The sequence below is a fragment of the Podarcis erhardii genome (assembly GCF_964252035.2).
Source record: "Podarcis erhardii genome assembly, chromosome: Z".
Lineage (NCBI taxonomy): Eukaryota > Metazoa > Chordata > Lepidosauria > Squamata > Lacertidae > Podarcis > Podarcis erhardii.
Window position 1 is genome coordinate 591,472 of NC_138504.1, and position 143,352 is coordinate 734,823.

The following is a 143,352-nucleotide window of genomic DNA, read 5'->3' on the forward strand; positions in this document are numbered from 1 at the left end:
GCCAAACTGTTCATAGACCACGTGTTCAAAGTGCACGGCTTACCGCGGTCCATCCTGTCCGACCGGGGTCGCCAGTTCATCTCGAACTTCTGGCAGAAGCTGCTGGGCATCCTGAACGTCAAGATCAACTTAGCGTCGGCACGACACCCGCAGACCAACGGACAAGCGGAGAGGGTCAACGCCATCATGCAGCAGTACCTGAGATGCTACGCGAACCAACAGCCCTCGACCTGGGTGGACTACCTACCGCTGGCCGAGTTTGCCTACAACAACACGAAGCACGTGTCCACGGGGGTGACACCGTTCTTCGCCAACAATGGGCGGCATCCCAGAACCTTCCCGGGATTAGAGAGAGTGGGGGAGGGGAAGCCACAGGGAGCAGAGGCCTTGGCAGTGGAGTTACAGGAGGTCCACGAGCAACTCCAACGGCAGTTGGAGCTAGCAAAACACGCCTACAAAATGCAGGCAGACAGACACAGGAGAGTTGGGGAAGACATCCAGGTGGGGGACTGGGTCTGGTTAGCAGCCCAGGCAGTGCCGGCCAGATCGTTAGCTAAGAAGAAGCTCGGACACAAGCAGCTAGGGCCTTACCAAGTCGAGGCACAGATCAATCCAGTGGCCTTCCGGTTGACACTCCCGGAGGGCTCCAGAATGCACCCGGTCTTTCATAGATCAGTGCTCACACCCTACAAGGAACCCCACAGGTTTCAGGCACCAGGGACCGCACCAGACCCGCTCAGCGAGGCGCCCACGAAGAGGGGGTCACCGAGGGCGGCGCCACTCAACAAGGTCACAGAGATTTTAGACTCGAGATGGGGGGAAGAGGGGGTTGAATATCTCCTCGCCAGGGAAGGTACCCCGGCCAGCACCAACAGGTGGGTGCCGTACTATGCTGTGGAGGAGCACTACCTCAAGGACGAGTTTCATGCACTATTCCCACACAGACCCATGCCGGCAGATTATTTCGATGAATATCTTTTCACACCCACACTTTCAGCCAGCATGTTCCAGGGGTTCTCATCAGCTGAGGAAACGGCGCCAGAGACTAGCTCCCCAGAGGGATCAATCTCAGGGTTTGGCACAGACCGCTCTTATTGGTGGGAAGATCAACCGGAGGTGGGGTGGAGCAGGGAACTGCCGAGCGGGCCCTCGCACACAGCGTCACCCGAGGCAACAGGGGGAGAGGGGGACATGGACGTGTTGGGGGAGGATCCGGGGTTCGAGCACACCTGCAGAGAGATGGAAGCAGAGGAGATCGACGTTGACGAGCCCATTGCGGACTGGCCGGATCCAGCCGGCTGGCTGCACACCAGGGGGGAAGAACTGTATCCTGCACTCACCCCCACAGCACTGGAGCACCCGGAACCCACACCAGAAGAGGGGGAGGGGGAAGGGGGGCTTCGAGGGGGGGATGGATGTCAGGGGCTCAGGAGCAGAGGCACAGGGAAGAGAGGAAATGGAGAGCGAAGGGGAAGAATCTGAGGGCAGCGTAGGAGAAGATGACAGTGGCCCGAGAGATTCCATGAGCCTCTCCAGCAAATCAGAAGATTCACAGAAGGGGGCGCCGGTGGCCAGGGCAAGGGGGGTCCCAAGGGGGACACTCCAGAAGCAAGGGGCCAGCGGGGACTCCCAGAGCAGCAGTTGGAGATCAGGACCAGCTTCCCCACCAGAGCGTAGTGGGGGGGAAGAGTCCCAGGTATCGGGGGCAGCGTCTCCCCCAGCAGGGAGAGAAGATGAGTCAGGGCTGACCACGCCTCCATCGGAGAGTCAGGGAACGGAGGGGAGGTCAGGTCCAGCTAGCCTCCTGGAAGAGGGAAGCAGTGACAGAAGCAGTGTAATGGTCAGGAGGAAGGTCACTGGCTGGGTGCGAGCGCCAAGTTCAAATGTACAGGCGCGCGGGACAGCAGAGAACCCGGATTGGGAACCAGGTCCTAAAGCCCGCCGGAGGCAGGGGGAGGAGTCAGGGGACTCAGCGTCAGAAGAGTCCAGAAAGGGGAATGCCCCAGCAGACAGGAGGACCCAGAGGAGGAGAGAGCAGAGGAAGAGGTGGAGCAGGGCTAGAGTCTTAAACTGGTATCAGAGGGGAGGAGATTCAGACGGAGCTTCGGCGGTCTAGGGTTTAAGACATAGAGCTGCGCGCCCCACGGCTTTGAAATAGAGACTGAACTTCAATAAAGACTTTTGTATATAACAACGACCTGGCGTTGGTCCTCTGTGAGCTGGGACCTTGGGCAGCTCTGACAGTTTGTTTTTGTCTTCATTAATTATTCTGTCCTTCTCTTCGTTTGACCTCGCTGCTTGCCTCTGCTGTTTGTGTCAAGCAGTGGTGGCCAAACTTGGCCCTCCAGCTGTTTGGGGGCTACAATTCCCACCACCCCTGACCACTGGTCCTGTTAGCTAGGGATGATGGGAGTTGTAGTCCCCAAACAGCTGGAGGGCCAAGTTTGGCCATGACTGGCATAAAGCAACCTATTTAGCCTCCAGCCCTTGGACAGTGTTCTGTGTAAAGCAGTGATGGCCAATCTGGGCCTTTATGCCATCACTGGCATAAGGGATGAAGCCTGTGACTAAGAGAGAACGGCAGCTGTGTCCTTGTCCTCCAGTCCTGAATCGCTAGGTGTCCCTTGTCAAAAGATTAATAATAATAATTTATTCTATAAAGAGTGGCTTCCCAGATCAGTGACCCCTCGGCTTTCAGGGCAGATGTTCATACTGGCACGATGCCCCATTTCTTGGGATTGCAGTTGGGAACTAGAGATCCAGCCCCCTTTCCATCTCATCCTCTGCCCTTTCCCAAACCTTTTTGCCATTCCCAAATATTTTAGAGCGGTGCCTTAGGTTGAAACAAAATGTATTTTTGTATGATCACTCTTTTCAGGGCAGGGCAGCAGCTGAAGAAGGAGCAAAAAGGGTTTTCTTGTGTGTATGTTTCTTTGTGGCTGATTAGCTGCTCTCCCTGTGCAAAGGTCAGAGGGGGCAGGGTTTCTGTTGAGGCAGGTGATTAGCTGTGGGAGGAGCTTATCAGAGCTTGCAGGGCAGTTTGATCCATCTTTTAGATTTAGGGGAGCTAGTCTCAAACGTTTGTTGGGGGAGACCTAGGTTTTTTGGGGGGGAGTTATTTGTCCTGTCTTCATGCTTTTTATGATGGAGGACCGCTGTAGCCACCCCCAAAGACACGTTCTCAAGATGGAGGGTGAGGGAACAGCTGCAGTCGCCTGCGGTTCCTGCACAATGTTTGCCATCTTGCCAAAGGTTGCAGGCAGCTTTACCTGCAGCAATTGCATGTTGATTGCCCTCTTAGAAGACAAAGTCCAGCAACTGGAGGAACGTGTAGCTACGCTCCAAAGAATTAGAGAGCTGGAGCTCTTCTTGGAAGCAACAGAGCACACCGTCTCCACCAAGGAGGAGGCTAGTTCACCAACACAGGAGCCAGATATATGGAGAAACGTGACTCAAAGAAGTAGGAGGCCCAGGGTTCGCTCTGATTGTTTAGAAATACACAATCGCTTTGAGGTCCTCTCCCCTAGCATGGAAGACGAAGAGCAGACTCCATTTGAGGATCTCTCCCTCATTACAGTCGATCAGGTATATGAAGACAAACAGCAAAGTCAGACCTCAGGGAATGTCCAGGCGACCTTGGAACGGACAGCTCACGGAAGAACCCCGACCAAACCTAAGAGGAGGCGTGTAGTGGTGATAGGGGATTCCCTACTGAGGGGAACAGAAGCAGTGATCTGTGGGCCTGACAAGATGTCTTGGGAAGTGTGCTGTCTCCCCAGGGCTAAGATCCAAGATGTAACTGAACGACTGCAAGGAATCATAAAACCCACTGACAAATACCCCTTCCTCTTGGTTCATGTGGGAACCAATGACACTGGAAGCAATAGCCTCCAGAAGATGAAAAGAGACTACGAGGCTCTGGGCAGGAAATTGAAGCAATTAAATGCACAAATTGTCATCTCATCTGTCCTCCCAGTTGAACGACGTGGCCCAGGGAGAGAGGGAAAAATAGTGGAAGTGAACAGCTGGCTTCGCAAATGGTGTAAACAGGAACGGTTTGGATTCTTAGATCATGGACAGCAGTTTCTTGAAGATGGACTTCTGGCAAGCGATGGGCTGCAACTCACAACGGTTGGGAGGAATGTTTTTGCCAAAAATCTCAGAAGCCTCATCAGGAGGGCTTTAAACTGACTAATGTGGGGGAGGGAGACAGTGCTCCTGAAGGTAGGAGTCTATCAATTGATGAAGATGATCATCCAAATGTCATAGACCAAATGGAGCAAACAGCACGCAGACCTAGTGGTGGGAGGAAAAAATCCTTAAATAAGAGACACGGGGGAATGAGTAATGGACTTCAATGTCTGTACACTAATGCGCAAAGCATGGGAAATAAACAAGATGAGCTTGAGCTCTTGGTACAGCAAACTAAATATGACATAATAGGCATCACTGAAACCTGGTGGGATAAGTCCCACGACTGGAATGTAATAATGGAGGGATACAATCTATTTCAGAGAAACAGACCAGACAAGAAAGGAGGAGGAGTGGCGTTATATGTCAGGGATGTGTATACCTGTGAAGAGATCCGAGATTTAGAACCTCAAAGCCAAAGTGAGAGCATTTGGGTCAAAATTAAGGGAGAGAAGAATAACAGGGACCTCATTGTGGGAGTTTACTATAGATCCCCAAGCCAAACGGAGGACATAGATGATGGCTTCCTGGAACAGATGGCCAAGCATGCAAAAGGAAGGGAGATAGTAGTAATGGGGGACTTCAATTACCCGGATATTTGTTGGATGTCAAACTCAGCCAAGAGCATAAGGTCAAACAGATTCCTCACTGGCCTTGCAGACAACTTCATTGTCCAGAAAGTGGGAGAAGCAACAAGAGGAACAGCCATTTTAGATCTGGTCCTAACCAATGTTGATGACCTGGTTAGTGGGGTAGAGGAGTCTCCTTCTTTGGAGGTCTTTAAGCAGAGGCTTGACAACCATATGTCAGGAGTGCTCTGATGGTGTTTCCTGCTTGGCAGGGGGTTGGACTCGATGGCCCTTGTGGTCTCTTCCAACTCTACGATTCTATGATTCTATGACCCCTCTCGCTCTCCAGGCTTCAGGGATAGCCGCCTGAAGGCCTTTGGAGCGCAGCGCAAGTTCCCGCTGCATTCTGGAGGCTTCAGGTTCCTTTCAGCAAAAGGAACCCGAAGCCTGAGGAGCGCAGCGGGAACTTGCGCTGCGCTCAGAAGGCTTCAGGAATAGCCGTGCACAGCCCCTCTGACAGGGAGAGGCTGCACGTGGCTATGGCTTCTTTAGCCCCGCGCAGCCTCTCCCTGTCGGAGGGGTTGCACGCGGCTATGGCACAAGCCAAGACAGTGAGCGGGATGGATCCCACTCGCTGCTTTGGCTTCCTCTTTAGCCGCGCGCAACCTCTCCCTGCCGGAGGGGTTGCGCGCGGCTATGGCACAAGCCAAGACAGCGAGCAGGATCCATCCCACTCGCTGTCTTGGCTTGTTCCACTGTCGAACAGCTCTTACTGTCAGGAAGTTCTTCCTAATGTTTAGGTGGAATCTTCTTTCTTGTAGTTTGGATCCATTGCTCCGTGTCCGCTTCTCTGGAGCGGCAGAAAACAACCTTTCTCCCTCCTCTATGTGACATCCTTTTATATATTTGAACATGGCTATCATATCACCCCTTAACCTCCTCTTCTCCAGGCTAAACATGCCCAGCTCCCTTAGCCGTTCCTCATAAGGCATCGTTTCCAGGCCTTTGACCATTTTGGTTGCCCTCCTCTGGACCCGTTCCAGTTTGTCAGTGTCCTTCTTGAACTGTTTTGCCCAGAACTGGACACAGTACTCCAGGTGAGGTCTGACCAGAGCAGAATACAGTGGCACTATTACTTCCCTTGATCTAGATGCTATACTCCTATTGATGCAGCCCAGAATTGCATTGGCTTTTTTAGCTGCTGCCTCACACTGTTGGCTCATGTCAAGTTTGTGGTCAACCAAGACTCCTAGATCCTTTTCACATGTACTGCTCTCAAGCCAGGTGTCACCCATCTTGTATTTGTGCCTCTCATTTTTTTTGCCCAAGTGCAATACTTTACATTTCTCCCTGTTAAAATTCATCTTGTTTGTTTTGGCCCATTTCTCTAATCTGTCAAGGTCATTTTGAAGTGTGATCCTGTCCTCTGGGGTGTTAGCCACCCCTCCCAGTTTGGTGTCATCTGCAAATTTGATCAGGATGCCCTTGAGTCAGTGCGCACCAACGCCTCTCGCTCTCCAGGCTTCAGCGAAAGTAATGCGAAGCCTCCGGAGCGCGGAGGGAGCGCTCCCTCTGCGCTTCGGAGGCTTAGCGTGGCTATCGCTGAAGCCAAGGAGCCTGCATTCGCTCCATGGGACGCACACACATTTCCCCTCAATTTTTGGAGGGGAAAAGGTGTGTCCTATAGAGCGAAAAATATGGTAAATTGTGATTTATATCCTGATTAAAATTGATTTGATTTAAGTCAAATCCACCCTGGTTCTCAACAAGCCTGAATTTGAGGGAGAAGCCTCTTGAAATGGGGGGCAGATGTACAGCGATCCAACTCTAAAAGCTGAATAGTAGAGATACTCTCTTTAGGGAGCAGTCATTGTTCTACATCAGGGACGTCTCCAACTCCCAATAGATTGTGATCTACTCTCAGTGTAAAAAAAACTGGTTGTGATCTACCCATTGTCGTTGGACAGATCGAAGTTGTTGAGCTTTTTTTTTTTTTTTTTTGAGTGAATGGAACTGAATTTATGAATGAATGGAACTGTGAGCATTGCGAGATAAACAAAACCTAATTTAAAGTCGATTATATAAAACACAGTTGACGGTCCTGAATCCACAGTCAAATGGTGGACCTAAATCTGATGGTCCACATTTTTTGCTCGGAAGCAAAAGTTGCTGAGCTTTTTTTTGAAAGGCAAATTGTGGAGCTTTTCTTAGGAAACCAAAGTCGTCGGGCTTTTTTTGGAAAGGCAAAGTTCTTCAGCTTTTCTTAGGAAGCCACAGTGGTTGTTGAGCTTTTTTTTTTTTTAGGAATCAATGAATAAATGAAACTGAAGATATGAAATGAATGAAACTAAATGAAGCCAAAGTTGCCACTTTTTTTTGGAAAGGCAAAGCTGTCCGGCTTTTTTCCGGAAGCCAACATTGACGAGCTTTTTCTAAGGAAGCAAATGAAGGAAAGAAACGGAAGATATGAATGAATGGAACGGGAAATATGAATGAATGAAACTGAATGAGCCTTGCGATATACCGTATTTTTCGCCCTATAGGTCGCACTTTTCCCCCTCCAAAAATGAAGGGGAAATGTGTGTGCGTCCTATGGGGCAAATGCAGGCTTTCGCTGAAGCCTGGAGAGCGAGAGGGGTCGGTGTGCACCGACCCCTCTCGCTCTCCAGGCTTCAGGAAGCTATCCACAAGCCTTGCAAGCCTGGCGGGAGTTGCTGCCGGGCTCGCAAGGCTTGCGGGCAGCAGCCTGCAGCCCGAAGCACGGTGCGCCCACCAGAGGGCGCCCCATGCTTCGCGCAGGTGTCTACAAGCCTTGCGAGCCCGGCGGGAGTTGCCACCGGGCTCGCAAGGCTTGCGGATAGCAGCCTGTTCTGGAGGCTGGGGTAGGGGGAAGCTCGGGCTTCCCCTGCCCCAGCCCCACAGCTGGGGGGATAAAATTTTTTTATTCATTTCCTCCCCCAAAAAACGAGGTGCGTCCTATGGACGGGTGCGCCCTATAGGGCGAAAAATACGGTACACAGAACATAGCAGGAAGCAGTAGTTGTTGAGCTTTTTTTAATTCCTTTTGTTCTTGTTTATTCTGGGGGGAAGGAGATCCCTGAGGGGCCAGAGATCGACCAGGAAAGTCCCACGATCTACCAGTAGATTGTGATCTACCTGTTGGATGTGCCTGTTCTACATGACTGTTCCATAGACATGGTACAGCCTCGTCTGCGGAACAGGAATGTTTGGAAATCAGGCACAAAATCAATTGGGCCTTTCTCTGAAAAGAAGTGGCTTTTGTCCCAAATTTCTCAGTGTCTTTCGGCGTTGTGAACATCCGCCTTTCCCCCTCAAAGAAGAACGAGGTGCCCTCTGGGAATTCCCACCTGTGCACTATCGGGTTTCCTTTTAGGGCTTCTACTAGAGGTTTAGATTTCTCTCTTTTCTCCTGTCGCCTGGTTGGGGTTATCTTATGGATAATGGATCTCATTTTCTTTTTCTTTTAATAATATTTCTTTTTCTTTTTCCCTTTATAACAGGGGTGGCCAACTCCCAAGAGACTGCGATCTAAACTGGCAGTGATCTGCCCCCTTTTCTGGGATTCAGATCAAAGTGGGTGAGCTTTTTTTTAGGAAGGATAGCCCTTTTTTAAAAAACGGGATTCAGGTCTAAGTGGGTGACTTTTTTTTTAGGGAGGTTCAGGTCAAAGTTGTTGACCTTTTTTAGGGAGGAGGAAGGCACCATTTTAAATGTTGAGCTTTTTTAGGGGAGCCAAAGTTGTTGAGCTTCTCTACAGACATCCAGTCATAATCTACCTGCTGGACATGCCTGCTTTATAACAACCAAATAACATTTCTTCATCACATAGATCTTTGCTCAAATTGAGCTTTGACTTCCTCCCATCCCCCTCCCTGACTTCCAGATGTAATCACTTTTATCTGAGCATTTCTGAATTGCCCTGTTTACCATATATCCATACTTATGATCTCATTTTCATCCATTCTGAGTTTTTTCTTGTTACTAGTTTGTCATACTTTGTCTCTGGTGTCCATCTATGGTTTGATGTTCCCACACGAGGCTTCCAGGAATGGTGAAAAATAAGGGACTCCTGTCATATGGGACCTGTGAAGGTTCCCGCGGCCGGCATGCAAAAACGGAATACAAACCCAGGCAAGTTGAAGCAAAGCAGCGAAGATGCTGGACCTTTATTTGAGATTTCTGCGGCAGCAGGGTCAAAGCCAGTCTCGCCAAGGAGGAAAGGAGAAGACTCCAAATGGGAGACGTTTCTTACTTCTTATACAGTTTTGAACCAAGCACACGTAGATTTCCGTAATCCCCCCCCTCCCTTTAATTCCCCATGAGACACTTCATTGGACGCAACCTTGGGTGTGATAACAGATACAAGTATCAGCTAAGAATGGGTGGAGGAAATTGTGTGTTGCAAACGTTTGCGTTTTATTCCTTCGTGCGCATCAAGGGTTTCATTGTGTTAATCTGCGAAGGCCAGGTTTTCTGGAGACGTTTCTGGGCTGGACCATGTGACATATTGACATACTATCACCTAGGGCACGGGTGTCAAACACAAGGCCCACGGGCCGAATCCGGCCCGCCAGACCTCGTCATGCGGCCCATGTAGCCGGCGGCGGCCGCCACCCTTCACCTTTTATTCTCGCTTTTTTTTTGACACAAGAAAGCCGCCTCTTCAGCGCATGCGCGGCAGCCTACAAGCCAGAGAACGTCTGCCCTCTAGTGGTGCCGGCCGTTCTGCACAGGAAACCTCCACTTGTTTTTATATTGAGTGCATGAGGGTGACCAAACTGCTGATGCGGCCCCCGATGAATTTGAGTTTGACACCCTGACCTAGGGCAGGGATGTCCAGCTCCCAAGAGACTGTGATCTACTCACAGTGTAAAAAAAACTGGCAGTGATCCACCCGTTGTTGTTGGATGGATCAAAGTTGTGGAGCTTTTTTGGGGAGGCCAAGGTGGTTGAGCTTTTTTTTTAGGGAGCAAATGAATGAATGGAACTGAATATATAAATTAATGGAACTGAGTGAACGTTGTGAGATACACAGAACATAATCAAAAGCTGATTATATAAAACACAGTTAAGGGTTCTGAATCCCCAGTCCTATATAGTGGAACTTAATCTGATGGCCCACTTTTTGGCTAGGAAACAAAAGTGGCTGAGCTTTTTGGGAGAAGCCAAAGTGATCTCTACCTGTTGGACGTGCCTGACCTAGGGCATTGCTAGGCAAACTAAGGCCTGGGGGCCGGATCCGGCCCAATCGCCTTCTCAATCCGGCTGGTGGATGGTCTGGGAATCAGCATGTTTTGACATTAGTAGAATGTGTCCTTTTATTTAAAATGCATCTCTGGGTTAATTGTGGGTCATAGGAATTTGTTCATTTCCCCCCAAAAAAATATAGTCCAGCCCCCACAAGATCCGAGGCACCGTGGACTGGTCCCCTGCTGAAAAAGTTTGCTGACCCCTGCTTTTCATTGTCAAACAAATATGAAGGCATCATTGCTTGTGGAAACTGACGTTGCGAAGGGCTCAGGCCGGCCATTTCCTGGCTTTCATGGGATTTTTGATATGGAAGAGCACACAAGCATTTTGCCTCCCACCCCACCCTAGGATTCAGTTTAATACAGGCAGAGGGCCTTCTTGGTGGTGGCACCCTCTCCCATCAGATCTCAACGAAATCAGCAAGATGTCTGAAGGCAGCCCTGTTTAGACTTTTAAAGGGTCAGTGAGTGACCCTTTAAAACGGCCTCAAACTCTCTCCCAATCTTTTGCTCCCCAGGAAGGAAAAGCAAAAAATTTCCGTTTCAAAAGCAGCCATGTGATTTCAGCCCTCATCTTACTGCTCACTTAGAAGTTAGTAACCTACCATACTTTTCCTTGTATAAGACTAAGGTGTTGTTGTTTTTTACTAAAAAATAATGCAAAAAAGGGAGGGGTAATCTTATACCTGGGGGCAATCTCCCTCCATTTTCTTAATTTTTGAGTCCCCCAAAATAAAGGTAAAGGACACCTGACAGTTAAGTCCAGTCCAAAATAGGGGGCATCTTATACAGTGGTACCTCTGGATGCGAACGGGATCCGTTCTGGAGCCCCGTTTGCATACTGAAGCAAACGCAACCTGCGTCTGCGTGTGTGTGGGTCGCAATTAGCCACGTGCCCATGACCTCATTTTGAGCGTCTGCGGAAGCGGCGAAACCCGGAAGTAACGCACTCCGTTACTTCTGGGTCGCCACAGAGCGCAACCCGAAAATGTTTAACCTGAAGTTACTTCAACCTGAGGTATGACTGTACATGGGGGCATGTTATACATGGAAAAAGACTAATTAGCTGTATGTGCTCAGTTATCAGCAAGTACCGTACTTTTCCGTGTAGAAGACGAGGTTCTATATAAGACTCAAAGCGCAGGCTGCAAAGACCCATCGGTGACCACAGCGGGTAGGCAATTTGTGGCAACGCCCCCTAAAAAAAGCTCAACACCCCCCCCCCAAATTTTGGAAATTTTTAGTCCCTCAAAATAGGGGGCATCTTACAGAAGGGGGAGTCTTCTAGACAGGAAAGTGCGGTATATTTGGTTGTGTGAAGCTTGAGCCGAAACATCAGCCGGCACCCACAAAGCATGGCAAGAAGGCAAGAGGATCCCAGCGAGGTTGAACCTTTCTGTTTTTTTAAAAAATGATTTAAATCAAGTCTTCCTGACTAGTGATTGAAATCCAGTCTTACTGAATATATGATTTAAATCAAATCTACCCTGGTTATCAGTAAGTACATTTGGATGTGCAAAGCTTGAGCCTAAACTTCGGCCGGCACCTGCGAAGCATGGCAAGAAAATAAGAGGATCTTTCCTTTAAAAAGGGGGGGATTTTAAGCAAGGTTAGCAGCAGGTAGGATGCTAAGGCAGAGCTTTTATTGAATGCCACCTGTCAGATGGGGAGGGGGCAGATGCCGGGCACCTCTTAAGGATGGGGATGGGGAAGCCTAAAATGTGGGCAGGAGAGTGGGCAGGTTTTCTCCAAGCACACGGATCAAGCCCCTCCAGGGAAGAGGTGAGGCCGCGCAACCCCCTTTGCCCCTGGCTCTGCCCCTTACAGCTTCTTGGCGCAGGTGGGGCAGTAGACTTGCTCGCTGTGGAAGACGAAGGGCTTGTTGGCCAGCGGGATCGAGCACTTCTTGCAGTTGAAGCAGTAGTCGTGCCATGAGTGGCCTTCATGGCTGACCACGTTGGTTCCTTTCCCGAAACCTGCCGGTTCAGAGGAGGAGCAGGGAGGGAAGGGTTAGAAAGGAAGGAGAAGGAAGCACACAGGTCACTTATTCAGGCATAGGCAAACTTGGCCCTCCAGCTGTCTTGGGACTACAACTCCCATCGTCCCTAGCTCACAGGACCAGTGGTCGGGGATGATGGGAATTATAACCCCAACACAGCTGGATGGCTGAGTTTGCCTATGCCTGGAAGAAGGAGTGGGGGAGTTCGGGGACAGGTAGGTGGGCTTCCCTCCAATGAGCCCCGCCCCCAGGTCTCCCAAGACTTGTGGGCTTCCTCAAACCTGGCCTACAACTCTAGCTAGCAGGACCAGCGGTCAGGGATGATGGGCATTTTAGTCCTCAAATAGCTGGAGGGCCAAGTTTGGCCACCACTACTCTAGATCAGGCATGGCCCAACTTGGCCCTCCAACTGTTTTCGGACTACAACCCCCATCATACCTAGTTCCCAGGACCAGTGGTCAGAGACGATGGGCATTGTAGTCCCAAAAGAGCTGGAGGGCCAAGTTTGGCCACCACTACTCTAGATCAGGCATGGCCCAACTTGGCCCTTCAACTGTTTTCGGACTACAACCCCCATCATACCTAGTTCCCAGGACCAGTGGTCAGAGACGATGGGCATTGTAGTCCCAAAAGAGCTGGAGGGCCGAGTTTGGGGATGCTTGACTTAATTGCTTATGAGCTAGGCCAGGGATGTCCAATTCTCAAGAGACTGCGATCTACTCCCAGTATAAAAAAACTGGCAGTGATATACCCATTGACGTTGGACATATCAAAGTTGTCGAGCTTCTTTTGGGAAGCAAATGAACGAATGGAACTGAATATATGAATGAATGGAACGGAATATATATCCTGTGTATCCTATAGCAGAAGAATCTGATATATCCTATATCCCAGTGATAGCTGAACTTGGCCCTCCAGCTGTTTGGGGGCTACAACTCCCATTGTCCCTAGCTCGCAGGACCAGCAGTCAGGGACGATAGGCGTTGTAGTCCCCAAACAGCTGGAGGGCCGAGTTGGGCTGCCACTGCAGTAGTCCAAGCGGGAGATAACCAGAGCATGCGCCACTCTGGGCAGAGAGGGGTCTCATCCTGCGTCCCAGATGGAGCTGGCCTGGACAAAATGGACCTCTGCCTCCTTGGGTCCAAGATCACCCCCAGGCTGCGCAGCTGGTCCTTCAGGGGCACAGTTGCCCCATTCAGGACCAGGGAATCCCCCACACCCGCCCACCCACAACAGGACTGCTGCCTTGCCAGGATCCAACCTCAACCTGTTAGGCGCCACCCATCCTCCAACCACCTCCAGGCACCTGTTCCAGACCCATCACTGACCCACCTGTGATGGGGTTCTTGCAACCGCTGCATTTCTTGGCCACAAAGGACTTGTAGCAATCGACGCAGTAGAATTGATCCTCCACAGCTGTGAAGCGCTGCCCTCCCAGTTTCTTGGAGCAGGTGGCACACACAAAGCACTCGGAGTGGTACGGTTGCTCCTGGTAGGCGACCCCTCCACAGGTGATGGCCTGGAGTGGGGAAGGAAGTCAGAGGTCAAGCACTGCTTCGACTCCTGGGGAACCATTTGTCCCAGCTGCCCCAAACCCTGTGTCACCTGTGGAAGCTTTCTCTCTTCTGTTCTCTCTTCTGTTTAAAGCAGGGTGGACAATGATTTTTTAAAATATATATATATATATGGATGGGGGGGTTTCATTTGAATTAATTTGACGACCATTTGTATTAAAAAATTTAATATTTTTTTTTAAATAATATTTATTAAAGTTTTCAGAATAAAAAAGGAAAGTTAGAAAGAAAAGAAACATAAAATTTACACTTAATTTCATTAACATATTTCCAGGACTTCCCCCCCTCCCCCTCTTGTATTCCGTTTCCAATTAAATTAATTCCACAAATTCTTACCCCAAATTTTAAAACCTTATTATAATTGTAAATAACCCATTTATTCAAAATTAATTTATCTTATTTAACTATTTCTCCTTATATTTTTTATACTTCCCTAAGGTCGACCCCAGTTCCCTTCCACGAATTCCCCTATTTTCATACAGCAAAAAAGATTAAAAAAAAAGAAAGAAAGAAATATGTAATTTTACAGCCTTTGGTTTCCAAATCTCCCCCCCCCCCTTCCCCGGTTCCGATCCCCAAAGTTCATCCAGTCTACTGCCAGCCTGGAGAACCCACGCCCATGTCTCAGTTCCACTTTGCCGTCTTTTGATAGCTTTTAATTTCATAAAGTCCAATCTCGGAGAAACTCTCAGAAAAGATCGTTCTTCTTCCATCCAGACCTCTATGTTTAAGAGTGTAACTCAAATTCTGTTTCTTGATCCTTTTAAAGTCTGGATGTCCCAAATGTTCCAACTTCGAATTTAGTCCAGCTCTTATTCCTCAGATTTCTTTTTCCTGTTCTGCTGCAAAGACCTTGTAATTCAGAAACTTCTTGTTCTCCACAGAGGCTTTATTTATTCAGGAACATAAACTTACGTCAGGTCCCTTCCTTTCTTCAATAGATAAATCCATTGTCTCCTTTAGTGTAGAGACCTCTGTAGACAAAATAATGCTTCGTTTTTGCAGCTTTCCCAAGAGATAACAAATCCTGCTCAATTTCATAGTATTTTTCCACTTGCTGCCACTGTTGCAATGTCCCGACCTCCCTCTAGAGGGAATATGGTAACTTAATTTCTTTCCAGATCAGACCCAAAAGTCAAATAACTTGTTGCCTTTATTTCCAATAATTTATGTCCAAATAGTAACAAATCTAACCAGCAAAGCCATCGTAACAAAATTCTCTTTTATTTTCCTGCTTTGACAGCTACTTTGACAGCTGTCAATTTCTGTGTCTCTTCGCCAGTCTCTCACAGCGGATCGTTCCCGGTTCCCGGGGGGGGGGGGGTTGCATTATAATTTCCACAAACTAATCTTCTCCTCCAGCACAATTATTGTAATATCCCTTCGTGAAGTTGATTTTTTTTTTTCCAAATAAGCAAGTTCGTCTCTCGATCTTAGTTGTCAAATCCTTGCGTTAAGACATCTACAACCGGGGGGGGGGGCGGACTTCCTTTTTGCACCTCCCCCGCTCGCTCCAAATTCATAGATCAAATTTCCCTTTTAAGTCCGATAAATTTACTCACGGGTTGTTCTTTTTAATCCAAATCCAAAATTTCAAAAGAAGAAGTCGTTGCTCTCCGCCGAATGGCATGCGGCTTCGCTAGGCAGGGGAACCAGTGGACTCATAGCACCACACACACCCCGTCACCCGCTCCGTAGCCTTTAAAAAGGCTCCTTCGCGGGTCGGGGGGCGCAAACGGTGCCCACCGAGTCACCAAGTCCATGGGCATCTCCGCCCATGGTTTTTGAGGGTCCCCGCGTCGCCGGCGCGGCAGGACCCAACCCCTGCCCAGCAGACTCCCTCCGGAGCTCGGAGGGAGTCCGCCATTCGGCAATGGCGCCAACCCGGAAGTAATTTAAATTTTATTTGCGGTGGTACCTTGGTTTGCAGACGTCTTGGTTTGCAGACGTTCTGGATTACAAACATATCAAACCCGGAAGTGCTTATCCTGGATTGCAACCTTTTTTTGGATTGCAGCCCTTCCCCCCTTTTGGGGGGGGGATAACGAACAATTTGGGGGGAGGCACCATTGGCAAAAGCGTGCCTCAAGTTCCAACCTGTTTTGGTTTACAGACGGACCTCTGGAATGGATTATGGTTGTAAACCAAGGTACCACTGTACACTGTACAACATAAATCCACCACAACTCAAATCAACAAATCCACCACCATTAGACATGAACATAACATAAAATAAACATAACATAAAACGTTAGAATAAAAGACTTCCTTTATCCTGTACATGGCCTCCTTGTTTGCTTCTTATAAACTGTTTTCTTTATGAATTATTATTCTGATTTTTTCAATTATGACTTTAAAAAACCCACAAACTATTTTGATTTAAATGGGATTTTTATTATTATTCAAATCAGGATTTTTAAAATGAAATGCTTTGGAAAGAAAAATCTAAAGGTTTTCTATTGAAATTACATTATAGTCCAAAGGCTATTCGTCAGGAAATAAGGATTTGTTTTTAAGTGCTAAAACTCAGTCTGTTGGGTTTAAAAAAGAAAAAAAGTTTAAGCACATCAGTTAACAAACGTGGATCCATATGCTATCACGTTACTGTTTTAGTGAAATAAATGGTTTAAATTGTTATGAAGGAAATGTTTTTTCTCCTTCCAATCAAATACAGCAGAAAAGTTGTCCAAATAGAAGCAGTTAACTTATGAAACCTCACTATAATTTCATCATTATCTGTCAATGTATTTCTCATAGTAGAACCAAATCAGTCATATTTTATTTAACTGTAAAAACTCTTCTGAGAATTTATGATTCCAAAAATGAAACCTTCCTCTGGTTGTCAATATTAGGAGGATGCCAGCAAGGTTGAACCTTTCTGGGGAAAAAACGGTTTTTAACCAAGCCTTAATGATGAGTGATTTAAATCAAAAGGGCCAGAGGGCCAACCAGAGTTGTTAAGCTTTTTTTAGGATTTAAGTTGCTGAGCTTTTTTTAGGATTTTACCCCAGGACCTATACTGCCACGGGGCCCAGATTAAATCCACTGGTGGGCCAGATTAGGCCCCCAAAACGGACTTTGGACATCCCTAACCCCTATACCTAGGGTGGCCAACTCCCAAGAGACTGCGACCCACTCACACTTAAAAACTGGCAGTGATCTACCCCTTTTTGGGGGTGCAGGGCAAAGATGTTGACCTTGTTGAGCTTCTTTAGGGAGAGCCAGTGATCTACCACAGATGTCCAGTGATCTACTGGTAGATCATGACTTACCTGTTGGACATGCCTGCTATCCCTATCCCTATCTTTAACCCCTATGAGTGCTGCAACCCCATCGCCGCCTTGGACTGGACTGAACCTTCCAGGAGTCCCTCCCTGACCCTGACCTTATCTCCACCATATGTCCTCCGTTAAGAACTGCACCAAGAGAGGCCGTGGTGAAAGAAGAGTGGGTGCATTGGTCGGCATAAGTGCCTTTTGGCGCACCTTCCGAACTGGCGGAGGAAACTCTGATAATGAGCGCAGCTCCGAGCCCTTTGGGGGAAAGCCGGGATCCAAATGGGATCCAGGTAAGCTGGGGGAGGGTGGGTCGGCACAACTTACCTGCTTGCACTTCACACAGGTCTTGGCAAATTTCTGCTCATGGCAGGAGGTGCAATAAATCTCATCGTCCTTGGGGAAGAAGCTGGCGGTGCCAATCACCTGCTTGCACTGGCTGCAGGTGAAGCACTCCTTGTGCCAGACAGTCTTCTTGTATTCCACATTCTGGTCGCCTGCAAAGAGGGAGGGAAAGAGATGGCGCTCACTGCCAGATTGATGCAATTTGTGGCACTGAGAAAATTGTGATTCACGAATGGCAAGCTGAAAGCTATAATAATAATAATAATAATAATAATTTATTACTTATAGCCCACCCATACGGATGGGTTTCCCCAGCCACTCTGGGTGGCTCCCAATTATTAAAAATGCAAGATTAAGGATAGGGGTTAGGGATAGGAATAGGGGTTAAGGATAGGGGCTAGAAATAGGAGTTAGAGATAGGGGTTAGGGATAGGAACAACTTTGAACTGAAACCCCCCCCCAAAAAAAGGGGGTAGATCACTGCCAGTTTTTTTATACTGGGAGTAGATCGCAATCTCTTGAGAGTTGGACATCCCTGCAATGCAGCATCAAACATTAAATTTTTTCCCTCAACAGGGCTGCCTTCAGATGTCTTTTAAAAGTAGGATAGTTGATTATTTCCTTGACATCTGAAGGGTGGGCGCCACCACCAAGAAGGCTCTCTTTTTCTTTTTTCTTTTTTTAAAATAATATTTATTAAGGTTTTAAAGGTTACAGATAAAACAGAAAAAAACAGAAAAACACCAATTTAAACAAAACACAAAACAGTGTATCACATTAGAAAAAAAGAATACCATACAAATAACAAAAAAAATCAAGAAAAAAGAAAAAACAAAAGCAAAAAACACATCAAACCTTCACATAATATATCTTTCATTTGCTTGTTTCCTTGACCTCCTCCCACCTCCCTTTTTTGTATTCTAATTCAGTTAAATATTTCAGCAAATCCTTTCCCTCTTTATTTTATCATTATAATCTATCTTATTACACTATAATTTTACATTCTCTTCTTTCACCAATTAACAATCCGTTTTTGCTCTTTCTTTTTTAATCTTATTTCTCCTTAAAATTAATATATCTATTTGAACTTAAACTCTTAAGACATTTCCACTAGGGTCATAGAAATTTCATTCCACGATTTTTCTCTCCTTCATTAAATTTTTACAAAATTTCCAAATATAAACTTTAAATTCCCAAACTTCTTCCACCGTCTCCTCTCCCTGGTCTCGGCCTCTGCTGTCCCTTCTGTCAACTCCAAACAGTCCATCAACCTGGAGATCTTATATCTGAAGCTCTTAACTCTTCTTCACGTCCCTTCTGCCGATTTTGTTCATAATCTTTAGTGCTAAAAAGCAGATCTCGGGGGAGCTCCATCCCAACAATGCCTTTATTCCTTCTTAACAGGACAGCCAGATTTCCATAGTTAAAGCTAGGATCCATAAAGCATTCCAAATCTTGTTTCCAAATTCCTCCAAAACCAAAGGCCCCAAAAGCTCCAATCTCCTCCTGACCCAAATCCATATCCCAAAAGTCAATTGATCCCTGCATTGGGGAATCTCTCCAACTTTCCTTTTCCAGACCAGGCCAGGCTCCAATCTTCAAGATCTGGCTTTTTCTAGTTTCAATCATAAAGGGCCTCAATTTGTAATCCTCAATTTTCATCTGTAAGGTTAAGGCTCCCCCTTGTATTACTTTAGGTTCGACCACAGCAACTTTCTCCTCCTTTTCAACGATTTGTTCAGTCATGATAGAATCCTGTGCCGGATCCTTGACAACTTCTGTGTTAATTCCCACTTTTGATCCCAAGATGACAATTTTAGTAGCCATAGCATCTATCTGTTTATGAAGCTTTTCCAGCAAATAGTTTGTCTTATAAAATGCAGACACTAAATCTTCCCTAACCGACATTCTTGGGATGCTCAAGGTCAAACTCTGGTTTCTCACAGTTCTTATCTTACAGCTGGATGCCTCCGCTCCTCTCTTGTAACAGTTTCAACAACTCAGTCCTTTCCAACACAGTTCCAAAGGTGAAAAATAGTATCAATTTTCAGTTACCTTTTCTTCTTTTAAAACACAGAAGCGGACAATGGAAATAGTATCTTTCTCTTATAGCTAGCTGTCAAATATGTACTGTTCACCGTCAATGGACTTTTTCCTTTTTTTTCCCTTTTTGCAACCCATTCCCAGGTTCAGAGACTGTGGTAATTTAGTTTTCCACTCTCTCCTGCAGGCACGCTTGGTCAAAATTTCCCCCCTCTTCCCCTGCTTCCAAGGGGCGTTTAATAGTTTCAATCAATGGAAGTTTGATCCTTTACATGAAGCTTTCCAAAACCTTAGCTTACGAATACTTTGCTTCAGTCTATTTACAAAAAGGGGAGGCGGACTTCCTGTTTTGAGCCTTCCCCGTTCAATGCCGAATTAAGGTATTTAGAAATCCAATTTTTCCGTTCTACTCACGGGTTATTGTTTAAAATCCAATTGTCCACAGGAAAAAGTCAGCGCTCTCCGACAGCAGCAATGCGGCTTCACTCCGTGAAAGAAGCGGTCGATTCAAAGCACCGCGCCACTCACCCCACGTCGCTCCGGATTCCCGATACCGGGTCTCCCCGCGAGTAAGGGTGCCAGCCAAATCCCAAGTTCACAGGCTCTTCTGCCTGTGATTTCCAAGGGCCTTCGCCGTGGCGGTTCAGACCCTGCTTTCCATGGAGCAAGTTCCCCCCGATCGGAGGAGCTCCGCCATTGCCGGAGGTGCTAAACCGGAAGTCCACCAAGAAGGCTCTCTGCCTGGTTCCCTGTAACCTCACCTCTCGCAGTGATGAAACACAGTGGTCTAAATCTCTTGGACTCTAAAATTGGAAAGGGGACAACATCCCCTCAGTAGAAGATTGGTTAAACAAATTGTGTGAACTCATCAAGTTGGCTAAACAAATTATGTGAATTCATAGAGTTGGCTAAAATGACCCCAACCATGAGATTTCCATTGGAACCGAAACTTCAGAAGGAACGGAACTAGTTTGGAAGAATGACCAAACATTGATCCAAAACAAATGGATTGATATGCGTGGGCTAACTTCGTAAAGGAGTGGGAAAATTATTGTCAGATTGTCCTGGGGGCCAAAGTAACTAATATATATTAGGGTGATTCATAAAAAAGTCTGGTCTTACTACACTAGGAATTATATAGATGCATCTGAAATTTTATGCATATCAGTTAATATCTTGACCCTGCTCCACTGAAAAGCATTGGGTGTTCAGTAGGACGGTTTATAAAAAAACTCTATTTTGAAAATGCCTGCTCCCAAGTTCTTATCTTACTACACTAGGGATTATATAGCTATAGCTGAAATTTCATGCATATCAGTTAATATCTTGACCCTCCTCCATGAAAATAGCTGTTTACTTGGCCATTTTCCTATGTTGTGAAGGCTGAAATGTCAATTCAGCAGAGCAGGGTCAAGATATTAACTGATATGCATGAAATTTCAGAGATAACTATATAACCCCTAGTGTAGTAAGATAAGACCTTTGGAACAGGCATTTTAAGAAAAAGGTTTTTTATGAACTGCCCATATTTCTAACAGATTCAGGTAGGTAGGCATGTTGGTCTGCCATCGTCAAAATACCAAAACCATTCTTTAAAAAGATAGTTCAAAAGACTTTTCTTAAAAATCTAAAAACTTCCTTAAAAGAATCAAGTCTTCCAAAAAGTGATATGATCTAAGAAAGTCTTTCAAAGAATTCTTCCAAAAGAATAAAAAGCAGCACCTTAGAGACCAACTGAGTAGTTTTAGGTATAAGCTTTTGCATGTATGCACACTTCTTCAGATACACACACAATTACAAGTTCAAAATGTATTAAAGGATGTCGTGTTGTCAGAGTATCAGACAGAGTGTGTATTACACACAAAACCTCATACCTTGAAAGCTTATATTTAGTTGATCTTTAAGGTGCCACTGGAATTATTAAAGATTTTTTCATCTTGTTATTTATTATCACGCACACACACACACACACACACACACAATGACAAGTTCAAAATGTATGAAAGGCTGCCATGTGGCAGAGGGAAGTCACAGAAACAGAATGAGAGAGGAAACGGGGATTTTTATCAATGTCATAATTGACACTAGATTCTGCAATACAATGAAATGAAATAAAGATGAAAATAAAAAATAAGAATAATGAATCTCTTGGACTATAGTACATGGATTATAGTGGGGTGGGGCTGGCAAAAAGCATGCGTGCTCTTCCAGGTCAAAAATCCCATGTCAACCAGAAAGCCGGGAAACAGTTTGCAACTCCACTTTCAACAAGCAATGATGCCTGAATGTTTGTTTGACAATGAAAAGGAAACCAAACCATTATTGCAGAATATTCTGCTACCAGAGATTCAGTGGGAACCCTCTGTTTCCACTTTTAAATACTGGCTGAAAACTCCTCTATTCCAACAGACAATGAAGAATACCTATTTCCACAATAGCTACCTGATTTCTGGTTTTGATTATTTATATGGTTCTTGCAGTTTGGATTTGTTAAGAGCTGCCTCTACCTGTTATGAAAGAATAAATACCATATTTCCCCATCTATAAGACGGCCCCATGCATAAGATGTCCCCTATTTGGGGGGGGACTCAGATTGAAGAAAACGGGGTGGGGTAGATGGATCCTAGTATAAGACGCCATCTCATTTTTGACATTATTTTTAAGGGGGAGGAAACCTAGTCTTATACACGGGGAAATGTGGTAATTTTGATCAAGCTAGAACAGGCATTGGCAAACTCAGCCCTCCAGCTGTTTTGGGACTACAACTCCCATCATCCCTAGCTAACAGGACCAGTAGGCAGGGAGGATGGGAGTTGTACTCCCCAAACATCTGGTGGGCCGAGTTTGCCTATGCCAGAGCTAGGAAAAAATAGACATCTATACCTAGGTATTCCCAAAATGTAGACCCACTGTTTCACTAGAGGACTTTCAATTTTGTGCGCTCATTTACCAAAGATGTGGTGCGCCCGCAGCGGCGCTTCTCATTCACAATATCGGCGCCTGTCCAACTCAACAGCGGCACTTGTCATTCTCCGTGACGCCATGTGTGCAAAATTAACTAAATTTGGGGGGCACTGGGCTGGTCTTTGCACCCGGGCGGCGCATATGTGAAGGGCTAAAGTATATTTTGTCCAGAACGTGGCGGTGGATGAGTGTTCAGACCCCTGAGCTCTCACTTGTGGGGTGCCTCAGGGTTCCGTCCTCTCCCCCATGCTTTTCAATATCTACATGCAGCCACTGGGAGAGATCATCAAGGGGTTTGGGCTGGGTGTTCATCAGTATGCAGAGATACAACCTCTCTTTCAAATTAGAACCAGTGAAGGCAGTGAAGGTCCTGTGTGAGCGTCTGGAGGAGGTTGGAGGATGGATGGTGGCTAACAGATTGAGGTTGAATCCTGACAAGACAGAAGTACTGTTTTGGGGGGACAGGGGGTGGGTGGGTGTGGGGGACTCCCTGGTCCTGAATGGGGTAACTCTGCCCCTGAAGGACCAGGTGTGCAGCCTGGAAGTCATTTTGGACTCACAGCTGTCCATGGAGGCACAGGTCAATTCTGTGTCCAGGGCAGCTGTTTATCAGCTCCATCTGGTATGCAGGCTGAGACCCTCCCTGCCCACAGACTGTCTTGCAAGAGTGGTGCATGCTCTAGTTATCTCCCGCTTGGACTACTGCAATGCGCTCTACATGGGGCTACCTTTGAAGGTGACTACAACTAATCCAAAATGCGGCAGCCAGACTGGGGACTGGGAGCGGCTGCCAAGACCACATAACTCCAGTCCTGAAAGACCTACATTCCTCCTGGGACACTTCCAGGCACAATTCAAAGGGTAGATGCTGACCTTGAAAGCCCTAAACGGCCTCAGCCCAGTATCCCTGAAGGAGCACCTCCACCCCGGACACTGGGGTCCCTCTCCCAAGTTCCTTTTGGCGATTCCCTCCCTGCGAGAAGTGAGGTTACAAGGATCCAGGCAGAGGGCCGCCTTGGTGGTGGTGCCCACCCTGTGGAACACCCTCCCAGCAGATGTCAAGGCAATAAGCAGCTATCTGACTTTTAGAAGACATCTGAAGGCAGCCCTGTTTAGAGAAGTTTTTAATATTTAATGCTGTATTGTTTTTAACACTCAACTGGGAGCCGCCCAGAGTGGCTGGGGAAACTCAGCCATATGGGTGGCGTATAAATAATAAATTATTATTATTATTATTATTATTATTATTATTATTATTATTATTATGGCGCTGGACGGGTCTTTGCACCCTGGCAACGTGTGTATGCGCAAGACAGCTCTGGTTTTGTGCACAACATTAAAAATGAATTCGTGTTACGTAAGTATTTTGGTAAAAGAAATGTTCCATAAGCCTGCTGGCCGCCCCATGACAAGGCTCCATAGTCAAGTGCAACGCAAAGAAGCAAAGGGGTGCAACGCAGCTGAGGGGAGTCCTACCTGCCACGATGGGCTTCTGGCAGCCCTTGCAGTGGGGGGCCTGATCCATGGTGCACTTGTTGCACCACACTTTGTTGTGCTCCTTCAGCATGAAGGGCTCGTTGACCAGAGACGTGGAGCACTTGAAGCAGCGGAAGCAGTTCTCGTGCCAGTAGCGGTTCTTGAAATGCAGCTCCTGGAGGGAGGGAGGAGGGGAAGGCAGCAGAATTGAGGTTGAATCCTGACAACACCGAAGTCCTCAGGTGGGGGGGACTCCCTGGTCCTGATCAATCTATCTATCTATTTAATCTATCTATCTATCTATCTATCTATCTATCTATCTATCTATCTATCTGACAGCCTTAGCTTATTGAGCTTCTGTTCCAATTTCTCTGCACGTTTCCCCTCCTCTACTCGATGATTTTCACTGTTTCCCTTTTAAAGGCAAGAGCGTGTAACTAGAGAAACAGGTAAGTTTTGCATGTTCATGTTTTTTTTTTTAGGAAGGCTCTCCAATGCTGCCATCTATTGGTTCTTATCCGGCAGTTCCCGGTCCAATTTTTTCCATCTCTCTTTATGGGGGTGGGGGGGTGGGATAACAGTCATCAGGAGGCCGTGTCATATTCAGGCATGTCCCAACTCCCAAGAGACTGTGATCTACTCCCAGTTTAAAAAAACTGGCAGTGATCTACCCGTTGTCATTGGAGGGAGGGGGAGCGTGTGTGGGGTGGGTATATTGCCCAAAGTTGTTGAGCTTTATTGCGGGGGGGGGGGAATTGCACAGAGATTTTTTAAGGCCCCCCCCCCGTAACTTTTTGTACACGATAAGAATCCGGCAATCTACCAGGATCGGCCGGGGATCTACCGGTAGATGGCGAGTGAGAAGCTAGTCTTGAGCCAACCGCTATGCGTTCAAAAGGGGGATGCACTCTGCTTGGCAAAGGGACTTGCTAGCGCAAGTTAGGAAGAAATATAAAAGATAATCATAAATATAATTCATAATGAAAAAATAAATATGTAAAAATATATATTTCTGGCATAGTCGAAATAAATTAGAAAATTAGCACCTTAGAGGCCAACTCAGTTTGTCCTGGGTAGAAGCTTTCGTGTGCAGGCACACTTCTTCAGATAACTTTTTTATTTCTTATTTTTTCCATCAGGCGGATATTTTAGTCCCAAAAAGGTTTGCTGCAGATCTCTTAGGGGAGCATCCCTGTCTGTAGAGTTGGAACAGAGCCTGGCTACACACAATGGATTGTTTGGTATGTTTGGGGTGGTGGCCAGAAGCATGTAGATATGTTTGCCAGTTGTTTGGTTTCCGGCCTCAGGTGGTGTCTATGCGCCCATCCTGTCTTTTTATAGTAGTGTCCAGACAATGCATTTATTGCATAGATTGGTTCCTTGTTAGCTTGATGGTGGGGCGAAAGCCATTCCATTGAATGTCCAGTGGAAGGTGCCCAGGGTCTGCTGACCATGTGTCCAGAATCCAAAGGCTATTCATCAGGAAATAAGGATTTGTTTAAAGTTTTTCATGTGTGCTGTTTTGGGACTACAGTTCCCATCATTCCTGACCACTGCTCCTGCTAGTAGTAGTAGTAGTAGTAGTAATAATAATAATAATAATAATAATAATAATAATAATAATAATAATATATTTATACCCCGCCCATCTGGCTGGGCTTCCCCAGCCACTCTGGGCGGCTTCCAACAAAACACTAAAATACAATAACCTATTAAACATTAACAGCTTCCCTAAACAGGGCTGTCTTCAGATGTCCTTTAAAAGTGAGATAGTTATTTCCTTGACATCAGATGGGAGGGCGTTCCACAGGGCGGGTGCCACTACCGAGAAGGCCCTCTGTCTGGTTCCTTGTAACCTCACTTCTCACAGGGAGGGAACTGCCAGAAGTGTGGAAATGTTCTGGGGTGCAGGAGAGGATATATTGACTAATTATATCCTTATCCAACTTGTGCTAACAAGTTCCCAAAATATCAGCAGAGTTTATAGACATTCCCCTTTAAGTTCGCAACGGTAACGCTTGCACGGGTTCGCTAGAACCTCTATAATAATTACTCTGGTAATTTCCCCTTTGTTCCCTCTTAAAATACAAGACACAACACAGTCTTCATAAAAGTATAAAAGAGTTTACTTACGTTCTGTTCACAATATGATCCCAGAAGGCAGACAGCTTAAAAAGGTTACATTCAGAATCTATCTTGTAGCAAGATAGTCCTTATCTCCACTCTTGGCTGGGAGCCAAGAGAGCATCCTTAGATGTTTCCTCATCAAAGGAAGATGGCAGAGATGGCTGCCTGCCCTGTGCTTTTATCATTTACCTGCACAGGTGAGGCCACACCCACCTCTGGTCACATGCGGAGGAAGTCCATCCCCAGGAAGTTTACCTGCTTGCTGGACAGACATCCCTCCCCATGTTCTAACATGTACACTCTAGGAATTTTGTCATTGACTGCTCCTGTGTTTACATCCCACAAGAAGGCCCTCGGAGCTGGATCTCAGTGTCTAGCTGGACAATGGGGGTGGAGACGCTCCTTCAGGTCTACTGGGCCTTTGAGGCCGTTTAGGGCTTTAAAGGTCAGCACCAACACTTTGAATTGTGCTTGGAAACATACTGGGAGCCAGTGTAAGTCTTTCAAGACCGGTGTTATATGGTCTCGGCAGCTGCTCCCAGTCACCAGTCTAGCTGCCTCATTCTGGATTAGTTGTAGTTTCCGGGTCACCTTCAAAGGTAGCCCCACATAGAGTGCATTGCAGTAGTCCAAGCGAGAGATAACCAGAGCATGCACCACTCTGGACAGTTACCCCATTCAGAACCAGGGAGTCCTCCACACCCACCCGCCTCCTGTCCCCCAAAAACAGTACTTCTGTCTTGTCAGGATTCAACCTCAATCTGTTAGCCGCCATCCATCCTCCAGCCGCCTCCAGACACTCACACAGGACCTTCACTGCCTTCACTGGTTCCGATTTGAAAGAGAGGTAGAGCTGGGTATCATCCGCATACTGATGAACACCCAGCCCAAACCCCCTGATGATCTCTCCCAGCGGCTGCATGTAAATGTTGAAAAGCATGGGGGAGAGGACAGAACCCTGAGGCATCCCACAAGTGAGAGCCCAGGGGTCTGAACACTCATCGCCCACCACCATTTTCTGGACACGGTCCAGGAGAAAGGAGCGTAACCACTGTATAACAGTACCCCCAGCTCCCAGCCCCTCTAGACGGTGCAGGAGGATGTTATGGTCAATGGTATCAAAAGCCGCTGAGAGATCCAGCAGAACTAGGAAACAGCTCTCACCTTTGTTCCTAGCCCTCCGGAGATCATCAACCAGTGCGACCAAGGCAGTTTCAGTCCCATGATGAGGCCTGAATCCCGACTGGAAGGGATCCAAATGGTTCGCTTCTTCTTCTTCAACTCAGTCACCTTGCCCAAGAATGGAAGATTTGAAACTGGGCGATAGTTGGCCATATTGGCTGCATCTAAAGATGGTTTTTAAATAAACAGTTTGATAACCACCTCTTTCAGTGGGTCTGGGAAGGCACCTTCACAGAGAGAAGCATTCACCACCCTGCGAAGCCCGTCTCCCAGCCCTTCCTGGCTAGCTTTTATAAGCCAGGATGGGCAAGGATCAAGGAGACAGGTGGTTGGTTTCACTCATCCTTGGAGGTAACAGATTGGAACTGATCCCACACAGCTTGACTAGACAGGACTCTAGCACTCTCCTGCTCCGGCCCTGCTCCCACGGTGGAGTCTACCTCTTCCCGATTCTGAGCTACTTTATCTGCAAAAAACTTTGTAAAATCATTACAGGAGATCATGTGGACCATACTGGGCCCTGATGTAGCAAGTGGTTCCGCTAAATTGCGAACCACCTGAAAAAGTCTCCTGCTGCTGTTTTCTGCAGATGCAATAGAGGCGGTGAAGAAAGTCTTCTTTGCTGTCCTACCGCCACTTGGTAGGCTCGACATTGAGCTTTAACCCGTGTCCTGTCAGATTCAGAATGAGTTATCCGCCACCGGCACTCTAGCCGTCTCAGTGATTGTTTCATTGCCCTCAGGTCCGTGGAAAATCATGGGGCTGTCGGGCTCCATGCAATCAGAAAGGGCACTTCGGAGCCAAATAGTCAATAGCCCTGGTTAGCTCCGCATTCCAGCGGGCCACCAGGGAATCAGCTGAAAGGCCATCAACATGGGATAAAACATCCCCTACCACTCTCTGGAAACCATTTGGATCCATTTAGTGGCGGGGGCGGACCATCCGAATCGGTCACACCTCCCTGTAGAGGGGAAGGGTCGCAGAGAAGTCCAGTTGCACCAGGAAGTGATCTGACCATGGCACTTCTTTCGTTTCACTTTTACTTAGTGTCAGATCATCAACATCCATAGAGGTGAACACCAAGGCATGTCCGCGGCTATGGCTTGGGCCAGACTTATTCAGGGACAGCCCCATGGAGGCCATGCTTTCCATGAAGTCCCGAGCGGCCCCTTGTAAGGTCCTGTTGGCATGGATGTTAAAATCCCCTAGGACAACCAAACCAGGTGTCTCCAGGAGAACATCTGCCACGACCTGAAGCAGCTTGGGCAGGGAATCCTTGGTGCAGCAGGGAGGTCGGTACACCAAAAGGAATCCTGTACTGCCCCTATTGCCCAACTTCCAGAACATGCACTCAGAGAACTGGGTCTTCCCAATAGGACGCCTGGTGCAAACTAGTGACTTCCTAAAAATCACTGCAACCCCCCCTCCCTGCCCACAAGGCCTGGGTTGCTGCGTGTAAGAGAAACCTGGTGGACAAGAAGCGGCAAGGACAGGCCCATCTGCATCATCCAACCAAGTCTCTGTTACACAGACCAGGTCAAGTCCTCCATCCATGATCAAGTCATGGATGATAGTGGTCTTATGGATCATTGACCTGGCATTGCACAGCAGCACCTTCAGGTCGTGTGGGTATCCCTTGCTGATTCCAGTATCTGTCCGGACAAGACCAGAGGCAGGAATAGTCCTCAAACAACGACTAAGCCTGCCTCCTCAGTAATGACGTGGTCTGGTCTTAGCGTAACTCCTCCGCCTACCCGTGATCACCGAGATCGGTTGTCCTAGTGCATACCCGCCCTGTGGAACATGCCCCAGCCAATCTGTTGGCTGGGACCCACTCCCCGGCAGCCCTTAAGTACAAAATAAAACCTTTAAAACAAAACACAATAAAACAATACAAACAAAAAACTGTAAAAATTACAAACACATCAAAATCAAAACAAATTCCCAAACCCAACCAAACATCCATCCCACCCCCACCCCCCACAAAAAAAAATTCAAAAGGGAAATAATAGAATTTTAAAACATTTTAAAAAGAACACTGCACTGCTCCAAGTCTTCCTGGCCAGCAGCAGCAGCAGCAGCAGCAGCAGCAGCAACTGTCCTTATGAGGCCTGTCAGGCCCTGCCCTGGGCCAGGTGGTGAGTGGCAGGAGTGGAGCCCTCAGGCACTCACACAGGGGAGTCCTAGCTAAGGATCATGGGAGTTGTACTCCCAAAACAGCTGGAGGGCCAAGTTTGCCTTTGCCTCTATTAAACAATGGGTCCTCTCCTGCCTCCCTGAACATCCCCACATTTCTTGGGCCAGGGAGCGTGGGATTGAAATATCCATTCAGTAAACAAGCAAACTGTTAAAATAACCACCTTGGAATCGGCCCCGATGGGCTTCTTGCACTCAGCACAGGTGTTTGCGCAGAACTTCTCGAAGCACTTGATGCAGCAGTGGCGGCCTTCCTTCTGCACATACTTCTTCCCGTGCAAGTTGTCCCGGCAATAGTGGCAGTCAAAGCGCTCCGACATTGTGCCCACCGTGTAGCTGGTAGGCCCTGTAATAATAATAATAATAATAATAATAATAATAATAATAATAATAATAATATATTTAGGGCAAAGGTGGCGGGGAAGGAGACAACGAAGCACATGGTTGGTGCATGGCAAACGGGAAAAGCATCTGCAGCTCAGAACATGGTATTGGACAGGCATCCCCACTCTGGGGGGCTTCCGACATAGATTAAAAATACATTAAAACAAGTCATTCAGCTTCCCTAAGCAGGGCTGCCTTCAGATGTCTTCTAAATGTCATACAGTTGTTTATTCCTTTAACATCTGACAGGATGGCGCTCCACAGGGAGGGTGCCACTACCAAAAAGGCCCCCTGCCTGGTTCCCTGTAACTTCGCTTCTTGCAGGAGCGCGACCCTGGCGTCCGGGGTGGAGGCACTCCTTCAGGTCTACTGGGCCAAGGCCGTTGAGGGATTTAAAGGTCAGCACCAACACTTTGAATTGTGCTTGGAAACGTCCTGGGAGCCAATGCAGGTCTCTCAGGACTGGTGTTTTATGGTCTCGGTAAGACTTTATTTTACAGAAAGGTTCAACCTCACTGGCATCCTCTTCACATTGACCCGCAGAGGAAGGTTTCCTTTTGACAAGAATAAAATCCCTTTTTTAAAAACAGTAAGTTAATTTATTATTATTATTAAAGATTTTCTTGTTTTACAGAAGTATGTGTAATGTCTCTCGTATTTTTTCCATGTAACATTTTTACAAATCAGTTTCATTTGTTGAGACATTAGTGGGGGGGAAAGGGGTGGAGGGGGGAAGGTGGGTGGGGGTGGGGGTGGGGGTGGCGATGTTTCTATTTTGCTTAATGGGTTTCGTGTCAGCGTTACTCATGCCGGTTCTCTGCTGTTCACTTGTGTTCCTTTGGTGATGAGAGAGGTTGGGGTTGGCCCAGGGTGTGATTGTTCATTTGTGGTTGGCTGTGGTGGTCTTTGTTTTCGTGTGTGAGTGAGGTGGGTGGGTGTTTTGGATCAGGTTATCCATATTGATTTGTATGCTGTTGGTGGATTATTGTCATTGTCCTGTTGGGCTGTGTACGTGATAAAGGGGAGCCATACCGGGGTGAAGGCGTCTTCTTCTGTTTGTCCCTGTGTCAGTTTCAGTTTATTGGTTAATTTTTCTAGTAAGGCTGTTTCCCATACTACTTGGTACCATTGTTCCATGCTTACTCCTGACAGGTCTCTCCAGTGTCTGGTTATGGTGTTTCTGGCTGCTGAAAGTAGGTGGGTTATGAGTTCTTTGTGGTGTAAGTGGGCATTATTGTCTTGGAAGATGTTTAGTAGGGCCAATTCTGGGGTGATGTCTAATACTTGCTTAGTTATTTTACATATTTCTCGTGTGGCTGTTGTCCAGAATAGTTGGATTTTGGGGCACATGTGGAGGTATGTGCCTGTGGAGGTGCACCCTCTCCAGCATTTTGGTGAGGTTCCTGGGCATATTAGCGCTAGTTTTCTTGGTGTTAGGTACCACCTGTAGGTGAGTTTCAGAGTGAGTTCTTTTCTTTTCGTTGATATGGATTTAAAGGGGGGTTTAGACCACATTCTGGTCCATTGAGTAGCCTATGTCATTCTCCCATTGTTTTTTGATTGCGTCTTGGGGGTTTGTGGGATTTTGGAGTAGTATTTTGTATATTGTAGATACTGTCCCTTTACCTTAAAACAGTAAGTTTCAGCCTTGCTGGAATCCTCTTAATACACTTTGAATTGGGCCTGGAAACATCCCTAAGTCTTTCAAGACTGGTGTTATGTGGTCTTGGTGGCTGCTCCCAGTCGCCGCATTCTGGATTAGTTGCAGTTTCCGGGTCACCTTCAAAGGTAGCCCCACATAGAGTGTGTGGCAGCAGTCCAAGCGGGAGATAACCAGAGCATGCACCGCTCTGGGCAGGGAGGGTCTCATCCTGTGTCCCAGATGGAGCTGCCCAGGACACAGAATGGACCTGCGCCTCCTTGGGTCCAAGATCACCCCTAGGCTGCACACCTCGTCCTTTAGGGGCACAGTTGCCCCATTCAGGACCAGGGAGTCCCTCACTCACACCCACCCACCCCCTGTCCCCCCAAAATAATACTTTTGTCTTGTCAGGATTCAAGAAGTTGATGTTGAAGAATTGTCACTTCGACACTGGCAATCTTTGCTTCTTCTAGTACTCTGGCATTAGTTCTCCTGTGTCTTCCCAAACTTTTTCAAGACCCTGTTGATGGAATCTTTCGAGGAGTTGGAGACGGCGTTGATAAGTGGTCTGTGTTTCACAAGCAGACAGTCAGATTGGTAGTACCACAGCAAATTTGGGTTTCCCTGCGAATGTCCCGGTCCTCAAACACACTGCCCTTCAATTGGGAGAAAGCTGCACTCGCAGAGCTCAGGCAATGCTCGATTTCAACATCAATGTTGGCCCTTGTGGAAAGAGAACTGCTAAGGTAGGAGATGAGATTGACATTTCCCAAAGTTACACAGATCAATAAACGCCTAACTGGGTCATTCTCAACAAGGAAACCATCACAACAGAGACCAGGAAACCAAAGTTTAAAAAAACCAGCCAGGAGGACCTCTCAGACACAGGAAAAGATCTTTGAAACCCCACATTCTGAAAGATGGCATTTGAGATCCAGCGCGGGGCCTGGGAGGCTGCCTGGAATCAAGTCAAGCCTTCTCTCCTCCAAAACATGGAAAAAGGCTTGAAAAATCCAAACTATGCTGCTCCTTGGCCAGCTCTGTGCAGCCGCATAAAGCAAACAGTTTTGTTTGTCCGTGGACTTTTCCATCTCTTGCTAAGAACCCCTGGTTGTTCAGGATCCAAATAATCCATTGCCAAGGTACCATACTTTTCTGTGTATAAGACTAGGTTTTTTTTACTTTAAAAAATGTTTAAAAAGGGGCCCCCATTTGAGTCCCCCAAAATATGACAGATAGTGACAGCAGTCACAAAATCAAAAGACGCCTGCTTCTCGGGAGAAAAGTGATGACAAAACTAGGCAGCATCTCAGAAAGCAGAGATCACCTTACCGACAAAGATCCATATAGTTCAAGCTATGGTTTCCCCAGTAGTGATGTATGGAAGTGAGAGCTGGACCATAAAAAAGGCTGATCGCCAAAGAATTGATGCTTTTGCATTATGGTGCTGGAGGAGACTCTTGGACTATTAGAAGATCAAACCGATCCATTCTGAAGGAAATCAGCCTTGAGTGCTCACTGGAAGGACAGATCCTGAAGCTGAGGCTCCAAGACTTTGGCCCCCTCATGAGAAGATAAGACTCCCTGGAAAAGACCCTGATGTTGGGAAAGATGGAGGGCACAAGGAGAAGGGGACGACAGAGGACGAGATGGTTGGACAGTGTTCTCGAAGCTACCAGCATGAGTTTGACCAAACTGCAGGAGGCAGTGGAAGACAGGAGTTCCTGGCATGTTCTGGTCTGTGGGGTCACGAAGAGGCGGACATGACTAAACAACTCAACAACAACAATTTTTCTCCTACTGATAGGGGACCCACTTAAGGACTCTAGACGGGCTTTTGGGTACCCCATAAGGGGAAAAGGAGCAATGGCATTTTTTTAATAACATGTCGTGACCCAGCTGCTCTATGCAGAGTGGGATGGCCTGTTTTGCTTCCTAATCCACAAAGGAACACATTGCTTCAATGGCTGGGACGCTGTCTTCCCTCCGACTTGCCAAAACTTCCAGCTATGTTAACCTCGACCTGTCTCCTATTCATCAGGCCAGCTGCCACCTCATCCATCAAGAGACAGAACACAGGAGACAGACAGACTCCCAGGGTTTCCCCAGCAGTTCACATTCTTGGCCAAAATTGCTTTGGATGTTGGTCTTCTTTCAAACAGCCTTAGATCCTAGATTCAGGTGTTTTGGAATTTAAAGTTCAACAACAGATCGACAAAGTGAGACAGATTGCCAGAGAGCACTTGCTGCGAGACAGACCCCAAAGAGAAAATAACAGAATGCTATCACATACAGCTCCCAAGTTAAAACAGTTCAACGCCTCAGAGATTTGCAACCTTCCTAGACGGCGACAACAACTCCTCACCCACAATCATACCTTAACACGGACACAGGTACCAGAGCCTGCAATAAACCCAGGTGCCAACTTTGCTGCCACTCACACCCAGACGACACCATCGCTGGACCCAACAATGCCAAACATCCCATCTCAGGCCTATTGAATGGCTCATCTTCGAATGTTGTGTATGCCATCAAATGCCATCAAATGCCATCAAATGTCATCAAATGCCATCAAATGCCAGCAGTGCTCTCTATTGGACCAACAGACCAAACCCTGTGCCAGAGGATAAATGGGCATCACTCCGACATCGGGAATTGCAAGGCAGAGAAGCCAAAAGGAGAACGCTTCCATCTTCTGGGACGTTCAATACAGGATCTCCAAGCAGCTGTATTATTACAAAAGAATTTCAGATAGAGACTTGAAAGAGAAGTGGCTGAATTGCAACTTATCAACCAGCTGAAAACTATGGAGAGACCTGGCTATTTTTGGCACCCCTGATTTTTCCTGCAGGACTAATTGCAGTTGTTCACAGTCGCCAACAGGTTAACCATACCCATTGAGTCCTACTACTCTTCAGAGAAAACCCCCGCCCCACCTCTATATATCGGGGTCTGGGGACTCCCCTCCCTCTATATATCAGGGTCTGGGGACTCCCCTCCCTCTATATATCAGGGTCTGGGGTCTCCCCTCCCTCTATATATCAGGGTCTGGGGTCTCCCCTCCCTCTATATATCGGGGTCTGGGGACTCCCCTCCCTCTATATATCAGGGTCTGGGGACTCCCCTCCCTCTATATATCAGGGTCTGGGGACTCCCCTCCCTCTATATATCAGGGTCTGGGGTCTCCCCTCCCTCTATATATCAGGGTCTGGGGACTCCCCTCCCTCTATATATCGGGGTCTGGGGACTCCCCTCCCTCTATATATCAGGGTCTGGGGTCTCCCCTCCCTCTATATATCAGGGTCCGGGGACTCCCCTCCCTCTATAGATCAGGGTCTGGGGACTCCCCTCCCTCTATATATCAGGGTCTGGGGACTCCCCTCCCTCTATATATCAGGGTCTGGGGTCTCCCCTCCCTCTATAGATCAGGGTCTGGGGTCTCCCCTCCCTCTATATATCAGGGTCTGGGGACTCCCCTCCCACTATATATCAGGGTCTGGGGACTCCCCTTCCTCTATATATCAGGGTCTGGGGTCTCCCCTCCCTCTATATATCAGGGTCTGGGGACTCCCCTCCCACTATATATCAGGGTCTGGGGACTCCCCTCCCACTATATATCAGGGTCTGGGGACTCCCCTCCCTCTATATATCAGGGTCTGGAGACTCCCCTCCCACTATATATAAGGGTCTGGGGACTCCCCTCCCTCTATATATCAGGGTCCGGGGACTCCCCTCCCTCTATAGATCAGGGTCTGGGGTCTCCCCTCCCTCTATATATCAGGGTCTGGGGACTCCCCTCCCACTATATATCAGGGTCTGGGGACTCCCCTCCCTCTATATATCAGGGTCTGGGGTCTCCCCTCCCTCTATATATCAGGGTCTGGGGTCTCCCCTCCCACTATATATCAGGGTCTGGGGACTCCCCTCCCTCTATATATCAGGGTCTGGGGACTCCCCTCCCTCTATATATCAGGGTCTGGGGACTCCCCTCCCTCTATATATCAGGGTCTGGGGACTCCCCTCCCTCTATATATCAGGGTCTGGGGTCTCCCCTCCCTCTATATATCAGGGTCTGGGGACTCCCCTCCCTCTATATATCAGGGTCTGGGGTCTCCCCTCCCTCTATATATCAGGGTCTGGGGACTCCCCTCCCTCTATATATCAGGGTCTGGGTACATCTGCTTCAGTGTATCTGAAGAAGTCTGCCTACGCACAACAGCCAAGTGTTGTTCTTATTATTGACTACAAGTATTAAGAAGATGTCAATCATGGAGGCACAGGTCTGTAATCCTTTTTTAGGAAAAGGTTCAGCTTTGCTGGCATCCTCTCAATATGGACAAGCAGAGGAAGGTTTCCTTTTGGGAACCATAAAATCACCCATCTCCTACTACCCTTCTGAGAAATACCCCACCCCACCCTCCCACTACATATCAGGTCTGGGGACTTCTGTTTCACTGTATCTAAAGAAGGGCGCCTGCACACAAAAGCTTCGACCAAGAACAAACTGAGTTGGTCTCTAAGGGGCTACTGGACAATTTTTTAATTTATTTATTTATTTCAAACAGCGTTAGATCGGGACAGAGACCCAGATCTGACACATTCCTCTCTGAAGCTCTCACAGCTACAGGTTCAGGTGCACAAGCTCAGAACAAGAGAAGTAAGCAAGCAGTGGAGCCGCACAGAGCACCTCCTCCTAATGACAGCCAAGGAAAACCAATGTGTTCATGGCTAACTTGTTTCTGCAATGTTCTCTCTGGCACGTACCCCACCCGCCTGCCCTCCAATCTAAATATAGGCCCATGACCCCATTGTTTCATGAGTCGCTTGCCCTTTCACTCAATTACCTGGATTTGGTCCAGCTCTATACCAAGTATTTTGTGTCGTGGCAACAGTTTGTGGAGCACATTCAACAAGCAGGAGGGAGTGGAAACTGATAAGCAAAGAGCTTTTTGGGGGGGATTCGCTAATGTCTCTGGATAGACGCGAAACGATTTCTGCAGCCTCCGTCCGTACGTCAGCAGGCAAAGTGGGATTGAAGCATGAACAGCAAATGCCAGTGCTACAGTGCAGGAGCACAGCTAGGGCGAATGAGACCAAAGTGCTTATGGAAGTCAGAGACAAGGGGCTAAGCTGTGAGCCCTGCCAAGCAAGTGTTAAAGAAAATTCTGGGATGAGACTCTGCTCAACAGCCCAGCTTGTTGGGGAGCAAGTCCCCCATGGGTCCATGCGGTCAGTAAAAGAAGGAAATTCCAGGCAAGTAATTTGGAGCAAAACAGCAGTCAGTAGACTTTGATCCCTTATTGTTGTGTGACAGGTTCAAACGGCAGTAAGAACCCTGAGCATTGGGGCGACATTGACTTTTTAAACAGTTCACACAGCATCATCTATACTTCATTGCTACACCACTAAAACTGTCAGAAAGGGGAGGGTTACACAAGTTTAGCATAGACAGATATGTCAAGGCAACACCCAAGTATAAGATTAGCACAGGCAAACATGTCTCAAGTACCAACCACCCAAAAGTACAATAGAACTTTCTTTGCATGTCTGGAGCCTGAGATAAGTTTGGTGATAAGATTTGGCTTCCCTTGGCCAACAATCAGCTCAGCAATTATCACCTCTGGCATTTCCTGGGGTAGGAGGTGTGTATACATGTCCCCAGGCTTGGGGAGGTGGAAGGGGAAAGAGTCCTTTTTCCAAGGGCAAAATAGCGTTGAAATGGAGGAAACTGGCAAAGGAGTTGATGTTATATGATTTTTTAAAGCTGGGCATCTTCCCTGAGCTGTCAAGTCAAAATGATACATTCAGGCATAAAATTTGTAACATTTAACAACTTTAAAGATGTGGGGGGCACCTGTCATTTCCGTAAGAGAAGTTAACACCCTTTCTCTCGCCCTCTGCCTCAATCTACCTGATCTGTAATATGGACCCAATAACATCACCCTAGGAAGCCGCTTGGTTCCAGGTAAGGATATTTGTCCACCAAGCGCCATACTCAGAAAGGCAGCAGGTCTCGGGGGTTTTCGATTCACCTGCGACCTCAGGTGTTTTAAAGTGGTGGTCCCAGGGGTCTAGCTTGGAGCTTTCCTGCATGCAAAGTTTCTAAGGCAATTTTTTTCTGTACCACCCTGTGTCCCAAAGGCATCATTGCGCCTAGAGGCCAATCTCCCTTCAGTAGAATTTCGAATCTGGCACAGGACATTTAACTTCCGGCTTCACCTATACTCAAATCCCCCCAGTGTAATATCCCTAGTGCTGCAAGATTGTCCCAAGAGCGCCTGGACTCAAATGGTCTATCCAAAACTTCACTCTTGAGGTTTTAGTAAAGCAAATAGTCTAATTTGTCTACACCTAAATGATATAAATGATCACTGCAGATGGTGACAGCAGCCACGAAATTAAAAGACGCCTGCTTCTTAGGAGAAAAGTGATGACAAACCTAGACGGCATCTTAAAAAGCAGAGACATCACCTTGCTGACAAAGGTCCATATAGTTCAAGCTCTGGTTTTCCCAGTAGTGATGTATGGAAGTGAGAGCTGGACCATAAAGAAGGCTGATCGCCGAAGAATTGATGCTTTTGAATTCTGGTGCTGGAGGAGACTCTTGAGAGTCCCATGGACTGCAAGAAGATCAAACGCATCCATTCTGAAGGAAATCAGCCCTGAGTGCTCACTGGAAGGACAGATCCTGAAGCTGAGGCTCCAAGACTTTGGCCACCTCATGAGAATAGAAGACTCCCTGGAAAGCCCATGATGTTGGGAAAGATGGAGGGCACAAAGAGAAGGGGACGACAGAGATGGTTGGACAGTGTTCTCGAAGCTACCAGCATGAGTTTGACCAAACTGCGGGAGGCAGTGGAAGACAGGAATTCCTGGCATACTCTGGTCCAGGGGGTCATGAAGAGGCGGACACGACTAAACAACAACAAAATTTAAAAGAATGGCGGCCAAGGTGTTTAATGGAGAGTCTAAGCAGGGACAATGCTGTACCTGAAGCTTATCTGTGCCCTGCCTCCTGCTAAAAGAATCTGGCAGTTGTTTAGGGTCCAATCCATATTATAAAAATAAAAATAAAAATAAAAATAAAAATAAAAATAAAAATAAAAATAAAAATAAAAATAAAAATAAAAATAAAAATAAAAATAAAAATTTATTATTTATACCCCACCCATCGGCTTCCAACAGAATATTAAAATGAAGTTAGTGATATTCTGCTTAATTGCCCTTTACCAGCTCTTATACTTGCTTATCCATACCATCTCCAGCTTCTCAAAAGATTCCGTCAACAGGGTCTCCGGAAATTTTTACATATCACTTGGGAAGACAGGCGAACTAATGCCAGCGTACTGGAAGAAGCAAAGATCGCCAGTGTTGAAGCAATGATCCTTTAACATCAACTTTGGACCAGTCATGTTGTGTATCTCCTTCCAAAGCAATGACTCTCTTCCGAACTTAAAAATGGAAAGTGTAATGCCAGTGGTCCACAAAAGAGGTTGAAAGATCTCAAGGCAATTTTTAAAAAATGTAGTATAAACACTGACAACTGGGAAGCACTGGGCTGCGAGAGCTCCAGTTGGAGAACAGCCTTGACCAAAGGCGTCCTGGGCTTGGAAGACACTCAAACTTGGGACGCGAGGGAGAAACGGGTGAAGAGGAAGAAACGCTTGTGATCAACTCCCACTCAGAAACCAATGTCCCCACTGTGGATCCAGAATTGACCTCCACAGTCACTTATGGACTCATTGTTAAAACCTTGTTTATGGAAGATCTGACTCAGCTACGAGGGATTGCCAAAGATGAAGGAGAATAAGACCCCTCCCCACGAGCATCTCTACCACGCTCTTGCAATACTGAAGGGTTTGGAATGTTTCAGGGAAAAACAGGACAGAAACACTAACAGACACCCACAGCATGAAAGTAAAGCAAAGGAAATGTTTGTGCAAGGGTCCTTCTTGCAGCAGTTAGCAGAACCTCTACCCACTAGGGCGGTTCATAAAAACTTTTTTTAAAAAATGCCTTCTCCAAAGGTTTTATCTTACTACACTAGGGATTATATAGCTATTTCTGAAATTTCAAGCATATCAGTTAATATCTTGACCCTGCTCCACTGAATTGACATTTCAGCCTTCACGATATAGGAAAATGGGCAAGTAAACAGCTATTTTTGTGGAGGAGGGTCAAGATATTAACTGATATGCACGAAATTTCAGAGATCCCTAGTGTGGTTAAGATAAGACCTTTGGAGAAGGCATTTTCAAAAAAAAAAAGCTTTTTATGAACCACCCTACTGCCTACCCTGGAAGGAATATCATCGCACAGAGGGTCTCCTTATTTGTTAGAAAGCACACACACACCCCAAGGCTCAAAGGAAGAATTTCCAGCACAGCAAAATCCTGTTGAAAGAGCAAGCCAGCCAGCCAGATCTCTTGCCCGAAGCACAAAAGACAATGAAATGCCATATATATATTTGGGGCGCAGAGGAGGGTTACCTGCGTGCCTGTGATAAGCCATCCTTCAGCGAAGACCAATTCCCAACTAGCCCTACTTTAGGAGCTCGGCTGGTAAGAGCTCTCCCAGTTTGAGAGTTCAGGGAGGCTATTAATATTGGGGGGGGGGCACCAAGAGATGTCCACACCCCTTTGCCCAGGACTGGTGGCCCTCATCCCACGGAAAACATTTACCATTTTAGGTGATCTCAGGGGAGAAGAATAGAGCACCGTCAACAGGATATAAATACCTGCCCAGCTACTTCAGTCTCTGAAAACGTCCAAAATGCTGAGTAGCCCCTGTAGGAATCTGAGCCCTCTCGGGGGGGGGGGTGTGCATAATTTCAGGATATTTTAAATGGCTGTCTTTTTAATCTTTTGTTGGAAGCAGCTCAGAGTGGCTGGGGAGAGCCAGCCAGATGGGCGGGGCAGAAATGATAAATTATTATTATTATTATTATTATTATTATTATTATTATTATTATTATGGTTCAGGCTGAGCATCATCAGGCAACTTCACTTCTGAGCTTCTGTGAGTCCTCTGTGATTATCTGGAAGTGGTTGTGTTATATTGTGAAATTAAACGTTTGTTGTTTGATTTCTTATGTAGAGCAGACTTCCTCAACCTCAGCCCTCCAGATGTTTTGAGACTACAATTCCCATCATCCCTGACCACTGGTCGTGCTAGTGGCTAGTAGGCCATAAAAATCTGGAGGGCTGAGGCTGAGGAAGCCTGATGTCAAGCATTTTGAATGCTGTTTAAATACTGTTTTATTCACAGGATGGGACTCTTTCTGAGAGTCCTGCTTCCAACAAATGTAACCTGTATAAACTAACTGTATAAACTAACTCAGGGGTCAGCAAACTTTTTCGGCCATGAGCTGGCCCCCTGTTCCTCAGACCTTGTGGGGGGGCGAACTAGATTTTGGGGGGAAAAATGAACGCATTCCTGTGTCCCACAAATAACCCAGAGATGCATTTTAAATCAAAGCACACATTCTACTCATGTAAAAACATGCTGATTACCGGACCATCCGCAGGCTGAATTGAGAAGGCGATGGGGCCGCATCCGGCCCCCAGGCCTTAGGTTACCTACCCATGGGCTAACAGTATAAACTATATAAACTAACTATATAAACTAAACCTCTTTGCAACCTTAATACCTGAAACTGTGAGTGTCCCAAGGCATTCAGCTTGCTTGCCTGCTGCAAATTTTAGGTACTGCAAATTATAATTACAGCTGGTATCCTAAATGTGCCCTGCTCCCTTTCGAGGTAACTTATACACAGACCCAGGCACAGCGGCAAAATCAGGGATAAATGAAGGCACAAAGCCAAAAAGGAGAGAAGAGAAGACAAGAGATTAGGCAAAGATGGGAAATTGCTGATAAAGTAGAAGAAGGAAAAAAGGATAATATGATGTTACCCATAGGATCTAAAGTTATGTATATGAGATTGGGGACTAAGGACCACGTATTATGGCCTCTATGGAAAGGATCATTTGTGACAGTTGGAGGATGGATGGTGGCTAAGAGGTTGAGGTTGGATCCTGACCACTCTGGCCAGGCAGGCTGCGGGCAGGGGGGCGGTCTCCGCCTGCGTCCCAGATGGAGCTGCCCTAGACACAGAATGGACCTGCGCAGCTGGCCCTTCAGGGGCAGAGTTGTCCCATCCAGGACTAGGGAGTCCCCCACACCAACCCGCCCCCTGTCCCCCCAAAACAGTACTTCTGTCTTGCCAGGATTCAACCTCAATCTGTTAGCCACTCCTTCAGGTCTACTGGGCTGAGCCCATTGAGGGCTTTCAAGGTCAGCACCAACACTTTGAATTGTGCTTGGAAACGTCCTGGGAGCCAATGTAGGTCTCTCAGGACTGGTGTTTTATGGTCTCAGTAAGACTTTATTTTACAGAAAGGTTCAACCTCACTGGCATCCTCTTCAAATTGACCCGCAGAGGAAGGTTTCCTTTTGGGAAGAATGAAATCCTTGTTTACAGAAAGGTTCAGCCTGCCTCGCCAGCATCCTCTTAATACACTTTGAATTGGGCTCGGAAACGTACGGGGAGCCAATGCAGGTCTCTCAAGACTGGTGTTATATGGTCTCAGCGGTCCCAGTCCCCAATCTGGCTGCTGCATTCTGAATTAGTTGCAGTTTTTGGGTCACCTTCCAAGGCAGACCCATGTAGAGTGCATGGCAGTAGTCCAAGCGGGAGATAACGAGAGCATGCGCCACTCTGGGCAGGTAGGGTCTCATCCTGCGTCCCAGATGGAGCTGCGCTGGACACAGAATGGACCTGTGCCTCCTTGGGTCCAAGATCACCCCCAGGCTGCGCAGCTGGTCCTTCAGGGGCACAGTTGCCCCATTCAGGACCAGGGAGTCCTCCACACCAGCCCGCCCCCTGTCCCCCAATAACAGTACTTCTGTCTTGTTAGGATTCAACCTCAATCTGTTAACCGCCATCCATCCTCCAACCGTCTCGGACACTCACACAGGACCTTCACCGCCTTCACTGGTTCTGATTTAAAAGAGAGGTAGAGCTGGGTATCATCCGCATACTGATGAACCCCCAGCCCATCCCAACCCCCCTGATGATCTCTCCCAGAAGCTTCATATAGATGTTTAAAAGCATGGGGGAAGAGGCACCCAACAAGTGAGAGCCCAGGGGTTCCCCCACACACACTTTCTGGACACGGCCCAGGAGGAAGCAGCCGAACCACTGTATTACAGGGCCCCCAGCTCCCAGTTTAGGTATGATTTCCCTTGCTAAGTAGTTCTTAAGGCTATTGAAATATACAGTAATTTTCTAAGCTCTGTTGATCCTTATAATTTCGGTGAGTAAAGATTTCTGAGCAAATTTCCCTCTTCTATTTCACTGTTGTAAAAAAAGTGCTGTAAGGAGGAAGGAGTGGAACCACTGCAGAACAGGGCCCCCGGATTAATCGCCTTCCATACATAGCTGCTTCTTATTCTTATTACTTACTGATTTATCACCTCCAGCGCCTATGTCAGGCATAGGCAAACTCCAGCTGTTTGGGGACTACAACTCTCATCACAGGACCAGTGCTCAGGGATGATGGGAGTTGGAGGGCCAAGTTTGGCCATGCCTGTCTTAAGGAGATATACTAGATAGCAGCTCAAACAGCTGTACAGGGCTCTTTAGGTTAGTACCAACACCTTGAATTTGGCCGGGAAGCAGATTGGCAGCCTGTGCAAACCCTGAAGACAAAGGGTTGGATGCTGGTGGCACTTGGACCCTAAAACAACCTAGTCGCGAGTTCTGCACCAGCTGCAGCCTCCAAGTCCACCTCAAGGGTCTTCTTCTTTGGCGATCCCTCATAGCTGAGTCAGATTGTCTTCCATCAACACGGATTTTAGCAGTGAGCCCATAAGTGACAGTGGAGGCCAATTCCGGATCCGCACGCCCTTCCACAGTGGGGTTTCTGGGCGGGAGTTGATCCCAGTGAAGGTTCTTCCTCTTCACCCGTTTCTCCCTCGCGTCCCAAGTTTGAGTGTCTTCCAAGCCCAGGACGCCTTTGGTCAAGGCTGTTCTCCAACTGGAGCTCTCACAGGCCAGTGTTTCCCAGTTGTCGGTGTTTATATAGTGGTACCTCGGGTTAAGTACTTAATTTGTTCTGGAGGTCTGTTCTTAACCTGAAACTGTTCTTAACCTGAAGCACCACTTTAGCTAATGGGGCTGCCTGCTGCCACCATGCCACTTGAGCATAATTTCTCATCCTGAAGCAAAGTTCTTAAGCCGAGGTACTATTTCTGGGCTAGTGGAGTCTGTAACCTGAAATGTATGTAACCCAAGGTACCACTGTACTACATTTTTGAAATTTGCCTTGAGATCTTTCAACCTCTTTTGTGGACCACCGGCATTAAGCTTTCCATTTTTAAGTTTGGAATAGAGTTGTTGCTTTGGAAGGCCACATGACTGGTCCAAAGTTGATGTTGAAGGGTTGTTGCTTCAACACTGACAGTCTTTGCTTCTTCCAGTACACTGATATTAGTTCGCCTGTCTTCCCAAGTGATGTGTAAAAATTTTCGGAGACCCTGTTGATGGAAACTTTTGAGGAGTTGGAGATGGCGTTGATAAGTGGTCCATGTTTCACAAGCATATAGTAAAGTTGGTAGTACCATAACTTTGTAAAGAAGCATTTTGGTTTCCTTCAAATATGCCAGATTAATAAATAACCGGGTATAGAATGCACTTCTGTATTGAAGAGAAATATATCAGGTAATGTCTGAATGTAAGATTATGGAGAGTAGTGATTAATGGATATTCATGAGTTTATACATTAATGCGCTACAGATATATATATATATATATATATATATATATATATATATATAACGTTCTTAAATCAAATGAAGAGGTTATAATACCTTAATAATAGTTGTCTGGTATATAATGTTATGTACAGTCAGCTCTTAGGTATTATGTAAAATATACAGGTATTATGATATATTAGGATATTCATGGGGTAAATATATAATGCAAAATTAAACATATATGTATTATGTCTTATACATTGGATAATGTATGTATAATATTTAATGGGGTAAATCAGTTAATGTACTATATACATAATAGTATTTAGATCATCTGCTGGTGACAGTTTGCCCCTAAAACAACCTAGGCACCTGTTCTGCTCCAGCTGCAGCCTCCAAGCCCACCTCAAGGAGCGCACTGCAGTAATCCAGCTTTGAGGTTCCCAATGCATGGCGAGTAACTGTGGCCAAGCTCCACGGCTCTGCAGGAAAAAATAAAAATCACCTTCCACCAAGAAGGTTGGCAGGAGAGGAATGGAGCGGAAGGGGCAGAGTTCTCTCCCAACGTGGCAAAGCCAAGAGATGCAGGTGCAGAAGGGGTGGGGAGGCCGCCCACTCTCTTTCTGGCCTGCGTCAAATTATTTCGCCGCCTTTGTCTTCCAAGTGAATTGTTAAACAGGAAAAAATAAAAAAATTGTCCAGTAGCCCCTTAGAGACCAACTCAGTTTGTTCTTGGTCGAAGCTTTTGTGTGCAGGCGCCCTTCCTTAGATACAGTGAAACAGAAGTCCCCAGACCTGATATGTAGTGGGAGGGTGGGGTGGGGTATTTCTCAGAAGGGTAGTAGGAGATGGGTGATTTTATGGTTCCCAAAAGGAAACCTTCCTCTGCTTGTCCATATTGAGAGGATGCCAGCAAAGCTGAACCTTTTCCTAAAAAAGGATTACAAACCTGTGCCTCCATGATTGACATCTTCTTAATACTTGTAGTCAATAATAAGAACAACACTTGGCTGTTGTGCGCAGGCAGACTTCTTCAGATACACTGAAGCAGATGTACCCAGACCCTGATATATAGAGGGGAGTCCCCAGACCCTGATATATAGAGGGAGGGGAGTCTCCAGACCCTGATATATAGAGGGAGGGGAGTCCCCAGACCCTGATATATAGAGGGAGGGGAGTCTCCAGACCCTGATATATAGAGGGAGGGGAGACCCAAACCCTGATATATAGAGGGAGGGGAGTCCCCAGACCCTGATATATAGAGGGAGGGGAGTCCCCAGACCCTGATCTATAGAGGGAGGGGAGTCCCCGGACCCTGATATATAGAGGGAGGGGAGTCCCCAGACCCTGATATATAGAGGGAGGGGAGTCCACAGACCCTGATCTATAGAGGGAGGGGAGACCCCAGACCCTGATATATAGAGGGAGGGGAGACCCCAGACCCTGATATATAGAGGGAGGGGAGTCCCCGGACCCTGATATATAGTGGGGGTGGGTGGGTGGGGTTTTCTCCAAATGGTCGTAGGACTCAGTGGGTATGGTCAACCTGCTAGCGACTATGAATGACTGAAAAAGCAAGGGATGGTATGCAGATGACCCAAAATAGCTTTAGCATATGCAATGAGACAGGAATCCAATATCTCTATTCAGACCAGGTCTCTCCATAGTTTTCAGCTGAGTGATAAGTTGCAATTCAGCTACTTCTCTTTCAAGTCTATTTCCGAAATTATTTTTTCAGAAGACAGCTGCTTGGAGATCCTGTATTGAAACTGTTAAACAGAAGGCTGTGTTCACCTACAGCTGGCATCCCCAACCTGCAGCCCTACAACTTGGCCTACAACTCCCATTTACAGATAGGTAGCCGTGTTGGTCTGCCATAGTCAAAACAAAACAAATTCCTTCCAGTAGCACCTTAAAGACCAACTAAGTCAGTTCTTGGTATGAGCTTTCGTGTGCATGCACACTTCTTCAGATACACTGAAACAGAAGTTTCCAGACCCTTCTATATAGTGAGAAGGTGGGGAGGGGTATTACTCAGAAGGGTGGTGGGAATGGGTGATTGGCAGATAGCTGTGATGAGCCTGTTGACGACTCTTAACGACTGCAATAGGTCTTACAGGAAAAAGCAAGGGGTGAAAAGGTGAAAAATGGCTTTGTCATGTATAATGAGATAAGAATCCAATGTCTTTGTTCAGACCAGGTCTCTCCATGGTTTTAAGTTTGGTAATAAGTTGCAATTCAGCAGCTTCTCTTTCCAGTCTATTTCTGAAATTCCTTTGTAATAGAACAGCTACTTTGAGATCTTGTATAGAATGTCCTGGGAGATTGAAATGTTCTCCTACTGGTTTCTCTGTCTTGTGATTCCTGATGTCCGATTTATGTCCGTTTATTCTTTGGCGTAAGGTCTGGCCTGTTTGTCCAATATAGAGAGCTGAAGGACACTGTTGGCATTTTATGGCATACACAATGTTAGACGATGAGCAATTAAATAGTCCCGAGATGGTATGTGTGATGTTGTTGGGGCCAGTAATGGTGTTGTCCGGGTGTATGTGGCAGCAAAGTTGGCATCTGGGTTTATTGCAGGCTCTGGTGCCAGTGTCCGTGTTAGGTCTGGTTGTAGTATTATTGTGGGTTAGGAGTTGTTTAAGACTGGGTGGCTGTCTGTAGGCAATGAAAGGTCTTGTCGGTCAGTTGGTTTACGGTATAAGGTGGTGTCTATGCGCCCATCCTGTATTTTTATAGTAGTGTCCAAAAAATGTATTTCTTGCATAGATTGATTCATTGTTAGGTTGATTGTGGGGTGAAAATCATTGAATTTCTGGTGGAATGTGTTCAGGGTCTGTTGACCATGTGTCCAGATGATAAAAATATCGTCAATGTATCGCAGGTACAAGAGAGGTTTGAGTGGGTAGGAGTTTAGGAAACGTTGTTCTAAATCTGCCATGAAGATGTTGGCATACTGTGGGGCCATGCGGGTGCCCATTGCTGTGCCGCTGTGCCGTTGTACAGTACAACGCATCATCAGAGATCTACAACCTCTCCTGGACAATGACAGTTCTCTTTCTCAAGCTCTGGGAGGAAGACCTTTCATTGCCTACAGACAGCCACCCAGTCTTAAACAACTCCTAACCCACAATAATACTACAACCAGACCTAACACGGACACTGGCACCAGAGCCTGCAATAAACCCAGATGCCAACTTTGCTGCCACATACACCCGGACAACACCATTACTGGCCCCAACAACATCACACATACCATCTCGGGACTATTTAACTGCTCATCGTCTAACATTGTGTATGCCATAAAATGCCAACAGTGTCCTTCAGCTCTCTATATTGGACAAACAGGCCAGACCTTACGCCAAAGAATAAACGGACATAAATCGGACATCAGGAATCACAAGACAGAGAAACCAGTAGGAGAACATTTCAATCTCCCAGGACATTCTATACAAGATCTCAAAGTAGCTGTTTTACTACAAAGGAATTTCAGAAATAGACTGGAAAGAGAAGCTGCTGAATTACAACTTATCACCAAACTCAAAACCACGGAGAAACCTGGTCTGAACAAAGACCTTGGATTCTTATCTCATTATACATGACAAAGCCATTTTTCACCTTTTCACCCCTTGCTTTTTCCTGTAAGACCTATTGCAGTCGTTAAGAGTCGTCAACAGGCTCATCACAGCTATCTGCCAATCACCCATTCCCACCACCCTTCTGAGTAATACCCCTCCCCACCTTCTCACTATATAGAAGGGTCTGGAAACTTCTGTTTCAGTGTATCTGAAGAAGTGTGCATGCACACGAAAGCTCATACCAAGAACTGACTTAGTTGGTCTTTAAGGTGCTACTGGAAGGAATTTGTTTTGTTACAACTCCCATGATCCCTAGCTAACAGGACCAGTTGTCAGGAATGATGGGAACTGTAGTCCAAAACATCTGAGGTTGGGAATGCCTGACCTACAGCCTAAACCAATTCTGGGCTTCGGCCTTGGAACGTTTCCTTCAGAGTGCTTCATTGAACTCGCACAAGTTGCTCTCCATCAAGGTTTAAGCTCTGTTTTCCCAATCCGTGGCTTTGCACGGTGAGTATGTGTTGTGTTTTCCAAAGCTTTTCCTCAGCCTTAACGCTCCTGCCATAAATGGGAAGGGGGTGGGAGAACGGATGAATGGTGGCATTCTCATGTTTCCTCCTGTCACTCAACGCTGCTTAAAAGGGCCCCCGCATGGATGAACTATTAGTCACGATCACCAAACAGATAATTTCAGTGGCAATCAACAGCAAGCAAAGAAGGGCATCAGAACCTCACTTTGGGGTAATGTTTCATATGAAATTGGCATATAAATTCCTTAATGGGGAGGCAGCCCAACGAAAGGGGCAAGAGGATACAGAAATAATAAAATGCAGGGCTGGAGGCAGTAATGTTTCTGAGCACCAGACGCTAGAAATTGCAGGAGGGGACAGGATTCTTGTTCTGAACTAGTTGTTGTTGTTGTTGTTGTTGATGATGATGATTTATGGTTTCTATCCCGACCATCTGGCTGGGTTTCCCCAGCCACTCTGGGTGGCTTCCAATGGAAGGTTAGAAATACATGAAAACATCTGTCATTCACACTAAACAGGGCTGCCTTCAGATGTCTTCTAATCGTTCTTTATTCCTTTGACATCTGACGGAAGGGTGTTCCACAGGGCAGGCACCGCTACTGAGAAGGCCCTCTGCCTGGTTCCCTGTAACTTGGCTTCTAGCAGGGAGGAAACCGCCAGAAGGGAGAGGGACCAGGGTGGAGACGCTCCTTCAGGCCTACTGGGCCGAGGCCATTTAGGTCAACACCGACACTTTGAATTGGGCTCGGAAACTTCCTGGGAGCCAACGCAGGTCTTTCAAGACCGGTGTTATGTGGTCTCGGTGGTCCCAGTCCCCAGTCTGGCTGCCACATTCTGGATTAGTTGTAGTTTCCAGTCACCTTCCAAGGCAGCCCCACGTAGAGCGCATTGCAGTAGTCCAATTGGGAGATAGAAACTAGAGCATTCACTACTATGGCAAGACAGTCAGCGGGCAGGAAGGGTCTCATCCTGCATCCCAGATGGACACAGAATGGACCTGCGCCTCCTTAGGTCCAAAATGACCCCCAGGCTCCACACCTGGTCCTTCAAGGGCACAGTTGCCCCATTCAGGACCAGGGAGTCACCCCCCCCCCACACCTACAACAGGACTTCTGTCTTGTCTGGATCCAACCTCAACCTGATAGTCATGACCCGTCCTCCAACCACATCCAGGCACTTGCACTCGACCTTCACTGCCTTCCTGGTTCCGATTTGAACGAGAGTCAGAGGTGTCCCCCCCAAAACCCCTCCCCAAAACAACAACTCTGGGGAACCCCACTACCTACCCACCCCAAAAAAGCTCAACAACTCTGGGCACTTTGCGATAAATAAAGGGGTTTGGGCACTCGGTCTCGAAAAGTTTTGCCACCACTGGTCTAGGCATGCATAGGCCACCTTCGGCCCTCCAGATGTTTTGGCCTACAACTCCCAAGATCCCTATCTAGAAGGACCAGTGGTCAGGGATGATGGGAACTGTAGTCCAAAACATCTGGATGGCTGAAGGTTGTATATGCCTGGTCTAGGGTGAAAGTTGTCGCTTTTTTCCAAACATGCTTTGCCGCGAAGCGGCCAAAACCTTCCCATTTTGTGTCCCTACATCTCCGACATTTCCAAATAAAGCTTTCTCCCTGTGGCTTCTTCTCTAATGACTAATACACTGGAAACCTCTTCCGAGGCCCCGTGCTTATACTTCATTCTCATTTGGAAAAGTGAGCCAAGTCTCCATTTGTCTCCGTTTTATTACACTTGCCAGGAACTGATATACAACACCAGGCTTCCTCAACTTCAGCCCCCCTGCTGTTTTGAAACTATAATTCCCAGCATCCCTGACCACTGGTCCTGCTAACTAGGAATGATGGGAGTTGCAGCCCAAAAACATCTGGAGGCCCAAGGTTGAGGAAGCCTGCACAACATTATCAAACCTATAGTTATATAAATCCAACTAGCATGCCCAAAAGATTCTTCTGCAGAAGGAAACTAGATTGATTTTCCTGCTTGATTCTTTGCATCCCTCAGGTTTAAATACAGAAATAGATTAGAATTTTTATGAGTCATCATTAATATCTTGACATACAATGGATAACCTTAAAAATCTATGTTGAATCTGGTGGTTTCAAAGGGGTCACTTTAAGACAGGCACCCCCAACCTTTGGCCCTCCTGATGTTTTGGACTGCAATTCCCATCATCCCTGACCACTGGTCCTGTTAGCTAGGGATCATGGGAGTTGTAGGCCAAAACATCTGGAGGGCCGCAGGTTGGGGATGCCTGTTTTAAGAGATTAAAAAACTTTGCTGTAGATTGCTGCCACCTGTAACAAGAATTAACACTGTGTCTCTCTAGAAAAGTAAACATAGGATTACTGTTTGTTTACTGTGGGATCCGCCATGTCACTTGTCCCACGTCTCTGATACACAAAATATGGTATGGAGATCCATGCGTGTTATGTTTTATTTCTTAATTTGTTAAAAAAAACTACAGGCAGCCCTGTTTAGGGAAGCTTTTAATGTCTGGTGCACTATTGTATTTTAATATTTTGTTGGAAGCCGCCCAGAGTGGTGGGTAGAAATAATATATTATTATTATTATTATTATTATTATTATTATTATTATTATGTATTATTTAAAGTATGCATGGTTGACGAAGCCTGTCAAGGCGAAACAAGGTGTTATTCCGGGAATCCTTGTCTTAAGTTCTTTTGTGTGATACCTGCATACAGCAACTATATTTTGCAAAGGCATATGTTAAGATCTTTTGTATCTTTTGTCTTATACCTGCATACAATAACTATACTTTGCAAAGGTGTACGTGGAACCGTACAAATAAAAAGTTCATTTTCTGTGAGTACCGCTTCTTAAAGTTGTCGCATCTGACACTTGTATTCGTAAAGACGTACTGTATGTGGAACACAAAAAAAGCTTCTATTTGGACATTACGTATGTAAGAAATGATCTATTTGTATTTCCTGTTCAGAATGGTGGTTTTTAATTGCTTCTACTTAATTTGATAATGTGAATAGAGGTATGTTTATATGATGTATAAAGAATTCATATAGTTAAACACAGTCAGGAACTGATACACACCCATCAAAATTAGTTTTATTTCCCATTGGGCAGCGGCCGCAGACACATTGCAGGCTCAGGATTCTCTCCCAGCCGATGTGAAGCAATGTGGCCTTTTCTGAAAGTGAGCCTCCATGGTTTTACTAGCGCTCTTTGCCTCAATTTTCCTTGGTGCCTTGTCTCCTTCCTTAGTTCCCCGACTGGTTTCTGATACACTTTCCAACATAGCCCCAAAGCAGTTGCTTTTGCAATACCACCAACTGCCCCAAACAGAGGGTTGTGATGAGGATCAAGCTGAAGGGTGCAAGGAATCTCCCACCTTTAAGCCTTTAAGGTGGGAGTGAGGGGGTTAAATTGGTAACGATGAAATGGGCACAAGATATAGGACATCATGTACAAATGGAGGGTTGGGAAAAGTTACGGAGAATGAATTTAATATTCACTGATTGCATACTAGGGTGGTTCATAATTTATTTATTTATTAAATGCCTGCTCCAAAGGTCTTCTCTTTCTACACTAGGGTTTATATAGCTATATCTGAAATTTCATGCATCTCAGTTAATATCTTGACCCTGCTCCACTGAATTGACATTTCAGCCTTCACAACAATATAGGAAAACGGCTATTTTCATGAAGGAGAGTCCCTAGTGTAGTACCTTTGGAGAAGGCATTTTCAAAAAAAGTTTTTCATGAACCGCCCTATTGTACGCTGCTAAAAGATAATTATATGAAAATGTTGTATAGAGGGTATATTACAGGGTTAAAAAATCACAGAGTTAAAAACTGGCAGTGATCTACCCCCTTTTGGGGGGTTCAGGTCAAAGCTGTTGAGCTTCTTTGGGGCGAGCTTGTGATCTATGACAGAGGTCCAGTGATCTAACGGTAGATCACGATCTGCCTATTGGGCCTGCCTGTAATATAGGAAGAAATTATTTGATCCTAAACTTATCTCTTGAAGAAAGTGCATCTAAGGCCCTAAGCTTCAGCTGACTTTGCCCCCTAGACATAAATCTGGCACTGGCGAAGACCGTAATACAGGGGTGAGCAAGCTTTTTCGGCAGGGTCTGGTCCCTCAGACCTTGTGGGGGGCCGGACTAGATTTTTTGGGGGAAATGCCCCACAAATCACCCAGAGATGCATTTTAAATTAAAGGACACATTATACTTATGTCAAAACATGCCCATTCCTGGACCGTCCGCTGGCCGGATTGAGAAGCCAATTGGGCCAGATCTGGTCCCCGGGTCTTAGTCTGCCTATCCATGGCATAATAGAAGGGAGGGAAGAAGGAAGAAGGAAAGCACAAGGCTTGGAGGAGGAGTCAAAGCTGCTGCTGAATTATGCCCCCAGCCAAACTCTCTTTGGCAAACACCTCACAGCGAATGGTCAGGGATGTTCCGTCTCAGCAACAGGTGGGATTGGCCAAAGCTAAAGAGAATTTCAGACCTGAAGGTTCGCAGAGAGGAGAAGCAGATGGCAAACATCTAAAAGGAACTGGAAAATCTCTCTCTCTCTCTCTCTCTCTCCTTCCTTCTTTCCTTCCTTCCTTCTCTCTCTCTCTCTCTCTCTCTCTCTCTCTCTCTCTCTCTCTCTCTCTCCCCCTCCCTCCCTCCCTCCCTCCCTCCCTCCCTCCCTCTCCCTCTTCTGTGATGGGAAGAGCCCCTGGTTATCAAACCTTCAGAGGTACAGAAGGGGCACTGGGGGGAAAACTACGCAGCTTTCTCTCCTGATCCACCACAGCTCAGCTGTGAAGAGAGCAGAATCGCATTGAATGAGTTGCTCATGACTCCTTGACCTAACCTACCTATCATCTATCTATCACCTATCTATTGATCATCTATCTATCTTATATCTATCTATCATCTTATATTTTCTATCTACAGTGGTACCTGAAACTGTTCTTAACCTGAAGCACCACTTCAGCTAATGGGGCCTCCCGCTAGCATCGCGCAATTTCTGTTCTCATCCTGAAGCAAAGTTCTTAACCCGAGGTACTATTTCTGGGTTAGCGGAGTCTGTAACCTGAAGCGTCTGTAACCTGAAGCATCTATCATCTATCTATCTATCTATCTATCTATCTATCTATCTATCTATCTATCCATCCATCTATCTATGCCAGTGCAGGATTTAAGTATGAGCTCAACAAGCTGTAGCTTAGGGCCCCACTCTCTCTCAGGACTGGTGTTATATGGTCTCTGCGGCTGCTCCCAGTCCCCAGTCTGGCTGCCGCATTCTGAATTAGTTGTAGTTTCTCGGTCACCTTCCAAGGCAGCCCCACATAGAGTGCATTGCAGTAGTCCAAGCGAGGGATAACCAGAGCATGCGCTACTCTGGCAAGACAGTCAGTGGGCAGGGAGGGTCTCATCCTGCATCCCCAGATGGACCTGCCCTGGACACAGAATGGACCTGCACCTCCCATGGATCCAAAATGACCCCCAGGCTGCACACTCGGTCCTTCAGGGATACAGTTGCCCCATTCAGGACCAAGGAGTCCCCCACACCCAGCAGCCCCCTGCCGCCCCAAGAGGAGTACTTCTGTCTTGTCAGGATTTAACCTCAATCTGCTCTATCATATAAGGAAGGAAAGTGGGTACAAACGGCTCTTGGGGGGGGAATTCCCACCCTCCACGCAGGTATCAAAGCAGAAGTTTGAAACAATGTCCGCCTGCTGCAGCATCATCCATCTCTGTCCAATACATCATTTTCACTGGTAATAATAATAATAATAATAATTTATTATTTATACCCCACCCTCCCCAGCCAAGGCCGGGCTCAGAGCGGCTTACAAGCAATAATAAAAACAAGATGAATGATTACAAACTTAAAAACAAAATAAAATACAACATTAAAATAATGGAACTTTAAAATATTAAAATGTAGCCTCATCGCAGGAGGAGAAGGAAAAGAAGGGGGGGAAAGAAAGAAAAAGAAAAAAAGAGAGAGAGAGAGAGAAAAGAGAGAGGGAGGGAGGGAATCAAATTGGCTCCAAGCCAAAGGCCAGGCGGAACAACTCTGTCTTACAGGCCCTGCGGAAAGAAATCAGATCCTGCAGGGCCCTGGTCCCATGAGGCAGAGCGTTCCACCAGACCGGAGCCAGAGTTGAAAAGGCCCTGGCTCTGGTTGAAGCCAATCTGACTTCCTTAGGGCCCGGGACCACTAGGGTGTTGCTATTTATGGACCTTGAGGCTCTCCGTGGGGCATACCGGGAGAGGCGGTCCCGTAGGTACGAGGGTCCTAGGCCGTGAAGGGCTTTAAAGGTCAAAAGCAGCACCTTAAATCTGACCCTGTACTCCACCGGGAGCCAGTGCAACTGGTAAAGCACTGGGTGAATATGCTCCCATGGCAGAGACCCCGTGAGGAGCCTCGCTGCAGCATTCTGCACCCGCTGGAGTTTCTGGGACAGCTTCAAGGGCAGCCCCGCATAGAGCGAATTACAGTAGTCAAGCCTGGAGATGACCGTCGCATGGATCACTGTGGCCAAGTCGGGGCGGGAAAGGTAAGGGACCAACTGCTTGATGCGGCGAAGGTGGAAAAATGTCGCCTTGGCTGTTGCTGTAACCTGCGCCTCCATGGAAAGGGAGGCGTCAAGGATTACACCCAAACTCTTAACGGAAGGCAATGGCACTAATTGGGCCCCCGCAAGAGAAGGGAGTTGGTCCCTCATCCCCATGCCATCCCGACCTAGCCATAGGACCTCTGTCTTCAAAGGATTTAGTTTCAATCGGCTCCCACGAAACCATCCAGCCACAGCTTCCAAGCATCTGGTCAGTGTGTTCGGGGTCGAGTTGGTGTGGCCATCCATCAGCAGATAGAGCTGAGTGTCATCAGCATATTGGTGACAGCCCAGCCCAAAGCTCCGTATAATCTGGGCAAGGGGGCGCATAAAGATGTTAAAAAGCATCGGGGAGAGAATTGCGCCCTGCGGCACTCCACACACCAAGGAGTGGCGCGACGACATTTCCCTCCCTAGTGCCACCCTCTGTCCCCGACCAGAGATAAAAGAGCACAACCAGTTACGGGCTATGCCCTGTATCCCCACGTCTGCGAGGCGGTGGTCCAGAAGATCATGATCGACCATGTCAAAGGCTGCTGACAAATCTAAAAGGATCAGCAGTCCTGACCCGCCTCGATCCAGTTGTCTACGGAGATCATCTGTTAGGGCGACCAGAGCCGTCTCCGTCCCAAAACCAGGACGGAAACCGGACTGAAATGGATCTAATGCCGATGTTTCCTCCAGAAACTTACCAAGCTGTTCAGCAACCGCTCTCTCAATTACCTTACCCAGGTATGGAAGATTTGAAACTGGGCGGTAATTGGATAGGTCTAAGGGATCTAATGAAGTTTTTTTTAAGAGTGGACACACCACTGCTTCCTTCAGTTCCCCTGGGAATGTCCCCGTGTCAAGGGACAAATTGATAATTTCAACCAGGGGGGTCCGCGCAACATCTGGACACTCCCTAATCAGCCAAGACGGGCACGGATCAAGGAGGCAGGTGGTGGGCCTACCAACTTGGAGGAATCTATCCACATCAGTAGGGAGTATCCGATTGAAATGGTCCAACACTGGACCTGAAGTCAGTTGACTTTATCCCCTTTACCCCAAAGGGATAAACCAGCAGGAATATTTTGGGGGCAACTGGGATGGCAATGGTCACATCGTGTCTGTCATTCATTACAAAGGCAGACAAAGCTTTTTGAGAGCCCTGAACGTCAAGATCCTATGGGAAGGATTAAGTGGAAAGGTTACCCTGCAAACAGTCGGCATGGCAGCCGAAGCGAGCCAAATGGTGTTCTAAAATGAGCTGCCGGGCTGCGAGCCACTAAACAGCCCCACAAGAACATGCAAATATTTTGTTCCAACTTGAATAATCGCGTTAATCCCTTTGTCACGCAGCCAACCTTAGAGCTTAGTTTCCATGGTGTTTGGAAGACAACTTGGCACACACAGAAGGAGGCAGCAAGATGAAATGTTTGGCCTCCCATAGTTGCTGCTACTCAAAATAGAGCATGAAGGACCCGGTGTGCAGCCTGGACACCATTTTGGACTCAGAGGTGTTCATGAAGGCACAGGTCCATTCTGTGTCCAGGGCAGCTCCATTTGGGACACAGGATGAGACCCTACCTGCCCAGAGTGGCGCATGCTCTGGTTATCTCCCGCTTGGACTACTGCAATGCACTCTATGTGGGGCTACCTTTGAAGGTGACCCAGAAACTACAACTAATCCAGAATGCGGCAGCCAGACTGGGGACTGGGAGCGGCCCCTGAGACCACATAACACCAGTCCTGAGAGACCTGCATTGGCTCCCAGGACGTTTCCAGGCACAACTCAAAGTGTTGGTGCTGACCTTGAAAGCTCTAAATGGCCTGGTAGAGGAAACTTTCCTCTGGTTGTCACTATTAAGAGAATGCCAGCAAGGTTGAACCTTTCTGTAAAATAAAAGTTTTAAATCAAGTCTCACCAAGGCCATATAACACCAGTCCTGAAAGACCTGCATCGGCTCCCGGGACTTTTCTGGGCACAATTCAAAGTCTCAGTGCTTACCTTGAAAGCCTTTAACGGCCTCAGCCCAATAGACTTGAAGGAGCATCTCCACCCCGGACACCGGGGTCCCTCTTCCGAGGGCCTTCTGGCGGTTCCCTCCCTGTGAGAAGCGAGGTTACAGGGATCCAGGCAGAGGGCCTTCTCGGTAGTGGCACCCGCCTTGTGGAACGCCTTCCCATCAGATGTCAAGGAAATAACTATGTCACTTTTAAAGGACATCTGAAGGCAGCCCTGTTTCGAGAAGTTTTTAATGACTGGTGTTTTAATGTATTTTTAAACTTCTGTTGGAAGCTGCCCAGAGTGGCTGGGAAAACCCAGCCAGATGGGCGGGGTAGAAATAATAAATTGTTATTACTACTATTATTACTATTACTATTATTATTAGACTGAGCTAGGGAGGCCATGTTCTGACCCCCACATCTCTGGGGCTGCAGACCAAACTGCATCATTTTCAATCTGGAGATTGATCAACAACAAAAGTGTGGATTCTTCTCCCTGTCATCCTCTTTGCAGTTATTTTAACTGCATGCCAGGAACTGTGTCTGCTTGGCTGGGACCCCGACATAAGCTTCTGTGATATAAATCACATTTTATTTTTATGCAGCTTGTCTGGCCGGCTTGCTATGCAGGCAGGTCAAAGGCTGGGCAGGGCGCCAGGGCAGAGGTTTCCCAAAAGGTCTTCATTGCATTGCAGTGAACATGCAGCCCTCACTCTGCGTGTGCCAACTGGGGGCCCTGGCACAGCCCTGCCCTTTTATGGACCTTGGTTGTCTCGTCTGGGACCCCTAAACGTATTTTTATTGCATTTCTCCAGCGTTCAGGGCAAGGGGTTTTCTGTCCACAGCAGGAATCGTAAGAGCCATGGAGTTTTTGGGGGGATGGCAGGTCAGGGCCGTCTTGACCCAGGGGCGCAAGGGGCGTGGGGCACCTGGGTGCCAAATTCTGGGCTGCCTAATCTCTTAACTATCTACCTGTTATGAAAGAATCAATCATTTTGATCAAGCTAGAAAAACAAAAGGCATCTATATATAGTAGGGCGGTTCATAAAAAAACTTATTTTTTAAGACCTGCTCCCAAGGTTTTATCTTACTTCACTAGGGATTATATAGGTACCGTATTTTTCGCTCTATAACACGCACCTGACCATAACACGCACATCGTTTTTAGAGGAGGAAAACAAGGGAAAAAACATTCTGAATGAAACAGTGGATGTATCATTTTTGGGCTTCATGCTGTGGCCACAGACATGTGATCTGATGGTGAATTTGGGGTGACCCAATGAAAAAATCCTGAGAATCCCTGTGGATCCATGCTTTGTAACCACGTTTTTGCACCATTGCAGCCCCAGGCAACAGTGGGTGCGTGATTTTTTTGGTGCAGGCTGTAGCCATGGACATGCTATGTGATCTGATGGTGAATTTGGGGTGACCCAATGCAAAGATCCTGAGAATCCCTGTGGATCCATGCTTTGTATCCACATTTTTGCACCATTGCAGCCCCAGGCAACAGTGGGTGCGTGATTTTTTTGTTGCAGGCTGTAGCCATGGACATGCTATGTGATCTGATGGTGAACTTGGGGTGACCCAATGCAAAGATCCTGAGGATCCATGTGGATCTATGCTTTGTAACCACATTTTAAGTGGGGAGCGAAGGAAAAACAAAGAAGGGACATGAGAGGGGTGTGCAGAGAAGCAGCTGGCTAAGAATGCAGGAGAGGGATTTAACGGGAGGGAGGAAAGAAAGGCAAAAGTTTCCCCCCACCCAAGCCAGCCATCTCTGTCTCTGTCTCTGTCTCTGTCTCTCTCTCTCTCTCCTCCTCCTCCCTCCCTCCCTCCCTCCCTCCCCCTCTCTCTCTCCCTCCCCCCCCTCTCTCCCTCCCTTCCCCCCTCTCTCTCCCTCTCCCCCAGCAGCACCGGAGCTTGCCTGGATGGGGAGGGGCTTTCCCTGCTCTTTGTTCCGTTTCAGCAAACACAGCAACGAAACAGAGGAGGGTGGGCAGTAAGACCCTGAGGCAGAATGCAGGAAAGCAGCCACTTCCTCTTTTCAGGTTTCGCTTCTCCGTGCAGCGCCGCGATTTGATTTTTTGCCTGATTTTTGCCTGATTTTTCGGCTCCAGGGACCACACATTCGCTCTATAACACGCACAGACATTTCCCCTTCCTTTTTAGGAGAAAAAATCTGCGCGTTATAGAGGGAAAAATACGGTATATCTGAAATTTCATGCATATCAGTTAATATCTTGACCCTGCTCCACTGAATTGACATTTCAGCCTTCACGACATAGGAAAATGGCCAAGTAAACAGCTATTTTCATGGAGGAAAACTGGACATCATCATCATCATCATCATCATCATTTTTATTATATTCTGTCTCTCTCTCTCTCGACTGCATCAGACAAACATGGCTACCTATCTGAATCTGATGTTTGTAGTTATTTTAACTGCACACCTGGAACCGTGGCTGCTTGGCTGGGACCATAGTACTCTTTCCTAAGCTTCTGTGATGATATAAATCCCATTTTATTTTTATGCAGCTCGTCTGGCTGGCTTACTACACAGGCTAGGCAGAGGTTTTCCGAAAGGTCTCCATTATGTTGCAGTGAACATGAAGCCCTCGCTCTGCATGTGCCAACTGGGGCCCTGGCACAGCCCTGCCCTTTTATGGACCTTGGTTGTCTCATCTGAGACCCCTAAACATACTTTTATTGCAGGGGATTTCCCTTTCTCCCTCTTTTAAAATTAACTTTTATTTGCTTCTCACATTACTACTTTGATCCATTCAAAAGAAAACACCTTTTAACATTTTTTGCCGTACGTTGTATATATATGTATCCAAACATCCTTCTGCAATTTCACCCTTAGTGTCCCTATGACCTTCCCTCCACCCATGTTTGGCCCCATTAGATTGATTTCTACAGTATATCCTTTATTTGTGTTCAAACAGTATACTGTATTTTTCCGTGCCTTCTGGCAGTTCCCTCATTGCGATAAGCAAAGCTACAGGGAACCAGGCAGAGGGCCTTCTCGGTAGTGGCGCCCGCCCATCAGATGTCAAAGCGATAAACAACTACCTGACAGTCAGAAGACATCTTAAGGCTGTTCAGGGAAGTTTTCAATGTGTGACATCTTAGTGTATTTTTGGTCTCTGTGGAAGTCGCCCAGAGTGGCTGGGGAAACCCAGCCAGATGGACGGGGTACAAATAATAAAATATATTATTATTATTATTATTATTATTATTATTATTATTATTATTATTATTATTAGACTAGGTTCCCCCCCTAAAAAATAATGTCAAAAATTAGGGGGGCGTCTTGTACATGGATATCTCTCCCCCCCCCATTTTCTTAAATCTGAGTCCCCCAAAACAGGGGGCATCTTATACATGGGGGCATCTTATAGACAGAAAAATTTTGTACTTTAGATATTAGCCCATACGTATAATCTTGTAGCTCTTTCTATTGTAACTTTGTGGATTTCAGTCTAAACATATAAATCAATTTCATTCGGAACACTGTTTTCCCATAGATTCATCTACACATTCCCACTCTTTCTTTAAGTTTTGGTTAGAATGTAATCTGACTGCTGTCATCATTTTGGCCAATTCAATGAATTCACAAAATTTTATTTGCCCTTCTGCCACTGAAAGGACTTTATCTCCCTTCCAGTTTTTTGCCACCAAAATCCTGGAGGCCTATAAGAATTTTTAGGGGATGTCCCTATTCCTAGAAGAAAGGCTTCTGGGCCAGACAATCCATGTAGAGAGATGGGAAAGATTATGGAAAACCGATATAAACTTTACAGCCTGCTGTCTGATTAAAGAGAATATAATGAAGATGGTCTATCGTTGGTACCTCACCCCAGTAAAATTATCAAAGATGTACAAAAAGCACTCAAATCTCTGCTGGAGGGAGGTGGGGACAATGTGCCACATGTGGTGTAAGGTGGTTAAACAGTTTTGGATTGTGATACATGAAGAGCTCAAAAATATACTTAGGAATTCAATTTCTAAAAAGCCAGAATGTTTTCTGCTGGGCTTAATATCTAGTGACATCCCCAAGGATAAAAGGAATGTATTTAGAAGAGTGACTAGTGGGGTGCCACAGGGTTCTGTCTTGGGCCCGGTCTTATTCAACATCTTTATCAACGACTTGGATGATGGACTCAAGGGCATCCTGATCAAATTTGCAGATGACACCAAACTGGGAGGGGTGGCTAACACCCCAGAGGACAGGATCACACTTCAAAATGACCTGGACAGATTAGAGAAATGGGCCAAAACAAACAAGATGAACTTTAACAGGGAGAAATGTAAAGTATTGCACTTAGGCAAAAAAAATGAGAGGCACAAATACAAGATGGGTGACACCTGGCTTGAGAGCAGTACATGTGAAAAGGATCTAGGAGTCTTGGTTGACCACAAACTTGACATGAGCCAACAGTGTGACGCGGCAGCTAAAAAAGCCAATGCAATTCTGGGCTGCATCAATAGGAGTATTGCATCTAGATCAAGGGAAGTAATAGTGCCACTGTATTCTGCTCTGGTCAGACCTCACCTGGAGTACTATGTCCAGTTCTGGGCACCACAGTTCAAGAAGGACACTGACAAACTGGAACGTGTCCAGAGGAGGGCAACCAAAATGGTCAAAGGCCTGGAAACGATGCCTTATGAGGAACGGCTAAGGGAGCTGGGCATGTTTAGCCTGGAGAAGAGGAGGTTAAGGGGTGATATGATAGCCATGTTCAAATATATAAAAGGATGTCACATAGAGGAGGGAGAAAGGTTGTTTTCTGCCGCTCCAGAGAAGTGGACACGGAGCAATGGTTCCAAACTACAAGAAAGAAGATTCCACCTAAACATTAGGAAGAACTTCCTGACAGTAAGAGCTGTTCGACAGTGGAATTTGCTGCCAAGGAGTGTGGTGGAGTCTCCTTCTTTGGAGGTCTTTAAGCAGAGGCTTGACAACCATATGTCAGGAGTGCTCTGATGGTGTTTCCTGCTTGGCAGGGGGTTGGACTCGATGGCCCTTGTGGTCTCTTCCAACTCTATGATTCTATGATTCTATGTATTCCTTTATACAACAGCAGCGGCCAGAATATGAGTGGCAAAAAATCGGAAAACAGACAAAATTCCAGAATTACTAGAATGGCAAGCTAAACTTTGTGAATTTGCAGAGATGGCAAAGTTAACAGCAACCATTAGAGGCTGTGCTAATAAATTTTTTTATAAAGAGTGAGAATGCGTAAAGGATTACATGAAAAGAGTTGGCTTCGGAGTCTAAAATTGATATGCGATAGTTTAAACGGCTCAAGGTTATAGGATGATATTAAAACAAATATGGAACAACAAATATAAACTCAACAACAAAAACAGCAACAACAGTATGTAAAGAAGATCGTACATGGGTGAAGGGAAGCAACAAGTTTAGGGGGAAGGAGGGGAGGGCATTAATTGAAAAATTGTTAAAGATATATATGGGACCTAAGAGATTAAGGATAAGGAACCAAAAGGAGTCAGAAATTAAGGAATAGTAAAATAAGGGAATCTGAGAAGAATCAGTACAAATGAAAATATGAGACTCAAGGTTTTGTTATATACTGTTTTGTCTTGGATGTGAAGTCTTTTGTTGTAAAGATTGTACATAAAATGAATAAAGAAGTGTTACCCGGGGGGGAGGGGGAGAGAGAAGAAAGGCTTCTGGTCTTTTTTCAAATGTCATTTTGAACACCCATTGAAATTCTTCGTAAATATTACCCCAGAACTTTTTGATTTAATCGCATTGGGGCGGGGAATTTTCAGTCTGCAGCAGGACTCTTAACCATGGAGGGGTATTTTTTTGGGGGGGTGGCAGGTACTACTAGCTGAGACCCTCTACCCATTTCCTCCCGAGCCACAAAACTAATAGCATCCCCCAGAAATTGCCTTCGTCGTTGACATCTGTTTCCGCGTTTCCGCTTCCTTCACCATCATTTTTCTCGCACATGTGGGTGACCTCGGTGAAGCCTCTGGGCTCTGCGTTCTCCTTTGGGTGTTCTCAGTGACAGTGAGGAGAGAAGATGTCACAGTTAACAGGAGATGGAGGACCAGGGAGGCATCTGTGGTTGCTTAGCAACCACCTATCGGATGCCACCAAGGCCTCCGAGAGGAGGCTGGTGGTGCAAATGGGTATTCCCTGGTCTCCCACTACTTTGGGTGAGGTGGACTTTCTTTCCTTCTCTTTTTATAGTAATATTGATTAAATTTCCATTTTAACAATCTAATAAATACCACATTAAAAACATTCCAAATGATAAAAATCACCAAATGATTCAAATATTAAGCCAAATAGTAAGTCTTTGGTTGACTTCCCATGCTCTGAGGTTCGGTGGGGCGGGCGTGATGGTGATTTCACATTTGTGTGGCTTATCTTAATTAGTCCAGGTCATTCCAATAAAACATTCCAATCTTGATCCTTCATTTATTTTTAACAGACTCTGAGTTCGTCCGGCAAGTGGGTTGGACCAATGTCATATGTTTCTGTGTGGATATTTATTTTCTTTATTTCTCTCTTTATATTCTTTGTAGTCCAACAGTCTGTCCGTGGCGTTTCTCTTTCTCTTTCTTGTGCCTGTGATTTTCCATTGCGACGCGTCCCAAGGTGGAGGAAATCTGGCTTTCTGCCATTTGTACCAGGCATATGTTCAAACTTCTTTGTTTTATCTCCTTCCATGACAAATCAGCCTGCACTTTGGCTAGAAACCATCATTTCCATCATCTATTCTTGTCAATCCGTTGAAGGTAATTGCAAAATTCACAAATCATTTCCATGCAGGTAATTTGATAGCTAGACTATAATCATAACAATGATGAAATACTCTTTCTTTCTTTCCCCTCCCACTTACACACATAAACAATCAGGCACGCAGTCCTTACAGGGAGGTTGGCCAAATAAGATAGCAAATACGAAGTATATCAAAAAGAAATAATGGAGGCACATGCCCCCCTTCCATTCCGACATAGGGTGAGGTGGACTTTCAGTACAGAATCAGGTAGATAGCTGTGTTGATCTGACACATTCAAAATATATTTAAAAATAAAAACATTGTCCAGTAGCAGCTTAGAGACCAACTAAGTTTGTTCTTGGTATAAGCTTTTGTGTGCATGTTTCAGTGTATCTGAAGAAGTGTGCTTGCACATGAAAGCTTAGACCCAGAACAAACTTAGTTGGTCTCTAAGGTGCTACTGGACAATTTTTTCAGTACAGAAGTTAGGAAGCCAAGAATATAGGACTGCACTTGAGAGAGCCTGACCAGCAAGGCAGTGTAGCCCTGCCCTTTTCCTGAGGATTCCAGATTTCCTTTCTGGTTAGTTAAAAGCATGGGTAGGCAACCTAAGGCCCGGGGGCCGGATCTGACCCAATCACCTTCTCAATCCGGCCCGCAGACGGTCCGGGAATCAGCGTGTTTTTACATGAGTAGAATGTGTCCTTTTATTTAAAATGCATCTCTGGCTTATTTGTGGGGCATAGGAATTCGTTTATTTCCCCCCTCCCTTAAAATATAGTCTGGCCCCCACAAGGTGAAGTAAACAGCTATTTTTGTGGAGGAGGGTTGAGATATTAACTGATATGCATGAAATTTCAGCTATAGCTATATAATCCCTAGTGTGGTAAGATAAGACCTTTGGAGTAGGCATTTTCAAAAAAAAAGTTTTTTATGAACCGCCCTACCGTACAAGCAATGGGTTGGCGCTTTAAATTGGCCATTGGCAGCCGCCCCGGCCGCCCAAAATAAAATCGAGATTAAAGTGACTCATCCGTTTACAATGGATTCATTCCTTGACACCGCGGATGTCAAGAGAAGATACAGAGAGGAACGTTTCGCCACAAGCCAGAGAGGGCTGAAGAAACCAGAGAGGGAGGGAGGGATGGAGGGACGGAGGGGGCAGCCACCCAAATATTTTGGCAGCAATGGAGGCGAGAGGAGAAAGAGAGAGAGAGAATGTGCAGTCGCTATGCATGAATATCCCAGAGCAGTGGGGAAAGCTATGGAGGCGAGATATTAGATTGACTGCCTGTTACACAATTAAGGAGAACTGAATGAAAATGATGCACAGGTTGGACATGACCCCAGCCGGACTTGCTAAAACGTACAAATTAAAATCCAACTGAAGTTGGAGATTCAACAGAGCAGAAGGAACGATGTCTCCCATATGGTGGGGATGCGAAAAAATGGGGGGGGGGGCGGCAGTCTGGAATACAATTTATGAAGAACTAAAAAAGATGTTTGAAACATCCTTTGAGAAAAGGCCAGAAGCATTCCTAACAGGTATTGTTACAAAAGACATCCTGAATGATAAGAAAAGTGTGTTTCTAAATGCCACGGCCACTGGCAGGTTGTTGATAGCTAAAAATTGGAAAGGGGACACTGTCCCCTCAATAGAGGATTGGTTAAACAAATTACCGCACCTAGTTTTTGGAGGAGGAAAACAAGAAAAAAAATATTCTGAATCTCAGAATCCAGAACAGCAAGAAGGATAGCTGTGCAGCGAAAGCAGCAATCCCTCTTGCTGTTCTGGCTTCTGGGATAGCTGCACAGCCTGCATTCGCTCCATAAGATGCACACACATTTCCCCTAACTTTTTAGGAGGGAAAAAGTGAGTCTTATAGAGCAAAAAATACGGTATGTGAATTTAAAGAACCGGATAAAATGACAGCGGCCATTGGACTTCAGTCGAATCAAAAACTCAATATGGAACTGATTAGAACAAGCATGTCCAACAGTCAGATCGTGACCTGAACCCCCCAAAACGGGGCTTTTCCTCCTAAAAAAAGCTCAACAACTCTGACCTAGATCCCTGCCAGTTTTTCACTGTGAGTAGATCACAGTCTCTTGGGAGTTGGCCACCCCTGGCTTAGAAGAATATATGACAAAACATTGTTCCAATTTCTTGGTATGTATGGACTGAGTTTGTAAAGGTTTGGGGAAGTTATTGTAAGACTGTAAGATCATTCTGGGGGTTCAAGTAACCACTATATATATAAAAAACACAATGACTAGTTTAAAATATACCAAGAAGGTCTAGCTGTGGTGGAGGGAAGCCATGATAACAGAACAAGATAGACACAGAATGGAAAACGGGAACTTTATCAATATCACATCTTACATTGTATATTCTGTATATCTTAGAGCATAGATTCCATGTTATAACAATCAAATGAAATAAAGACTTGCAATATGAATATGAATATATATATATATATATATGCTTTCGTAGATTTTCACGGAAAAATTTCATATATATATATATATATTCATTTCATATATATTTCATATTTCATATATATATATATGACGGTTCACAATTTTTTTTATCTTACCACACTAGGGATTATATAGCTATAGCTGAAATTTCATGCATATCAATTAATATCTTGACCCTCCTCCATGAAAATAGCTGTTTACTTGGCCATTTTCCTATGTCGTGAAGGCTGAAATGTCAATTCAGCGGAGCAGGGTCAAGATATTAACTGATATGCATGAAATTTCAGATATAGCTATATAATCCCTAGTGTAGTAAGATAAGACCTTGGGAGCAGGCATTTTTATATATATAAAAAAGTTTTTTATGAACCGCCCTAAATATATATATCCCAGAGCAGCTGCCGGCCACTAATGGGAGAGACCGTCCAAAACCTCTGGAGGGCACCAAATTGGGAAAGGCTGCCCAAGAGTTAGAGCACACACAGGCACAGCCCAGGTGACTTAAAACACTCTGACTGCTGGTCCCTTGTAAATAGCTGCTTTCCATATGTCCCTTTTCCTGCCTGGGGTGGAGTAGTCTTGATGCCTTACTAAAAAAAGGTTGTGTCAAGGCCTACATCGACGTGGCACCGTTTCTGCAATTCACAATTTGTGCCAATGGGGTTTTCAAACTAAACTGCCACAGCAGGGCCCCCCAATCTGGACTGGCACCTTGGCACAGGCTGGCGTGTGTGTGTGTTCCTGCCCAGAAACCTATGTCCCCACTGTGGAAGGATGTGGGGATCCAGAATTGGCCTCCAAAGTCATGGTTAAAACCGTATTTATGGAAGACAATCTTACTTGGCTAAAAAAAAATAAGAGCTTCCAAAAAACCCCACAAATGCCTGTGTTTCCTTCTAACAGACACGACACAAAAGGAAAAGGGAGGATGAGGGAGGAAGAAAAGAGCAAACTCTTGCACTAGATTTGGGTTACGAAGTTTTTGCAAAGGCTAGCAGGAGTGGACAAATTGGGAGTGGCATAATCCTGGCATAATTAGCAGCTGAATCCCATCATCTGATTCCTATGCATATTTACTCACTGCAGCCTAAGCCTTTAAGCTGACATCGGAACTTGGACACATTTAGGAATGTGAAAGGAGCTGTTCGTCTTTGTTACTGCTGCCGCCACTGTAACCCTAAACACATCTACAGTGGTACCTCTAGATACGAACGGGATCCGTTCTGGAGCCCCATTCGCATCTAGAGGTAAACGTATCTAGTGATGGCACGTCTGCGCAACAAGCACAAAATAATACCTCTGCAGTGCCACAAATCCAGCTCAATGGTGTAATGTTGGAAAGTGTCGATCACTTCTCCTATCTAGGGAGTTATCTTTCCATAAGGGCCGACATTGATGCCGAAATCCACCACTGCCCGAGCTCTGCGAGTGCGGCTTTCTCCCGAATGAAGAGCAGAGTATTCGAGGACTGGGACATTTGCAGGGAAACCCAAATTTGCTATGGTACTACCAACCTGACTGTCTGCTTGTGAAACATGGACCACTTATCAACGCCGTCTCCAACTCCTCGAAAGATTCCATCAACAGGGTCTCCAAAAAGTTTGGGAAGACACAGGAGAACTAATGCCAGAGTACTGGAAGAAGCAAAGATCGCCAGTGTTGAAGCAATGATTCTTCAACATCAACTTTGGACTGGTCGTGTTGAGCGGATGCCTGATGATCGTCTTCCAAAGCAACTACTCTATTCCAAACTTAAAAATGGAAAGCATAATGCTGGTGGTCCACAAAAGCGGTTGAAAGATCTCAAGGCAGATATTTAAAAATGTAGTATAAACACTGACAACTGGGAAACACTGGCCTGCGAGAGCTCCAATGGGAGAACAGCCTTGACCAAAGGTGTCAGTGGGGTTTGAAGACACTCAAACTCTGGATGCAAGGGAGAAACACGCTAAGAGGAAGGCGCACTTGCGGGACCAACTCCCGCCCGGAAACCAATGTCCCCACTGTGGAAGGACGTGTGGATACAGAATTGGCCTCCACGGTCACTTACGGACTCATTGCTAAAACCGTGTTAATGGAAAACAATCTGACTCGGCTACAAGGGATCGCCAAAGAAAGAAGGAAGCCATGCCTAAGCCATTGTAAGGGTCCCTTCCAACTCTGCAATTCTGTGATCTCCACCACTTCCTTCTCTACAGGGAAAACATTTGGTTCTGAATCCTGAGAGAGGCAGCCCCTTCCATTGTACAGCCGAGGGAAAGAGCCAAGCATTTCAGATCACAGAAAGCGAAAGAAAAGTTGACATTAATTTGTTGGCAACTGACAATGCACAGGAACCCTGCCAGCAACAACACTGCACCCTTTGCCACCTTCTAGTTCTGTTAGGAATTTTTTTGGATAAAAAGAAGCACAAACTTTCCTTCCAGAATAAGTTGGGGAAGGGGGATTACCCAAGCTAGCAAGAAACTTACTAACAGTTAGAGACAGTCGCCTGCAGCAGCCAGAGGCTTGGACAGCCGTCTTCTAACCCTCAAGCTGGAAGATGTCCTTGGAGAGGTGTCAGAGGAGAGAGGCAGACTCACACTGAGACAGACTCACCTCTGACCTGCTGCCTGGATGATGCCCAGGAGGAGAGACTGGGGAGCGGCTGCTTTGCTCAGGAGGAAGGAAGGGGAACTAAGATCTGTAAGCAGCTGAGCCAGAGGGTTGGTGCTGGCTGGGTGGAGCATTGGAGCGTGAGGTGGGAGGGCGAGGAGGAGGAGGGGGGATGCAGGAGAGCCTGGACGGTCCTGAGGCGCAGACCTGGATCCTGCTGCTCCAAAGGTGGTCCCATAGGATGGAGCCAAAGGGAAGCGACATGCATATAAAACATTTGGAGGTTTCATCTGAAGAAGGCAATGGAAGAGTATCCAGGGTTCTGAATCTGAGCCAGGGTGCCTGCCCGATGATGAGATTGCCAACAACGGGGTCAGAAATAAGTGGGTGATTTTGAGAATCTGAGAGACAGAGCCTCTTCCATTGCACAGCCAATGGAAAGAGCCAAGCATTTCAGATCACAGAAAGCAAAAGAAAAGTGGCACATTAATTCGCAACCCACAGGAACCCTGCCGGAAACAACACTGCCCTCTTTGCCACCTTCTAGTACTGCTAGGAAATTTTTTGGATAAAAAGAAGCATAAACTTTCCCTCCGGAATACGTTGGGGAAGGGGGATTCCCCAAGTTAACAAGAAACTTACTAACAGAGACGGTCGCCTGCAGCAGCCAGAGGCTTGGACAGCTGTCTTCTAACCCTCAGGCTGGAAGATGTCCTTGGAGAGGTGTTAGAGGAGAGAGCAGACAGTCTCACACTGAAGGATCCTCTGACCGGCTGCCTGGATGATTCCCAGGAGGAGAGACTGGGGAGCGGCTGCTTTGCTCAGGAGGAAGGAAGGGGAACTAAGATCTGGAAGCAGCTGAGCCAGAGGGTTGGTGCTGGCTGGGTGGAGCCAGTGCCTGCTTTACATATAAGCTCAACAGGCTCTAGTTTAGGGCCCCCTCTCTTGGCCCCCCCCCCAAAAAAAATTAACGTGAAAAAACCTGGATGTACATTTCCAAAAGAGAAGATAAAAAACAAATAAAGCCAACATACAGCAACCGTGTTTTGTGTTGTGTAGGCTCCTATGATGTAAGTCATAGGCCCCGCCTGCTCGCCTGCTCCCCTGCTCCTCAAACTATCACTGCTTTGCTCATTTCTATATATAGGGTGCCGACATTCTGCATGGACTGGTTGTCTGGCAACATGTGCAAATGGCTTGAGATACCTATGAATTCCATCAATTACCATATAGCATTTATTCAACACAAAAAAACAGTAGCAATTTGTTGTGGACAAAGGACAGCTGGACATATAAAGGGCCCTGTTACCTTCAGGAGCTGAGGGCCGCATCAAACCTCAATCCAGCCCTCAATCAATCAATCAATCATCTGTCCATCTGTCTGTCTGTCTATCTATCTATCTATCTATCTATCTATCTATCTATCTATCTATCATCTATCTATCTATGCCAGTGCCAGATTTATGTATAAGCTCAACAAGCTACTTAGGACCCCACTCTCTTGGGGGCCCCCAAAAAAGTTAAAGCGGGGAAAAAACTGGATGTACATTTCCAAAGGAGAAGATAAAAAACAAATAAAATAAAGCTGACATAGCAGCCCTGCCTGCTAGCCTGCTCCCCAAACTATCACTGCTTTGCTCCTTTCTATATATAGGGTGCCTACATTCTGAATGGATTGGTGCATGTCAACATGTGCAAATGGCTTGAGATACGTATTATTTGTTGTGGACAAAGGACAGCTGGACATATAAAGGGCCCCATTAACTTCAGTAACTTAGGGCCTCATCAACCCTAAATCCAGCCCTCTATCTATCACCTATTAATAATCTATCTATCATCTATCTATCTATCTATCTATCTATCTATCTATCTATCATCTATCTATCCATCTATCTCTGCCAGTGCTGGATTTATGTATAAGCTCAACAAGCTGTAGCTTAGGGCCCCACTAACTCTCTTGTGGGCCCCCAAAAAACCTAAAGGGGGGGGGGACTGGATGTACATTTCCAAAATAGAAGATAAAAAACTGCTGAGCAAGAGGGTTGGTGCTGGCTAGGTGGAGCACAGGCACAGGGGGTGGGAGGGCAAGGAGGGGGGTGCACAATTAATAATAATAATATTACAGTATTACATTCCAAAAAAAGAGAACATCTTCTAACATTTCTTCCTTGACATTCTGTAAATATATCTTCATATATCATTGTACATTCCCCACCCCGTAACTTCCCTCCCCCTAAATAGTGCTCGGCATAATTTAGTTAAATTAATATTCTTTTAATATTGTGTTAAAGCAAAATACCGTATTTTTCTGTCTATAAGATGCCCCATGTATAAGACGCCCCCTATTTGGGGGGACTTGGGTTTAATAAAATGGGGGGGGGAGATGTATCCATGTATAAGACACTCCTAAATTTTGGACATTGTTTTTTAGGGGGAAAAACCTAGTGTTTTAAATGGAAAAATATGGTACTTTACATTGTTGTTTAGTCGCCTTAGTCATGTCCGACTCTCCGTGACCCTATGAACCAGAGTACGCTTTAAAAACTCTCACTTTTCTTCTCAAAGCTTCTCCTTTTTTATGTTCATTGAGTTTTCTTGGAAAAATACTGGAGTGGTTTGCCAGTTCCTTCTCCAGGTGGATCACATTTAGTCTAAACTCTTGGCTATGACCTGTCCATCTTGGGTGGCCCTGACGGCATGGCTCACAGCTTCTTGGGGTTATTCAAGCCCCTTCGCCACAAGGCAGTGATCCATGAAGGGGCTACTTTACTTTTTGTTGTTGCTGTTTAGTCGTTTAGTCGTGTCCGTCTCTTTGTGACCCCCTGGACCAGACAACGCCAGGCACTTCTATCTTCCACTGCCTCCCGCAGTTTGGTCAGACTCATGTTCGTAGCTTCGAGAACACTGTCCAACCATCTTGTCCTCCATTGTCCCCTTTTCCTTGTGGCCTCCATCTTTCCCAACATCAGGGTCTTTTCGAGGGAGTCTTCTCTTCTCATGAGGTGGCCAAAGTATTGGAGCCTCAGCTTCAGGATCTGTCCTTCCAGTGAGCATTTAGGGCTGATTTCCTTCAGAATGGATAGGTTTGATCTTCTTGCAGTCCATGGGACTCTCAAGAGTCTCCTCCAGCACCATAATGCAAAAGCATCAATTCTTCGGCAATCAGCCTTCTTTATGGTCCAGCTCTCACTTCCATACATCACTACTGGGAAAACCATAGCTTGAACTATAAGGACCTTTGTCAGCAAGGTGATGTCTCTGCTTTTTGAGATGCTGCCTAGTTTTATCATCACTTTTCTCCTGAGAGAAGCAGGCATATTTTGATTTTGTGACTGCTGTCACCATCTGCAGTGATCATGGAGCCCAAGAAAGTAAAATCTCTCACTGCCTCCATTTCTTCCCCTTCTATTTGATAGGAGGTGATGGGACCAATGGCCATGATTTTAGTTTTTTTGATGTTGCGCTTCAGACCGTATTTTGCGCTCTCTTTCACCCTCATTAAGAGGTTCTTTTATTCCTCTTCACTTTCTGCCATCAAAGTTGTGTCATCTGCATATCTGAGGTTGTTGATATTTCTTCCAACAATCTTAATTCTGGTTTGGGATTCATCCAGTCCAGCCTTTCGCAGGATCTATTGGGCATATAAGTTGAATAAGAAGGGAGGCAATATACAGCCTTGTTGTACTCCTTTCCCAATTTTGAACCAAGCAGTTGTTCCATATCCAGTTCTAACTGTAGTTTATTGTCCAACATAGAAACCCATAAAATCTTCTCCAACTTTTATCCTGACTTTGCGAACATCAGCCTACCAGTCAGTTTCTTTGGGAACAATGTTTTGCCATAGACTCCTCTACACATTCCCATTATTTCCTGAGTTTTTGATTCGGTTGTCATCCGATTGCTGCTGTCGTTAGGGCCAATTCAATCAATTCACAAAATTTTACTTGCCAGTCCGCTACTGATGGGACTATATCTCCCTTCCAGATTTTGGCCACTAAAATCATAGTGGCAGAATATTTTTTTCTTATTGTTGGGGATTTCTTTTTTCACTATACCCAGAAGGAACACTTCTGGACTTTTCTCAAACGTTATTTTGAACCTCTTTTTTAGTTCTTCATAGATATTACTCTAGAACTTTTGGATTTTATCACATCCCCCCATACACAATACCTTGTTCCTTCCGTTGTCTTACATCTCCAACATGCGTTTGATTTTAATTTACAGTGGTACCTCGGGTTACAGACGCTTCAGGTTACAGACTCCGCTAACCCAGAAATAGTTAAGAACTTAACTCGGTTAAGAAATTTGCTTCAGGATGAGAACAGAAATCGCACAGTGGCGGCAGCGGGAGGCCCCATTAGCTAAAGTAGTGCTTCAGGTTAAGAACAGTTTCAGGTTAAGAGTGGACCTCCAGAACTAATTAAGTTCTTAACCCGAGGTACCACTGTATATGTTTTAGCTCATCTGGCAGGGGTCACGTACCACCTGTACCACATCTTCATTAGATTTTCCTTGATTGTGTAACAGGCAGTAAAATTGACATCTTGTCTCCACAGCCTTTCCCACTGATCCATCCTGATTGCATACTCAAAATCCTGGCTCCACTTAATCATAACCTCCGTATTTACCTCTTTGTCTTTCAATTCCCATTGTGGGGAGGGGGGGCACACTTGCCTGGATGATCCTGAGGCATCCTGCACCAAAGGTGGTTCAGTGAGATGGAGCGAAAGGGAAGCAACATGCATATAAAACCTTTGGAGGTTTCATCTGAAGAAGGCAATGGAATAGTATCCAGGGTTTAATGTGAACCAGGGCTCAGCCAAAATTATCATTTCTTCCCTGACACCCATCTTGGGAAAAATCTGCTCAAAGGAAGGCAGATGAATAAATGAGCGAACCGTGTTTCGGTGAATGGCTCAGTGCTGGAACTTGTGAAGTCCTGAAAACTGGGATTTGTCCTCTTTTCCTTTCTTTTTTTTAAATAATTTTTATTGCATTTTACATTGTTATCTTTTCCACAAATATATCTTAACAAATAATAACAGATTAACCCCCCCTCAACTTCCCCTTTTGGTTTTTTACATGAAAAAATGGTCTTGCTGAAGGACTTCCGGGTTGGCGCCCCCGGCAATGGCAGAGCTCCTCCGATTGGGAGGAACTTGCTCCATGGAAAGTTGGGTCTGAACCGCCACGGCGAAGGTGGAGACCCATTGAAATCACAGGCGGAAGAAGCTTGTGAACCTGGGATTTGGCTGGCACCTTTTGCACCTCCCCTACTCGCGGGGAAACCCTGTTTTGGGGATCCGGAGCGACGTCGGGTGAGCGGCGCGGTGCTTTGAATCGACCGCTTCTTTCACGGAGTGAAGCCACATTGCTGCTGCCGGAGAGCACTGACTTTTTCTTGTGGACAATTGGATTTTAAACAACAACCCGTAAAACGGAAAATTGGATCTTTAAATATCTTAATTTGGCATCGAACGGGGAAGGTTCAAAACAGGAAGTCCGCCTTCCCCTTTTGTAAATAGACTGAAGCAAAGAGCTTACAAGTTAAGGTCCTGGAAAGCCTTATGTAAAGGATTAAACTTCGATTGAAATTATTGGACCCCCCTTGGAAGCAGGAGAAGAGGGGGGAAATTTTGGACTGTGTATCCTGCAGGAGAGAGTGATTAAAATTAAATTACCACTGCTCTGAACCTGGGAACGGGCTCCCAGTGATTGACGTTTCGGGAGAGTTCATTGACAGCGAAGAGAACGGATGTTGACAGTCAGTTAGATAAGAGAAATATATTGTTTCCATTGTCCGCTTCTGCGTTTAAGAGGGAGGAAAAGTATCTGAAAATTGAAACTATCTTTACTTTTTGATCTGTGTTGGAAAAGATTGATACAAGTGGAGACTGTTCTCCTCTAGAGGGAGCTTTTGAAACTGTTACAAGAGTGGAGCTGGGAAATCTCCAGCTGCTTGATAAGAACTGTGAGAACTAGAGATTGACCTTGGATATTCAAGAATGTCGACAGGAGAAGCCTTATGGACTGCATTTTCTAAGATAAGCTACTTGTTCTAAGATAAGCTGCATTTTCTAAGATAAGCTTCATAAAAAGATGGATGCTATGACTACTAAAATTGACATTTTGGAACCAAAAGTGAGCACCAATACAGAAATTATTCAGGATTTGGCACAGGAATCTATTTCAACAGGACAAATTGCTGAAAAGGAGAAGGAGAAAGTTGCTGTTGTCGAACCTAAAGTAATACAAGGGGGAGCCTTAGCCTTACAGAGGCAAATTGAGGACTACAAGTTGAGGCCCTTTATGATTGAGACTAGAAAAAGTCAGATTTTGAAGATCGGAGCCTGGCCTGGACTAGAAAAGGAAAGTTGGAAAGATCCCTCTATGCAGGGATTAACTGACTTTTGGAATATGGACTTGGGTCAGGAGGAGATTGGAATTCTGGGGGCCTTTGGATTTGGAGGAATTTTGAAACATGCCCGGAAATACTTTATGGATCCTAGTTTTAATTATGGAAATCTGGCTGACTTGTTGAGAAGGAATAAAAGTATCATTGGATTGGAGTTTCCCCGAGATCTGCTCTTCAGCATCAAAGAATATGAAGAAGACTGGCAGAAGGGACGTGGAAAAGAGTTAAGAGCCTTGGACATAAGATCTCCAGGTTGATGGACTGTATGGAGTTGACGGAAGTGGCTGGTAGAGTCCAAGACTGGGGAGAGGAGATGGTGGAAGAAGATTGGAAATTTAAAGTCTATATATAGAAATATTGTAAAATTAATGAGTGATAGAAAAATGTTGGAAGGAAATATTATGGCTTTAGCTGAAATTCTATAAGGAGTTAAGCTTAAATAAGTATACTAATTTTAATGGAAATAAGATTAAAAATATGTTAAGACATTTATATGATAGAAAATAGAGAAAGATGGAAAGGAATTGCTGAAACAATTAATGGAAGTGGAATACAAAGAGGGAGGTGAGAGGAGGTCAATGATACAAGGGAATGAAAGATAGAATATGGAAAAGGTATGATGTATGTTTTTAAATTGTTTTTGTTTGGTTTGGTTTAGTTTATTGTGTTAGTTTAATGTGTTAAGGTTGTGTTTTGTATTGTTTATGTATTGTATTGTTTTTTCTCTTTTTTTCCTTTTTCCCCCTTTTGTCTTCTTTCTTCCTTTTCTTTTTTGTAAGCTTTAAAAGTACAGTGGTGCCCCGCAAGACGAATGCCTCGCAAGACGGAAAACCCGCTAGACGAAAGGGTTTTCCGTTTTGGAGGTGCTTCGCAAAACGAATTTCCTATGGGCTTGCTTCGCAAGACGAAAATGTCTTGCGAGTTCCTGCGGGTTCCCCCCCCCTTTTTCTAAGTCGCTAAGCCACTTATCAGCTGATCCGCTAAGCCGCTAAGCCGTTATCAGCTGATCTGCTTATCAGCTGATCCGCTAAGCCGCTAATAGCGCTAATCCATTAAGCCGCTAATGGGCTTGCTTCGCAAGACGAAAAAACCACAAGACGAAGAGACTCACGGAACGGATTCTTTTCGTCTTGCGAGGCACCACTGTAATAAATATTATTTAAAAAAAGAAAAGAAAAAATGGTCCTGCTTACAATACTATACTTCAGTACTCTATTCTTAAATGAAATGTTGTTCTATTCTGACATTCTATCATTTCAATGTTTCTGTTGTTAATTGTCAGTGTCTACTCAAACCCTGTGAGCGAGTCCATTTCTTTACATTGATTCTGTATATACAACATAAATGGTTTCCAATCTTGTCTCAAAGTCTTTCAGTTCATTTCGCCATTTCAGCAAATTCCACCAGTTTTTTATCACTTTTCCATCTTTGGTTGAATAAAACCCTCACCGCAGTTGTAGCTGACGTGTCCTCTGATCATGTGCAGAGTGCAACCTTCCGCCACCCCACCCCCCGCAATATCTTGTTCCGTTCATTGAAATGCCTTTGCTGCATTTTGGCTAGTTGCAACATCCAGTTCAAAATGCTGGCAATTCTTTTCGATGGCTAGTTTGTTTTTTTAAAAAAACCTTTCTAAACCACCCTTCCTAACATAGCTGGCTGTGACACAAGGGGGGTCTTCTCTGTGAGATTGCCAATGGGCACAGAAAGAACGGCACTTTTCTGAGGATCCAAGAGAGGTGGCCAATTCCATCACAGAGCCAAGGAACACATCGCACACTGAGAGCCAGTGTGGTGTAGTGGTTAAGAGCAGTGGACTCGTAATCTGGGGAACCGGGTTCGATTCCCCGCTCCTCCACATGCAGCTGCTGGGTGACCTTGGGCCAGTCACACTTCTCTGAAGTCTCTCAGCCCCACTCACCTCAAAGGGAAAGGAGATTCTTAGCCGCTTGGAGACTCCTTCGGGTAGTGGTCAAGTAGGATATCAAATCCAAACTCTTCTTCTTCTTCTTCGAGGGCAAGAGCCAAGCATTTAAGATCATAGAAAGTAAAAGAAAAGTGGCACATTAATTCGCAACGCACAGGAACCCTGCTGGCAACAACATTGCCTCTCTTTGCCACCTTCTGTTAGGAATTTGTTTTTGATAAAAAGAAGCATAAACCAACTCTCCCACAGGAACATGGGGTGGGAGGGTGAGGAGGAGGGGAGGGATGCATACTTTTTATTTATTTATTTTTATTTCTTCTTACAGTATTACATTTTTTAAAAAGAGAACATCTTCTAACATTTCTTCCTTTACATTCTGTAAATATATTTCCAATTCCCAATAGACTGCGATCTACTCACAGTGTGAAAAAAACCTAGCAGGGATCTACCCATTGTCGTTGGACGGACCAAAGTTGTTGAGTTGAGCGGGGGGGGGGCGGGGGACACAGAATTGTTGAGCTGTTTTTGGGAAGCCCGAGTTGTTTGATCTTTTATTGGGAAGCCAGAGTTATTTGATCTTTTTTCGGAAAAGCAAAGTTGTGGAGCTTTTTTAAAGGAATCTAGAGTTGTTCAGCTGTTTTTGGGAAGCCAGATCTTTATTCGGAAAAGCAAAGTTGTTGAACTTTTTTGGGAGGTGGGAGGGGATCACTGAGGGGCCGGAAATCTATCAGGATCTACCAGGAACACCCCATGATCTGCCAGTAGGTCGCAATCTACTTGTTGGACATGCGTGGTATATTTGGGGGGGGTGTGTGTGTGTGCAATATTAAAATAACAACAACAACAACAATAATAAAAACAACTTTCTTGGGCTCCATGATCACTGCAGATGGTGACAGCAGACATGAAATTAAAAGATGCCTGCTTCTTGGGAGAAAAGCGACGGCAAAGCTAGACAGCATCTTAAAAAGCAGAGAGTTCCTCCTCAGGAACTGTCCTAGAAACAATACTCTTCACCCTAAAGCTGTCCTGTTAATGCACGGTCTGCTCCAGCTCCCTAGCAACGCAAGCAAAAACAAGGAAAGGTCACGATTCTGGAATTAAGTTTGGCGAAATCCAGCAGAAGAAGGTGTGGTGGCCCTTCATATAAAGTCAGCCAACACCCCGTGAAAACTAATCTGGATCCCATATACGGCTCACGATTCCAGCCCTGGGTGGCTTTCTAGGTTTTTTCCATTGCTGTAATTCAAAATTGTCTCCCTGCCATGTATGTACACAGTTTAGATAGCTGCACAAAGGAGAAATGACTGAAGCGTTGAGGAATTTTTAGTGTCGAGAGGGAGACTGAGTGTGGGGTGGGGGAAGGACAGAGGGACAAAAGCTCCTTCAGAAGGCAAGGAGCAAGGAAAGCAATGCTACTATACGGTGCAACGTTGGTTTTCAAACGCTGCAAACCCGGAGGGAAGTGTTCCAGTTGGTGGACTTTTCCCAGAAGCCGAACGTTCTCCGTTTTGAGCACGCTCAGGCCTGTCTCGACCTGGGGGTGCAAGGGGGTGTAGGGAACCAGGGCACCGGATTCTGGGGGGTGCCCAATGTATACCTATTGTATACAGTGGTACCTCTACTTACATGTCCCTCTTGTCACATATCCTTTGAGATACACACGCAGCAAGCCTGGAAAGATTGCGGAAACCTTGGGATCTGGCCAGATCTCCAGAACGGATCCCGCCTGCAACTGTACCAGCCCCTCTCTATTGGCAGCAGTGAAAAGCACGGGAGTGAAAGTCCCTGCCCCCACCCTCTGCCACTCTGTTACTCCATGGCGGCAAATTTTCCTGATGAGTAAGGAAACTAAAAGCTTTGCATTTGCCCCACCCCCCAAAAAAAAATTGGGGGTGGCTAAACTACCGTAAATGACAAAACTAGGCAGCATTTTAAAAATCCGAGACATCACCTTGCCAACAAAGGTCCTTAGAGTTCAAGCTATGGTTTTCCCAGTAGTGATGTATGGAAGTGAGAGGCTCTTGAGAGTCCCATAGACTGCAAGAAGATCAAACCTATCCATTCTGAAGGAAATCAGCCCTGAGTGCTCCCTGGAAGGACAGATCCTGAAGCTGAGGCTCCAATACTTTGGCCACCTTGTGAGAAGAGAATCATAGAATCATAGAATCATAGAATCATAGAATCATAGAATCATAGAGTTGGAAGAGACCACAAGGGCCATCGAGTCCAACCCCCTGCCAAGCAGGAAACACCATCAGAGCACTCCTGACATATGGTTGTCAAGCCTCTGCTTAAAGACCTCCAAAGAAGGAGACTCCACCACACTCCTTGGCAGCAAATTCCACTGTCGAACAGCTCTTACTGTCAGGAAGTTCTTCCTAATGTTTAGGTGGAATCGTTTTTCTTGTAGTTTGGAACCATTGCTCCGTGTCCGCTTCTCTGGAGCAACAGAAAACAACCTTTCTCCCTCCTCTATGTGACATCCTTTTATATATTTGAACATGGCTATCATATCACCCCTTAACCTCCTCTTCTCCAGGCTAAACATGCCCAGCTCCCTTAGCCGTTCCTCATAAGGCATCGTTTCCAGGCCTTTGACCATTTTGGTTGCCCTCCTCTGGACACGTTCCAGTTTGTCAGTGTTCTTCTTGAACTGTGGTGCCCAGAACTGGACACAGTACTCCAGGTGAGGTCTGACCAGAGCAGAATACAGTGGCACTATTACTTTATCTAGATGCAATACTCCTATTGATGCAGCCCAGAATTGCATTGGCTTTTTTAGCTGCCGCGTCACACTGTTGGCTCATGTCAAGTTTGTGGTCAACCAAGACTCCTAGATCCTTTTCACATGTACTGCTCTCAAGCCAGGTGTCACCCATCTTGTATTTGTGCCTCTCATTTCTTTTGCCCAAGTGCAATACTTTACATTTCTCCCTGTTAAAATTCATCTTGTTTGTTTTGGCCCAGTTCTCTAATCTGTCAAGGTCGTTTTGAAGTGTGATCCTGTCCTCTGGGTGTTAGCCACCCCTCCCAGTTTGGTGTCATCTGCAAATTTGATCAGGATGCCCTTTAGTCCATCATCCAAGTCGTTGATAAAGATGTTGAATAAGACGGACCCAAGACAGAACCCTGTGGCACCCCACTAGTCACTCTTCTCCAGGATGAAGAGGAACCATTGATGAGCACCCTTTGGGTTCGGTCAGACAGCCAGTTACAAATCCACTGAGTGGTAGCATAGTCAAGTCCACATTTTACCAGCTTCTTTACAAGAATATCATGGGGCACCTTATCAAATGCCTTGCTGAAATCAAGGTAGGCTACATCCACTGCATTCCCTTCATCTACCAGGCTTGTAATTCTGTCAAAAAACGAGATCAGGTTAGTCTGACATGACTTATTTTTCAGAAATCCATGGTGATCATATTGGTGATCACAGTATTCCTTTCTAGGTGCTCACAGACTGTTTGCTTAATGATCTGCTCCAGAATCTTCCCTGGTATTGATGTCAGACTGACTGGGCGGTAATTATTTGGGTCCTCTCTTTCCCCCTTTTTGAAAATAGGGACAACATTTGCCTTCCTCCAGTCTGCCGGGACTTCGCCTGTTCTCCAGGAATTCTCAAAGATGACTGCCAGTGGTTCTGAGATCACATCTGCCAGTTCTTTTAATACTCTTGGATGCAGTTCATCTGGCCCTGGAGACTTGAATACATCTAAACTAGCCAAGTATTCTTGTACTATCTCCTTAGTTATTCTGGGCTGTGTTTCCTCTGCTGAATCATTTGCTCCAAATTCTTCAGGTCGGGCATTGTTTTCTTTATCGGAGAAGACTCAGGCAAAGAAGGCTTTGAGGAGTTCAGCCCTTTCTGTGTCCCCTGTTTGCATTTCACCATCTTCTCCTCTGAGTGACCCCACTGTTTCTTTGTTCTTCCTTTTGCTACGAACATACCCAAAAAAGCCTTTTTTGTTGCTTTTAACCTCTCTAGCAAGCCGGAGTTCATTCTGTGCTTTAGCTTTTCTGACTTTGTGTCTACACGTGCTGGCTATTTGTTTGAATTCCTCTTTGGTGGTTTCCCCCCTTTTCCCTGAAAAAGACCCTGATGTTGGGAAAAATGGAGGGCACAGGGAGAAGGGGACGACAGTGTTCTCGAAGCTACAAACATGATTTTGACCAAACTGCGGGAGGCAGTGGAAGACAGGAGTGCCTGGCGTGCTCAAGACAGCCCTGGTTCTGCTTCTGATTTGAGTGCCACACTTCCACTTTGAGTGTTACGCTGAGATCTGTTTTGTGGTCTCCAAAAGAGGTTGAAAGATCTCAAAGCAAATCTTAAAAAAATGTAGTAGGAACATCGGCAACTGGGAAGCACTGGCCTGCGAGCGCTCCAATGGGAGAACAGCCTTGACCAAAGGTGTCGTGGGCTTTGAAGACACTCAAACTCGGGACACAAGGGAGAAACGGGCGAAGAGGAAGGAAGCCTCGCTGGGATCAACTCCCACCCAGAAACCAATGTCCCCACTGTGGAAGGATGTGTGAATCCAGAATTGGCCTCCACAGTCACTTACAGACTCACTGTTAAAATCCATATTTATGGAAGAAAATCTTACTCGGCTACAAGGGATCGCCGGAGGAGGAGGAGGAGGACGACAACAACAACAACAACAACAACAACAACAACAACTTGTCCTATTGCAGGCAGGAAAGCAAAGTGACTCTGATTTTTTATTCTGGAAAAGTACAGCTTTGCTACCAGAAAGAGAACTGGCTTTTTCATGCTTGCTGGAAGAAAAAAAAAAGCAATTTTCCTGCTTACAAATGTGCAAAGCAGGATTTAAAACAAACTGGTGAAGTAAATTCTAGACTGCAATATGCACTTTTGTTATGTTGTAAGCCTAAAGTGGCTTATCTCCTGCCAATGAAAACCCAGGAGCTTGAGGAGTTAAAAGTCCAACGCTGATTGCAAAGCAATAGGTTACAGCAAGATTGTTCTGCAAAAGTGCAACCCCGCCCAGTGGTTCTGGTAGTGGTGTTGATAAAGTTTCAAACAAAGGATTCCAGTTTCCACTGGTTGTATGAAGCATATCCTACTGCATTGTGGGCAATGTGAGGAAGGGATCAACGGATCAAACCCTTCCTGGCAAATTTGCCGGGGAAATCCGAAGTCCCCCATATTAAATATCTTTTGGAAGACAGGGCAAATGATATTACACTGGTCATGGCAAAGTTTCTCTCGGAGGTTATAAGAAACAAATATCATTATGCCCTAGATCAGGCATGGCCAAACTTGGCCCCCTCCAGATGTTTTAAGACTGCAGTTCCCATCATCCCTGACCACTGGTCCTGTTAGCTAGGGATGATGGGAGTTGTAGTCCCAAAACAGCTGGAGGGCCAAGTTTGCTTATGCCTGGTGCACACCATCACCTCATTTTATGTTTAATACACATGTGTAATAAGGAGTGGCCATTTGTGCCGATTCAGGTTTGATTCTCACCCATTTCTGTCAACTAAGCTTGGATTCCCACCATGTGCTGTTACATCAGGCATCTTCAACCTGCAGCCCTCCAGATGTTTTGGCCTACAACTCCCATGATCCCTAACTCACAGGACCAGTGGTCAGGGATGATGGGAATTGGTCCAAAATATCTGGAGGGCCAAAGGTTGGGGGTGCCTGTGTTACATTATGTTAGTGTGCATGCCGTTTGCACCATGTAGCGGTTCTAGCTTTGAGCTGTATCTTTGTGATCCACAATTAGCTGTACAGTGGTACCTCTGGTTGCAAACGGGATCTGTTCTGGAGGTCTGGCTGCATCCCGAGTAATTTTCAACTGGAGGACCGCTTCTGCGCATGTGTGCGCGGCAACAACCAGAAAAATACTTCCGGGTTTGCTGCATTTGCATCCCAAAAATTACGTATCCAGAGTAAGCAGAGGTACGACTGTATTCCTTCCCCAATGGGGGGGGGGGCGGCAACTTGCAAAATCCTCAGTTTCATAAAGCAACAGGTTACCATAACTTTCCTGTTAGAAGTACACTGAAGGATTTCTAGGGATACACATTATGACATTTATTTTGGCCCTTTGGGCCACCACCACCACCACCCCTTTCAAGCTTAAAGGTGTGAGATTAACTCATCACGACCCTCTGTTTGGGGCAGTTGATGGTATTGCAAAAGCAACTGCTTTGGGGCTATGTTGGAAAGTGTATCAGAAACCAGGCGGGGAACTAAGGAAGGAGACAAGGCACTAAGGAAAATTGAGGCAAAGAGCGCTAGTAAAACCATGGAGGCTCACTTTCAGAAAAGGCCACATTGCTTCACATCGGCTGGGAGAGAATCCTGAGCCTGCAATGTGTCTGCAGCCGCTGCCCAATGGGAAATAAAACTAATTTCATTTGGTATACAGTGGTACCTCTGGTTAAGTACTTTCCGGAGGTCCGTTCTTAACCTGAAACTGTTCTTAACCACTTTAAAGCACCCCATTAGCTAAAGCACCACTTTAGCTAATGGGGCCTCCCGCTGCTGCCACGCTGCCAGAGCACGATTTCTGTTCTCATCCTGAAGCAAAGTTCTTAACCCAAGGTACTATTTCTGGGTTAGCAGAGTCTGTAACCTGAAGCGTCTGTAACCTGAGGTACAACTGTATATCAATTCTTGGCAAACGTAATAAAACGGAGACAAATGGAGACTTGGCTTGCTTTTCCAAACAGGAACGAAGTATAAGCACGGGGCCTCGGAAGAGGTTTCCAGTGTATTAGTCACTGCAGAAGAAGCTGCGGGGAGAAAGAGCTTTATTTGGAAATGTTGGGAATGGAGGGACACAAAATGGGAGGGTTTTGGCCCCTTCGCTGCAAAGCATGTTTAGAAGAAGGCAACAACTTTCACCCTAAACGCTTCCTTAGGAGGCTCCTCCTCCACACCAGACATGGAATCGTCTACTTCCTTCAGAGTGTTTTAAGAACTGAAGGTCTCCAAGATATAAATTCAATGTTCAATAATGTACAAGGCAAACATGTACATAAAGATGTAAACCACGTGTCTGAAACAGCACAAGAAGACCATCTTGAAACCATTTGGACTCTACCCAATTGACCTCACATGTTCCTCTGCAGGGAGGGAAGCAATGGGGTCACTGGCAGGTCACTGGCACCCCCCAAAGAAGCTAAACACCTTTGACTCGCCTAAAAAAGCTCAACATTTTTGCCCTGCACTCCCCCAAAACGGGACTTTTCTCCTCCCTAAGAAAAGCTCAACAACTTTGACCTGAACCCCCCCAAAGTGAGTAGATCACTGCCAGTTTTTAACTCCAGATTGCAGTCTCTTGGGATTTGGCCACCCCTGCGAATAATTAATCAAATATTAAAACCTTCCCAAATCAGGGCTGTCTTCAGATGTCTTCTAAAGGCCAGAGAGTTGCTTAATTCTTTGAGATCTGATGGGAGGGCGTTCCACAGGGTGGGCGCCACCACCGAGAAGGCCCTCTGCCTGCTTCCCTGTAACTTCGCTTCTTGCAGGGAGGGAACCAGAAGGCCCTGGGGAGAGGGACCCTGGCATCCGGGGTGGAGGCACTCCTTCAGGTCTACTGGGCTGAGGCCATTGAGGGCTTTCAAGGTCAGCACTGACTCTTTGAATTGTGCCTGGAAACGTCCCGGGAGCGAAAGCAGGTCTTTCAGGACCGGGGTTATGTAGTCTCTGCAGTCCAAGGCCCCAGTCTGGCTGCCGCATTCTGGATTAGTTGTTGTTTCCAGGGCATCTTCAAAGGCAGCCCCACATAGAGCGCATGGCAACAGTCCAAGCGAGAGGTAACCAGAGCATGTGCCGCTCTGGGCAGGTAGGGTCTCATCCTGCATCCCACAAGGAGCTGCCCTGGACACAGAATGGACCTGCACCTCCATGGGTCCAAAATGACCCCCAGGCTGCGCAGCTGGTCCTTCAGGGGCACAGTTGCCCCATTCAGGACCAGGGAGTGCTCCCCACCTGCCCACCCACTACAGGACTTCTGTCTTGCAGGATTCAACCTCAACCCGTTAGCAGCCACCCGTCCTCCAACTGCCTCCAGACACAGGACCTTCACTGCCTTTACTGGTTCCGATCTGAAAAAAGAGGGTACCATCCGCATACTGATGAATGCCCATCCCCAAACCCACTGGTGATCTCTCCCAGCGACTGCGAGAACAAGCCAAGACGGCGAGCAAAGCTGGAAGGTTTTGAACTTTTAGGTTTGCTATCTTTTGCTTTCTGCATTCGCAGGGCCAAAAACCTTCACACATCACCTTCAAAGTGAAGGAACTCACACACTCCAGACCAAGTTGGGAGACTGTAGCCAAATATGGCAGCTTCTGACAGCAGTAGCTCCCTGTTTTGCAAAAGGGTTTGGCACCACCGAGGATGGGAAAGGAGAAACTGGGTTGGAATTTATGGGGAATATTGTTGATATTGCAGTGTCCCGTGCACAGCGGAATGATGAGGAGTACGTGTACATACTCTAAGTTGCTTTATTTACATTTCAAAGCTGGTAGATTACAGAAAAACATCTTGCCTCTGCCGGAGCAGAGAAAGCATCCTCTCTCCTCTAAAGCACGGAGAGAACAACACTGAACTGCAAAGAACAGTGAAAAACAGGAAACCAGTGTCCTTTCCCGTGAGAAAACCCAACAGCAACTCTGACTGTGGAATGTAAACATTGTCTTGTGACAAGCATTTCTCTGCACAGTGAAGAGAGCAGAAACCAACATCCTCCCCCTTTCTGTGAACATCACTGGGCAGCCTGTTCGTACAATATCAGTACAAACCCAACTTCTGCACATAGGTACAGTGTTGATCCCTTGATACAATCTTGGACAATACATCAGCAGGAATTTCATTACCTGGCATATAGGACACCGTTACGAGTCCCTTCTGAATACGTTCCCTAGCATGTTGCAACTTCAATTGCAAGTGCTTCGTGCTTTGCTTGCAACCTTCAGAATTCAGCAAAGCCAAACATGCTTTGTTGTCCTGGTAAACCTGGATTGGACATTTGACAGGAATTTTCATGTCTTTGCACAATTGTAACAACCATTCACAATCCTTAAGTGAATAAGACAGTGCATTCAGTTCAGCTTCACAAGTACTTAAGCTAACTGTTGTTTGCTTCTTGCATGACCAATCAAATAAACTCTGATTGTACATATAGCAAACTCCAGACGTACTTTTCCTGTCTGTAGTGTCACTTCCAAAACTTGCATCTGCAAATATTTCAAGACCACCAGACTTCTGATTGTTAAATCTCAGTCTGTAATGCATAGTGCCTTTCAAATACCGCGCTATGCGTTTCAGAGCTTTCCAATCCTTAACAGTAGGATTGTTGACTTGTCTGCTTAGCAAATTACAGCTAACAGCAATGTCTGGTCTTGAACATCTGGCAATGAAGTTTAGCTTGCCTAGCACACTTCTGTACAGTGTAGTGTCAGAAAATGCTTCTTCAGTGTCATCTACCTGATAACCTGTTGTCATCGGTGTGTCTACAGGGTTAGCATCCATCAGGTTCAGTTTGCTTAACACATCAGCAATTTTCTGTGACTGGTGTACTAGAATGTTACCATCTTGATCTCTCTCTATTTCCAGAGATAGGTAGTTGTTTACCTCACCAAGATCTTTCATGTCAAAGTGCTCTTTCAGTTGAGCTAGGGCGTTATTGTACATTGTGACATCTTTCCAAAAGAATAAAAGATCATCAACATAAAACAAACAATACAGTTTCTTTTGCCCCTCCTCTTTGACAAATACACATGGATCAGCTTTCCCTTGTTTAAAACCTAGAGAAAACAATACTTCAGTGAGTTTTGTGTGCCAACACCGTGCACTTTGTTTGAGACCATAAAAGGACTTCTTCAGAGCACAAACAAATCCCTGTTTTACCTGTACACCATCAGGTGGAAGCATATAAAGAGATTCATCTAGAGATCCATACAGAAAAGCTGTATTCACATCATGGTGACTAATGTGTAGATTCTCCTCTGCAGCTAGCTTGAGCATAAGCCTAATGCTCTCATACCTCACTGTGGGTGAGTAGGTCTCGTGATAGTCTTCACCTGGTACTTGTGCAAAACCTCTGGCTACCAATCTGGCTTTGTGTCTGACTATCTTGCCATTTTGATCAGTCTTCGCTTTGAAGACCCATTTGCTTCCAAGCAGTTTCATTCCTGGAACTACTGGAACTAGGTCCCATGTTTTGTTCCTTTCCAAGGAATCAAGCTCAGCCTTCATTGCATTTAACCATGGCTCAGCTTCCTTTGAATCCAAATCCTGGATTTCTTGAAACTTGAAGGTTCAAATACCTTCTTGGAGCTTTTAACAGCTGTTACTGCTATCTTAGCAAACTCATCAGCAAATCTCTTTGGAGGTCTGCCTTTTGTGGCTCTTTGTGATCTGCGAATTAGCCGTAGGTCTTCAACACTTTCCTCTTCCTTCTTAGGAGAAAAGTGGCCTATTGTGAACAATGGTTCCTCCAATTCTTGATCAGAGCTTTCAGAGGGTCGCATAGAGGCTTTCGCACTCTCGAAATCCTCTGAATCACCCGATTCAGTTTCAGACTCAGAATCAGAACCTTCATCAGTGGGTGTGGGTTGTTGCGGTTGCTTTTGACTATCCTCTGTCTCATCACTGTCATCAGGATAACATTGGAAAATTCCCACATTCTCCCCCCACTTGGCATTGTACTCAACACTTCTTGTGAGCTTAATTGTCTTTGAGTCAGTCATCATTATTCTGTAAGAACCTTTCTGATAACCTAGAAAGATACCATGCAATCCACGCTTGTCTAACTTGGAGCTTTGTGGTGAGTGAACCCACATGTCAGAATCAAAAATTTTCAAGTGTTTGATGTATGGCTTCTTGCCAAACATCTTCTCATAGGGGGTACAACCAATCGCTGAAGATAACCTGCGATTATAACTGTAAGTGAAACATGAGAGAGCTTCGGCCCAATAACTCTCTGGAAGATTAGCATCATGCAGCAAGGTTTTTAACCCTTGAAGCAAAGTCTGGTTTGCTCGTTCCGCAAGTCCATTCTGCCATGGCGAGCGAGGACTAGACAAATCGTGTTGAATTCCTTTCTCAGTCAGAAAAGCTTCAAACTGCTGAGAAGTGAATTCTCCCCCGCGATCACTGAAAAGAGTCTTTACCTTCTTACCATGCACATTTTCCAACCAAGCACAGAATTCCTTGAACCTAGGAAAAGCCTCTGATTTCTGCTTGAGATTGTACACATAAATATACCTGGAAAATGCATCAATGAGAACCATGAAGTACCTGTTTCCACCCAAAGAGGGCGCTAGTGGTCCAACCAAATCAGCATGAACAATTTGGTATGGTTCTGTAGCTTGCCTACTAGACACCTTACCTTTCGCAGCCATTTTCACCTTGTTTGCTGCGCATGCCTTGCACTTCATGTGGTACCTGCAGGGTTTAATAGTCATACCTTCAACCAAGGCAGGCATTTTAGATACTGCCTCAAAATGCAAATGACCAAATTTTCGATGAAAATCATGAATACATTCTGCATGCAAACTTTTGTTAGAACCTGCAATGCAACAAGTTTCATCCTGCACAACATCATCATAATACAAAACATACAAACGATCAACATATTCAGCATACAATACATAATCATTTTTCTTTGTGATGATGCACCTTTTGTTCTTAAAGGAAACGTCAATATTCCGCTCATTCAGCTGTCCAACGCTGAGCAGATTATGTTTGGCATCCGGCACATAAAGCACATTCTGTATCGATAAGTCCAAACTGTGAAGAACAACAGTTCCATAGCCTTTACTGGGGATTGTGTGGTCATCCACCTGGTGAATTGCACCTTCCTGCGGTGTAAAAGACACGAACAGTCGCTTATCGTTGCACATGTGGTGGGTCGCTGCTGAATCAACCACGAAGAAAGATCTAGACGTCTTCTGGACCTCTGCAACCTTTGGAGTGAAGCGTGAGACCATTGCCTTGTGCTGCGTTGTCCTGGACACTGGACCTTTGCCTTTGCTCTGGCCTCTTCCACGCGATGAGCTTCCGCTGCACTGCTCTGTCTTGGCCCTGGGATATTTGCATTCCCTCTTCATATGGCCTAGACGTCCACACGAGTAGCATTTCACTGCCTTCAAAGCTTTGGCGCCATCTGGTGGTTCCACTGCACTCTGGGATGACGACTGTGAAGTCTCCCCCTTGCCCATGCAGCTAGCACCCTGGCGGTCTGCTTCATTCTGAATCATGGCAGTATCATGGACTACTGTGAGTTGAGCATTTGGCTGATCAGTGGTAACAGATTCCCCACTTGCTTCAGCCAGCCTTCTGCAGCTAGCCATCATGACACTGGCATTAGCCTTCTGCGTCATCTCTGCTGCATTATATCAAGCTGCTTCACTGCTGCTTCAAAACCTCATTCCAAAGTTCAAAAGTGCTTTGTCTCTGCTGCCTTAAATCATGCTGCGTCACTATTTTCTGCAGCTGCTTTAGTCCAAAAGCACTTTTAAAAGTTACTGTGATGGGATAATGAGCTGCTTGTGCGTAAAAGCTTGATCCCTTTGGGGTTTGGCTGGTCATCCAAACCGATGCACTAACGGAGCCCCCAAAGCATGACTCCGTCAGTCGCTGGTAGAATCTGACAGTGGGCGTCTACGGAATTTATGCCAACATAAAAGCTGTTTGACAGACATGCGCCTTCGTGACTCTCTGCGTGACAGTTTCCGGCGAAGGGTGGGAGTTCCTAACGGGGGTCCCGTTACCTCTCCACTACTCTCACTGGAAGCATCCCAGAGCCTCCCCTCCGCTGTGACTCCTGCACTCCCCCTGCTGGTTCCCTCTTCTGCTGCAGATTCTCTCCTATTCTCCTGGAGCCTGTCCACCACCTGTCTCTCCGATGGCAGTTCCCTGACATCCACCTCCCCCCCGGGCCCCCTTCACCCCCTCCCGCCTCCTCTCCCACTGGCGGTGAGGGCGGAAAGCCCCTGAAGGAACTCTCCTCGTCGTCCGAGGATTCTAACACTTCTAGCCACGGCGTACTGTCTCTCTCCCCGTCTTCCTCTTCTTCGTCGGAGTTGGCTTCTTCACCCACCCCTGACTCTGGGAACCCTTCAAACTCTCCTTCCTCATCGGTGGTCCCAAAGTGTTCCCTTCTAAATCGTGCCACGGGTTGCGGTTTTCTTGGGAAACGCTGATGAAATGTTTCTATTAAAACCTCGTCATTGACTACCTCTGCTGGTACCCAAGTGTTTTCCGCCTCTACTTCCCCCTCCCATTCTACCAGATATTCCACCTGATTCCCCTTCCACCTGGAATCAATGATTCCTGCCACGTTCATGTCGCGCTCTCTCTCTTCTATCACGGGCGTTTGGGTGGCCTCTCTCTCACGCTCCCCCCACTCACGTCCCTCTCGGTACGGCGACAGTAATGACCTGTGAAATACTGGGTGTAATTTCATGTGACTGGGCAGCCTGAGTTTGAATGCCACTGGGTTGACCTGCTGTATGACCTCAAAGGGTCCCAATCTTTTGGGCCTCAATTTCTTACTCCCGCCCTTGAACGGTAGCCCTTGGGTGGACAACCACACCCGGTCCCCCACCCTTATAGTTTCACCTTCCCTCCTATTTCTGTCTGCTTGCTTTTTATATTCTTCCTTGGCTTTCTCTAAGTTAAGTTGAAGCTGACGGTGGATCGCCTCCATCTCTTCAAAAAAATATTCCGCCGCCGGCACGCTCCACCTCTCCCCTCCCTCTCCTGGGAATGCCCGGGGGTGACACCCATAATTTGCCAGAAAGGGACTCATCCCTGTGGACACGTTCTCCGCGTTGTTGTAGGCAAATTCTGCTAGAGGTAACTTATCCACCCAATCATTTTCTCTGTCTTTTACATAACACCTCAGGTATTGTTGTAAAATCCCATTTGCCCTTTCCGCTTGCCCATTGGTTTCTGGGTGCCGGGCAGTTGAGAAATTGAGTTCTACGTGCAGTAAGCTCATAAGTTTCCTCCAGAACCTGGAAGTAAATTGTTTCCCTCTGTCGCTCAAAACCCTCAAGGGGGCGCCATGCAACTTAAAAATATGTTCTACAAACAACTTGGCGGTTTCCTCCGCTGTGACTGCATGTGAACAAGCTATAAAATGACACATCTTGGTTAATTGATCTACCACCACCATGACAGCTGTTTTGCCTTTGGATTTTGGCAGGTCCGTCATAAAATCTATGGATACTGCCTCCCATGGCCTTTCGGGCGTGGGTAAGGGTTGTAATAGCCCCGCTGGCGCCACCCTCTCTCCTTTCGCTCGCTGGCACCTGTCGCAACCCCTGACATATTCCCGTACGTCCTCCCTCACCTTGGGCCACCAAAACTCCCTGGTAACCAACCACATGGTTTTGTGCTGTCCAAAATGTCCCGCTGTGGGGCTGTCATGCAACTGCTTGAGTACTCTGCCCCTCAGTTCCCCGTCGGGTATGTACAGTGCCCCTTTGTAATACAACGCCCCGTTCTTTTCTTCGAACCCCCCTGTGTTCTCCTCTGTCCTCCGGAGCTCTCTGAGTTTCTCTTGGGCGTATTCATCGTTCTCCGTACCCTCTATCAGTTCCCTCTGCCCCACCAATGCCGCCCCACACACCCAGCGGTCTTCAGGGATTACATGCCTTGCCTCAGGCGCTCCCTCCCCCTCTAAGTACTCAGGTTTCCTGGAAAGAGCGTCCGCCCTCACGTTCTCGGAGCCGGGCACGTAACGAATCTCAAAGTGGAATTTGGAGAACTCCTGGGCCCATCGCACTTGTCTCTGGTTCAGCACTCGGGCTGTTCTCCAGCATTCCAGATTTTTGTGGTCAGTTCGGACTTGAACCTTGTGCTGCGCCCCAATCAGCAAGTGCCGCCATTTCCGGAATGCTTCATGAATGGCGAGCAGTTCTCGGTCGTACACTGTGTAGTTCCTCTCGGATTTGTTCAACTTCCGCGAGAAGAATGCACACGGTCTCCATTCAGACGTATCTTTTCCCAGCTGGAGAAGAACGGCCCCCACCGCTCGGTCTGACGCGTCAGTCTCCACTCTCATTGGTTGTTGTAGATCCACGTGCAAAAGTTGCTCTTCCGACGCAAACGCCTGCTTTAAGCATTCGAACGCCCGCTGCGCTTCTCCCGTCCAAACAAATTTCTTTTTGCTACTAAGACAATCCGTGATGGGCGCTGTTAAATGGGCAAAGTTTTTGATGAACTTCCTATAGAAGTTTCCGAAGCCCAGGAACCTTTGCACGTCCTTCTTGGTCTTTGGTGTTTTCCATTCCAGTACCGCTTGAACCTTGCTGGGATCCATGGCCAATCCCTTGTCAGACAACCGGTACCCCAGGAATTCCACCTCCTTGGTATGAAACTGACACTTCTCCAGTTTCACCCACAGCCGGTTTTCTCGCAGCTTGCTCAGTACCTCTCTTACATCTCGCACATGCTGCTCCTCATTGTCTGAGTACACCAGGACGTCATCTAAGAACGCTACGCAGTTCTTGTAGAGCAGTGGCCCCAGGACGTGATTCATGAATGATTGAAAGCAGGCGGAGCCCGCTTGTAATCCGAAAGGCATAACGAGGTACTCAAAGGCCCCCAAGGGGGTGAACATAGTGGTCTTCCACTCATCCCCCTTTCTCACACGTATCAAGTTATATGCCCCCCTAAGGTCCAGCTTGGTAAAATTTTTCCCTTTTCTCACCTGTGTTAGAATGTCATCAATTCTAGGCATAGGGAAAGTCACTGGTTCTGACACTGCATTTAGGGCCCTGAAATCACATACAAGCCTGGGCTTGCCCGTGTTTTTTTTGTCCACAAAGAACACTGGGCTGCCCCCCACCGCTCGTGACTCTCTGATGAAACCTCGCTTGAGATTCTTGTCAATGAACTCCCTTAACTCCTGCATCTCACTGTCTGACATTGCATACAGCTTGCCCACTGGCAATTGTGCTCCTGGGAGTAAGGTAATTTGACAATCAAAGGGTCTGTGCGGGGGCAGTTTATCTGCTTCTTTTTCGCTGAATACGTCAATCAAGTCAGCGTATTGTGGTGGCACCCTCCCCTTGTCCATCACTTCCATCCCTGCTAGAGTGGCCCTGGCGCCTGCCTGAGCCTCTCCCTCCTTGCAGTGTTCTAGGCAATGTGCTGATCCAAAGGAAACCACTCTCTGATGCCAGCCTACTAGTGGATCGTGTAGCGCCAGCCAGCTCATACCCAAGATAATAGGAGCTCCTCCCAAGGTGGCTACGTTAAACGCTATCAGTTCGGTGTGTCGTGCCACCCTCATTATCATTGGTACAGTCTGTTGGCTCACTTCTCCTCCCAACAGCTCCCTCCCATCAATCGTGGTAACCTGCAAAGGCTTACTCAATGGGATAGTCTGTATCTGGTGTTCAGCTGCAAACTCTTTGCTCATGAAATTACATGAGCTACCTGAATCCAATAGCGCTTTTATCTTCAGTGGGTGTCCGTTTGCCAGTTCCAGCAACACCTCTATCACAAGCGCTGGTCTTGGAGGTTCCGGCGTGGGCACATTCATTACTCCCTGGCCTGGCTGCTGTGCCCTGATGTTGGCAACCAGGCGTTGGCTTTTACTTGCTCCGTGATTTCTTCTTCCTCCTTCCCCCCAACAGTTCCCGCCATCCCTTGCCATTCCTTCCTTTGCGGACAGACTCTGGCAAAGTGACCTGGCTGTTGGCAGAGATAGCATCTCTTGCCGCTCTTTCCCTCCTTCTTCCGCCCTTCACTGGTGTTTGAAACTGCGCGCGCGCGCGCTGTTCCAAGTTCCATCGGCTCTGCTGGCGGGAAAGGCTGCTCCGGAATCTCTGGAATGCGGAAGTCCTTCCAACGTTCCCCCTTTCCTTCCCGCTTTTCCATAGCTCTAGCTTCCTGGCGTGATCCTATGGACAGCGCTGATTTAGTCAGCTGATCCATAGACTCCGCCCTAGGCGCCCGGGAAAGTTCATCTTTCACTGCCGGAGAGAGACCTTCTTCAAACAGCATTTGAATAGGTTCACTAGCAAGGTCCCACCCAAGTCTATGAATCAGCATGGTGAACTCAGTCCAGTACTCACGTACAGATCGGCTCCCCTGTTTACACGCCATTAACTGCCTGCGCACCACTCCCTGCTCGATCTCGCTGGAAAACATCAAGTCCATGGCGCGGAAAAACTTCATTGTGTCCTTTAAGATTTCATTATTGGCTGCCATCAGGGGCCGAATCCAGTCCCTCGCCCCTTCCTCTAGATGGCCAATCACGTACGCCACTCTAGAGTTCTCGTCGGGGAAGTCATCAAACAGTAGATTGAGAGCATATTGCATCTCTGTCCTAAAGGCTTGATAGTTCCGGGGATCCCCCCCAAATTTCTGCACCAGTCCAGGCACCCGTCTGGCAAGTGGGGTGGTCTTCCCCTTATCTGCATCTTGAGCCCTCCTCTCCTCGAGCCTCGCCGTTTGCAGCGCCAGCTGGACCTCCAACGCCCTGTACCTTTCTTCCAGGCTTGGACCTGCTCCAGCTCCAGCTCCTGCTCCTCCGGTTCCGGCTGGTTCGCTCATGATGCCTTCTGCTTGCACAAGCTGCTTTCAAAGACTGTCAGATTGCTGTGATGGGATAATGAGCTGCTTGTGCGTAAAAGCTTGATCCCTTTGGGGTTTGGCTGGTCATCCAAACCGATGCACTAACGGAGCCCCCAAAGCATGACTCCGTCAGTCGCTGGTAGAATCTGACAGTGGGCGTCTACGGAATTTACGCCAACATAAAAGCTGTTTGACGGACATGCGCCTTCGTGACTCTCTGCGTGACAGTTTCCGGTGAAGAGTGGGAGTTCCTAACGGGGGTCCCGTTACCTCTCCACTACTCTCACTGGAAGCATCCCAGAGCCTCCCCTCCGCTGTGACTCCTGCACTCCCCCTGCTGGTTCCCTCTTCTGCTGCAGATTCTCTCCTATTCTCCTGGAGCCTGTCCACCACCTGTCTCTCCGATGGCAGTTCCCTGACAGTTACTTTCGATTTCCCCAGCTTAGGAACTTGATCCTTTGAGCCCTTGCCTATGCCCGGCAAACGGCTTTAAAAGTTCAAAGTCCAGCCATAAAGCCATTAATTAGAAGCTGGCAGGCTGCCCGGAGCAGTAGCACATACCTCATCAATCATCTTGACGCGCAGAGATATCGTCCGATCCGTCCCTCTGCCGCTGTTCTGATATCTGGAGCCCATTCTTAAGATGACTGCGTTTTTCTGGGCCCGGAACCAAATATTGTTGATATTGCAGTGTCCCGTGCACAGCGGAATGATGAGGAGTACGTGTACATACTCTAAGTTGCTTTATTTACATTTCAAAGCTGGTAGATTACAGAAAAACATCTTGCCTCTGCCGGAGCAGAGAAAGCATCCTCTCTCCTCTAAAGCACGGAGAGAACAACACTGAACTGCAAAGAACAGTGAAAAACAGGAAACCAGTGTATGTCACATCCAGTCTCCCTTTCCCGTGAGAAAACCCAACAGCAACTCTGACTGTGGAATGTAAACATTGTCTTGTGACAAGCATTTCTCTGCACAGTGAAGAGAGCAGAAACCAACAGAAACCTCGGCAGAAATACCAAAATGGGGGGGGGGGGGATAATTCTGTTTACAAAGGCCTCTGTCTAAATATTTGACACAGAATTAAAAATTCTGCTCTTTATACTCCGTGACTCTTTGGCTTCTGTTAGTGTGAGCTGTGGGTTCTTTCTAAGCCATAGGATAAGAGCAGCACACACCCCACATTTCCTAAAACAGGCATGTCCAACAGGCAGATCATGATCTACTGGTAGATCTCTGACACTTCAGTGATCTACTCCCCCCCCCCACAAAAAAGCTCAATAACTTTGCCTTTCCTATAAAAAACTCAAGAACTTTGGCTTTCCAAAGAAAAGCCCAGCAACTTTGGCTTCCTAGCAAAAAAGTGGGCCATCAGATTAAGTTCCACTATCGGACTGGGGATTCAAGACCCTCCACTGTGTTTTATATAATCAAATTTTGATTGTGTTTTGTGTATATCGCAATGCTCATTCAGTTTCATTCATTCATATATTCAGTTCCAATCATTCAGTTCCATTCACTCATTTGCTCCCTAAAAAAAAGCTCAACCACCTTGGCTTCCCAAAAAACCTGTTTTTCACAGTGAGTAGATCACAGTCTATTGGGAGTTGGATGTCCCTATCCTAAAATAACGGGACCAAGTTCATTTCCAAAGGATTGATATTTGCCGTTCTGCTCAAACTCTGCTGTACGGGCTCTCGTGCTTAATTTACTAGTGTTATTAGAAAATAAACCACTAAAGAGGGGACGATTGTTATGAGCTGAATAAACTGCAATAAATTGCTAGTCCTCAATACCTTCCCTCACTTCCTTCGTTGTAGCCTTGTGCGTTACACTGACATTTGCTGCCATTTTATTGTATTGTAGTTTATTGTACCACTGGTCCCATGAGCTAGGGATGATGGAAGTTGTAGTCCCAAAAGAACTGGAGGGCCAAGTTGGGCAATGCCTGATCTAGAGCAGTGGTGGCCAAACTTGGCCCTCCAGCGGTTTGTGGACTACTGTTCCCATCATCCCTGACCACTGGTCCTGTGAGCTAGGGATGATGGGAGTTGTAGTCCCAAAAATAGTTGGAGGGCCAAGTTGGGCCATGCCTGCAAGGGTCTGACTTTACTCCCAAAGGCAGCGCACTCTTCCTTTGTCTTACAAGACAGGCGGATGACTTTTTTATTCACATTGCAATCTGCTTTCCCATACATATATATACCACATTTTTCTGTCTATAAGACGCCCCCATGTATAAGACACCCCTTATTTGGGGGGACTCTGATTTAAGAAAATGGGGGGAGATGGCCCCTGTGTATAAGACGCCTCCAATTTGTTCAGTTTCTGTTAATTGATTCTCATGAAAACTTGCAGATTCTGGCTTCACACAATTAACTCAAGGCAGTGTCAATTTACTCTTGGCAGAAAGCCAAGATCTGCTTGACCTAGAAACTACTCACTCCGATTGGTTAACGACCAGCACTCAACTCTGTTATCTAGGAATGCTAGTACGTTTGGGGCGTGGTGTGTTAGGAGTAGGAGTGCTGTGTAAGGTTGAGAGACAGAGAGTGAAAGGATTTATTTTACTTTGTTTTGTATGCAGAAACTCTGCTGGTTTTTTTTTCCTTTTAATAAATCCTGTAAATAGTTATTCTGAGTCTAGCTGACTAGTCATTTCCACCTCAACTAGCTTCTTCGCTGTGCAGGAAAACTCTGCTACGTTTGGGCTAAAGCCATTAGAGCTATGCCTGACACTTCAAAGTTCCAAGAGGTTATGGGTATTGTGCTGCCAGCCTGAGTTGTGGTGGTGTCAGCATCAACGGTGTTGGTTCCAGTAGTTCCGGAAGTTGTTGTTCCTGTTGGTGCAGCAGATGGACACTGGTTGGTTCCTGACTGTTGTTTGCTGGTGACGCAGTGGACACAAGGACAACAGCTGCAGCGTGTGAGTGCTGGGTTGCTGTGGTTCCTGTTCTCTCTCTCGGTGGTCGTGAGTAGCTGGTTCCGGGTCGGAACGCATGCAGGCAGTGCTGCAGAGGGATCGTCTCTGGCAAGTGGTGAGTAAGTTTCCTGCAAAGCCTGATGATGAAGACCTCGATAAAGACCAAAGAGCAAGGGCCACAATTGTTTTGGGGCTGGAAGATTCCCAGTTGCCGTATGTGAGGGGAATCAAAACAGCTAGAGGTGTGTGGCAAGCACTTAAAGAACTCCATGTGCGTGAGACAGCGGTTTCCAAGCTGTTCATTCGCAGGGCATTGTACAAGGCAATGTTACAGCCTGGGGTTACAATGCAGGAACACCTACACAGTTTACAGTTAAAGTTTGCTGCTCTACAGGAAAGAGACTGTGCGTTAGACCAGCAGGAGAAGGTGGCTATTATTTTGAGTTCTCTCCCGGAAAGCTGGGATAATTTAGTTTTGTCTCTAGAAGGCATACAGGAGCATGATTTATCAGTCAGTTACGTTACTGGGCGTTTGATTGAAGAATGGCAGAAGAGGCAAGAAAGGTCGTTTGCTGCAGAGGCTTCTACAGGCGGGCGGTTTGGAGGGAGTTCTCATGCCGTGCCAGAGGTGAAGCAAGAGCAGCGTACCGGTGAGGAGTCAGCGTTTGCTGTTAGGCGTTGTTTCCGATGTGGGTCTTCAGCGCATCTAAAACGACAATGTCCAGAGTTGGTCAAGTCTCAGTGGCCGGTGCAAGAGCAGAGACGAGATCAGCAGCAGCAGCAGCAGCAGCGTAAAAAGAAATTCTTCAAACGAAAACAGTCGGCTCAGCTGGTGACCGCCGAGGTCAAGATTGCTGATGAGAAACAAACTGTCTGGGTGGTTGATTCAGGAGCGTCTCGGCACATCGTAAATTCAGATGAATTGTTTGTTTCCAAGAACTCAGCACAGCGCAGCCAGGTAGCCCTAGCAGACGGAAGTACTTCCAAAGTGATTTCGGGGGGTGCAGTTTTTGTTCCTTGTTTTCGTGAATGCCTGCAAAATGTACTTTGTGTGCCTTCATTAAGGAGCAATCTGATGTCTGTAGATTGTTTGCTAAAAGCCGGGTTTAAAGTGTATTTTGAAGGAGCCATTTGCATTATTAAGAAGGCTGGTGAGATTTTAGGCACTGCTAAGTCAGAGGGAGGCTTGTTTTGGCTTAAAGCAGGATCTCAAGTTGCAGCAGTAGTCAGTAAATCTCAGCCTGCAGTGAATAACAAAGCTATACATGACAACTGTGTGCACTTATTGCATAGGAAAATGGGGCATGCTTGCTGGAAAAGTGTACTAAAAATGTCTGAATTGGCTGATGGGGGTAATTTAAAGAGTTGTAATAAGTACCTTGATTGTAATGTCTGTAAAAAAGTTAAAACCCACAGAGTCTCTTACCCCAGAAGTAACAGAGTTAGTGAGTCACTGCTACAGCTGGTTCACATGGACGTAATTGGTCCATTTGCTGTAAGCAGGAGTGGATCGCGTTTTTCATTAACAATTGTGGATGACGCCACGCGTTACTCTTGGGTTTTTCCCATGAAGAATAAGGGTGACGTGTTCACTAAGTTTAAAGGCTGGGTGGCATCTGTGGAAAGATTTCTGTCCATTAAACTCAGAAGGATTCAGACGGACAGAGGTGGCGAATTTATGTCAAATGCTTTTAGAGATTGGTTACAAAAGCGTGGCATTGGACATAGAAAAACGAACGCTTTTTCCCCAGAGGAGAATGGCGTTGCAGAGTGAAAACACAGATCTTTACAAGATATGATGTTTGCCATGCTTGATGATGCTGATTTGCCCATGTCTTATTGGGGGGAGAGCATGCTCACCGCGTGTTATCTCCAAAATAGGCTCTTTCATCAAACAATAGGTACAACCCCGTACTTTAAATTGTTTCAGAAAAAAACCAAAATTGACCATTTGCATGTGTTTGGATCAAAAGCCTGGGTACTAATTCCAAAACAAATGAGAAAGAAGGGAGATCCTAAGACCAAACAGTTAGTGTTTGTGGGTTACCAGGAGCTGGGAAAAGGTTTCCGCTTTGCTGAAGGGACAAATGGCATTGTGATCTCCAGGAATGCCAGTTTTTGTGAACATAGTGGCTGGGAGAGACTACATGCCAATACTGAGGTTTGGTTTGAACCTTCCCAGGAGCTTCATGACTCTGAAGGTAAACATAGAGAATCAGAGTCTGAGGGGGAGGAAAGTTCAGATAAGAGCTCTCAAGAAAGTGGAATTAGCCAGAGACCAGTTGCTACGCAACAAAAGAGAGGTCATAGTTCTGAGGAGGAAAGTGGGTCAGAAGAAAAATTTTCTCCCAGAAGATCTAAAAGACAAAACAAAGGAGTGCCTCCGGTGCGTTTTTCTCCAGATACTGCAAACGTGTTTAGTGTAATTGCAGAGCCCAAGAGTTTTCAGGAGGTGTTAAAGTTACCAAAAGAGGAGGCAGAGCTCTGGAAACAGGCAATGGAAGAAGAGATGTCCTCTCTGAATGAGCACAAGGTCTTTACACCAGTAGCAGCGCCTGAGGGGGCAAAGATTGTAGGCTGCAGGTGGGTGTACAAACTTAAACCTCTGGTGACAGGAAAGTACAAATACAAAGCTCGTTTAGTGGCTCAAGGATACTCTCAGAGGCCTGGAAAAGATTATGATGAGACTTTTTCCCCTACTGCTAAGGGGGACAGTGTAAGGCTGATTCTAACGCTTGGAGCAAAGAGAAAACTCCTGTTAAACCATTTTGATATCCAGACTGCATATTTACATGCATCAATATCAGAAGACCTGTATCTAGCCGAACCGCCTGGTTATGAGACAGGTTCCAATAGAGTGTTGAAATTAAACAAAGCTTTATATGGTCTCAAACAGGCGGCAATATCTTGGAACAAATGTTTCCATGAGGCCTTAGTGTCATTTGGTTTCAAGCAGAGTACAGCTGACAATTGCGTTTATGTACGTGGTACAGGCAGTGATCAAGAGTTTTGTCTGATTTATGTAGATGATGTATTGTATGCTTGCAAAACAGATAAACAAACTAAAAGGTTTGCCAAGCAATTGTCCAGCAAGTTCAAAATGAAGGACTTAGGCCTGGTTAGGACATATCTAGGGTTGGAAGTGTGCTGGGCCCAAGATGGCAGCTGCCTAATTAGTCAGCAGAACAAAGTTAAACAACTACTGACTACATACAGGATGCAGGATTGCAAAGGAGCAGTGGTGCCTATGGATCCAGGTTTCATAAAAACACTTCATATAGATGAGAGTCCTGAATTTGAACATCCTGATATATATCATTCTGCAATTGGAAGTTTATTGTATCTAGCACAATGGTCCAGACCGGATATTAGCTATGCAGTAGGCATATTGAGTAGATTGGTCTCAAAACCCACACTAAATGCCTGGAAATGGGTAAAACAAGTTCTGAGATACCTCAAACAGACAATTGGCTATATGTTACAATTAAATTCTTCAGAGGATGAAATGTTGAGTTGCTTCTGTGACAGTGACTGGGGAAATTTGCCAGATAGAAAATCTGTCACAGGACTAGTCATAATGGTCGGTGGAGCTTTAATCAGCTGGCGGTCACGCAAGCAAGACGTTGTAAGTGTGTCATCAACAGAATCTGAGTACGCCGCATTGAGTGAATTGTGCAACGAGGTGATTTATTTCAAGCATTTGTTAGCAGATTTAAATGTAAATTGTGGAGAACCAGTACGAGTTTACATTGATAATCAGGCTTGTATAAATTTAAGTAAAACAGAGGGTTTCAAATCACGTTCCAAACATATCTCTGTAAAATACCAAAATGTACGTTGCTGTGTACAGGACAATATAATCACATGTACTTATGTACCAAGTGAAGAAAATGTAGCAGATGTATTAACTAAACCATTGGCAAAGATAAAGAACAAGCAAATGTGCAAGGGTTTAGGTTTGCTGGAAAAACAATCTCCTACATAGGTGTTATTTGATGTTAATTGTCCAGCAGAATCTGTGAGGGGGTGTTCAGTTTCTGTTAATTGATTCTCATGAAAACTTGCAGATTCTGGCTTCACACAATTAACTCAAGGCAGTGTCAATTTACTCTTGGCAGAAAGCCAAGATCTGCTTGACCTAGAAACTACTCACTCCGATTGGTTAACGACCAGCACTCAACTCTGTTATCTAGGAATGCTAGTACGTTTGGGGCGTGGTGTGTTAGGAGTAGGAGTGCTGTGTAAGGTTGAGAGAGAGAGAGTGAAAGGATTTATTTTACTTTGTTTTGTATGCAGAAACTCTGCTGGTTTTTTTTTTCCTTTTAATAAATCCTGTAAATAGTTATTCTGAGTCTAGCTGACTAGTCATTTCCACCTCAACTAGCTTCTTCGCTGTGCAGGAAAACTCTGCTACGTTTGGGCTAAAGCCATTAGAGCTATGCCTGACACTTCAAAGTTCCAAGACAATTTTGGACATTATTTTTTAGGGGGGAAACCTAGTCTTATACACGGAAAAATACGTACTCAAAGTGGCTCAAAACATGGCAAGAATCAAAACCCTCTGCAGGCATGGCCCAACTTGGCCCTTCAGTGAATAAATTTATTATTACAGTCACAGACCAGTTCTGGCTCACTTACAATCTCAGGAAAATCATAAAAACACAAGAGGGATACATTGAATGGCAATTGGGTCTAACAGGGACAATACGGATATAGCAGTAGTTAAAAACATATAAGTTAAATCTTAACTTGGAAGAAGCGGACAATTTGGATCCCTTCCAGTTGTGATCCAGGCCTCACCATGGGACTGAAACTGCCTTGGTCGCGCCTGTCGAGGGGACAGGGGGCAGGTGGGTGTGGGGGGTACTGTTTTGGGGGGACAGGGGGCAGGTGGGTGTGGGGGACTCCCTGGTCCTGAATGGGGTAACTGTGCCACTGAAGGGCCAGGTGCGCAGCCTGGGAGTCATCCTGGACTCGCAGCTGTCCAAGGAGGTGCAGGTCCATTCTGTGTCCAGGGCAGCTCCATCTGGTACACAGGATGAGACCCTCCCTGCCCGCAGACTGTCTCACCAGAGTGGTGCATGCTCTAGTTATCTCCCGTTTGGACTACTGCAATGCGCTCTATGTGGGGCTGTCTTTGAAGGGGACTTGGAAACTACAATTAATCCAGAATGCGGCAGCTAGACTGGTGACTGGGAGTGGCTGCCGAGACCACATAACACCGGTCTTGAAAGACCTACATTGGCTCCCAGTACGTTTCCAAGCACAATTCAAAATGTTGGTGCCTAGCCTGAAAGCCCTAAATGGCCCCATCCTGTATACCTGAAGGAGCATCTCCAACCCCATCGTTCAGCTCAGACACTGAGGTCCAGCTCCTAGGGCCTTCTGGCGGTTCCCTCTGTGAGAAGTGAGGTTACAGGGAACCAGGCACAGGGCCTTCTCGGTGGTGGAGCCCCCACTGTGGAACACCCTCCCATCAGATGTCAAAGAAAGAACCAACTCTCTGGCTTTTAGAAGACATCTGAAGGCAGCCCTGTTTAGAGAAGCTTTTAATGTTTGACACACTATTGTATTTTAATATTTTCCTGGAAGCCGCCCATGGTGGCTGGGGAAAGCTAGCCAGATGGGTGGGGTAGAAATAATAATAATAATAATAATAATAATAATAATAATAGTTCACTAAAATATAACCTAAAATTGTCATTTAAGAGCTTAATCATTTTGGTAGCACAGCTTGTTCCCTAAGTTTTATGGCAGTCGCACGGAATTTGGCCACCCTGAGCGTGATCTCTGGATCCTTGTCCTCTACCAGCAGTTTTAGACATTGAAGTTCGGACCCATTTGGAGATTTTTGTATAGCAGGGGTGATAAATGCCGAGTGTATATCCCACTCGGCAGCGTAACAAGACATGAGAGACAGTTTCTACCTCCATCAAGCCGCAGGGGCAGACTCCTTCTGTGTATTATGGATTACCCGCGAATCTGCCCTGCAATAAGGCAGATGGCAGCATGTTGAACCTGGCGAGGCCCTCCAGCTGTTTTAGGACTACAACTCCCATCATCCCTAGCTCACAGCGGTCGGGGTGATGGGAATTGTAGTTTACAAACGGCAACACCAGCAATTCGTTCCGATAACGGTTTGGGGTGGAATGGTGGCAGCCCTGAGGGAAGCGGGTCCTCCAGCTGTTCGGGGACTACAATGCCCATCGTCCCTGATCACTGGTCCCGTGAGCAGCAAGCGACGAGGGGCGGGCCCGAGCGACCCCTCCTCTCTGCGCACGCGTAGGAGAAGCTCCCACCACCACCCCTCCCCCTGCCTCCCAAGGACGTCAAGAAGAAGCGCCGCCTCTCGCGCCTCTGTCGCCCTTTTCCCGCTTTCCACTTCACGTTCCCGGCAGCCCTAGCGCCTGGTGACGCGAGAGGGGCGGGGAAATGGGCGGGCCCGTCCGCTGAGGCGAGGGAGAGAGGCGAAGAGGCGGTGCTTCCTCGGCGGCGGCTGGTGACCGAAAGAACCCGGAGGCGGAGGCGGGTCCGAGGGGTGAGTGAGGGCAGGGAGCGAGGATCCGTCGTCGCCCAGGAGGGTCCTCAGGGATCTCATTCCCGGCGAGGGGCCTGTTTGGGGACTACAACTCCCATCATCTCTCACCGCTGGCTACTTCTAGCTGGGGATGATGGGAGTTGTAGTCCCCAAACAGCTGCGAGGCGACCCGAGCCCGAAACAAAAGCGGGCCTCTTCGGGCTTGAGGGGAAGGAGCTGCGCTGCGCTCCTCTGCGGCTCCGGTGGGGGGCGGCTCGCCTCAGCCTGAGCGTTCGCGCGCCCCCCGCCCCTCGGCGGGGAGGGGGCGATCGGGGGTCTCTGGCCTGGGTGGGGGCTTCCTGGGGGAAATGGCTCTCGAAAAAGTAGATGACCATCGCTGAGGGCGGGGAGGGCCTGGCTGTTTCGAGGGGGGGTCGTCGTCGTGCCTTTGGCAGAGTTGCGGCAGAGATGACCGCCGTAGCTGTTTGGGGACTACAGTGCCCATCATCCCTGGCCACTGGTGCTAGGGATGATGGGATTTGGAATCAAAAAAACAGCTGGAGGGCCAAGTTGGGCCATGCCTGGGCCAGAAAGGGATGAAGTCTGTTGCGAGAGAGAACAGCAGCGGTGTCCTTGTTCTACTGTCCTGGACTACAATTTCCATCATCCCTGACCACTGGTCCTGTTGGCTAGGGATGATAGGAGTTGTAGTCCCCAAAAGAGTTGTGTGGGCCAAATTTAAGGCATGGCCCAACTCGGCCCTCCAGCTGTTTGGGGACTGCAACTCCCATTATCCTTGGCCACTGGCTAAGTTTGGCCATGCCTGCTGGCAGTGCAAGGGGTCTGGTAGCTCTGTTAAAAAGAATGCCAGGGTTGGCCGCGGCAGCCCCTCACCTAGAGGGGGCTTCAGCAGCAGCAGGGGCCATATCCTCAGAGAGAGCACGTATGGATCCAAAGGTTGGACTCTGCTTGTGTGTCGTCGTCCCCCCACTCATTTTTTGTCTGCTGTTCCGGCCAATCGGGACAAGATACCCCTGCTGCTGTAAACACTAATGTGACTTGGTAGCGTTTTGTCAAGGGTGCAAGCTAGATTGGAGAGGGCCGGAATCATGTCTCCTCGTCTACAATATTCTGTTCGGTTTGTTTCCCATTCATTTCTTTGGATTTCTCTTCGCTGCTTGGTGTGCCTGAAACACATCTGGAGGAACGTGCTTCGTTAAGCTCCTTCACCAGGCTTCCTCAACCTCGGCCCACCAGATGTTTTGAGACTACAATTCCCATCCCACTAATTCTTGTTTTGATTGCATTCAAATTGACGCTGTCGTCTGGGCTAGTTCAAGTTTTGCCAGTTTTGAATTGTGTGAGTAGATCGCAGTCTCTCGGGAGTTGGCCACCCCTGCTTTTTCCGATAACAATGACGTGATTCGCAAATGTGGCAGGCTTGAAATTTTCAGGATTAATTGGCATGGGTGTTGTGAATAGCTGCTGTGGGATCTCATAGATGCATAAAAGCTTTTGGCCTACAATTCCCATGACCCCTAGCTAACGGGACCAGTGGTCAGGGATGGTGGGAATTGTAGTCCCAAAACAGCTGAAGGGCGCAGTTTGGCCACCACTGCTCTAGCTCAGGCATGGCCCAAGTTGGCCCTCCAGCTGTTTGGGCTGGGCGTCCATCAATATGTGGATGATACCCAGCTCTACCTCTCTTTTAAATCAGAACTAGTGAAGGTCCTGTGTGAGTGCCTGGAGGCGGTTGGAGGATGTATGGCAGCTAACGGATTTTGGTTGAATCCTGAAAAGACAGAAGTACTGTTCTTGGGGGACAGGGGTCAGGTCGATGTGGGGGACTCCCTGGTCCTGAATGGGGCAACTGTGCCCCTGAAGGACCAGTTACGTAGCCTGGGGGTCATTTTGGACCCATGGAGGTGCAGGTCCGTTCTGTGTCCAGGGCAGCTTCATCTGGTATGCGGGATGAGACCCTCCCTGCCCAGAGCAGAACATGCTCTGGTTATCTCCCGCTTGGACTATTGCCATGCGCTCTACGTGGGGCTGCCTTTGAAGATGACCCGGAAACTACAACTAATCCAGAATGCGGCAGCCAGACTGGAGACTGGGACTGCAGAGACTTCATAACCCTGAAAGACCTGCATAGGCTCCCGGGACATTTCCGGGCACAATTCAAAGTGACTGTGTGGACCTTGAAAGCCCGAGGGCCTTAAATCCGGCACTGGCATAGATAGATAGATAGGTAGGTAGATAGATTGATGATTGACAGTTAGATATAAGATGGATAAATAGATGATAGATAGATTAGATAGATGATAGATAGATTAGATAGATGATAGATAGATAGATAGATAGATGATAGATAGATAGATAGATAGATAGATGATAGATAGATAGATAGATAGATAGATGAGACCCTACCTGCCAGAGTGGCGGTTCCCTTGCTGCGAGAAGTGAGGTTACAGGGAACCAGGCAGAGGGCCTTCTCAGTGGTGGCGCCCGCCCTGTGGAACGCCCTCCCATCAGATGTCAAAGAAATAAACAACTATCTGACTTTTAAAAGGCATCCGAAGGCAGCCCTGTTTCAGGAAGTTTCTTAATGTTTGATGCTGTCTTGTGTTTTTATAGGTTTGCCTATAGGTTTGCCATAATGCTTTCGGATTCCTAAATTGCTGTGACGAGACGTGTGGGGAGACAAAGCCGTCGGGCGAGCAGAAGGCGCAGTGGCGAGGACGACTCGGGGCCAATGCAGCAGCAAAAAAGGCAGCCAGAGTTAGTGGAAGGAAACCTTCCTGTCTTCCTATTCCCCACGGAGCTTATATTTTATGCGGACGACCAGTCGACCCATAAACAGGTGTTGACTCTCTATAACCCCTATGAATTTGCCTTAAAATTCAAAGGTGCGTCTCAGGTACAATTCTATTTAAGGGTTTGCTTGGGGAGGAGGGATTGTCTCAACTTCCTTTTATTTGCTTTCTGACCTGCCTTTTGCCTGAAGGTCCGTGGGTGGGTTACAAGAACCTGGGAGTCCGGATAAGGCATGGCCCAACTTGGCCTTCCAGCTGTTTTGGGACAACAACTCCCATCACCCCTAGCTAACAGGACCAGCGGTCAGGGATGGTGGGAATTATAATCCCAAAACAGCTGGAGGGCTGGAGTTTGTTCGTTCCCGATGTTGAGCTTCGCTTCTGTGCCAGTTTTCCTTGCGATTGGCTGACATTGGATGACGGCCCCTTTTCTTTTCTTTCAGTTCTTTGCACAACCCCAAATAAATATGTCGTGGTCGATGCAGCGGGCGCGGTGAAGCCTCAGTGCTGTGTTGACATGTGAGTAAAAAGCTGGTTTTTGGTTTGTTGCTTTGTAATGAATAGCAACCACTAAGCTGCCTTCCAGAGGCCATTCGTTAATTTATTAGATGTATAGTCCACCCTCATCAAGACTTCTCAGGGTGGGGAAATCAAAAAATTAAAAAATGGTCCAGTGGCACCTTAGAGACCAACTCAGTTTGTTCTGGGTCTAAGCTTTACGTCGGCATGTGCCCTTCTTCAGATACACAGAAACCGAAGTCTAGTATGAAAGAGGCCTCCCAGCGTTCTCACAGGCCCATATAAGAGCAGCGCAAACAGTTGGGCCTGACGAACGTTTACTGTTCCCAACCCTAATCCTGCGGAAAGCCATCTAATTGGATTTGAATTTGATCCTGACTTGTTTTCAGGAGGTAATTTCGTTATTGCTTGATTTTATTCCAGTGTTACATATTTGGTGTTAGCCTCCCTGAGCCCAGGTTCGGACGGGGAGGGCGGGATACAAATAAAAGTTTATTATTTATTATTATTAACCAGACCCTGATAGATAGTGGGAGGGTGGGGCGAGGTTTTTCCCCAAAGAGTAGTAGGACTCAATGGGTATGGTCAACCTGTGGGCGACTGTGAACGACTTCAATTAGTCCGACAGGACCTCACCCTGTGCTCCGGGGACCAGTGTGGCTGGCATAGCACTGGGTGGACGTGGTCAGCAGGGGACCAATCCACTGTCCCTCGGACCTTGTGGGGGGCCGGACTAGATGGGGGGGATGAATGAATTCCTATTCCCCACAAACAACCCAGAGATGCATTTTAAATAAAAGGGCATATTCTACTCATGTAAAAACACGCTGATTCCTGGACAGTCCGTGGGCCAGATTGAGAAGGCGATTGGGCCGGATCCAGCCCCTGGGCCTTAGTTTGCCTACCCATGGTATAAAGGAATACAATATTGATCTAGGAAAGAAAGTTTTTATAAAACATCGCAGAAATAAAATGATACAACATGCTTATGAGAAAGGGAAAAAACATGGAGAGGATGGGTAGTCATAGGTTTGTGAAGAAACCCCATAATTGAAACTGTATGTATCTTTTGTGATCACCGATAGTTTTACAGTGGTACCTTAGTTTACGACAGGCATAGGCAACCTTGGCACTCCAGCTGCTTTGGGACTACAATTCCCATCATCCCTGACCACTCATCCTGTGAGTTAGGCATCATGGGAGTTGTAGTCCCAAAACAGCTGGAGGGCCTAGTTTGCCTATGCCTGGTTTATGACCATCATCCGTTCTGGAGGTCCCTTCGTAAACTGAAACAGGTCATAACCCAAGGCACGCTTTTGCCAATGGGGCCTCCAAAAACAGGTCATTGTCCAAAAAAATTGTTTGTAATAAAAAACCACGGGTTGTAACCCGAAAAAGGTTCGCAAACCGGGACATGCACGTCTGGGTTTGAATCGATCATCATTCAAAACTGTCGTAAGCTAGGTTGTTCACAAACCAAGGTACTAATAGAAATGATTATGACGACTTGTTGTGCATATATAAATAATGAGCTGTTTATAAATATTGGAAGTAAGTCTATTTAGTATGGAGATGACAGGCTTCCTCAACCTTGGCCCTCCATATGTTTTTTGGCCTACAACTCCCATGATCCCTAGCTAGCAGGACCAGTGGTCAGGGATGATGGGAATTGTAGTCTCAAAACATCTGGAGGGCCAAGGTTGAGGAAGCCTGAGATAAGGTAAATAGGGTGATTTAGAAATGCGGAGATAAAAGTGACTGCATATGGTAGTCAGGGAGGAGAACGGGAGAAAGTCAAAGCTCAATTTGAGTAAAGATATATGTGATGAAGAAATTTTATTTGGTTGTTTGTTATAAAGCAGGCATCCCCAACCTTTGGCCCTCCAGATGTTTTGGACTGCAATTCCCATCATCCCTGGCCACTGGTCCTGTTAGCTGGGGATCATGTGAGCTGTAGGCCAAAACATCTGGGGAGCCGCAGGTTGGGGATGCCTGTTATAAAATAAAAAAGAAAATTTAATAAACATTATATTAAAACAAAAAAAGAGCAATAACATGTTAAAAAAGGAAATGTGGCCATTCACGTCCTCCTCCCATTACAGCGTGATCCGTCACAGAGATGTCCGACCTTGCCACTATGGCGTGATCGACAAGTTTCGGCTCCAGGTCTCCGAGCAGAGCCAGAGGAAAGCGCTGGGGAGGAAAGAGGTCATCGCCACTCTGCTTCCAGCAGCGAAAGACCCGAAGGAAGAGGAGGAGAAGAGGATCACGGCGCATCTGGCAGAGAGCGTCTTTTTCGAGCAGGCTTTGTGCCAGCCAGGTAGTTGGATGGTTGGAACACCATTGCTTTTTGGAGCTATAGACCTGCCTCTTTCTCTATTATTTATTATTATTATTATTATTATTACTACTATTATTACTACAGTGGTACCTTGGGTTACATATGCTTCAGGTTACAGACTCCGCCAACCCAGAAATAGTACCTTGGATTAAGAACTTTGCTTCAGGAGAAGAGAAACTGTGCAGCGGCAGCAGGAGGCTCCATTAGCTAAAGTGGTACCTCAGGTTAAGAACAGTTTCAGGTTAAGAATGGACCTCCAGAACGAATTAAGTTCTTAACCAGAGGTACCACAGTATTATAAACCAGGGGTTAGCAAACTTTCAGCAGGGGGCCAGAGATGCATATAAAAGGGCACATTCTACTCATGTAAAAACACGCTGGTTCCCGGACCGCCAGAAGGCAATTGGGCCAGATCCGGCCCCTAGGCTGTAGTTTGCCTACCCATGGCAGGGGCTGGCAATTTTTTTTCATGGCGGGCTGGTCCACTCTCCCTCAGACCTTGTCGGGGGCTGGACTAGATTTTTTTTTGGGGGGGGGGATGAATTCCTATGCCCAACAAATAATCCAGAGATGCATTTTAAATAAAAGGACACATTCTACTCATGTCAAAACATGCCGATTCCTAGTCCCATTCCACCGGATTGAGAAGGCCATTGGGCTGCATCTGGCCCCCGGGCCTTAGGTTGCCTACCCTTGTTATATGCATTTGTGAATGTTTACTCAAACCCTGCCAATGAGTCCAACTCTCCTTGTTGTCTCTTCATATATATCATAAATGGTTCCCATTCTCTTTTAAAGTCTTTGTTGTCCCTCTCATGTAATTTATCTCTTCATTTTGCTAATTCTGCATATTCCATGACTTTCTCTTGCCGTTGTTCTTTCTTGGCTTTCTTCCGTCTTCTGAGCTGGGGCTAATAGAATCCTTGCTGCTGTTGTTTCACGCATAAATAATTTCCAGTTGTCCTTTCTTATTTCTTAAAGCATATTTACAAGCAGACAATATGGAGGCATTTCCCCACATCTGCCATATTAAGCAGCTGGTCCCTTACCTCCCTTGTCCTGACCTCGCCACAGTGACCCATGCAACGGTCACCTCCAGGCTTGATTATTGTAACTCGCTCTACGCAGGGTCGCCCTCAAAGCTCACCCAGAAACCCCAGCGGGCAGAGAACGCCTCGGCGAGGTTCCTCGCAGTGTCCCCGCTGCAGGACCATGTCCACCCAGCGCTGTGCCAGCCGCACTGGCTCCCAGTGGAGCACAGGGTCAGGTTTCAGGGGCTGGTTTTCACCTTTAAACTAGGCTTCCTCCACCTCAGCCCTCCAGATGTTTTTGGCTGAGGAAGCCTGCACTTAACCCCAAAAACCAAAAAGAGTAAAGGGAAAGGTTCAGAAAGAAAGAAAGGACTACACCCATTTGACTTTTTAATGTTTTATTTGAGAATATTTACAAACAAACAAACATGTACACACACTTCACCCCCCAAAACCAAAGACAGTAAAGGGAAAAGGTGAGAAAAAAAGAAAAGATGGAGGAGCACACCCATTTGACTCCCCTCCACCAGCACTTGTCACCTTGAGAGTCCTTTTAAGTTCTCATTCCCATTACGTATTATTTATCACTGCAATTACTTCTTTGATAGTATGATTACGGTGTAACATCAAGTCACCTTACAAGCTTAACCTTCCTCTGCTTGTTAATATGAAGAGGATACCAGCAAGGTTGAACCTTTCTGTAAGGAAAAAAAAGGATTTTATGATTCAAAAAAAAGGAAACCTTCCTCTGCTTGTCAATATGAAGAGGATGAACTTTTCTGTAATGTGTGTGTGTGTGTGTGTGTGTGTGTGTGTGTGTGTGTTTTAAATCAAGTCTTACCTCCTGGCTTCTCCCTGCCCTGCCTAGGTGAGGAAGGGAGCTGGCTGAGCACCATTTTCAGCAATCCCTCTCTGGAGCCAGCCCTTTTGCACCGCTCATCTTTCCCCCGCCGCCCAGCCTACCCATGAGAAGCGGCGGCAGCCCCTAGGAGGGTAAGCGTGGGGGATGGGGAGGAGGACTACTTGCCCACCTCGCCTCTTCTTCCAGCTCCCACCCTCCCTGGTGCTGGTTCTCCGGCCCGCCCCAAAGTCTGAGGGACAGTAGACAAGCCTGCAGCAAAAATTTTTTTGCTGGCCCCTGCACCTAATGGGAAGCTCAAAAGCTGAACCTGACCATCCCTCGCCCCGCTGGTGGTTTTTGGCAATTGGTATTCAGAGGAACACTGTTTTCCCCCATTGGAGGTCGAACCTAGCCCATGGGTAGGCAAACTAAGGTCCGGGAGCCGGATCCAGCCCAATCGCTTTCTCAATCCAGTCGGTGGACCATCCGGGAATTGTGTTTTGACATGAGTAGAATGTGTCCTTTTATTGAAAATGTATCTCTGGGTGATTTGTGGGGCATAGAAATTCGTTCATTCCCCCCCCCAACTAGTCCAGCCCCCCACAAGGTCTGAGGGACAGTGGACTGGCCCCCTGCTGAAAAAGGTTGTCAATCTCTGAAGTCCTAGCCATTCTGGCTGGGTGGATTTGACGGGAAGCCCAATGTCAATAAAAGCAAGAATGTTTGGTGAAATGAAATGTTTAGGAATGAAGTGGATCTCATTTGAACGTTTTGTTAGGGTGGCCAAGACTGTGATCTACTCACAAAGTTAAAAACTAGCAGTGATCTACCCCGGTTCAGGTCTAAGTTGTTGAGCTTTTTTTAGGGAAGCCAAAGTTCTTGAGCTTCTTTGGGGGGAGCCAGTGATGATGATGATGATGATGATTAATTTATACCCCACCCATCTGGCTAAGTTTCCCCAGTCTATCAAGTGTTAAAAACAATACAGCATTAAATATTAAAAACTTCCCTAAACAGGGCTTCCTTCAGATGCTTTCAGATTTACCTGTTGGACATGCCTATGTTATACCATTCAAAAAACTGTGGGCAAAAAGTATAAATTTTACAGCATGTTATTTAATAAGAGAAAATTACCTGAAAATGCACCATAGGTGGTATTTAGCACTGGAGAGATTGGCTAAAATGAACAGATCGCTTAGTAATAAGTGTTGGGAGATGCACAAAGCAGATTGGAACCTTCTACCATATGTGGTAGACATGTTCAGAGATCAGAAAGTTCTGGGACATGATCCATGAATAAATAAAAAAGTTACTAAGAACTTCACAAAGTAAAAGACCAGAAACATATCTTTTGGGAATATTGAACAGTGATATTCCAAAAGAAAAAACTCATTTTTTTCTGTATGCAACATCAGCAGCAAGAATTCTAGTGGCTAAGTACTGGAAGGGTAACCAGGTACTGACCAAAGAGGAGTGGCTATATAAATTATGGGAATATTTGGAACTGGCCAAATGGACGGATATAATAAGACTAAAGCCAATGAATACAGTCCAGGAGGAATGGAATTGCTTGAATGACTACTTAGAAAAGACAAGGTTCAAATGTAAAAATTTGGCTGTGTCTAGAATGACCTGGTGAATGGAAAAGGGGAAATATACACATTTATATATTCAGATGAAAATAATACTGAAATACAGATAAAATATGAAAGGTGAAAGGAAGTGCTGTGAGAGTGATGGAAGTCTATTATTATTTTGTAAACCAGTGTTTATTGTAATGAAATATGATACTTTATTCTTCTTTTCTATCTACTTTTCTTTGCATTTTTTCTTTTTCTTTATTTTTTCTTTCTGTTTTATTGGATATTATTCTTTATGGTTTCGTTTTGATGTATTTACTTTGCAATATAATAAAGATTTTTTTAAAATGTTTTGTTATTTACAAAATTCAATAGGGGGGGGAGGAAAGGACAGGAATTGCCCTTTTCCATAGTGTCAAATGCCTTTTCCTTTTTCCAGAAAACAGAACTGCCTCATCGGGGCCGAGTTTGCTCACTGTGTTCCTTGGAATCGTGTGCATTGCGGCTCTCATGCTTCCCACGCTGGGAGAAGGGGGTTCCCTTGTGCCTCTCTACCTCCACTTAAGTGTGAATCAAAAGTTAGTAGCGGCTTACATATTAGGTACGCATCTTTTTGTCGTCATTTCGAAATAGGATTTGGGGCCGAGTGTAAAAATGCAAATGTGTAAAGAAACGTAAAAAACAACCCTATAATTGAGTTACTGCGTGAGGGCCATGTCAGCAAATTGCAACCAGGGTGGATCAATGTTTTTTAAAAGCAAGTTTTTTAAAATAGGGTTGTTTTTTTTAAATCGGATTTTTTAAATAAAATGCTTTTGGAGGAAGAATCTTTCTATAGTTTTCTGTTTAGGTTACATTATAGTCCAAAGCAGGCTTCCTCAACCTCGGCCCTCCAAATGTTTTGAGGCTACAATTCTTTTTCTCTTTCCAATCAAGTACAGCAGAAAAGCTGTCCAAATGGAAACAGTCAACTTATTAAACCTCACCATCATTTCATCCTTATCTGTCAATGTATTTCTTATAGTAGAACCAAATCAGTCATTTTTGATACAACTGTAAAAACTACTCTGAAAATTTACGATTCCAAAAAGGAAACCTTCCTCTGCTTGTCAATATTAGGAGGATGTCAGCAAGGCCGAACCTTTCTGTAAGGGGAAAAAAAGAGATTTAAATCAAGTCTTACTGACTAGTGATTTAACTGATTGCAACTGAAAGTAAATTTGAGCTCTCTGACATTTCGGCATTTGTAGAGAGATGAGTTGTGTATGTAAGATAAGTTGTGTATGTAAACCACGTTTCACAAATATTCACAAACGTGCTCCCAGTGAACAAGCTTTCATGCGCGTGCGCCCCACCTAACAAAACTCTTGGTGTGGGTTATTTCTCAAGTTAAGCCGAAATAACTGGCTTTTTTCTTCTGATTCTTGCAGGTCTCATCACTATGGTCATCCTGAGAACATGAGCAATAACACAATTGGATGTCCATCTTTTTTCTCCTATTTTTTTACTGCCTTTTAAATCCGCATCCTGAATGTGGGCCTCTGACCTCCATTTGGGTGCAAAAATCATCTGGCGATTTGCATCGCTCTCTTTTTTTTCTTTTTTCTTTTTAAGCAAAGTTTTAACTCCGTTTTCACCGGAAAGACTCACGCGCTCGGAGGTGCTTTTTGACTGACGAAATGGTTGAAGGAAAAGGAATCGAAAGAAGCTTTTCTACCTATGTCTACCGTGCAAAAATCTCATTTGTGCTTTCTTTTTAAATTGCATGTTTTTAAATTCATGTCAACTTCAGTGTTTGACCGCCATAGGAGCCGGCAGTTCTATCTGCAGTGTTCATTTGCCTGTAAGTATTGCAAATTTAAATACAGATAAAAACGCCTGGATGGCGGAATTGAAAGCCGCTTGCCCGATGGTGGAAGCTGCCGTATTTTTCCGTTTATCTTTGGAGACTCCGGTTTAGGAAAACGGGGGGGGGGGGGTTGCCCAGAGCATGGATAGGCAAACTAAGGCTCTGCCCAGTCGCCTCAGGATCCAGCCTATGGACAGTCCGGGAACCAGCGTGTTTGGACATGAGTAGAATGTGTGCTTTTATTGAAAATGCACCTCTGGGTGATTTGTGGGGCATAGGAATTCATTCATTCCCCCCCCCCCCAATAGTCCAGCCCCCCACAAGGTCTGAGGGACAGTGGACCAGCTCACGGCTGGAAAAAGTTGCTGACCCCTGACGCCCTTTTTAGAAAAGGAGAAAAGAGGACAAGCTTTTGCAACCATACAACTACACCAGATGAATTGCTGACTGCCAAATTGGCGACACAGATTTTTTAATTTTTTAAAACTAATACATTATAATGGCCAGATCCCGAGGTTTATGCAACAGGAGGTGCCTGTTCTACGCATGCGTGCGGCGCAGTAGAGTGCTTCTGTGCAAAACGCGGTAAAATACTTCCAGGTTTGTCGCTTACGTATCCTGAAGTTTACGCAACCAGAGGGTTAGGTAAGCTGAGGTACCGCTGTATCTGCACTTCAGGGCAGGTCATGCATAGCAGGTGCAGGCGTGGCCCTCCAGCTCTTTTGGGACTACGATGCCCATCATTCCTAGTTAACAGGACCAGTGATCAGGGTTGATGAGAACTGTAACAGCTGGAGGGCCAAGTTTGGCCATGCCTGTAGTAGGGGATATCTCCTTCCGTTTCCCATGGCAACTACATCTTCTAACTTGGTCTACCAATTGAGAAGAGGGTTTGCCAATGGAAACCTATTCATTGATTCTATCACTGCTGTATTCTCAAGCGTGGGTGCCAGTGGGGAGAGTTACAAAGTGTGGGGAAACACGCTAAAAACATCCTTTAAAAAAGCTCAGCAACTTTGGGGTAAAATTGTAAAAAGTAGCTCTAAAAATTAATAATCTTTTTTTTAAAAAAATATTGATTTTTATCCACTCTGATCCATGGACATTATTGTGAAGCCTTTGGCAATGCTGGACACAACTGCCCTTAGACTAGAATGTCACTTAAATTGGAAACCATCTTTAGAAAGATTTTCTCTCCGGAAGCATTTTATTTTAAAAATCTGATTTAAATCCAAAAAAATCTGATTTTGGGGTTGTTTTTTTAAAAAAATCACTGATTTTTATCCACCCTGTCATGTGGTCATGCAGTGCTTTCAAATGCTCTTAGCTTACCTGGGATTGCCCACATAAGCCTCAAGTGTTCCCATTTTAAAGAACAAGGAACCGAGGCTAAGCAAGAATGGTCTATCCCAGGCATAGGCAAACTCTAGCCCTCCAGATGTTTGGGACTACAATTCCCCTCATCCCTGACCACTGGTCCTGTTAGCTAGGGATGATGGGAATTGTGGTCCCAAACATCTGGAGGGCTGGAGTTTGCCTATGCCTGATCTATCCAAAGGTACCTGAATTGAGGTTTGAAAACTTCACTGCTACAGTTCTGAAGTTCCAGTACTAGGTCAAACAGCAGCCAGTAAGTGCACGGATTGACAACTTGTATTTTAAAATTATTATTATTAATAATAAAATAAAATAATTATTAAATTGTTGTTATATAATATAAATTTTCTAAGCTGTAGATAACATCCTGTGTATTAGGTCTTGTATTGCTGGGACTATAGGAAACCCTTTTGATATGTCAGCCCTTCGTTTAGCTTGGTGTTGTCAACACTGACTGGCAGCTGTTCTCTTGGGCTTCATGTGTGTCTTTCCCCCTGGAGATGTCAGGGAAAGCTTAATAATTCTAAAATAAAATTATTATTATAAATTATAGTAATAACATTAATATTAAATTAATAATATATTACTAATTTTATAATTATAATTATTATAAAATAAAATTATTATTTTTAAAAAATAATGATGATGATAATAAAAGATCGAATTTGTTGGATTTAAATCAGATTTCTTTATTATTTAGCAGCAGCTGGGAGGCCAGCCAAAACAGCACAGTTTATCTACACAAATACAATTTGCACGCAGATTAAAATTGAAATATATATATAAAAAATCGGTCCAGTAGCCCCTTAAAGACCAACTAAGTTTGTTCTGGGTCGAAGTTTTTGTGTGCATGTGGATAAAATAGTCATTTAAAAAAATAAAGATACCCCTGGGTGACATTTTACAATATGCACATTTATTGGAGGCGAGGAAACTCTCTCTCTCCCAGGCAAAAACCGGAATACAGGTAACAAGAGGCCCAACTCCGATTCCAAACCAAAGCTTTCCAAAGGAAAATTCCAGGAAGGGGAAAGCCAAATGTCCTTTTTTTCGCCCTTTTTCCGGGCCAGACAAGCACAATCACGCTTCAAATTCCGCACTATTTCTTGGAAGGAAGGAAGGAAATCAAAGTTTTCCAAATCCGGAAGACAAGAAACATTTGGAACCGGAATCGCACAAATCCGGCGGACAAAGTTGCCTATCAATACAGACCAGCCAGTGCTCGCAGGACATGGGGAAAGGGCTTCAATCATAAAAAAATACTCTAATAAATCACCAGACTTTTGTTATTATTTTACAGAATTATAAATAATAAATAGCGTGACACAGTAGATTACAAATGGGTTGCATCTTTTTTTTCCTTTTTTGGAAATTAAGCCCAATTGGATCTTGTGAGGAATAAATCAGACTTCCTCAACCTCGGCCCTCCAGATGTTTTTGGCGTACAACTCCCATGATTCCTAGCTAGCAGGACCAGTGGTCAGGGAAGATGGGATTTGTAGTCTCAAAACATCTAGAGGGCTGAGGTTGAGGAAGCCTGGAATAGATCATTTCTTGCACCCCAAACCGAATGACATTTCCCATACTTAAGTGTACTTCTCAGTTTCCACCAGCATTCATCTCAAGAAACAAGCAAACTCTGGCCCTCCAGATGTTTTGGCCTACAACACCCATCATCCCTAGCTAACGGGACCAGTGGTCAGGATGATGGGAATTGTGGTCCCAAAATAGCGGATGGGGCCAAGTTGGGCTACCAACTTGGCCCTCAAGCTGTTTGGGGAATACAATACCCATCCTCCCTAGGTAACAGAACCAGTGGTCAGCGATGATGGGAATTGTAGTCCCCAAACAGCTGGAAGGCCGAGTTTGACTAGGCCTGACCTAGAATAAACTCATTTATTTCAGCTCCATTCTTACCTTCGGAACAAGGGATCGTGACGGCGACCGGTTTCCCACCGATATTTTTAATGCAAATATAAATTGGATGCTTTTCCAGGAATTCGGAGGAAATGTGGGTGTCATTTCTTTGAAAGGAAAGTCCCGATCCAAGGATATGTTCGCAAAATAATTTGTAGTTAAAAGGAAAACCGAGCAGACGTTGGCAAAAGAATTAAAAGGGAAACCGGTAAGCCAGGGCCTGATGCGACCATTAAAAGGAGGATTAAAATCGCCTGGAGACGTTGCCGAGGAGGGTTGACGTGGGTGTTTCGCACTCAGCACTCCTAATCCGGATGCCCTTGGGGATTTTATGCCGCCGGTTTCTCCGTAGGCGGGTATAGCAAAAGGATGGCGCAGGCGGACATCCAGGCTGGCGGCAGGGCGAGTCACTTGGGCGAAAGGTCTTCCATCAAGATGAATGGGGAAGCAGGTTCGGATCGCGCAGCAGGCGATTCCGCTGCAGCGCCAGAGGCAGCGCCTTTGGCCAGTGAGTCAGTGGAGGGGCTGGCGCCGCTGGAGCAACTGTCGAGGGCATCTGAGGGCAGGCTGCGGACGCAAGGGGAAACCGCAAGCTTCAGTCAGGGCACATAAAATAAAAAATGGTCCAGTAGCATCTTAGAGCAGGCATAGGCAAACTCCTATGTTTGGGACTACAATTCCCATCATCCCTCACCAGTGCTCCTGTGAAGTGGGGATGATGTGGGTTGTAGTCCCAAAACAGCTGGAGGGCCAAGTTGGGCCATGCAGCGGTGACCCAACTTGGCCCTCCAGCTGGTTTGGGACAATTCCCATCATCCCTGACCACTGGTCCTGTGAGCTGGGGATTATGGGTGTTGTAGTCCCAAAACAGCTGGAGGGGCAAGTTACCGTATTTTTCGCTCCATAAGACGCACCAGACCATAAGACACACCTAGTTTTTAGAGGAGGAAAACAAGAAAAAAAAATTCTGAACGAAACAGTGGATGTATGAGTTTTGTGGTTCATGCAATGGCCACAGACGTGATTTGACGGTGAGTTTGGGGTAGCCCATTGCAAAAATCCTGAGGATTCATGTGGATCTGTGCTTTGTAACCACGTTGTTCCACCATTGTGTGGCCCCACAAAACGGTGCGTGATTTTTTTGGTGCAGGCTGTAGCCAGGGACATGTTAGGTGATCTGATGGTGAATTTGAAGTGACCCAATGTAAAAATCCTGAGGATCCATGTGGATCCGTGCTTTGTAATCAGGTTTTTGCACCATTGCGGCCCCACAAAAAAGTGGATGCATGATTTTTTTTGGTGCAGGCTGTAGCCATGGACATGTTACGTGATCTGATGGTGAATTTGAAGTGACCCAATGTAAAAATCCTGAGGATCCCCCCTCCCAGGCAGCCTCCTTTATCGTGTCCCTTGCCAATCAGCGGCTTTGTTTCAACACCCACTTCCCTCTTTCAAAAAAAGGAGCATGATCTGCTTTTTGACCCTGGGCAATTTAGCTCCAGGGACCACGTATTCGCTCCATAAGGCACACAGACATTTAGGAGGAAAAAAGTGTCTTATGGAGCAAAAAATACGGTATGTATCTGCACACTTCTTCAGGTCAGTACCCACCCGGGTGGATTGGGTACTATCATTTATTGCTATTAAGTCTGTTGAAATCACAATTCAAATCACTCGTCAGTAAGGCTTGATTTAAAATCCTTTTTATTTACAGAAAGGTTCAGTCATGCTGGCATTAACTTAATATGGACCATTGGAGGAAGGTTTCCTTTTTGGAATCATCAATTTACAGAGAAGCTTTTACAGTTTACGGGCTGAGGGAGTGTTTGTGGCAGGGTGGATTTGATACAAATCAAATAGATATAAATCACTCATCAGTCAGACTTTATTTCAATCACTCATCAGTAAGGCTTGATTCAAGTCATTTTTTTTAATAGAAAGGTTCAACCTTGCTGCCATCCTCTTAATACTGACAACCAGAGGAAGGTTTCCTTTCTGAAATCATAAATTTTCAGAATAGTTTTTACAGTTATATAAAAAATGAGTGATTTTTTAGCACACATGAAAAACTTTAACCACATCCTTATTTCCTGATGAATAGCCTTTGGACTAGAACAGGCATAGGCAAACTCGGCCCCCCAGTTGTTTTGGGACTACAACTCCCATCATCCCTAGCTAACAGGACTAGTGGTCAGGGATGATGGGAGTTGTAATTCCAAAACATCCTGAAGGCCAGAGTTTGCCTATGCGTGGACTAGAAAGCCACTTAAATAAATCTTTAGAAAGATTTTTCCTCCAAAAGCATTTTGTTTTAAAAATCTGATTTAAATCAAAAAAATCTAATTGAAGAAAAAAAAATCTGATTTAATTTTTTCAAGAATACCATTTTTTTATTTTTTAAAAAAATCCTTGATTTTTAGCCACCCTGATCCATGGACATATGTCACTTCAACAGAAAACTATCTTTAGAAAGATTCCCGCCCCCCAAAGCATTTTATTTTAAAATTCCAAATTAAATTTTAAAAATCTGATTTAAATTTTTTAAAAATCAAATTTAAAAAAAACTTTTTAATAAAAAAATAATTGGTTTTTATCCACCCTGGGTAGGAACTAATTTGGAATGCCAGAGCATCAAAAGATACAGCGAACCAATTCTGGGCACTGATGATTAGTATATGTATTAGTAAGATTAATTTTACCATGAGCTGAGGTCAGAAAGTAGTGTCGCGTCAGGAGAAAGCATGTTGGTGGTTCCTTGGAAAAGTCTCTTGGGCTGGCTTTCGGTTTCCATTTCACCTATTGAAATCAAGCAGATTTGTTTCAGATGGTTTATTAGCCAAGAGGTGGAAGCTGCCAGAGTTACCAACAATTGAGGAGTGGCAGAATGAAGATGGTGGACTAAGCCAGAGGGGGCCAAACTCAACCCTCCAGCTGCTTGGGGACTGCAACTCCCATCATCCCTGACCACTGGTTCTGTGAGCTAGGGATGATGGGAGTTGCAGTCCCAAAACAGCTGGAGGACCAAGTTGGGCCATGCCTGATCTAGAGCAGGAGAGATGTGCGGCTCGGGTGGGCCGCAGGCCCCACAACAAGGGCTGCCCAGCAATTTGTCACCACCCCGTCACCCGGGGCGCCCTGCCTCCACTGCCCCCCTTCCTCCACCTCTGCACTTACCTTTCCTTTTGATGGGACCAAGAGCGCTGGGCCGGATGCAGTTGATTGGACTCTGGCTCCTCCTGCTAAAATCAAAGCCGGATTATGGTCTTTCCAGGAATGGGGGAACTTCCAAGGTGACAAGGTGAATGACTTTAAAGCTACTATATTGTGTTTTCAAGATTATAATCAGGGTGGATAAAAATGAATGATTTTTAATTATTTAAATCGGATTTTTTAAATAAAATGCTTTTGAAGGAAAAATCTTTCTAAAGATAGTTTTCTATTTCGGTTACATTATAGCCCAAAGGCTATTCATCAAGGAAACAAGGATCTTTTTAAAGTGCTAAAACTCAGTCTAAGGCAGGCGTGGCCAAATTTGGCCATCCAGCTGTTTGGGAACTACAACTCCCATCATCCCTAGCTCACAGGACCAGTGGTCAGGGATGATGGGAATTGTAGTCCCAAGGCAGCTGGAGGGCCAAGTTGAGCCACCACTGTTCTAGATCAGGCGTGGCCCAACTTTGCCCTCGCTGGTCTAAGGTGTGTTTAAAAAAAAATTAATTAACCACATCAGTTAACAAACATGGATACATGTTCTATAATGTTATTCCTTTAGTGAAATAAATGGTTTAAATTGTTATGAAGGAAATGATTATTTTTCTTCTTCCAATAAAGTACTGCAGAAAAGTTGTCCAAATAGAAAGAGTTAACTTATTAAACCTCACCATAATTTCATAATTGTTTCTAATGGTGTAACTAAATCAGTCATTTTTGATATAACTGTAAAAACTCCTCTGAAGATTTATGATTCCAAAAAGGAAACCTTCCTCTGTTTGTCAATATGAAGAGGATGCCAGCAAGGTTAACCCTTTCTGTAGAAAAAGGGATTTTATTATTCCCAAAAGGAAACCTTCCTCTGCTTGTCCATATTTAGAGGTTGCCTGCAAGGTTGAACCTTTCTGTAAAAAAGAAAGAAGAAAAGATTTAAATCAAGCCTTCCTGACTAGTGGTTCAAATCAAGGAATTTAAATCGTGCGTTAAATCGGTTTGATTTAAATCAAATCCACCCTGATTATAATGCTGAATAGGAAACCCTCCCCCCCAATCCTTACAAAGAGTAGCCTTTCACAAGATTTCATCCCGAAAAGAAAACACCATAATATTTTTAACCCCCGGAGGAATTTCACTGAAGATGGACTCTGTGCCCAAGCGGGTTATCAAATGAACCTCTGTTAAATGAGTCTGCTCTTTAATAAGCAAATCTACACGGTGCAGTATTTTCTGGGCAACACTAATAACATCAATATAAAGTTGAAAATAAATGCTATCATCTGCAGAAAATAAAACACAAATAATGACAAGTTATGTAACATCCGAAATGCCAATTTATATCTGCATAGATGAGGAATGCAACACACAACGTGTTTAAATGATAACTGAGAAATTTCCACAAGAAAGAAATTTATTTAAAAAATAGGCTTTAAGTAACCAGCCTGTGACTTTATAGTTTCAAATTGCGTTGTGCTGCCAGATTTGATATATAGATATATTGGTCCATCACCAAAGAGTAGTCAACGTAATGAGTTGACATTTTAAACAGTGCTGAAGCAACCTGCATAAAAGGTAAAGGTACCCCTGCCCGTACGGGCCAGTCGTGTCCGACTCTGGGGTTGTGCGCTCATCTCACTTAAGAGGCCGGGAGCCAGTGCTGTCCGGAGACACTTCCGGGTCACGTGGCCAGCGTGACAAGCTGCATCTGGCAAGCCAGCGCAGCACACGGAAACGCCGTTTACCTTCCCGCTAGTAAGTGGTCCCTATTTATATACTTGCACCCAGGGGTGCTTTCGAACTGCTAGGTTGGCAGGCGCTGGGACCGAGCAACGGGAGCACACCCCGCCGCGGGGATTCGAACCGCCGACCTGACGATCGGCAAGTCCTAGGCGCTGAGGTTTTACCCACAGTGCCACCCGCGTCCCCTGCATATTAAATAACAAATAAACAATAAATAAGGAATACGTACCAAGTAATTTTTTTAGGATATCCATACATAATACTTGTAGATCAGAGCTCTACAAGTATATATAATACTTGTAGATCAGAGCTCACTAACCAGTGTAGCTAGCTGATGCTGATAAAACTGATGTATAGAACTGATAATTATTTATTTGACACACCTGTCAATAACCTCAAGGACAGTGTAAGAAAATTGAAAGGTACAGTACATTATTTGGAAATTGTAAATTTCGGGTGACATTCTACTATTAATAATAATTAGCCACGTGCTGCGGCTGAATTTGAGTAGACAAGTAAGGCAACACACAACATATTTAAATTGTACAACTGATAATCTGGTTTTCGTGTTGGTTTTATGCAAGTGGTTTTTAATGTGAAGCGCCCCGAGAGATATGGGGCGGTGTAGAAATACAAGAAATAATAAATAATAATAACAAACACGACAACAGGCACTGTCCACCAGCATACATCTAGATTCAGGTGGGTAGCTGCATTGGTGGGACGCAGTCAAAATAAATAAATAAATAAATAAATGGTTCAGCAGTGCCTTAAGAGACCAACTCAGTTTGTTCTGGGTCAAAGCTTTCGTGGGCATTCCCCCTTCTTCTGATACACGGAAACAGAAGTCCCCTGACATTTATATATAGAGGGAGGGAGGGAGGGAGGGAGGGGGTATTTCTCCGAAGGGTAGTAGGAGATGGGTGATTTTACGGTTCCCAAAATGGAAACCTTCCTCTGTCCACATTGAGAGGATGCCAGCAAGGTCGAACCTTTCTGTAAATAAAGGATTTTATTATTTTAACAAGGAAACCTTCTTCTGCTTGTCCATATTGAGGGGATGACTTCTTCAGATATATTGAAGTGGAAGTCCCCAGGCCCTTATATATAGTGGGAGGGGAGCCCCCAGACCCTGATATATAGAGAGAGGGCGGGGTTTTTCTCCAAAGGGTAGTAGGACTCAGTGGGTATGGTCAACCTGTTGGCGACTGTGAATGACTGTAATTAGTCCTGCAGGAAAAAGCAAGGGATGGTATACAGATGACCAAAAATAGCTTTAGCTTATGCAAAATATCTATATTCCAATATCTATATTGGAATCCAATATCTATATTCAGATGAGGTCTCTCCATAGTTTTCAGTTTAGTAATAAGTTGCAATTCAGCCACTTCTCTTTCAAGTCTCTTTCTGAAATTCTTTTGCAATAAGACAGCTGCTTTCTCTGTAATAAACTGACAACTTTTCTAAATGACTATAACATACTGTCTGAAGCTCAGGCAGCTTTCTGCAAGAACCACTCAACATCAGATCACTGTCTAATGCTGTTCCTCCTAGCCGAGAAGTACACCAGACCTTGACAGGGAAAACACTTTGTGGCCTTTATGGACCTGAAATCTGCCTTTTGACTCCATCCCCAGATTCCAACTATGGGCCAAGTTACATCTAGCACTGAAGGATAAACGTCTCCTATATCTTACTAAAGCCCTGCACTGTGGAAGCAATTTGCAGGTTAGGTGTGGGTTGCAGGGCCAGCTCTCAGACTGTATTGAGATGGCCAGGGGAGTGAGACAGGGATGCATTTTGGCCCCTACTTTGTTCAGTTCGTTTCTGAATGACTTAGAGGCAAGCTTAATGGCCACGTTCCAAAAATAGGGACGAGAAAGACCCCTCTCGTTGTATGCGGATAACGCGGCCTTCCTCTCCCGAACCAGACCTGGCCTGAACTATCAACTAAGGAAATTCTGAGACTACTGCTCTGGTAATGGGTTATCCATCAGTTATGAAAAATCTAAAGTCCTGGTGTCTGAGAAGAGATTCTCCCTGAGTAAATGGGTACTGGACGGTCACAAACTAGAGCAGACCAAATTCTTCCGGTACCTAGGGCTTCTGTTCCATTATTCCAAGTCCTGGAAACATCATTGGCAGACCGCCTATCAAAAGGCGGAGGTAAGCAAACTGGCTATACTTCAATTCTTTTATACAAGGGGAGGCCATTATGTTCCATCAGCCATTAAGGTATTTAATGCAAAATCTGTCTCTCAACTCCTCTACGTGCCTCAAACGCCTGGTTCAATGGCTCATTCTCCAGGTTCAATGGCTTCCAGGCAAAGTTTCTCCGGTCCAAATTGTGTTCCAAATGCAATACTATTTTTCAAAACAGGTGAATGTCCTCTATCAACTAAAGCATGGTGGGCTGGCCTGAGATACTAGCTCAAGATCTGTGTCTTTGGCCTAGGGAAGGGCTTCCATACCTTCCATACCTAAACAATGAGGAGTTTGCCAGCTCATAGATGAAAATGATGGTTAGGAAAGCCACTTGGCTTGGTATGCCACCTTCTCTCCTGTACCATCTGGGCTATGATACTGCCTTTGAATCTCTGAGGCTAAGCCTCTGGGACATATCACATAGTGATCTCAATCTCATGTTATCTGTGGCCCATTAGAAGTAGGAATTCACTATGGGTTCGAGTTTCAGACACCTGCATGTCTTATAAATTTGTCTGTACCAACATACCGGCGTCTTTTCACCCAAGCCAGATTAAATGTATTCCCATCAGAAGTGTTAAGCGCCAGACTGAGAGGTGTTGTGGTTGTTGTTGTCGTGTCCGCCTCTTTGTGACCCCCTGGACCAGAGCACGCCAGGCACTTCTGTCTTCCACTGCCTCCCGCAGTTTGGTCAAACTCATGCTGGTAGCTTCGAGAACACTATCCAACCATCTTGTCCTCTGTCGTTCCCTTCTCCTTGTGCCCTCCATCTTTCCCAACATCAGGGGCTTTCCAGGGAGTCTTCTCTTCTCATGAGGTGGCCAAAGTCTTGGAGCCTCAGCTTCAGGATCTGTCCTTCCAGTGAGCACTCAGGGCTGATTTCCTTCAGAATGGATAGGTTTGATCTTCTTGCAGTCCATGGGACTCTCAAGAGTCTCCTCCAGCACCATAATTCAAAAGCACCCATTCTTTGGCGATCAGCCTTCTTTATGGTTCAGCTCTCACTTCCATACAATGCTACTGGGAAAACCAGAGCTTTTACTATACGGACCTTTATTGGCAAGGTGATTTCTCTACTTTTTAAGATGCTGTCTAGGTTTGTCATTGCTTTTCTCCCAAGAATCAGGCGTCTTTTAATTTCGTGGCTGCTGTCACCATCTGCAGTGATCATGGAGCCCAAGAAAGTAAAATCGCTCACTGCTTCCAGATTGAGAGGTATCCCTTATCAAAATAGGATCTGTGTGCGCTCTCAGGACGTCGACTGCATGAGGCATATTTTATTGCATTGCGGACAATATGATCAAGCTAGGGAACTATAGATTAAACCACTATTGGCAAATCGGCTGGGTCAATCTGAAGCCTACTATATCAAATATCTTCTGGACGACAAGTCCAATGATATCACAGTGGCCGTGGCAAAGTTTCTTTCAGTAGTCATACAAATCAAAGATAAACATACCCATGACTAAACAAATAACGCTTCGGTCTCCCTTCTCTGGGGGGTTGTCTGTATTAATCTATTTTATTTTGAATCCATTTTATGGGTCGTTGGACCACATAACATAATAAAGATTATTATTATTATAGAAACAGTTAACTTATTAAACCTCACAATAATTTCATAATTATCTGTCAATCAATGTATTTTTAATAGTAGAACCAAATCAGTCATTTTGGATAGAACTGTAAAAACTGGGAATTTATTATTTTCCAAAAATGAAAACTTAAAATAAATTGTCATAATTTGTTTATGAAACAAATTTCATAATTATCTGTCAATCAATGTATTTCTAAGATTAGGACCAAATCAGCAATTTTTGATAAAACTGTAAAAACTACTCTGAAAATTTATTATTTTCCAAAAAGGAAAACTTTAAACAAATCCTGATTTCCAGATGAATAGCCTTTGGACTCGAATGTCACTTAAACAGAAAACTATCTTTAGAAAGATTTTTCCTCCAACAGCATTTTATTTTAAAAATCTGATTAAAATAAAAAAAAGAATCCCGATTTTTTTAAAAAAAATATTTTTAAAAAATCAATGGTTTTTATGCACCCTGATATATTCCATTCACAGGCATAGTTCATGTACAGTATAAATTAACAGTACAGAAGTCAAACTGATTATTAAGAAACACTTCCACAGATACAGTGACTTACTTTGAAAATCTCCTTGTGGGGCTGGGAATTGGGCTTGGAGGCAGTCCATTACTACTCACAAACATTTGCAGGGAGGGAGAAAAGCATTGCTAGGAAAGACAAGCACAGCATTGAAAAGCACCTGAAACGATGTTTTAAATAAGTCTTATCAACATATAAACACCAGTGAAATTAGCTAAAAATGTATAACACAATGAATCGTCGTTGGAAACGTAAAGAAAAGGAAGCTACTTTTTAACCGTATGTGGTTTAAAAAAAATGTTGAAACATACATTTATTTTAAAAAAACAAAACAAAACCCAGAAGCCTTCTTACTAGGAATTGTGGGTAATGAAATACATAAGCAATATAAAAGACTGTTTTTTATCTGCAAAAACTGCAGCAAGAATATTATTAGCCCAGAGATGGAAGCACATGAGATGCCAATGAAAGAAGAAGGGCTGACGAAATTAATGGACTATGGTGAGCTGGCAAAACTTGCAGGGAAAACTCGGAACCAGCAAGACCAGACTTTCCTGAAAGATTGGAATAAACTTACAGAATACTTGAAAGACAATTGTAAAAAACTAACTTCACTAGTAGGGTTGCAAGAAGTTTTACAAGGTGGACTTTATCCATTATTTCAAAGTATAATTTAAAAATGGTTGATTTACGATTAGGATTTCTTAGTACAGTCATACCTCAGGTTAAAGACGCTTCGGGTTAAATCTTTTCAGGCTGCGTTCCGCAGCAACCCGGAAGTAACGGAACAGGTTACTTCTGGGTTTCGCCGCTCAGAATGACGTCACACGCATGCGCTGATGTGGCAAATCGCAACCCGCACACTTGCAGATGCGGGTTGCGTTCTGCTCACGATGCAAAGGGGGCTCTGGAACGGATCCCGTTCGCATCCAGAGGTACCACTGTATTTTTTTGTCTATAAGACTAGGGTTTCCCCCTGAAAAATAATGTCCAAAACTGAGGGGCATCTTATACACGCGGGCCATCTCCCCCCCCCTTTCATAAATCAGGGTTCCTAAAAATAGGGGGCATCTTATAGACAGAAAAATACGATTAAGATTTAATAGTACCATATTTTTCTGCCTATAAGACACGCCCATGAATAGGACACCCCCTATTTTTGAGGACTCCGATTTAAGAAAATGGCGGTGAGACGTATACGTGTATAAAACGCCCCAAATTTTCGACATTATTTTTTTAGGGGGAAAACCTAGTCTTATACACGGAAAAACACGGTAATAATTACAATTCCAAAATGCAGTATTAGATAATAAGTGGGGAAACAATGAGTCAAGGAGGAGAGAAGTCTCAGGCTGTTGTAGCCAAATGCTTTCTATATTATATATAAATTGCATGTTATGTTTAGAACGTTTGCAAAAAAATAATAAAAATTATGATATTAAAAAAAGTTTTATAAACATATTGCAAACATCGGATGCTTTTTTCTCACTTAAAAAGCGCTGTCATCAGAAACCACTGTGATACTCTAGCAGGTTCTCAAAATTGGTGCTCAGGATTTCACTATTCCACCCCTGCTAGTGAAGGAAGCTGAAATGACGCTACATGGTACTCCTTCCGGCACAAATTACTTTGACATTAAATCCGGCTCCAAACCACTGGAAATCTTAATTCAGCTGCCCATGTAGCTTCTGAGCATTCAGCATTCGGTTGCATGCTTTGGATCAAAGGTTTTGTGGAGTTAGTGAGCAGGGAATCTACGTTTTTTACCAAGGCAAGCTTTAATGCGACGGTGTTTTTGTTTTTAACTTGACTACATGGGAAAGTAAAGGATATTTATCTCTCCATTTCTGGACAGAAGCAACAAGAAGGCTTGGTGCCCACAGCCCTCTCTGAAGATTATTAATGAGCTTATCAGTCCAAAAGATTTGAGGCCCCGCTATAAAGTGGTACCTCTGGTTAAGAACTTAATTCGTTCTGGAGGTCCATTCTTAACCTGAAGCACCACTTTAGCTAATGGGACCTCTCGCTGGTGCCGCGCGATTTCTGTTCTCATCCTGAAGCAAAGTTCTTAACCTGAGGTACTATTTCTGGGTTAGCGGAGTCTGTAACCCGAAGTGTTTGTAACCCAAGGTACCACTGTATATCATTTAGTTCCTGTAGTCTTCCCACACTGCTGCTTCCCTTGCAACTCCCAAACTGAGGAAGCTCTCTGGCATACCTTTCCAATCCCCCTCGTAGGCGAAGGTGCCGGAGAGACGGGAATGAAGTCTATCCTCTTTGGAGACGAGGATTTTTCCGATTTGTCCAAGTCGTTGTCACTCTGAGAACACAAAAGGGTAATGTTGACAGCCTCACGGGACGCAGCGGCACTAGAGGCAGCGCCATAAAGATCCCGATGAAAAAGAGAACGGCCAATCACTCCATCCCCCACTCTGAGCTCACTGGTTAAGTCAGGGAGTGGAATTAAAATATTAAACATCTGTAAAAGGATTACCAGGCTCAAGCTTTCTTCCCATGATTGGCTTATCTGCATTGCTGTTTGGACTTCCCTAAAACACAAAAAGGCTCATCAGTGGCGACAAGAGAACACAGTATCTGCTTTTTTAAAAAACAGCAGTTCAGTTGCGCCTACCTTTCATGCGCCGCTTCTCTGTTCATCAAATCCACTCCTTCCTCCTGGAGTACAAGAATTCACAGCTTAGTTCTCAATGACTTCCTGCTCCGCAAAATTATCATTTTCTATATCAACCACATAGCCTATATCAGGCACCGGCCAACTCAGCCCTCAAGCTGTTTTGGGACTACAACTCCCATCATCCCTAGCTAACAGGACCAGTGGTCAGGGAGGATGGGCGTTGTAGTCCCAAAACATCTGAAGGGCTGAGTTGGCCTAGGCCTGTCCTATATCAGCAGAATCTAATATATCCTATATCAAGGGTAGGCAAACTAAGGCCCGCTGGCCAAATCCAGCTCATTGGCCTTCTCAATCCAGCCCGGAGACGGTCCTGGAATCAGCCTATTTTGACATGAGTAGAATGTGTCCATTTATTTAAAATGCACCTCTGGGTTATTTGTGGGGCATAGGAATTCGTTCATTTTTATTTCTTCAAAATATAGTCTGGTGTGAGTGACAGTGGACCCCACAAGGTGTGAGTGACAGTGGACCAGCCCCGTGCTGAAAAAGTTTGCTGACCCCTGATCTACAGGGACTGTTTGAAACTAGTAGACTCCATGCCAAACTGTGTTCAAATGCTGCTTAAAAAGAGCAGAGGTCACCTCTGTCACTAATGTACATGTAATGGTGTCTATTCCACCTGTCTGTTCATAAAGTCCAAACCATCCACATGAAAGGTTGTTACAGTTCCATAAAATCCTTTCACAGAGTCTAAGACAAGAATTTCCGAAATATTGGCCTTGTTTCGCCATCCTGGGCTTCATCAGTAGTTAAAGCTCTAAGTAATGCAAATATATACAATATCATTACACGAATGGACCTTATGCATGAACTGACTATAGAATGATCTGATCCACTGGGTCTTCTGCTTTGTTCGTTTGTTGAATTTTATGAGTTACTTCTGTTGAAATTTACAATTTGATTCTATGAATAGTATACCTTATTTATCTAAGAACACAGCTGGTTACATCTCATGTGCTTATTGAGTTTCCAAAGTCATGCTCAAGGCTTACAACATACTATAAAAAATTTGTAACTACAAATAAAAGTAGTCACATACAATAAAGAAAACATCCAATAGTACACAACCAAATAGAACAATTTCCATGTAAAATGTAAGATTCCAAATAAAGATACAGTACAAAATATTAACAGCAACAACACCCCCAACAAAAGCTCCAGTCCAAGATTATATAGAGACCATTATACTGGGTTCTAAACAAGAGTATGATGATGATGATGATGATGATGATGATGATGATATAGCTCAGCTTCTAGAATGCAAGTAGGAGGATTCCAATTAGCAACGGCCAAAGGTTAAATCAGGCACATCCAAACTCAGCCCTCCAGCTGTTTGGGGACTACAACTCCCACCATCCCTAGCTAGCAGGACCAGCGGTCAGGGATGATGGGAATTGTAGTCCCAAAACATCCAGAGGGCAGAGTTTGCCTATGCCTGGGTTAAATGCACACCGTGGGACCCCAGACCTGCAAACAAGAACGTGCCCTTAAGTTGCATTTAACTGCCGTATTTTTCCGTCTATAAGACGCCCCCAAGTATAAGACGCCCCCCCCCCAAATTCTGAACATTATCTTTTCAGGGGAAACCCTAGTCTTATACACGGAAAAATCTGCGCTTCTGAAAATTAGGGAGAGGTGGAATAGGGTCATGGAGACCCCAATTCTAACAACCATATGTGGAAGCTAGAAAAATTTAGCTAAGAAACCCAGAGTTTTTTTCCTTTTAGGAAGGCAAAAAAATAGAGCTTGGTTTGGGAGTGGAGCACACAAGACAACTGTTTTCTTCAAAGAACTGAGATATTATTGAGAGGCCAATTCCAAAGAACTTTTATATATGTTTGTACTTTAATGACAGTGCCCAAAAAAGTGAAATGTTGCTTACCCTTCTGATCTGATGGAGTCGGCTGCTGGGGATACGAATTGTAGAGGAAGAGATCAGCTGCAGGAGAGAAGGAAGAAGGCACAGACCTTTCAGATGTTACCTTTCTTTGGCTGGGCTGAAAACCGACACTCAATCAAGAACCTGGCACGCCACTTTGTAAAGACGGAAAGATGAGCCGTTAATAAAAATTGCCCACAGAACTTGTATAGTAATAACACCAGGGTGGATAAAAATCAACTATATTTTTTTTTTTAAAAAAAGTTTAAATTGGATTTTTTTTAAAATTTACCGTATTTTTCCGTGTCTTTTGGGGGGGGGTTTACCCCAAAAATAGGTTTAAAATTGGGGCTCATCTTATACATGAGTAGTGCTGAGGGGTGTTTTCTTAATTTGGAGTCCCCCATGGGGGCATCTTATACACAGAAAATTTCGGTAAATCGGATTTTGAAAATAAAACGCTTTTGGAGGAAAAGTCTTTTTAAAGATAGTTTTCTATTTAAGTGACATTCTAGTCCAAAGGCTGTTCATCAGGAAAGAAGGATTCGTTTAAAGCAGAGGTTGTCAAACTAAGGCTGGATATGGCCCACTGGGCTCATTAATCCGGCCCACGAACCTTGCAGGACCCTACCACCCACTTGGTCAGTCCCCGCGCTAAACAGGCGCGGTGCAGAGGCCTCACCACGCGGAAAACGACTTCCGCGATGCCCCTTGAGCAGGAGGAAGCGGCTGAGTGGGAAGGAAGCGGCAGCGGCGTGGAGGCTCCCTCCGCCACCAGGTCAGCGGCATGGCCTCTGTACTCCGCCAAGACAGGGGATGCCGACGCTGCCGAAGATGGGGCAGCGCCAGTGGCTGTGGCGTGAGTGGCATAAGGGGGGGCATTCCGGAGGGGGGTGCTTTTGGGAGGCGGTGGGTCCGGCCCTCAACAACGTCTGAGGGAGAGTGGACTGGCCCCCTCCTGAAAAAGTTTGCTGACCCCTGATTTAAAGTTTTTCATGTGTGCTAAAACTCGAAGTTTTTTTAATATTAAAAAAATTAATTTAACCACAAGCATGGTTTACAAGCATGGGTCCATATGCTATCATGTTCTTGTTTTAGTGAAATATGAAGGAAATGATTATTTTTCTCCTTCTAATCAAGTACAGCAGAAATGTTGTCCAAATATAAACAGTTAACTTATTAAACCTCACCATAATTTCATAATTATCTTTCAATGTATTTCTAATAGTTTAACCACATCAGTTAACAAACATGGATCCATGTACTATGTTATTGTTTTAGTAAAATAAATGGTTTAAATTGTTATGAAGGAAATGATTATTTTTCTCCTTCCAATCAAGTACAGCAGAAAAGTTGTCTAAACAGAAACAATGATCTCTTTATTTCTGATAGTAGAACCAATCAGTCATTTCTGATGTGACTGTAAAAATGACTGAAAATTTAAGATTCCAAAAATGAAACCTTCCTCTGGTTCTCAATATGAAGAGGATGCCAGCAAGATTAAACCTTTCTGTAAAAAAATGATTTAAATCAAGTCTTACTTACTAGTGGTTTAAATCGTGATTTAAATCAAATCCACCCTGAAGAACACTAATATTTCCACAGCTATTTCCCAAGGACTATGGATTATGGTAGATATGCATTCCACCCATTTTAATGTAGGAGAAATATACTACCACTCAGCCTCTACTCCAAGGCAGGTGGCCCTGAAAACTCCTTATTTTTATAGCATTGAAAGAATATTCATTCTTCTTAAAAGGAAAGAGGAATGACAGTTTCTCTCATGCAGACACAGTCAAACTCCATCATATAAATCTGTTGCAAAGGAAGGTAATATTACTCTGAATATTTTAACAACAATAGAACCTGAAAACACCTTCATTGGTGGCTAAGAAGAGTTGAAACATTATTTATATGTGAAATTTCAGGTGCAAAACTTATTTTTCTCATCTTTGCTGTTCATCTGGTGGAGATGAGACTGATACTAAAGCTAATTCAATCTCGGGGCAAAATTAGCTGAATTAATCCCTGCCATTGAAAATGTTATCAGCAAGTTTCTCATCTTGCAAAAACTTATGGAAAGAGGAAATAAAGTTATAAAGTTTACTGCATGCTCAACAATTCCAACCCTAAAAAAAGCTCAACAACTTGAATCCTAAAAGAAGCTCAACAGCTTTGGGGCAAAAACGTAAGAAAAGCTCAGCACTCAGCAGCATCAAGCCTAAAAAAAGCTCTACAACTTTGGGATAAAATCCTTAAAATCCTAAAAGAAGCTCAACAGCTTTGGGGCAAAACCGTAAAAAAATCTCAACAACTTCAATCCTGAGATATGTCATGAATAGCTAAGCTCCAGAGCAGAGTTTCTCAGTGGGCTGGCAGGGCATATTTCTATTTGCAGTTTCTATTTGTGTGATTACGTCGGGCGCGATGGGAAGCCTGGCCTCAAGTTGGAGTTCTGCCCTGGTGGGAAACTGAGACATGCAAACAGCAGCGATTGTAAAAAAACGATGTCTGGATCAGAAAAGAAGCCTGCGTACCCAAGAAGTAAAGAGGAGAGTCAACCCAGAGGAATTTAATTAATTTCCACGTAATATAGTCAGGAAGCATGCCCCACAACACTGTATTATATACAGACATATACAGCTCATTAAGAGACACCAGAGAGAACTTGCACGCACACACACATATATATGTTTATGTTTGTGTGTGTGTGTGTGTGTATATATGTGTGTGTGTGTGTGTGTATGCATGCTCCAGAGCACAATCTGGACACGAGAGCGTTAACTCCTTGGTAGGAGAGTCATATCAGAGCAAGCATCCCCAAACTCGGCCCTCCAACTGTTTGGGGACTACAATTCCCATCATCCCTGACCACTGGTCCTGTTAGCTAGGGCTGATGGGTGTTGTAGTCCCAAAACATCTGGAGGGCCAAGTTTAAATAGTTTGGATTGGATAGTACAGCACACACGTCAACTGTGACATGGAAATCTGGTTTATTCTGGTTTATTATCTGGAGTTGGGACACGGGTGGCGCTGTGGGTAAAACCTCAGTGCCTAGGACTTGCCGATCGTATGGTCGGCGGTTCGAAGCCCCGCGGCGGGGTGAGCTCCTGTCGTTTGGTCCCAGCTCCTGCCCACCTAGCAGTTCAAAAGCACCCTTAAGTGCGAGTAGATAAATAGGTACCGCTTTCTAGAGGGAAGGTAAACGGCGTTTCCATGTGCTGCGCTGGTGCAGGCTCACCAGAGCAGCTTCGTTACGCTGGCCACGTGACCCAGAGGTGTCCTCGGACAGCGCTGGCCCCCGGCCTCTTAAGCGAGATGGGCACGCAACCCCAGAGTCGGTCATGACTGGCCCGTATGGGCAGGGGTACCTTTACCTTTATTATCTGGAGTTAACAGTAACATTAAAGCAGGCATAGGCAAACTCGGCCCTCCAGCAACCAAATCAGCTTTGATCAAAATGCAACAGGGCCTCCACCGCCTGTCAGTCAGTCTCCCGCACAGCCTCCATCTTCCACAAACCGCTGGGGTTCGAAAGCTCTTTGGATCTCCCCAATGCTTACCATGCTGTGCCGGTTCACGACCGTTGTGCTGTTCCGGCGGGTGCGCAAGACGTGCGGCTGGAAGACCTGGGAATTATCACTGAAAGAAGCGAAAGCGTCTATTACGTTATGCAGATAACTATCCTTCCCTTCCCACACGTTTCTCTCCCATCTGAATGTAGACTATCAACTTTGGAAGAGGCTGCTTGGTTTGTTCGGAAATGTGCCACATATATTGCTGGCTCTATATAAATACGTAGCTCCCATGCACAGCTGACACAATATCACCTGTGGCACTCTGAATCCTGGCCACACTACTGCCCTGCATCATCATCATCATCATCATCAACCTTTATTGCGGTCCAAAGACCCATTGAACAATTTCAGGACAAAATACAGTTATGACAGCCAACCACAAAAGAAAGAGAAACCGAAGCGGTCGTTTTGCTATGTCTCAAGCATGAAGATCTTTGTTTCTTTTAACTTCCGAAAAAAACTTTGCCGCAGCCAGTGCAATATTATTGGACCTGTCCTCCAAAAGATGTTTAATATGGGACGCTTCAGATTTTCCCGGCAGATTTGCCAGAAGGGGTTTGATCAGTTGGTCCCTTGCTTGCTTCTACTGCCCACATCGCAGTAAAATATGCTTCATGCAATCGATGTCCTGAGAACATAAACAAAGCCAGTTCTGAAAAGGGATGCCTCTCAGTCTACCATTCAGCACTTCCGATGGAAATACATTTAGTCTGGCTTGGTAAATAAACACTAATATGTTGGTACGGACAGGTTCCTAAGATATGAGGATATCTGAAAGTCATACCTGTATTGGATTCCAGCTGCGACCGGGCTACAAATTACATAAGATCGGGACTGCAGGTCGCTATGTGAAATGTCCCAAAATCTTTGCCCCAGGGATTCAAGGGCGGTATCATAGCTTTTCTGGATTTTCTGGCCATAGTTTTCAGCCATGGGCTGATAAACTCCTTGTTGGTTAAATGTAGAAGTAATCCCTCCCCCAGGCCAAGTACTGAGATCTTGCACCTGTATCTCAGAGCAACCCACCATACTTTAGTGGAGAGGCATTCACCTGTTTCCAAGAATTGAATTTGGGACACAGTTTGGGATCTGTAATAGGGACTGAAGAAACTTTGTGTGGAACCCATCTAACTTAGGAAATGAACTACTGCCATGCGCTCTACGTGGGGCTGCCTTTGAAGGTGACTTGGAAACTGCAATTAATCCAGAATGCGGCAGCTAGACTGGTGACTGGGGGCGGCTGCCGAGACCATATAAATAAGGAAATAAGGATTTGTTTAAAGTTTCTCATGTGTGCTAAAACTCTGACTAAAAAAAATTGTTTAACCACGTCGGTTCACAAACATGGATCCATATGCTATCATGTTATTGTTATAGTGGAATACATGGTTTAAATGGTTATGAAGGAAAAGATTTTTCTCCTTCCAATCAAGTACAGTGTCCAAATAAAAATAATTTCATCATTATCTGTCTACGTATTTCTAATAATATAACCAAATCAGTCATTTCTGATGTCACTGTAAAAACAACTCTGAAAATTTATTCTTCCAAAAATGCAATCTTCCTCTGGTTGTCAATACGAAGAGGATGCCAGCAAGGATAAACCTTTCTGTAAAAAAATGGATTTAAATCAAGCCTTACTGACTAGTGATTTAAATCAAATCCACGCTGCTTTTCCTCCAGGGGAACCCCCAGCTCACCTGGCGCAAGAACTGCTTTTAAGCCTTCCATTGCACATATATATACAGGCAAGGTGCCTATAAACAATATTCACATTTCTGCTCTGGGACTGTAAGCGTGGTAGTTGGGCATCCTATACGTCTCATAATTCCCACGTCGACCCTAAGTTCGGCTTCGTTGCACATGATGGATCTTGGTCTCTTCGAGTCTCGAGTACGCCCATTCATTTCAAGCAGGCATGGCACAACCTGTCCCTCCAGCTGTTTTGGGACTACAACTCCCATCACTCCTAGCTAACAGGACCAGTGGTCAGGGATGATGGGAACTGTAGTCCCAAAGCAGCTGGCGGGCCAAGTTGGGCCACCACTACTCTAGATCAGGCATGGCCCAACTTGGCCCTCCAGCTGTTTGGGCACTACAACTCCCATTATCCCTAGGGATGATGGACATTGTAGTCCCAAAGCAGCTGGAGGGCTAGGGGGCGGTGCTACCTCCGGGGGTGATGCCCCCTTTCTGCCCTTCCCGACCCCAATGCCCTTTTTAAAATAATAACCATTATTTTAAACAGTGGAAACAGTTGGTCCTAGCAAGTGTTAACCTCTCTTAATTCCAACCTGATAATTGCCACCTGCCCAGGTTATAACTTGTCTGAATTAATTTTAAGATCAATTTTAATTAACTGATGTCTGTTTTTATGCATACTGTGTTGTTTTTACTATGTTAGCCGCCCGAGCCTGGCCTCCGCCAGGGAGGACGAGATACAAATAAAAAATATTTATTATTATTATTATTATTATTATTATTATTATTATTATTATTATTATTATTTCTCCTGTGGCCAAGGGCCAGGCCCAAGAGCAGGAGGTGCCCCTGCCCTCCCCTCACCCAGCCATGGCCCATCCCTCCATCCCCGACGGAGGGCCGTGCCTCACCTGAGCCCGTGGATGAGCGGGGCGCTGTTGGAGCGCCTCAGGCCGCCCCCCTCGCTCCCGGCCGGCGGCAGCTCCAGGTCCAGTTCCATCTTCTCGGCCTGGGCCATGGAGGCGGCGGCGGCGGGCCTGCTCACCGAGGGCGGCTCGGCTGCGGCTCCTCAGGCCCGGCCTCCCAGCTGCGGCGGAAGGAGCATGGCAGCGCCCGCGGAGGGCTTGCCCGGGGGAGGCGGCTCCTCCTGCCCGTCGTCGCCTCAGCTTCGCCTCCGGAGCGGCGTCGGAGCGCCTCCTCAGGCGGAGGCCGGCCAGCCGGTAGGCGTTGCGCACGCGCGCGCACGCGTACTGGATCGCCCGGCTGATGGGCGAGAGGAAAGGAAAGGGCTGCTCCTGCGCATGCGTGCGTCCTTCTCGCCGGAGCACAGCGTCGATGGGCCTCCTCAGGCGGAGGCGGGCCAGCCGGGGAGGCGGTGCGCCTGCGGGTGTGTGCGCGCGCTGGCTGCTGGGAGAGGAGGGAAACGGTGGGCCGGCCCTTCACGCATGCACCCCGCTGCTCCTGCGCATGTCGGCCTCTGCGCGTGCGTACGTCTGGCCGGAGCACCTCCCAAGGAGGAGGAGTAGAGGGCGGGGAGGAAAGGGAAAAAACCCGGGCGAGGGAAGGCGAGCCTTTTGATTTTGTCGCGGCGGCTCTCCCTTGCCGCTCCGCCCACTGAGGGCGGGGCAAGCGCGGTAACGCAGATTGGCTGCTTTACTTTGACGTCCCCCATGACAACGGGCCAATCCAGAAAGTGGCTTTTGCGGTGGAAGGGAGGGGCCGGTGGAGGAAGCGTCATGATTCCTTTTCAGGGCTACGAGTTCGAGTCCCCGTTCGCCGGTGACTTTTATTTTTCGGGTATTATTATTATTAGTCGCTTGTCACCTGAAGGTCTCTTAAGTGACTTGCAGCAAATAAAAATGTATTATCAGGGTGGATAAAAATCAATGCTTTTTTTGATTTTTTAAAAAATCGGATTTACAGTATTTATTTATTTTCATAAAAATCGGATTTTTTTAAATCGGATTTTTAAAATTTAAATCGGATTTTTAAAATAAAATGCTTTGGGAGGTAAAAATCTTTCTAATATATATATTTTTTCTTTTTTTTAATTTTATATGCTCAATTGAAATAAATAAAAGAAAGCTTCCTTATCATCCATTAATACAAAATTATAAAGCAAATCAACTAAAAGGGGGGGAAATCTAATATAATAAAATAAATAATATCTTCTTACTTTACATATAACTTCCCATCCACTCCATATTTCACATATTCATTATTATCTGATTGCCAAAACTTGTCAGGTTGTTATCAAAGCCAAAAGTATACATAAATATTTAATTATCTGTGTTCTTTATTCTTACTACCACCTATTACAGATAATAAATCACAAGATGAAAGATGAAAAAATATTTTGTAATAATTCTGGTGGCTCCTTAAAGATCAATTAAATATAAGCTTTCAAGGTATGAGCTTTTATGTGCAATACTCACTTTGTCGCTGGGGATCATTTGTCAGATACTCTGAAGCAGAGGTTGCTATCATTATCATAGTTATTATAATATTTATATTATTATTATTTTAGTATTATTTTTATCTGTAATAACTATTACAGATATTATTCAAATGCTACAACAGCGTTTAGACTGCAACAATTATTTTTCATATATATTTTAACACGTGTTTTGTTTTGTTTTATTATTTTTTCGACAAATTGTCCAACAACTCTACATATTCAACTGATTTTGGAATCCATCCTGTCCTAGAAGGAACATGGTCACCTTTCCAGTGTGGAAACATTCTTTTGCTGGATTCTGATTTTTGACAAGTTTGATTGATGGGCAATAATCAAGATACGTCTTTGATGTACTAATGCAATTATGGACAATAAAGCATGGGAAAGGGGGGGAGGAAAGAAGATATACAGTCAGAACATATGAATTTACAGCAGAAGCTTTCTTGTTTGGTATTTTAGGACAAGATCTGCCGAAAGAAACTGTTAAGTTGTGGGTGAACATATCAGACGACACAGCGATTCTTCAAACAGCTCTTGTTTATTCAGAGGCCAGAACAGAACTGAGCTGAAGGGTTCAGTCAGCCTGCTTATACAGAGCTCCAGTACTCATAATTGTAACAACTTTTCTAAAATTATCCAATCACTGAATGTCACTTTTGATCCCTTATTTGCATAACGATCTATAGTATCCCCCTGTTGGCCCAGGGTGAGAACTTCAGTACATAACACCCCTCCCCACCGAGATAAGGCGTTAGTTACAATCGTAATGGTTTCCTTATACAGTGGTGCCCGGCAAGACGAACGCCTCGCAAGACGGAAAACCCGCTAGACGAAAGGGTTTTCCGTTTTGGAGGCGCTTCGCAAAACGAATTTCCCTATGGGCTTGCTTTGCAAGACGAAATGTCTTGCGAGTTCCTGCGGGTTTTTTCCCCTTTCCCCCCCCCCCTTTTCCTAAGCCACTAAACCGCTTATCAGCTGATCCGCTAAAAGCCGCTAAACCGCTAATAGCGCTAATCTGCTAAGCTGTCAATGGGCTTGCTTCACAAGACGAAAAAACCGCTATACGAAGAGCCTCACGGAACGGATTAATTTCGTCTTGCGAGGCACCACTGTATACAGCACTACACGTAGTGGTTCAATTAGGCACAAAAGCATATCGGTTACATTTCACATACTTCCATTAGGCCAACAGTATTACATGTCCAACAACATGGTCCTTTAAATAAGTTGGGCGCTTGGAAACTCTGCCAGACTGCCGGGGAGCGGTACCCAGGTCCAGGGGGCTGCCCGATTCTTGCTGAGGCTGTGGCGCGACCCTAGGTGGCGTTGAAACCGAGTCCCCTGGATCCGCTGCTGTGGGTGGAACCTCCGCAAGTGGAGTTGGCGGAATGTCAGGCACAGCAGTGGTCTGAGTCTGTGGGAAGTCCGGCAGACCCTCTGAAGCGGCTTGGTTCGGCTCCACACTTGCAGTTTGTGAGAGAGGTGTAGGTGGAGTCTCGCCATCTGTAAGTGTCTGTTCTGGATCCATGAGCGGAGTTGGGAGCACTGCAGTAGTGTCCAAGTCCCCAACCCTGCGCCTAAGCTGGTCTATGTGCCGGCGCCACAAACGTCCGTCTTCGAGTGCCACCTGGTTTGAGCAAGGTCCAGTGACTCCCACTACTGTGGCTGGCACCCAAGGAATGTCCCCCACAAAGTTCTGGGCAAAGACCTGGTTTCCTGGAACAAATGACCGTGGCGCATTGGCACAGCCTGGGGGTTTGGCCATGGCAAAGTCCGGGTGCAGCCAGTTGAGTGGAGACCTGAGGCAGCGGCCCATAAGCAGTTCGGCAGGACTCCGCCCTGTGGCCGCATGAGGGGTGATGTGTTGCACAAACAAGTATTCAGCAACCTGCTCGTTCAAGTCTCCCTGGTCCAGGTGCGCCAGTGCCTCTTTTGCCGAGCGCACCATTCTCTCCGCTTGCCCGCTGCTGGATGGATGAAACGGTGCCGTTAGGGCATGGCGGATGCCCAGTCCCAAAAGGTGCCACTCAAAAGTGCCTGACATGAACTGCGGTCCATTGTCAGAGACATCAGGACACCCATGCGTTGCAAAGAGGCTTCACAGCACCCGGATGACCGCCTTGGTAGGGGTGGAGGGCATCAAAGCCACCTCCAGCCATTTGGAATAGGTGTCCACCACTACCATAAAGGGCCGGCCGCGAAAGGGGCTGGCCAGATCGATGTTCACCCTTGACCAGGGTGTCTTGGGCATCTCCCAGGTGTGTCCCTTAGCTGCTGGTGGCGCAGGCCTCAATTCTTGGCACGCTTGACAGGCGGAAACCCAGTAAATGATGGCATCGTCCATGTTAGGCCACCAGACGTAACACCGAGCCAACGCTTTCATTTTTACGATTCCCGGGTGGCCAAAGTGCAGAGCCTCAAGGATGCGTTGACGGAGTCTTTGGGGAATCACAACACGGTCTCCCCACAGCAGACAGCCGCGATGAGCCGAGAGTTTGTCTTGTCTGGTTGTGAAGGGCTGGAACTCCCATGCAAAAGGCCCTTGTGGCCACCCCCTCCACATCCAGTTGAGCACACGGCTGATGGTGCGATCCTGGGCAGATGCGGAAGCCACAGTGGCAGCCGATACAGGTGCTGCCGGAAGATCCTCAATCAGGAGGAGCGATGAAGCAGGAGCCGGGCCTTTCACAAACACTGGAAGAGGGCAACGGCTGAGGGCGTTGGTATGGCCCATTGATTTCCCTGGGCGATGGACGAGCCAGTAGTGGTAGGCAGCCAGGAAAACAGTCCATCGCAGCATGCGCGCGAGGAGGCCCAGGAGCGGCTTGTGGTCAGTGATGAGGTCGAAAGTCCTGCCGTAGAGGTATTCATGGAACCTCTTCACTCCAGCCACAAGTGCCAGTGCCTCCTTGTTGAGCTGGCTGTAATTCCGTTCAGTCGGAGATAGCGTCCTGGAAAAGTAGGCGAGCGGTGCTTCTCTTCCGTCTGAAAGACGGTGAGTAAGGACAGCGCCGATGCCAAAAGGTGAGGCGTCGCAGGCAAGGACCAGCGGCCTGGCTTCACTGTACTGTACCAGCACACTGTCCGATGAAAGGAGAGCCTTGACCGCGTTGAAGTACTGTGTCCAGTTCTGGGCACCACAGTTCAAGAAGGACACGGACAAACTGGAACGTGTCCAGAGGAGGGCAACCAAAATGGTCAAAGGCCTGGAAACGATGCCTTATGAGGAACGGCTAAGGGAGCTGGGCATGTTTAGCCTGGAGAAGAGGAGGTTAAGGGGTGATATAATAGCCATGTTCAAATATATAAAAGGATGTCACATAGAGGAGGGAGAAAGGTTGTTTTCTGCTGCTCCAGAGAAGCGGACACAGAGCAATGGTTCTGTAATGGTTCTAGGGGTTGCTCGTGCATAAGTCGTCGCCACACCTGGCTGAGTTACCTGGGTGAACCCTATTCTGTCTGGACAGCCACTCACCCGTGGTTGTCTCAGTCGCTGGGAGTATCCGTCAGTGGGCGTTTCTTGAACTTCTTCCAGCAAAGAAGCTCTTTGACGCCTAGTCTCCGCCTACTCTCCCTGCGCAGAAGCCTTCTGC

General features: G+C 45.8%; 3 protein-coding genes and 1 long non-coding RNA gene across 13 annotated transcripts; 2 read left to right on the top strand and 2 right to left on the bottom strand.

Annotated features, from left to right (window-relative positions):
* Positions 1 to 7,703: 7,703 nt before the first annotated feature.
* LOC309333412 lies at positions 7,704 to 8,732 on the top strand. The gene is made up of 2 exons (XR_014152504.1): positions 7,704 to 8,414; positions 8,469 to 8,732. It is a non-coding gene; the product is annotated as an uncharacterized lncRNA (long non-coding RNA).
* A 185-nt stretch (positions 8,733 to 8,917) lies between these two features.
* FHL1 (four and a half LIM domains 1) lies at positions 8,918 to 69,337 on the bottom strand. 4 transcript variants are annotated; one of them, XR_014152472.1, is made up of 6 exons: positions 29,376 to 29,557; positions 23,707 to 23,881; positions 17,206 to 17,375; positions 13,362 to 13,548; positions 9,603 to 12,006; positions 8,918 to 9,303 (listed from the first exon to the last, which is right to left on the bottom strand). XR_014152472.1 is itself a non-coding variant. In XM_081846805.1 (6 exons), exons 2-6 carry the CDS (start codon positions 29,529 to 29,531, stop codon positions 11,852 to 11,854), a joined length of 843 nt encoding a protein of 280 aa, XP_081702931.1. In that variant the 5' UTR covers positions 29,532 to 29,557; positions 69,184 to 69,337; the 3' UTR covers positions 8,918 to 11,851. The 4 variants fall into 4 exon arrangements, 3 of the variants coding, with proteins under 3 accessions (XP_081702931.1, XP_081702932.1, XP_081702930.1); XM_081846805.1 differs by adding an exon at positions 69,184 to 69,337 and having other exon boundaries at positions 8,918 to 12,006; XM_081846806.1 differs by adding an exon at positions 68,545 to 68,568 and having other exon boundaries at positions 8,918 to 12,006.
* Positions 69,338 to 103,779: 34,442 nt separating this feature from the next.
* MOSPD1 (motile sperm domain containing 1) lies at positions 103,780 to 114,954 on the top strand. The gene is made up of 6 exons (XM_081846851.1): positions 103,780 to 103,928; positions 106,542 to 106,813; positions 107,164 to 107,239; positions 109,342 to 109,559; positions 113,472 to 113,633; positions 114,463 to 114,954. Exons 2-6 carry the CDS (start codon positions 106,660 to 106,662, stop codon positions 114,492 to 114,494), a joined length of 642 nt encoding a protein of 213 aa, XP_081702977.1. The 5' UTR covers positions 103,780 to 103,928; positions 106,542 to 106,659; the 3' UTR covers positions 114,495 to 114,954.
* LOC309333391 (P2R1A-PPP2R2A-interacting phosphatase regulator 1-like) lies at positions 110,993 to 138,540 on the bottom strand. Of its 7 annotated transcripts, none has more exons than XR_014152484.1 (11): positions 138,213 to 138,534; positions 135,586 to 135,664; positions 132,026 to 132,082; positions 130,081 to 130,124; positions 129,943 to 129,997; positions 129,667 to 129,768; positions 127,488 to 127,576; positions 121,350 to 121,414; positions 120,875 to 120,971; positions 118,176 to 118,742; positions 110,993 to 111,309 (listed from the first exon to the last, which is right to left on the bottom strand). XR_014152484.1 is itself a non-coding variant. In XM_081846847.1 (10 exons), coding segments are annotated over exons 1-10 (696 nt in total). In that variant the 5' UTR covers positions 138,320 to 138,539; the 3' UTR covers positions 110,993 to 111,308. The 7 variants fall into 7 exon arrangements, 4 of the variants coding, with proteins under 4 accessions (XP_081702973.1, XP_081702972.1, XP_081702971.1 ...); XR_014152485.1 differs by lacking the exon at positions 110,993 to 111,309 and adding an exon at positions 114,047 to 114,177; XR_014152486.1 differs by lacking the exon at positions 110,993 to 111,309 and adding an exon at positions 117,153 to 117,363.
* Positions 138,541 to 143,352: the final 4,812 nt, after the last annotated feature.

Excerpts from the sequence above, each read along its gene's own strand:
- FHL1 (XM_081846804.1), bottom strand. The coding sequence starts at position 39,748 with ATGGCTTATCACAGGCACGCAG. Across the intron at positions 29,558-39,726 it reads GGCTTATCACAGGCACGCAG|GGCCTACCAGCTACACGGTG; the intron begins GTAACCCTCCTC and ends TTATTATTACAG. Across the intron at positions 13,549-17,205 it reads CCTGTGTGAAGTGCAAGCAG|GCCATCACCTGTGGAGGGGT; the intron begins GTAAGTTGTGCC and ends TCCCCACTCCAG.
- MOSPD1 (XM_081846851.1), top strand. The coding sequence starts at position 106,660 with ATGCAGCAGCAAAAAAGGCAGCCAGAGTTAGTGGAAGGAAACCTTCCT. Across the intron at positions 106,814-107,163 it reads ATTTGCCTTAAAATTCAAAG|TTCTTTGCACAACCCCAAAT; the intron begins GTGCGTCTCAGG and ends CTTTTCTTTCAG. Across the intron at positions 107,240-109,341 it reads CCTCAGTGCTGTGTTGACAT|CGTGATCCGTCACAGAGATG; the intron begins GTGAGTAAAAAG and ends CTCCCATTACAG.
- LOC309333391 (XM_081846845.1), bottom strand. The coding sequence starts at position 138,319 with ATGGCCCAGGCCGAGAAGATGGAACTGGACCTGGAGCTGCCGCCGGCC. Across the intron at positions 129,769-129,942 it reads GGGAAGAAAGCTTGAGCCTG|AGTGACAACGACTTGGACAA; the intron begins GTAATCCTTTTA and ends TTGTGTTCTCAG. Across the intron at positions 120,972-121,349 it reads TGGTCCCATCAAAAGGAAAG|GTGAAATGGAAACCGAAAGC; the intron begins GTAAGTGCAGAG and ends TGATTTCAATAG.